The sequence below is a fragment of the Cynocephalus volans genome, chromosome 17, assembly GCF_027409185.1.
Source record: "Cynocephalus volans isolate mCynVol1 chromosome 17, mCynVol1.pri, whole genome shotgun sequence".
Taxonomy (NCBI): Eukaryota; Metazoa; Chordata; class Mammalia; order Dermoptera; family Cynocephalidae; genus Cynocephalus; species Cynocephalus volans.
The window spans coordinates 21,909,276-22,053,454 of NC_084476.1; the positions used below are offsets into that span (position 1 = coordinate 21,909,276).

The 144,179-nt window shown below is 42.6% G+C and overlaps 1 protein-coding gene across 2 annotated transcripts; it reads left to right on the forward strand.

Annotated features, from left to right (window-relative positions):
* The first annotated feature begins 24,578 nt into the window (after positions 1–24,578).
* Positions 24,579–114,636, forward strand: TNC (tenascin C). 2 transcript variants are annotated; one of them, XM_063082326.1, is made up of 30 exons: positions 24,579–24,742; positions 51,247–51,839; positions 54,396–55,805; positions 57,154–57,417; positions 58,533–58,648; positions 59,423–59,579; positions 62,652–62,921; positions 63,716–63,901; positions 64,151–64,240; positions 66,507–66,770; positions 72,058–72,330; positions 73,124–73,396; positions 73,996–74,268; positions 76,784–77,056; positions 79,355–79,627; positions 80,964–81,236; positions 83,681–83,956; positions 87,807–88,079; positions 89,644–89,916; positions 95,508–95,630; positions 96,762–96,905; positions 99,020–99,139; positions 100,759–100,902; positions 101,642–101,772; positions 104,920–105,052; positions 106,718–106,869; positions 107,669–107,765; positions 108,652–108,813; positions 111,014–111,177; positions 113,958–114,636. In XM_063082326.1, exons 2-30 carry the CDS (start codon positions 51,383–51,385, stop codon positions 114,066–114,068), a joined length of 7,155 nt encoding a protein of 2,384 aa, XP_062938396.1. In that variant the 5' UTR covers positions 24,579–24,742; positions 51,247–51,382; the 3' UTR covers positions 114,069–114,636. The 2 variants fall into 2 exon arrangements, with proteins under 2 accessions (XP_062938396.1, XP_062938397.1); XM_063082327.1 differs by lacking the exon at positions 83,681–83,956.
* Positions 114,637–144,179: the final 29,543 nt, after the last annotated feature.

Sequence of the window (144,179 nt, forward strand, 5' to 3'; positions counted from 1 at the left end):
TCAGAGAGGCTGGCTCCCCACACTGGCTGGGTCTGTCAGGGACAGATGCCAAGTAGGACACAGATCGAGGAAACATCCCCTGTGCCCACTGAAGCAGGGACATTCAGCCTTCTGAGCGGAGGCTGTGGCATTAGCCATCCCCCAGCTTTATTGTTTTGGGGAGACACAGGTCGGGGCAGCCAAGAGAAATGCCTCAAGTCTAATTCAAAACTATAACTGTTCAAATCCTCCATTTATTCATGTTTGAAAATACCCGGTGTTGACCAGATATTGGAGAGAAGGGGCACCCATATATCGTAGCTGGGAATGTGTAACCTCTGCAGAGACCCATTTGACAGTTTAATTTCTACGGAAATTGAAAGTGCATAGGCCCTTTGTTGCAGCCAGTCCACTTCTAGGAATTTATTCTGCAATAAATTCTCAGAAATGAATCAAGATGAATGTATGAGGAGGATGTTTATTGCAGCATTATTTGTGATAGCAGGAGTCTGGACTCAACTGAACATCATGTTGTAACTAAAAAGAACAAGGTATGTGTAGATTTACATAGAGGTCTAAAAGAAAAAGGAAGAAAGCATTATTTAATTTTGTATGCATGCTAAAATCCACTTATTACATATAAAGTTAACCCCTCCATCAATGTACATGCCCTGTTCTACCTTTGCTTAGACCTCTGTCTCCTTCCACCCCAATCCCAAGATTTGGTGATACTCACAAGATAGAGGACTCATGTAGGGTCCTGTGCATGTTCAAGATGCTAGGAATTAATAGACACCTTAGATAGATATAAGAGTAGCGAGCTCGCCAGGCTCTATTAGCTCTCTGTAGATCAGTTTTTCTGGGCCAGGGTGAGGTACAAGCAATAGCCAGATGAGTAGTGAGTTGCTTCTCTGGCTTATTATTTTTCCTGAGCTCCATCTGAATGGGCAACTGAGACCATACACTTAGTATTTTCAGTTTTTCAGTCTCTTCATAATGGATGACCCTTTTCCTCCTTTCATCAAATAGCACAGAGAACAAATGAGAAGGAACCAGAAAGCCCCCCAAAGAAAGAACAGTTTATATTTGCACAATAAGAATTTGCTGCTTTCTAGTTCTAAAACATCCAAAAAATTTCCAGTTGCAAATGTTACCAACAGGTTCACAATGAGCACCAAATGTTAAAGAAAAATAAGTAATTCTTCCCATCCTGCCACTAATTAGCTGTCGAATTTTGGTCAAGCTTCCTGCTCTCTGGGCTCAGATTTTTTTGTGTTCTCTGTGATATGGAGTATATGTACTTAGACAAACTCAAGGATAGTAAATTCAGAGCCCCTGTGCCCCTTCTTTCCCTGCTTCCTCCAACAGGTGTAACTAATCAATCACAGCTTTCCTTCTTATGGATCTCAGATGATTCCTCTGAATCTTTCTTGACATAGAACTCTAAGCAGTCACTGATATTTAATTTAAGTCCATATAAAAGACAACTCTTAATTGCCTTCTCCAGACTAGATGAAGTTCATTTAAGATTTAATTATTTGAATCCCAGATCATTCATGAAGCCAACCTAGATTGCTGAAACACAAGTTAATTATTCCCATTTCTGAGTTATAGAGATAGATGCTTATAAGTCAGTATGAATGTGACTTCTGACTGCTTTGTATTGTGATCTCATTGTTATCTGTACAACCATGCTGCCTCTCTGGGGAGACTTCATTTGATTATAAAAAGGATATCTCATATAGTGATTTTCAAACTGTGGTGCACTATAATTCCAGAGATACTCAAGGATTTTCCAAGGGTTCTAGTTGGCAGAGACAGTTTAAGGGCTTTTTTAGATCCTCAGCTCCCATTTGCACTCTTTCTAAGAAAGGAATCTGAGAGGGCCAGCCTTGGGAGAGCGTGGTGCTGACAACACCAAGTCAAGGGTTCAGATCCCCTTACCAAACATCTTTAAAAAAAAAAAAGAATGGAAGGAATCTGAGGTTAGAGCCCCCTTTTCATAAGTGCTTTTCTCCCACTTTGCAAAAGGAAGCTATGCCTCTCACCCACTTCAAGTTGCTTGGGGTTTAAAATTTTCTGGGAGAGCAAACAAAGGTACAATTCAAAATTCTATGCTAAACACTGAGAAAGTGAATGCCTAATGATCTACTAACAAATCATTTTGCAAGTCAGATGGTATCCAATGCCTTGGTTACAACAAAACTGAAGGAGAGCCTAATTAAAATGTCAGTTGAGAAGTCATTAAAAATGCTTTTTGATGATTGATCCCTATGTGATTTTTGGCATACAACCTAGTAGAAGGCTATAACACTGCTGTAACAAAAGTCCTTTTTTTTCCATCTACCTATTTCTTGAAATAGGTTTCTCAGTGCTTACAACCAAAGTATGAAAACTAAGAAAAGAATTTATAATACTATCTCACATTAGCTATAAAGAATATTTCTCAACAGATACATGATGTAATTGAATAAAAATGCATCTCATTCAGAGAAGCATTCCCAATAAAACTTTACATTTCATGTCATATTAACCAAAATTTTAATATATGTACAGTAGATTGATAAATTGCATACTTCTTACAATTGTCATGACAATTCAATCCAAAAAATCCTTCGTTTTCTGTTAAAACATTATACTTGCAGAACATTAAATAGATTTTAATATGGATTTATATACATCTTTTGTTTCAGAGGAATATGATAACATGATCAGTGAAAGAATTTCAAGCATAAAAATATATTACATTAGGATAAACTTGTGTGGAGGAAATAGAATGGAAATACACATTTGAGGAAAAAAAGAAACGGTAAATTTTTAACTGTTAGGATTTTATTTGTATATGGGTTAATGAATGAATGCTGGTATCAAATCACAATGGAATTTAGATCCATTAAATCTATTCCAAAAATAGATAAAAGAGTTTTATTTGTAAATGGCTATATTTTCAATACACTTTATACTATATCCTTTGCAACCACTTAAAGTTATAATAAAAACATTTCTCAACTTAAAAAGGTGCACAGTTTTCCAAGAATATTTTAGAGGGCACAAAAGCAAACTCTTGAAGACCATTGTATTTTACCACAGTGAATTCTCTTCAATAATTATAACAGAGGAAGTGAAATGGCTGGTGTTCAAGAAGACCCTGTTTGCTGATGGACTGAGCTGTGTAAAGAAGGTGAGAACAACACGTTTTCTAACTTTAAACATTACACATCATTTGGGCTGAATTAGACCGAGTCTAGACTTCCTTGCTCATCTTCAGCCAGTCAATCCAGGTCCTATGTCCCTACCCCTGGACCCACGCTGCCCTGTGTAACTGGTTCCCTAAAGGCATTAGGAATTGAAAGATTTTTAAACCCTAGGTCTTTGTTGAGAGATTAAAAATACTCTTTCATTATAGTACACGATGCCAGTGCCTAGGAATCAATGCCTTGTCCAGGGAACACAAGCAAAGCAATAAGTATTTGTATCCTTTCTTAGGATGTTTTTTCCTTCTTTGGTCAGTTCCAGGTGCTCTCCTTTCTGGGCAGATTACTGAGTTGCAGTGAAGGCAAGGCAAGGAAGTGTTGGGAGGGGAAAAGGCATGTTACCTACCTACTGTCACTTCTGTTTTAAATAGGGTTTGCTTATCCATTGATCCACTCAGTAAGCCCTTGCTAAACACTCTCTGTACCAAGTTCTGGGTTAGTATTAGGAGTTGCCAAGGCCAAGAAGACACTACTCTTGAAGAGCTCACAGTTTACTAAGGGAAAGACAAACTCACTAATAAATAATTAAGATACTCTGTAATAGTTCTATATTAGAAGAACCTATTAGAAGAACCTCAAGGTGCTAGGGATCAGAGATGGAGTAGCCAATTCTTCAAGAGGTGGTGATATTTGAGAAGGGCCTTAATTAAGAAGTGACTCCCAACAGGAGGTCCAGCATAAATTTCAGCATGGAAGCATATATAATCTTGACATTTTGATGAATGGTAAGTAAACGGGCAAAAGCAAAGAGTAGAATTAGCGTTTAGCACGTAGAGGCAGAAGGTAAAGCTAAAGAAGCAAGATAGGGATAGATCCTATCCCATTTTGAGGCTACTATAACAAAATGCCTTATACTGGGTAATTTATAAACAGCAGAAATTTATTTCTCACAGTTCTGGAGGCTGGGGAGTCTAAGATCAAGGCACTGGCAGATTTGGTGTCTGGCGGGGGCTTGGTTTCTCATAGATGGCACCTTCTCACTGCCTTCTCCCATGCTAGAAGGGGCAAGGCAGCTCTCTGGGCTTCTTTTACAAGGGCAGTGATCTCATCTATGAGGACTCTACCCTCCCAACCTAATCACCTCCCAAAGGCCTCACATCTTTACCCCATCACATTGATGATTAAGTTTCAATATATGAATTTGGGATGGGTGGGGGGGATACAAACATTTAGATCTAGAAAGCCTTGCTAACACATTTGGAAATTGAACTTGATCCTTTGGGCAACAGGAAGGAACATGACTAGATCAGGACTTCAGGATGATAATTCTGGCTGGCCACTAAGTAGAAGACAATGAGAAAAATGCCCTGCCCACCACCAGGTCAAACAGATTCTTCAAAATACCTTAGCTGACCTCTTAACTCCCTTTTCTCCCATAAAGAAAGCAGATCTCTGAATCCACCAAATGCAATGCATTCAGAAGCATTTTTACTGAGAAGAAGAGGAAATGAACCAAAAATAACATAAGAACTACTTGTTTTACCAATATTTACAGGTGCCTACTCCTTTACATAGAGTTCTACATATTTTTTTTTCTCTACAACAAATTTGTCAAGTAGGAATTATGCTCCCCACTTTACCCACATGGGCAGTGAGTCACAGATGGCTTGAGTAACCTGCCCAGGTTCACACAGCTAGTAAGAATTATACTCGGTACAAATCCAGGCAGTCTTGCTTACATGCACTTAAGCACAGTACCATCTCTCTGTACGTATTATGATTACTGTACTGCTGCTATAGACTGTGAGAATGAAAACACATCAAGCCAGTCGAGAGAGAAGCCTCTGGGGATGAACTTTGCCTGTGCTTGGCTCAGTCTCAAGTGAGGGTGTACTACTTACATGTGCTCACAGGCCAAGTCTGCAGATGAATGGAGCATGAGCACAGTTTCCTGCTGAGGCCAGGCCCACAAAGAACTTTTTCTCCTACTGTCTCTAATCCAGAGTTGGTGTGATCGTCTCCAAATGGTGGTCAATCCTGACTCTTCCTTTGTATCTTGTGGAGTATGCATTAAAGCAAATGTACTTCACAGGGCCTGGTTTTCCAAAGCCTTGCAGTTTCAGACATTGACCTTGCAAAGGACAGGAAATTTTCCTGAGGCTATAGTCTCTGTGGTAAGATAAAGAATTGTAACACGGCAAGGTTGCTGGATCAAAGACAGAGAGGTTACTGATTGTTATGTAAAGATACTGGGAAATTGCTGCAAGAAGAGAATGTTTGCTAAAATCAAGCTTTTGTTGCAAACTGCATTATGGAAGGTCACCTTGCCTGTCTTACTGAATGTTACCAGCTTCTATTGTTAAACTTGTTAAACTGTACTTAGCAAAAACCCCACCTATGTTCTCTTCCTGTAACTTCCTGGTCTGAAGAATAAATGTGGGAAAAGAACCCCAATTCATGGTTAATTTCCCAAATGGAAAGAATGCCTAGCTCTTGAGGGTTCCAGGAGATTAACCCTTTTGGGGGGCTTCTCACTGCTCAGAAGAGATGGGCTTTGAGTAACCTTTGGTGGTTCCATCACCCAGGGGAAAATGGGTGACAAATCCGTGGGAGGCAAGCAACAATATCTTCTGATCCCATTTCAATGAATGGCATCACCATCCCTTGGGCCTCCCATCCAGTTGTTATTTCTTTCTACTTTATTTCCTATATCTCATCAATCACCAAACCCTATCAAGCTTGGCTTTAATATCACCAGAACTTGCCCACTTCCCTAGATCCCCAGAGCTCCCACCCTGGTCCAAGCCACAATCCTCTCTTGCTTAAATAGCTACAGCAGCCCCTCACTGATCTCCCTAGCTCCAGCCTGCCTTCTTCTTAACTTTGCTTCATATCACAGCTAGGATGGTATTTCCAAAGCATGTATCTATATTTGTTCCTTTCCTGTCGATGCTCTGGAATGGCCTCCCAGCACTTTCCTAGAGGAGGAGTTCAAAATCCTTCACATGGCTCTCAAGGCTCTGCATGAAAAACTGTCAATATCTCTGTCCCACTAACTCAACACCCAGCACTCCCTCCATGCTCCCACCTTCACTTCAGGAACATTCCCAGAATGCAGCCAGATGTTCCTCCTCTCCATGATCTGGTAAGAGTAGGTCCCTCTGCCTCTCTCCACTCCCTCCTTTCTTTCCCTCTCCTCCCCAACTCTAAATCATATTCAAGATTCTGTTCAGGCATAACCCTCTCTAGCAAGCTTTTCTTCCTCCACCCTGACCCACCATCAGTTCCTAGATCCTCTACTTGCCCTACAGTGGCACTTATCACATTGGATGACAATAGTCACTTTACTTGTCTGCCTCCTCTTCTGGGCTATGATCCTCTTGAGGGCAAGCCCCCTGGTTCATCTAAGTTCTTCACTTCCCAGCACAGTGTTCAACACAAAGCAAGTGACAGGTAAATACGTATTAAATGGATAAATATCTTCACTTTCATCTTCACCTCCTAACGATGGCTATATGTTCTCCTAATGGATGCTGTGTGTTTGTGAATGGGGTGATTGCAAAAGTTAAATGAACTTGAGCCCTGTCATTATCTCACTGGAGCCTCCCCCAGCCTCCCTCTGTGGGTATGGCAAAGATGGTTTCATCATCTCTGTGTTTCCTTCAGTATGGGCACCAACACATCCAGCTCATTGGAAATGGACTGAGAAATACGCCATCTGCAATTTTAAAGATCTAAACAGGATTTCTGAGTGTAAGTGAGAATGTGGCAAATTTTTCACACCTGCTTTTCCAAAACAGAAACAAATCCACTTCTAGCTCTGCAAAAGAAGCGTTCTTGTAGGATTTCCTTTTGGGGGTAATTTTCTAATAGAGAGGGATTCAAACTACTGAATGGAAACCATTGCCTCACTCTTCTGTCCTTCCCCCCAACACGCACACACACACTGAGAAACAGATGTTTGAAGACTTTCCGAAATCAGGATTTACCCAAAGAAGGGTTGTGTTTCATAAGCTATGTCATTAAGAGAAAGAGGGGCTTGCTAAAGGTCAAAAGAGAAAGGGCAGAACACAGATGCCCAAACCCTGCCCCATATCATGACACACAGCTGTTTGGGAGCAGAAGTTTTGCAAATCTGATCCTAAAACATGTCATGACATCACGGAACATTCTTTCTATTACGATAAGTCACAGAACAATACATGTCCTTTACTTCCTAGTTAATGCCTACAGCAGGAGCCCAAGATATTCAATGCTATGACTCCTTGGATACACCACTGTTAAGCTTTCTTAGCATATTTTTTAATATAAAATGATCCTTTGATGGATATTGCATTAATTGAATAGGGAAAAGAAGGATTCCAAAGATTTCAATAAAACTTATTTTATTCCTACCACGTTTAGGGAACTGTTATACCAGGCTGTTGGAGCACGCAAAGCTAGATAAAGCATACATTTTTAAGCCTTCCAGGAGCTTAAAATCTCAGATCCTCCACTTACTCATTTTTAATATGGAGCTGGTAACATCTGTCCACAGTCAATTTGAGAAGATTCCATGAAAACAAATTATAAAACAATTGTCCCAGTGCCTGCCACATAGAGGTTTGTAATACATGTTACTTTCCTTGTTTTATAATCTCATGAGAGAGGCACATATGGAAACAATTACTTAGGATCCAGGCAAAGCAAGACCATCAAGGAGTAGAGATACAAGTAAAATATAGAGAGGCATTCCTAGATGAACACTGAGGAATGATTTACAGAGCAGGTGGCATTTGGGTTCAGCATTGGAAGATGAAATGGCATTTTAGGTAGGATGAGGAGGCTCTCTTCCCAGAAGCCTGTGTAACTGAAGTGCATCATTTGAGCATGAAAAAGAAACACTTCCTGGCTCAGCTAGTTATTACTGTGTCATTTGTTAACATTATCAAATCTTTTCCATGTGTCTGCCTCTTATCCAAAAATAGATTACAAACGAGAGACTGAGATTCTACTTCCCAGCACATCGTCAGCCTTTGTCTCTTCCATACATGAATGGGACATGATGCCTAGAGGCTATTAAGTCTCGGTGTTATGACTATACGATGACTCAATCTTCTCCAGAGAATAGAAACAGCCATCAGTTCCCCAGGGATGGAGGCAGGAAGGGGATCTTTGTATTGCAGAGTCTTTGGCAAAACAGAGTGGTACCTAAATAGGTAGAGAATCAGTACCCACCTTGGTGCTCGTCATAGCCATAAGAAACTATAATGTGCAGCAGAGATTATATGTGGACTACAGCCTCAAGGAGCACATGACTAGAAGAATTCCCTAGCCTAGAGGCACGCACACAGGGGTTGCTGATGGTGCCCAGATCACTATGGAAGAGTGGAAGTTCTCCTTATGGCCAGCCATGAGCAGTTCCATTGTGTACCATGAAAATCCCTATTTCTAAGTGGACATTGTCATTTTTGGAAAGTTGGAGAAGATGAATAACTGCATCCTTCTTAGCACACAGTACTCATCATGATCTATTCCAGCTGTTCCTCTCCCACTTAGATCCTGTGCTCATATCTCCTGAACTACCCACCACTTCAGAAGTCTCTTCCACGCCCCCTTGCCTTTGCTCACACTGTATCTTCTACCAGAACGCCTTCCAAAATACTTTACTTTAAGGATGTTTCAAGATTCAGTTCAGAGATAAATCAGCTAATCCTCCCCATAACCTGAGTTAAATGATCCTCATCTAGCACGTACCTGCCTCAATCACAGGACTGATTCAGCTGGATTGTAATAGTCCTATTCCTTGTCTCTTTTTCACACTTGACTGTAAACTCCTCAAGAGCAGGTACTGATTGTTTAGGTCCCTGATCCTAGCATTATATCTAGTGTACAGGGAACACCTGGGACTTGAAACAGGAGGTGGCAGCAGCATGTGTACCTTGGGGGAGGCATGGAATGCATGCCCAGGTGAGAGATGGGAGGTACTAGGAGCTAAGTTCACCTGTTTCACCTGTTTGCAAAAAAGGAATGCCAGGAGGAGCCAGAGATACTTCCATCACTACTCAGTGGCTGGGAGGTCTTGGATTAGTCATGCTTTCTGCAAAAGACTAGCTTTCCCCTTACTCGAACCAAATTAAACCACCTAGTAAGAGGCATCTAGCTCAGTGGTTAAGACTTAGGCCTTGAAGGAAGTGAGACATCTTTGGAATCCTGGCTTTTCCATTTAGTAGCTGTTGCCCTTGGGTGAGGCAGCTTTGCTGACCCTCTGTTATATCAGCTGCCAAGTGGAGATGCTAATCTACACATCACTGTTTCATAATTGTGAGATAATACTTGTTATGTATAATATAACACAGTACTTGGACTATAACTCCTCCATAATTAATAGCCATTCTTACTCTTTCATGTTGCTATAGACTGCGTGTTTGTGTCCCCCCAAGATCCACATGTAGAAACTTAATCCTCAGTGTGATGGTGTTTACAGGTGGGGCATCTGGGAGGTGATTAGGTCATAAGGGTGGAGCCCTCCTGGATAGGATTAGTGCCCTTATAAAAGAGACCCCAAAGAGCTTCCTTTCTCCTTCTGCATGTGAAGATACAGCAAAAAGATGACCATCTATGAATCAGGAAGCAGACCCTCATCAAACATGAATCTGCCAGCACTTTTGATTTCCCAGCCTCCATAACTGTGAGAAATAAATTTGTTTTTTATAAGCTACTCAGTATATGGTATTCTGTTATAGCAGCTTGACATACAAACTCCCTTGAGATTTCTGTTATTTATGCTTTTTTAAAAAAATTACTGAATACTTATCATCTGTCATAATAAACACAAGAAATACACAGACAGAAATACCAAGCCCTGCCCTCAACAGAAGATCCCAATATCATTTTGGCTTTTTCTATTGCTCAGTTTCCTTCCTTTTGTTGGATAGCATTGCCAACAAGCCCTTCTTCTTGCCTGTCTTAGGGTAAGTTTGGGTCCCCGAAGGTGAAAGGCCAGTCCAGAGCACACCAGGCAACTGTGGGTCTCTCAGAGCCAGAGCTGCTGTCTATGTAATCTGATCTGGCTGCAGAGTATGTGACTAAGCGAAACCCCATCTGCTGCGAGGTTTCCCTGGGTTCCCAGGAGGGACCTGAGCAGGATATGAGGCGGCGGCGGCGGAAGCAGCAGTGAGGTGAGGGGTCTGCACGGAAATGGTGAGATCCCCCACGCGTAATGTGTCTCACCGCAGGACGGCAGGGGCCTCCCCAGCATGACATCATCTTGGAGCTCACCCGGGCCCCAGTCTGCATACACTGCTCCTTCCACGTGGGCAGAGGACTTGGGATGTGCACATGTGTGTGCATGTATGTGCATGGTGTGCAGATGTGTGTGTGTCCACACATGGGTGTGCATGTTGTGCCTGTGCATGCACGTGTGTGTGGTTTATCAATTTCAGCTCTATTGACATTTTCAGCTGGATAATTTTTTGTTATGTGGGGTTGTCTTGTGCATTGTAGGATGTTCAGGAGCATTGCTGGCCTCTACCCACTAGTTGCCAGATACACCTCCACTCCCCTCCATCCCATCTCACCCCCCAGTTATAACAGCCAGTTATAATGTCTCCAGTCATTGCCACATTCCCCCTTGTGGGGGACAAACTTACCCCCAGTTGAGAACCACTGGCATAAAGCAAAGAATGAAACACAAATTAGACCCTCTTCCTATTAAAGGCAGGAAAGAATTCAGGAAAAAATAAAATACAGTAAGTCTCCTTGTGTAATTTTATAAATGAACTAAAAGCTGGGCAGTTACGTTCATTTGATGGTTCAGATGATAGCCATTAAATAAAGAGGGAAATCTAGAAGTAATAATTACCCACTCTTTAGCATTTTCTGTGTCCTAAGCATGGTGCTAAGTGCTTTACCTCACTGACTCCTCACAACAGCCCTAAGGAGGTGTTCTGATTTCCATTTCATAGATGAGGACTCTGAGGCTCAGGGGGCTGGACAGTCTTGCCCAGGAGCATGCAGCTAGTAAGTAACTGAGCTGAGGTTTGAACCCAGATCTGCATGTCTTTAAAGTCAGAACTCAGAGCCATTTAGTTCTCTTAGTCCATTACTTCAGAGTCTGCATTTAGCACCATAAAATATTAAAGGTCTATGATTCAAACCGGTGAGTATTTAAAAAGAACTTCTACGTCCAGCATCAGCCTAGACAGAGGTGGGTAGATTTGAGTGGGACACTCAGACTTCCCATTCCCTTACTTAAACAATACTAACCAACATTTACAAATCAATATGAGATAGTACATAATTAACCCCTAAAGGGATGGTACATATTAAAGAAGTATAAAGTAAATAATAGGCTGACTAGAAAGAATATATGTTAACAAATGCATTTCTAGTAAGTGAAACTCTCCCTGAGTGGGGTGGCCCATACACCATGAGGTTCATCAATGAGGACTTGGAGTTGAAAGCATGAGCATTGGCACCAAACGGTTCTGGGTTCTAATCCTAGCTCTGACACGTACTAGTTGTGTGGCTCTGGGAAAAAGACTTTATACCAAAGAGCTTCCGTTAACTCCTCAACAAAATGAAGATTAAAATACTCACATCTCAGGACCGGTGGGATTAACTGAAACCAGGGAGTGGGGACTAGCATGGGGTATCTCACAGCCACTTGGCTTTGCTTTCACTGCGCACATCACTCTTCGTAATTATACACTTATTTGCATACTTTTGGGTTTAATGACATAGGTGTGTTCCAGACTCCTATGAGTCTGGAAGTTCTTTGAAAGGGAAACCATGTCTCTTTTATTCAACTGCCTCTCCAGCACCTCACATAAGTACTTGGCACACAGTATGTACTCATTTAAAATATGCTCAGTAAATAAGAAAGGTTAGTACACTCTCTCTCTCCCTGTATTTTCTCCAAAAATAATGAATTTCCAAACATTGGAAGTATTCAAGCAATGAAAAAATTAGATTTGCTGTATCTGTGTATTCCTGTCATAGCCTCTTATGGTGATATGCACTACAGTACATATTACATGGATTTGCAGTTACTACTTTTATGGTTATAAACTACTTCAGGGCTGGATGAATCTCCTATCAATTCCAGTGACACTGTTCCATTACCTGTACCCAAGGTGTAATACATGTCTGAGTACAATAATTATTTGTAAAATAAAGATATTGATAGATTAGGAGGCATTGTTTGCTGAATTAGGACTCAGACAAAATTACCATCCTAATAGCTTACAACTCATCAGTTCTAGGCTTTGCAACTCTAACTGCTGCCAACTCTGCTCATAGAACATCTAACAACCAGGAACAAAAGATTGGGGTTATTTTTATTGTTCCAGAAAAACAGAGACAATCGATAATCCTGTATTGAATTAAATTGGCTGCTTTTACAAGGAAACTTGTGATCCAGATTTTCCATAACCAATCTGTTACTTCAAAGATGGTTAGATTCAGCCATTCATGCATAGGACAAACATCTATAGAGTGCTTACTATGAGCCAGCCACTGCTCAAGGTGCTGGTTAAGTCCTGTTGGGTCTTTTAAGACCTACAGAATGGTTTTGATATTAGACATTCTTCTCAGTTACTGTTAGGAAAGCAGCTGTTCCTATTGGATTGTTTGGGGTAGACAGCAATAAAGGGCTCAGAAGTTTTGGAGTCAAACATTTTATCCTCTGAAGAAGGGAACATGTGATGCACAAAGGAAACAGTTAATGAACTGATCCACACACACACTTCCTAGCCAGAGGTCAGCGTCTGAACAGAATGCTTAGCCATTGAAAAGTCTGGCATACCTGCAGGTCTCATCTCCCCAACCATCATGCAACTTCCCTGAAAACAGAAAAAGCTATTACTTCATCTGTAACTGTTCCCCATGAGAGGGAGGAAGAAAACTAGCATATTCTGCACTGACCATAAGCTGGGAGCTTTACATATGCAGCCCTGCAGTGCGTACATTACTTGACAATACTTGAGAGTAATACACATCTCACTTATTTATTTCTCTCAACCATGCCATTTCATTCCTAGTTCTCACCCAAGTGACTGGCAAAATTAAATCTTTACTGTGTTGGGACTTATTCCCAATGCCCATTGGTTTACACAGGAATCTAGGGGTCATAGATGGCCCAGAACACTGAGGAAACAGCTGCATGTCTCATTCCTCCATGACAATGGCATGTAACCTCATTGTCTGGGCCTGCATCCCTTAAAGTGAGTATCTCCGCTCACTTTCATACCTAACTACATGCTGGGATCTTGGCAAGACCTGGGAGCCCAATCAGGGTGCAGTCTCTCTGGATATACCCCCTGGCTGTGCCAGCTGAGGTCTCCCACCTCCTGTGGCACTGTACTAGAAGAGAGTGTCTGTCCCATCCCACGAAACCTACAACTCCTTGCATTCACCATTCTATTGCATGTCTGTTGGGTTAGTTATTTCTGCCCAGTGTAATGAATGTTACAATATGATTTGGGGGTCCAAATTCAGGTCTTTCCAACCTCATATGTTAGATATTTGTCTGATTCTCACATCCCTACATACTCACTAGATCAGCATTATTCAAACTCAGCATTACCGAGTTATTGACATTCTGGTCCAAATAATTCTTTGTTGTAGGGACCTCATCCTGTGAATTGTAGGTTTTTAGCAGAATCCCTGGCCTCTGTCCACTTGATGTCAGTAGCAACCCCTAAATCAAAACAACCAAAATGTCTCCAGACATTACTAAATATCCCCTGGAGGGCAAATCATCCCTGGTTGAGAAACATGCCCTGTAAGGTAAGTACTAACACAGGGCATGTGTATGCCATCAATATATAAAATGAGGAAATGGGTGAGTGAAAGAATTAATCAATGAAAGCATTACCAGCCCCTTTCCTTGCTTCCCCTTCCCCCTTTTTCTCTTTTAGCAAAGAAAGCAAAGCAGTTAAACATACTCTCCAGGAAAACATAGTAAAAAGGGTCCTGCACAAGATGAAAAGAGTTTGGGATCTTCACCACACATCCAATCCCAGCTATTTATTCCTGGTCACGTAACTTTTCTTCCCCGTGCCTCCATTTGGAACTAATAATAGCATCTATCCATAGAGTTGTTATGAAAATTAAATGAGATTAGTACAAGGGTAATCCAAAAAGCTTATGGAAAAATAGAATTAAAAGATAATATGAATCTTTCCATGAACTTTTTGAAGACTCCTTGTATATGTAAAGTTGTAAGAATGTTATTCAGCACATAGTAAATGCTCAATAAAAAATATCAATCACTATTTATAAGATATCGCTAGTGGCAGAAGTGACAAAGTGAAACATTTTTCCTCTATGAGGGGCCCTTTAGAAAGCAACCACCCACTCACACACCTGCCCAGGTGTGGGCTCAAGAATATCATGCCTTTTACCTATGTTCCCTGCTTATCTCACTGGCTCTGTAAGGGCCTGAATCTGTACTCTGACACTCAGGGTACAATATCAGCTTGTCACCACTTCTTTAGTGGGTGTCTTCCTGCTCTACCTAGGTTCTACACATAGCTTTGATATCAGTAGAGTATCCAGAGTTGGGAGAAAAGAATCCATCAGCCAACCATAGCTCTCAGAACTACAGGAACTGGGCTGCCATACTGCCCTTCACAAAGACCTCCCCAACACCGAGCTGGCCTGTCTTTTCATTGCAAGAGAGATAGTGGACAAAACCTTTTTAAATTTAGCCAAGGTTTGGTATGGAATTTATCTTTGTCACAGCTTTGGTGATAGAGCTTGGAATGTATTAAGTCTAACCATATGAAAGTACCATTTTTGTAGGCCTAGTGCGGTTTATCATGGGTAATTTCATATGAATTACTTATTAGATTAACCATGTAAACAAAATAGCAACTTGCTAAGAAGCGATAGTACTTCCACTTCCTTCAGAAGCAACTATTTACTACTGATTTCTGCTCATTAAACTGGGCTTTCAGAAGCTCTCTCCTTGGCAATACTTGACTCGCTTAGATGAGCCACTAGCAGGACAGTCGGTCTTCTACAATGCAGCTGTCTCACTGATTCACCCTGGCTTCCACCTCCTCCTGTCCATGGGGAATATCAAGTCTTCACCGGCATTTCCTTATAAAGTATTTCCAGGGGGGAAATCTTCTGTCATCTGCCTCGAACAATGAGTCATCTATCTATACTCACTTAAGAGCACTTCCCGTATACCATTCGTCTTCAAGTCCAGTCCAATCCTGGCTTGAGCAGGTGTTACAAAGCCTTTAGAAAGCCTTTGGGCTTCCCCTACAGAGGCTGTTCTCTGAGACAGTGTCTGAAAACTTGCTTGGCATCTCACTAAGGGGCTCTTAGGGTCCCCCAGATACCACAGGCACATCACATGAGATCACTGAGCACAAGGGAAACCAGAGGGAAGCTGGAAAGAGACGGTGCTTGTGCACTGTTCACAGATGCCCTGAGGAAGTGGGGAGCCTGGTGGGCGTCCACTTACTCCTCCCAGCTCCCTTTTTATGTCTTTTCTATCTAAATAGAAGCAGCCCAATCTATGTGAAGAATTTTTTAAGCAATAAACTCCTGTGGATTTTGTGGGTAGTATACTAATCTAGACAAGTTTCTTCCTCCACAAGGAACATCGTTTCATGGATAAGCAGACCTGGATTTTAGCTTCAGCACCGTTCACAGTGTGTGGGCAAGGCAGGCACCCATGCAGGGCCTCATTTTCTTATCTCTAACTGGAGGACAGTTATCTCATAGCTATCTTCACACTTGACAAAGTGTGCTGAGGGTGAATTCTCTGAGTTATGAGCAGCTACCCAGAGATGCTGGACACTTGTTGGGGTCAGGCTGAGCCTGGAAGGATAAAGGTACAATGTGCAAGTCCAGATTTCCTCCTTGCTGTGGGCCAATCACTCAGCACTGCAAAGCTCCCATGTCAACAGGCCACTTCACAACTGTCAGACTAAGGGTGGGGGTTGCAACTCCCCCCAATTTCCCTTTCCTTCCCTGTCCTCCAGCCAACACCTAAAAAGTCTCATTAAAGGAACTGAAAATCTAGAGATGTAGATTTACATCGAAGGCCGACATCTCTAGGAAATGTGGTTCTACCTTTCAAAATAAGTTAATACTATTTCTCCCAGACAAATAATCTCTCTAAGCAACACTAAACATTACTATTTTTAAGGCCCTGTCATGCACAAGGCAGAGATATTATCCTGTTTAGTTCTTGTATTCGTTTTCTGTGGCTGCTTTAATAAATTACCACAAACTTAGTGACTTAAAACAACAGAGATTTATTTGCTTACAGCTCTGGAGGCCAGACTTAGTGAGTCTTAATAGGCTAAAATCGAAGTGTCAACAAGGCTGGACTTTCCAAAGCCTCCAGGGGAGAATCTGTTCCTTGCCTCTTCCCGATTCTGATGACTCCTGGCATTGCTCAGCTTGCGGCCATATCTCTCCAATCTCTGTTCCCTGGTCACACTGCCCTCTTTTCCTCTCTAATCAAGTCTCTCTCTGCCCTCCTCTTATAAAGACACTTGTAATTACATCCAGAATGATCTCCCCATCTCAAGATTTTTAACTTAGTAATAGCCACAAAGTCCCTTTGCTATACAAGGTAGTATTCACAGGTTCCATGGACTGGGACACAGACATCTTGAGGGATCATTACTCAGTATCTCACAATCCTCCTATCAGTGCTTCAAAGTGGGTATTTTCTCTTCTATTTTACAGATACAGACACAAGATGGGGCTCACATAGGTGAAGGAATCTAATAAAGGTCACACACTAATAAATGGCAGAGCTGAGACCTAGCCCAAGCCTGTCTCATTTCAGATCATGAGCTTCTATCACACCCTTGAAACTGATAAAATGACATGCTATTAGACGGTTTCTGCAATGGAAACCAAAGAGCACAGTAACTGGCATGTGAAGGCTTCTGTCAAACTACCCATGGGCTACTTGACTCTAAGCAAGTCTCTTGACCTCTCCTCACCTTGATATCCTCACTTGTAATATGGGGGTAGCCCGGTGTGAGGACTGAGACAGTGTAACTATTTTGTAATGTTATCAGCAGACATATGTGGGTGTATTTGCCCCTGCTCCTGCTGTTGGAAGGCCATGGAGTGGGAAGTAGTAAAGTTAAGGACTGCCTAGTCAGGACAAAGGGCCAACCCAGGGCACTCCCCAAAGAAGAGAAAGGTTCAAGTATCTCTGTGATGTCAGTCCATATAACTCCAGCTCCCAGCCTTGCTCTGAGGCAAGTGACGCCACCTGCTGACTCTGAATAGGGGAATGTTTTCACCTGAGAAACACAATGGGCAAAGCCTTGGAAAACAATGAAAGAACAGGGCCCTCCTTCAAGACCTTCTATTGAACACAGATGGGCAGATATAGTCTCACTTTTCAAAGGACGTTAGTACTGTTTCTCCCAGACAAATAATCTCTAAGAGCAACAATGAATATTGCTTCAGGAAAATACTCACTCATTTCAATGAGCGTGTGTGTGTGTGTGTGTGTGTGTGTGTGTGTGTGTGTGTGTGTGTGTGTGTGTGTGTGTGTGCTCCATGTGTAGCAAGACGGAAGGGAAATTTATGAAGAACGTTTGAGTAAATAGGTGACCAGTACACTACGTTCGGTCAACTGGGAATCTCATGGCCTTCCATCAAAGAAATTATCTAGTTTTTATTTGCTTGTGCCTGTATATTTTTTATCGATTCTTCTTATTTTGGGGAGCACATTTCTAGAATATAGCTCTGAGATTATCTTTTTCATCTTTTACACATGAGAAAATAAAGGTCCAGATTAGAATAAGTGACTTGCCTATAATAACACAGTTTGGAGACTACTTCAGAGGTGGTAAGCAATAGCATAGACATTTGACATTACTTTATCCTGAGAATAATGCCAGGAAGTATCAGTTGTTATTGTACCCATTTTATAGATAAGATCCCATAACAGCAGAATTAAATGATCTGCTCAAGGTCCCACTCTTTTTCCTAGCTAGTTAGTGGTTGTGTTAGGATTGCAACCAATCCCCTGTTAGACAGTCCCTCAATTCCAGCATTAGCACAGACAGACACGGGCTTTTCACAGCAGCCAAAGCAACATAACCAAAGTCCTCCTTGCTTCATTAGATCTTTATGCACAAACTCCATAATCACTCAGCATGGTCCACATGAGTCCAAGAATGCCAACTTTGCCTTTGGACAATTGTTAAATACATAAGAATGAACCCATAATAATAGTTAGAAGGTTGGGGGCTGGAATCCCCTTAGGGAGTTTGGATACCCTTGCTGCTATTTGTTACCCACATGCCTTGGATATTTACTTGACTTCTCTGTACCTCACAACCTCCATCTGCAAATTGGGAATAACAAGACCTACCCAGTAGGCTCACTGTAACGATTAAAGAATTTAATACATTCAAACTGCTTAGTGGCCAAATCACAGGAATTACTTGATACACATTAGCCATCATTATCTTTAGTTGTCCACAAAAAGAACTCTAAGAAAAGCCTAGGAGAGAAGGAAAAGAGACAAAATTATAGTTCCTCACAAACATTTAACCCAGCTGTGACAAATCAGGCAAAGAAATTCAATCTGCATTGATTTCAAAGCTATGGATTCCCTCTGTAACTAGTATCAAGCCCAATGTGGTTTGACTCACTTGTATTCATCACCACAGCCTGGGCTCAGACCAGGAAACATGATCAAAACTGCCTCTCAGACCTGTATAGGGACTACACAACTGCAGAACTTCTAACTCAGCTTTGGCCGGTGCTGGTCTTGTAAACTCTCCATCTTTCTCTTCAGCCTCCAGCTAAGAGGCTGTGTTAAGAAAGTGTTAACAGGACAGCACCAGGTGGTTTCAACTCCCCTCTACCCTCTGCTAACCCCTGCAGAGCCCAGAAATGCTTTAGATAAAAGCAGAGACTCATGCTTTATAAGCACACTACAGCTATGCAAAGTGTGAACTATCCACTGGGACTTTGGGGAAACACACACACACACACACACACACACACACACACACACACACACTTCATTCAGCATCAAAAATCTCTACATAAGGCATCACTGTTTGTTGAGCACATTCTTTTTACTTGGTCTTCACAGTCTCACAAAAGAGTAAACTGAGCTCAGAGAGAGGGTGTGTTTTTCTCAAGGTAAGCACCTAGTATGTAGTCAAGATAGAACCCAAGGCTACCTGTGCCACTCTTACGCCTTTTCTACCTTTTCCATCATGCTGCCAGTCAGCTGGCCAGTCAGTTCCACGGGAACATTAATCTACCTCCCAGTGCTATGGGCATGTACAGATGGAAAGCACACTCCTAGTCCTCAAGGAGCTCTCAAAGACCAGTTGGAGAGATTGATGAATAACCAATGATAACAATTAAGTGCTCTGATCATCTAATAAATCATTTCAAGATTGTTTTTACTCTTTACCTCCAGAATCTACTGTAGGTCATATGCTATTCTAAAAATTATGATATGTTAGAATGATATTCAAACAAATAGACGTAGGCACTAGCCACAAGCAGATGCTGATTATGAGCAGATCTACTAATAAGCAGATGGAAAGGCACAGTCCCTACCCTCAGGTGTCCATGGTCTAGTGGTGTAAGCAGGCAAGGGAAATGTGCAATGTGCTAAAAATGAAAAAATGGTAGTGTGAATGAGCATGGAAGAGGGACCCTTCTCTCTGGATTTGAGGGTCATTGAACTTTCTTAGAAGTACCATGGAATAAATCTTGAAAGAATAATAAAGGAATTTTCCATGTGGATATGGTGGCTCTCATTTCAGGGAACTGTGTGCAAAGGATCAGAAGCTTCTAAATTATTTCTTTAAATTTTTCGCTTAAAATTTTGAGTTGCTAAGATCCTGAGGAATTGCCCATTTGGTAACCAGAACACTGAGGTGCCTGGATCACAAGAATTACTCAATAAATGTGAGCCAATGTTATCTTTTGTTGCCAGAGAAGGGAAGGGATTTGCCCATTTTCACAGAGCAGTTGCAGCTTCAGGACTTGAGCTCACTCCCAACCAAAGCTCTTCCCAGGCTGCTGGGCTGAAGAGACAATCAGCGTATTGATTGATGGGGCAGCCAACTTGCCCTGTTTCCTCAGGCAGGAAAGCTCCCATCCATCCTAGCACTTACTTGATAAAGTCTTTGAGATTTTTGGTCCTTTGTTGTCTGAGGAAAAGTGAGAAGAGATGGAAAAGAAGAGTGCCTAATCTGCAGACAAGTTGAGAAACCTAGACTTTAAACAAGTGCACCTAAATAGATGATTGGCCCACTGTATTGCATCAGAGCTCCTCCATTGCTTTGGGAGAGATTTCTGGCAATTATACAGTCACATGGGACTTCTGGATGGGAATCAGCACACTAAAGAATCCCGAGAAGAGGAGGAGATCTGGACCAGGGAAGAGGTGCATAATCAGAGTAGGAAGCTGCAGATCCCATGGGGGAGTAGACACTCAACTTCCTCAGACAGAGCTAGTCCTGGCCAATATTCCACTCACTGGCTGGTCTGACCGTCTGGAAAAAAAATGTATTACATTTAACAGACCTCTGAGGAAATGAGAATTATCTTACCTGAGGCAAATCTCCACACAGGAGTGAGTGTGAACTGCAAACAAGCAACAACAAAAATCAGTCTTTGGCGGGGAACTCTGTGCAGAAGTGCTGTTTACAAGCATTCATCCTGCCCTCTCATGTGGAAAACAGGGCTTAGGGTACTGAGAAGGATGCAACCACCAGAGATCAGATGCCAAGAGGTATGTCCTCTGCCAAACAGGAGGATAAACAATTATTAATTTCCATAAACATCCTCTGTGGTAATGTCTGGTGTGATTTGATTGCTCAGTTCTGACTGTGATGGCCATCTGCATGGAAAGCAGCCATAGGTGCCTTGGATAAGTCATTTCTCCTCTATGGGCCCCCTTTTCTTATTTGTGTGGAGGGGAGGGAGAGATCACCTCCAGCAGCACCAGCACCACCAGCACCACCACACACACCCCCCCACCCATTTAGCTTTTCTATGGACTTTCAGCTCAGTCTAAGAACCATACGGACACAAGGCAGATTAACAAAAGAAAAGCATACAAATTTTATGAGTTTCCATGTACATGGGGATCTCCACTTTGAGAGTGAAGTCTGAAGAAATGGCGAAAGCAAGATGCTTTTATACTTTTTAGACAAAGAACAATACATTTGTAAAAAAAAAAAAAAAAAAAAATGACAGGACAAAGGATACCTGGCTAGGGGCAGTAAATTCTAGGTGAGGCACTAGAAGACATATGGAGGGTGTAAAACCAATGGAAGATAAGGTTTACTTTGAGATGTTTATTCAGGTTCATTGCAGCCCCAGTCCCCAGTTTCTGGTGATAAGGACTCTTTTCTCACCCTGGCATGGGGAAGGCACCCCTCCCAGAGTAATCTTTATGGCTTGCTGTATTTAGGAAAAGGCAGGTCAGCTAGCCCTTTCTGAAACTATAATTTCTCCAGTGTATTTAGTTCAAAATAATCAATATACCAATTTGGCATATTTTGAGATGACATATCCTTCACTCCTTTGTGTGCAATGGAGAAGGTGGACACAGTAATCCAGTTTCCTTCTCAGGTCTATGGGTGAAAAACGAAGAATTTAATTATAAAGCACAGCATGTCAAACATTCACTTTTTCCTTCGTTATTTCATTCAATCAATGACCATTTACCGAGATTCTACAATACCTAAGGCTCTCTGCTAGGTACAGAAAAAGCAGGTGTGGTCACCGACCACAGGAAGTTTAGAGTCTAGGAGGAAAAACTAGACATACACATACATAATTATACCATATAGGAGCAATGAATTTCCTAACCAAGTTACAAAATGCTATACTGCGTGGAAGCATTTCTGTGGAAGAAATCTATCTAGGAAGCTCCATAGTAAAGTCAGATCAGAACTGGGTGATGTGGGAGATGGAGGTGAGATTCTAGGTAAATTACAGCATAAGCAAAGGTCCAGGTATTGGGGAGCACATGGTTCATACAGACCTATCTACGTGGAACAGAGTCTGCAAACGGACCAGGAATGGAAAACAAGTTCTTCTCTGGGCCTTCCTTGCTCAGATGCCGAGGTGGAGCTTAAGATGCCACACAGGTTGGGGAGAAAACCCCTTCAACCTATAGTGTCTTGTAAAGATAAGTAATAAAGCTAATCATCCTTTCTCTATGTTATCAGAATGTACTTCTATGATAGTTGTTAACTGAAGGCATCATAGTATTCTTGTTAGTCAACTCCACTAGCCTCCCTCCTACCTTGAGGGCCAGCCTGATTATACGTGGCTTTGTTTTCTCTGTGATTGGCTAAACCTCTTGTAGTAGACACTAATCAATGATTGCAGAACACTAAGAGGACTGAGGGTGGGCTGTGGAAGGTGGGTTGGGTTTGAGACATTCCCAGAAGCCATATTTACCATCCAGTTTTCTAACATGCTTTCTAGTCTTATTTATATACATGCATAATTACAAATATATATTGATTATATAGTGTATGTAAATATACTATATATGTCATATGGTATGCATTATACACTATTCTAATATTTTATTCCCTAACCCAGGAGATAAGCGCAATAGATTTAGGAAAGCCAAGAGGCATGGAAGCATTCACTATTGGCTGAAAGACGCAGCCTTGTGCTACTGAAATATGCTTTGGCTAAAACACAAAATTAAATACTTCCAAAACAAGCAATATTTGAATCGGCCAAAATGTTTTAAAACTTCAAATGAGCAGTTTCATGACATGACTATTTATGGGCTTTCTTGCTATCTGAGAGGGTCACTTAAGCAGAGAATCCTAGAATGCTGGAGCCAGAGCAACTACAGAGATGACCTAATCTTGTCCTGCTTTTTTCAAATGGGGAAACTGAGGCCCACAACAATAATAATGGTAGGAATGATACATTTTGTATTGAACATAGGTGGATAGTTGAAACATCCATTACCAGTAGTTAATAAAAAAAAAAAAGGGGGGGGGATCTCTCTTAATTAGCTCTCTGGAACAAAGAAATATATTTTCCATATTCAAATATGTCAGGGATCTCTACACATATGGTGTTACAGTCTAATAGGGATACAAAATCATTTAAATACCATCATGCACTATTCACGGATGGTAATATGTAATGAAAAGAATTATGGAACTAACCATTTTCCAGGTGTGTTCTCTTGGTGAAATGACATCACTCCTCTAAACCTCAGTTTGTTCCTCTGTAAAAAGGGGACACCTGCATCTATGGTATTCAGTGCTTGCAAGGACGTAATGAAATAGTGACCTTAAAGTACCCTGCACAGCACTTACTACAGACTTAATAAAGGAGGGCTCGATAGTGGATACAGGTTACACGCTGCTTAATTTCACTCCACAATCACAAACTACCTCGTGCTGCAACAGGCCCAGGAGTCCCTCAAACAAGTGTAGATGACGATCTATTTCCCCACTCCCTCAAATGTCTCATGTGCCCTGCAGATACTCAGTGCCTGCTAACCACCAAACCAAAGGATGACTCAGAGCTGGAGTAAAGACGCAGCTTGTGGCTCAGCTTGTGGCTCAAAGATTAAGTTACCTTTATTATTAATATTATTATTTTCGTTAAAGAAAAGGCTGTGGTGGACACTATTCAGCACTAAGAGGAAATCTCAGAGACCCTTCCCCCAGGCCATCCAGCTCAGAAGAAGGCACCACACACAGGGCTGCAACAATGTCCAAAAGCCGCTCCCCTGCAGGGCTTGAAACGATTCCTCCAGGCAGCCGGCAGGGCTGGCTCCCACTTGAGAAACGCAGGGCTGCTCTGTGCTCCCAGCGTGGTCCTCACCTGCTGAGGACCGATCCGGGGTTCTCTCTTCACCCGTCCAGAGAAAAGCGAACCCAGGCTTTTGAAGGGCTTTATCTGCTCTTTCCAGGAACTCGGCTCAGCCCCTGCGCTTTCTCCGAGGTGCCAGTGAGCAGCAGCTGGCGGGAGGGAGCCCAGGCCAGCCCCGGTGGCGTCTCCTGCACGCCCGAGCCGAGCGGGGGAAGCCAGGGCGGCTGGTCCCGCTCCTTCTCGCTCCCTGGGCTTCTGTCTCCCCATTAGAAAACCCATTTGGGGAGCAAAGCAAAAAATCACACTTCACTAACAGCTGCTCGGTGTTGCGTGCAGGAGGCGGGGGAGCGGGAATTCCTACTTTTGCCATAAAGTGTATGCAAACGAGTGCTTCCCCTGGCCGGGAGCCAGGAGGGAGTGCGTCCTTCAGGAGCTAACCGTGTTCCACTGGGAGGGCTGTTCCTTTAATTCGCCAACCCAAAAAGTGGGAAAGGATGTCTGGAGGCGAGGCGTCCCATTACAGAGGAGGGAGCTCGCTATATAAGCCAGCCAAAGCTGGCTGCTCTGGCCACAGCCCGCCTGGTGTCACACGCCTCTCCCGCGCAGACACGCGCCCCCGCCTCTGGTCGGCACAAAGACAGCGCAGCTGGGGGACGCCGGGGACGCCGGGGACCCCGCTCCTGCTCACCTCCGGGAACTTCTTCCACGGAGCTGGGCCACTCAAGGGTGTCAGCCTCTCCCACTCCAGAAAGGTAAGTTCTGTTTCACCCCATCACCAAAGATCATTATGATGTACTGTTTGCATTCCTCGTACTGTTGTGGGTTGTGGGTTTCTAATTGTGACATTTTTTGCTTTATTGTCTCCTCTAGCAAAAAGATGTTTGAGTTGGTTAGGATCCGACACACCTTGACTGTTCTCTGCTTGTCCCCTCTGGTCATATTTTTGTTTTAGCTCTATTAATAGTAGCACTTGGAAGGAACTTTCTGTAAAGTTTTTATCTCTGTCCTTCCGTCCTGCGGAGGAAAAGTGAATTTTTTTCTCTTAAGCCCCTGCTGGCTGATTTACCTGTGGATATTTTTTCTTTGAGAATTAGGGAAGTAGAGTTTGAAAGCAGTTGTTTGCTCATAGCCTTATTCTCGGATGGGTTAAGAGGGAGACTGATAGAGGATTGTAGGCAGAACAACCAAATTTTATATCTAAACGGCCCTTACAGTTTACAAAGAGTTTTATACCCACCCCCTCATTTGATGTGCACAATAACCACCCTGTGGTCAGACATGGAAAGAGATGAGGGATGGGGGACAGGAGAGAGGATGTGACTCCCAGGGCCAGATGAATAACTACAAGCTGCAGGGTGCGAGTGGTGGACACCCGCTTCAACTCTTAAGGGCAGGGGCACTTCTCGTGGATACCTCCTGATTCACTGATCCTCGGGCAGTGTACACATTCATGTCTGGGGGGCTTAGAGCCAGCAGTATTTCATATCTCTCTAGAATCACCTCTTCCACCTCATATCATAGCAGAAAGCCCTGAGGAACAATCTCCCCCAGAGATGGGAAGCCTACCTCCCCTGGTGGACTTTGGAAAGAACACAGGGGTTCCTCCTGCCCATCAGTGTCGCAAGGGGACTAAGAGTTTTGAAGCCAGGATAACTGGTATTCCCCTCACCACCACGCATATGACCATGAGAAAAACACGTGCTCTCTTTGAGCCTCAGTTTCCACTTCTCTAAAATGGGGATGAAAACTTCTGTTGTCATTATGAGGAGAAAATGATGTATAAAGACATTGGCAGTGACTGCTCAGTAACTGGAAGTTTGTATAATCATTATCATCACCAAAAACTGCCATCACCCTGGAAGGTGAAAGAGGCACTTAGCCAATCTTGGATTGTTTCTCGTGCATTCCTCACCCTGCTCCCAAGCCCCACCTTTTCATCTTGCCCAGTCTGAGGGTGAATCACTAGGCTGGCAGGTCAGAGGCTTGGCTGTATTTTACAAGCAGGAGGTCGTGTTGGCACAGGTTGGGAGAAAAGGTAGCAGCCCACGGCTGAATGTAAATGTTGACTTCTGATTCCAGAATGTCAGGAGGTTTTGAGTTTAGGCCTTTGCAGATTCTAAAGCTGAAGGCTAAAAACTACAATGCTGCTGGGAACTCTGGAACTGCTTTCCATCCAGAGTGAGTGGGACGGGAGCCTCACTTGAAGAATGAATGCCTCTTTTTCATGTTCCTGTGGACCTTTTTCACCTTTTTTATGGTGCCTTCTCATATGTGCTTTATTTTTTTTATTTTTTTAAAGATGACTGGTAAGGGGATCTTAACCCTTGACTTGGTGTTGTCAGCACCACACTCAGCGAGTGAGCGAACCGGCCATCCCTATATGGGATCCAAACCCAGGGCCTTGGTGTTATCAGCACCGCACTCTCCCAAGTGAGCCATGGGCCGGCCCCTCATATGTGCTTTAGAGATGAAAACTGCTGCCCACTCCAGCCAGTTTCCCCCCCTCATCCTGAGATATGGACTGAAACAAATTTGTGGTCAGTCCTAAATAAACCAGTGGAAAGTTTGCTGGCATCGTGTGCATCTGAACCCTTTTCAGGAGGTGCAAGTTAATGTGCTTTGGCCCTGTGCATTTCAGGAAGTTGACCGCATTTGAGGGAAGAAAGTGGTGCACAACATGAGTATTGTCTCATTTGCTCAAACAGTGTGAATTGGATAAGAATTCAAGGGATGCCACCAAGCTCTACAGTCATTAAAGATTTTTTTGCTCTATGTTTTGTTTTAAAAAACCAAGCTTCCCTATCTCAACCCCCTGTACCTGCTTCCTCCCCACCTCCCAAGAAGTTACTAGCCTCCCTGTTTTCGGCTTCATCATTCATATAAGGAGGATGGCAATCTGTATGTCACAGGGCCCTTGTGACATTCAAATGAGATCATATAGGCAAACTCTTGGCACAGTACCTAGCACATAGTAAGCATTCAATAAATGGAGGCTTTTCTTGGTTTTCCTGCTCATCAATTTACAAGGACTTGTTCAAGATTCATGTTCTTAAGACAATGATTTACAAACTCATTTAGAACAATGGAAATATTTATTAGATGAATTTATGGCAAAACTCCAGTATATAGCAGATAAATGTGGGGCTACTTTGGTTTGAGGTGGGGTTAGAGAGTCCAAAACTCACCCTATTGTTCTCAGCCCCTGGGACATTTCCACGGAATCTCAAGCAACACAAAACAGAGTTACAGATCGTGAGGCCAGACAGTGTGCATTCAGGTGGGAATTCTGCACTTCAACAAAGACTTTTGCCCCTCTGAGTCACAATCTGTAATGGGAGTAAGAGCAATTCCCCAAAGAGTACATACAGTAGACAGGAATATGTGTGGGAAGTTTAAAAGGCTTAACAAAGGCTGATTATTTTAATTAATTTAAATGATAATAACAGTGGAAACATGTGGTGAGCCTACTCTCTAGGCCCTTCATGGGCATCATCTCACTAAACATTCACATCATGCCTCTGAGGAATGGACTGTACCTATTGCACAAAGAGGTAGCTTGAAGAGAACAGAGACTGAGTAACTTTTCCAGAGTCCTAGAACTGGGCATGGTGGAGCCAGGTTTCAGACTCAGGTCCTCACGATCTCCACGTCAGAGGCACATTCTGCCGTGTTCCTTCTGAATGTGTGTGCTTCCTGCACTGCCTTTAGAAGGAAAATACTTCCTTTCTGACTAAATATGCTCTTGCAGGCAGACTGTGGCCACCCATAAATACAGCGGTAGCCTGATCGTATAACCAGAATGGAATTTGGGAAGGGAATTTGAGCTGACAGAATGAAAAACATATCCCCCCCTTAAATCCTACTCTTTCTAATGCTTACAATGAACTAAGAACACCTATTCTCTCCTGTGCCTGGATTTCTATAGACATCCAGCTATGCTTTCTTATAGAAAAAAAAAAATATCCAGCTGCCCTATAGCCCAAGCCCGTCCATACTGAAGTAGAAAAGTAAGGGGGAAAGAAAAGTAGAAAGTAGAATGCAGGTTACAAACATTTAGTTGGCTGTAAATACACAATCCCTTTGTGATGATAAACCACACATGCACAAAATAGTTAATATTGAGGGCTATGTGTCACATGTGTGATGGGGGGTTTGCCTATGGCTCTCATCTAATTCTCATTCTAACATTGCAAGTTATGAATTACTAGCTCCATTTTATGGATAGAGAAATGAGGCTCAAGGAAGTTAGGTGACTCATCTGAGGTCTTTCCATAAGTGAGGGCAGAGCTGGCTTTGAACCTTAGCTTTCTAACTAAAAGCCTTCTGGTTTTTCCACTACACTGCACTGCCGCCTGAGGTCAGGCTGGGTTGGCCAAGTGCACAACCTTAAATGGTGTCTTTTGATGATCGGCCAAGATTTTTAGTAGAGAAGCCCCCAGCTGGCATTGGTGTCTATTGATTTTACAGAATAGCCCTGCATGTATCATTTTTCATGATGTGAAGAAAAGGTCAGCTCATGGCGGTGCAACTCTCTGCCTGGAAACAGAAAAGTTCAAGTTTCAGCCCCGGAGAGAGACGAATGAAACTAGAGGGAGCAGTCAGGTCATTCCTGCTGGTTTTCATCCCAGAAACGTAGGCACTCACGTCTCTGAACTCTACAAGTGGAAGCTCTGTTTGGGAAAGCAGAGCCTTACCTGAGCACTCCCTGAGAGCTGAGCATCTGGTTTTAAAAGGGCTGATTGGAAGAGAAAGTGAAATCGGTGTGTCCCAGCCTCAGGGTGGTGAATCCCTGGATAATCAGGAAATGTTTGTAGGCTCCAAGCCACAAATTCAGCAGAAGCCTCAGAGGAGAAGGTTGTGATTTCAAACACTTCTCTCTCTGAGATTGCAGGGAATCCCCTTGAATCGAATCGTGGGCCAGTATGAACACCTTCAACATGTGGGAAACATTAGATGAAGGCTTCCCTCCAAGAAGGAAACCCCTCTCCAATTCTGGTGAAACTAGCCTTCTGCAAGCTCCAGGCAGTTCTATCCAACACAAAAGACAGTGGTGGCCCTTCCTACCATAAAGGGACTGCACACACCTTGTGACTTCTTTGTAGAGGAGAAAAGTCTACATACCCACCTGATTCTAACCCTGGTGACCAGACCTTTTTTCAGTTATGTCCTTAATCCTAGAAATCCTTCTTCCATGTCCTTCCCTCTTATCTCTATTTTCAGCTTCTCCTCAACTCTAGCAACAACTAGTGTTTGGCCTACCATTGCCCTCTTTGACCCTCCACCATGGGAAAAAAGCAAAATGCCCACGATGAATGCAGATCATGAATAGAAAATCCCTTCCACTTGTATTTTTAGTCTGTGTGAGCGAAAGTAGAAAAAAAGTTATTTTATGCAAAATTGTCTCAGATTTTTGAAGTTTCCTGAAGTTCATAGGTCCTTAATTATGTAGCCATGGTAACTCAAATAGCTTTGGTTTGTCCTTTAACCCTCCCCAAACAGCCTATGCCAAGATCCAAAGATATTTCATAAACTCTGAAAGTAGACAGCTTTGCTACTACTAATTAACCACTCATTATTTCTTCCCCTAAAGGAGGTGAGTTGGCTGCTGCTAACTTCTACATAAACTGTCCAAAATCGTCTTCTAAGAGGGGATGAGGGGATCATCATAATAGCTAAATTTACTGAGTTCTCTGCAGGCATTATGCCATTTAGTCCTCAACCATTGTTTCTAGAAAGTATCCTTGCCCACCCACCCCACAACCCCATTCAAGTATGAGGAACCTGGGGCTGAAAAATGTTAAGTAGCTTATCCAACACCTTGCAGGCAGTGATTGGTGAAGCCAGGACTCAGACCCGGTTCCTAGCCCTGAGAAAGTGGTTATGACCATTAGGGTGAGCAAGCCATGCTCAGCACAGTAATTCTATTCATGTTCCACTAAGAAAAAGGGCCAGACACACGCAGGTAAGAGACAGTCAGAACCATGTCTTTCAGACCCTGATGTTCTCTCTTCAGCAGGTTGGCCAGTTTTGCTCTCTCCAACTTGTTCCTTCCAGTTTCACCTCCTACAGCAGCTGTAATGAAACAATTCGTGTATAATTCCTGGTGTAATACATTTTCTCTACTAGACTGTAAGCTGCGTGAGGGCAAACCCCAATCCATACCGCATCCCTCCAACCATCCTCAGACCTGAGCATAGACACACATAAGCAAGTTCTGTCCCAGTGAAGCCATGCATGCCTTGCGGGTTGCGTTAGGTCCCCCTCCTCCAGGTTCCCACGGAGCCCTGCATGTCATACCTATCCCCACAACTGCATCCCCCACCCCACTAGACTATATGCCATTGAGGTCCAGAATATCAGTGAAGCAGGAGCTGTGTCTGCTGGAGTTCCTTTTCCTCAAAGCTCAGCCACCTGCTACAGGATCAGTCCCTCAGTGACTTACTGTTGAAGAAACTTTCTGCTGTCCCCAAGGAAATAGAGCAATAACACAATACTGCTTTGCTCGTGAAAGTACTTTTGGACCGCTTTTGTTCCTCTGTTCTGTGGTACATGAAGCATCTTTACATACAAGATATATTTTTAACCAAGTTGGATACTGATATATTTATAAATTTATAAAATAACTTTCCTGTGTATAACCCTCAGAATTTCCCAGTAAGTACAAGGGCACTTCCAAAAGTTTGTGGAGCAATAGAACTAAAAGATAACATGAATCTTTCCACGACCTTTTCGAAGTTACCCGTGTATATTATTTTAAAAATAAGTAAATGGAGGCCAGAACGGTTATGGCTTGTACAAAGTAGAAAGTGTTGGTGTTGGGGTTCTTCCCAGGCTGAACTCCCAAAACTGCTCTCAAAATTGTGGCACATAATACTTTGAAATTATTCCCATTTTACAGATGATAAAAAAAGGTTAGAGACAGCAGCAGGCTACTTGCTAGAGGAAAATTTGTGTTTTAAAAGGGTAATTAGGTAGAGAAAGCAATGCTTAAACAAATGAATCAATTACCAATGGTGGACTTTAGGCAAGGGGATATTTTGGAGGAGTAGGAGATTTGAAATGTCAAACCTCTGTACACACACCCTTGGTATGTTTAAAAAAAAGAGAGAGAGAGACAAACACTGAATATTGAGTGGAAAATATTGAATATTCTTATTCAAAACTCTAAGCCTATAAATGCAGTGCAGAGAAACCCCAGCTAATAGCAGTGCACTGGGAACTTGGCTCTGCATGCAGTGAAATCTGAATACATGTAATGTCATCTGCAGAAACAACACGCCACACAATGGGAGAGCCCAGAGCTCCACTGGACTCCCTGCCAACCAGAGACCCTTGGGAACACAGCACCCAGTGTAGGCACCAAGATTCAAAATAATAACAAGATTTTTTTTTAAAAAGACATGAGTATATCCAGAGAGGAAGCCATGACTTTCCACCTAGGGAAGAGACAATCTGGTGGAGGGAAATACCTAAGGAGCTTTGATGCAACAGATCAAATCTACCTGCTAAGGGACTCCGGAAGCCAAAAACAGGCCCAGCGTGGGGCAGATGCAACATTAGTGCAGTCCCCAGAGGAAGTCTCCCTGAGATCCCATGGGTTGTGCTTGGTCACACAGAGGTCAATGTAGAGATGTTACAAAAGAGCACTGTACCGTATAGGTAAGTGGTTAAAAAACAAACAAACAAACAAAAAACACCTCCCTAGAACTCATAGAATGTTAAAGCTAAAAGGGCTCATGGGCAGCCCCCAAACCAGGAGCTTGCAGACCAGATTTGAAAAGTTCCCTCAGAGGTGATTTGGGGGCTACGATGGAGAAATGAGGAGACCAAGCAAGGGGCTCCACACAACCTTATTTAAGCTAACGCCCTTCCATTTTTATCTGTTGTGTGCACCAAGCTGCCTCATGAAATTCCATCCGATGAAAGGGTGCTGTGGCAATAAAAAATGTTTTTGTAAATTGCTGGTCTCATTTAACATCCCTCATTTTAAAGATGGTGAAACTGAGATAGAAGGGAAAGATCTTCCTAAGATCTCACGCCAGTTGGCAACAGGGTCAGGGCTGAATCCTAGGTATTCTGACTCTTGCTCTTGGAAGCCAGGGACAATATAAAAAGCTGAAGAATTCATTCTTTTAGAGAAGAAAAATAGAATCTTATTCTCTGAACAGCCTTAGCTCACATGAACTGAGCCAAGGATAACTAATAATTCTGTTAGTTATTTATTGCTGCATAACAAATTACCACACAACTTAGTGGCTTAAAACAATACACATTTATCATTTCTTAGTTTCTATAGGTCGGGAATCTGAGCACAACTTAGCTGGATCTTCTGTGTCGTGGCCTCTCCCAAGGCTACCATCTCGGTGCTGGCCAGGTTTGGGGTCTCATGTGAGGGCTTAACTGCAGAATGATTAGCTCCATGTCCACTAACATGGTCGTTGGCTGGACACAGTTCCTCCCATGGGCCTCTCCAATGAGGCCATTTGCTTCATCAAGTCCAACAAGATAGAGAGTCTGCAAGCAAGAGGAACATCACCTAATTGAGGAAGTGACATTCCATCACATTAGTCATATTCTGTTGGTTAGAAGCAAGTCATTCAGCCCTCCTACAGTCAAGGGGAGGTGGTTACACAAGCGTGGGAACACCAGAAGGCAAAGTTGGTGTGGGCCATCTCTGAGTCTGCCTGCCACAGCCTCCAACACTCCAATGCCACTGATTTTTAGCAAACTCCTAATCAATGTCAAGTTACTCAACCCATCTGCACATGAATCAATGAGCAATCAATATTCATGGAAGCCACTAAGGCAAATTCTATCTTATCTAAACTTTCCAGGGATGGCCAGTTAGCTCACTTGGTTAGAGCATGGTGTTATGACCAGTCAAGGGTTTGGACCCCCATGCTGGCCAGCAGCCAGAAAAAGAAAAAGAAAATAAGCTTCCCATCCGTTAACAGGGTACAACCAGGTGTTTTGCAATAGATTTCATAGTTCACTGGGTAGCCATGATTTCTCTTGAATATCACCCCAGAGCAGGATCTTCCAAGGCAATAACTTCAAATGTATTTCATTCAAAAACAAGACATTCAAGGTGGCCAAAACTGAACGACTGTCCTTTTCCCCAACCTGTTCATCTCAGCAGATATAAGGGATACTAAAATCTGAGATTAATTCCTTTCCCTTACCATCCCCATCCACAAAATTGTGTAGACTCTACTGCCTTGACAAATAAATCCCTATCCATCATCACTACCTCACCCACCCCCTCCATCGTCACCCACCCCCTCCATCGTCACCCACCCCCTCCATCATCACCCACCCCCTCCTTCATCACCCACCCCCTCCTTCGTCACCCTAGCTCAGACCTTGGCATCTCACAGATGGGCCACTGTGATAGCTTCCCTGTTGGCCTCCATCACACCAGCCTTCCCCTTTAATCTGTTCCTCAACCTTGGGTCATGAAGGTCAACACTCATGGGCCTAAAAATTTCCAATTGGCCCTCTTCTGCCCACAGGACAAATTTAAATTCCCAGCCCAGCATTCAAGCTCTACTATGATCCGGCTCCTGGTCTTCTGCACTTCAGCTGTAATTCATGCTTTCCACTCCAACTGTTTTTTGCTGAAAGTCCTTGAAAATGCCGTTCCCTCTTGCCTAGGATGCCCTTCTCTATGTTTTTCAGCTACTCATATTCTTCCAAAGTTCAGTTCAGGTACTTACCCTTCCAGGTAGATTAGATGTCACTTTACTGTCATCATTCCATCCCACCCTGCTTTTTTTTCCTATCATCTCCCTTATCATTCTGGAATTGCTTGGGTGCTCATCAGACAGCCCCTCCTGACAATGTAGTTCTTAAAAGGAGAATTTGTATCTGGCTTATCTGAACCCAAGCACAACTGGAATAAAATTAATCTTCAACAACTGACAAGAGTCCTAGCTGTGCCACAGATTTGGACACCCCCTTCCTTGCCAGAGTTTGTCAGAAAGCCAAGAGCTTGAAGTTGTTTTCCTTCTTTATCTGCTAGGCTTACAACTGTGCAGAGTGATATCATGACATGTGACAGGAGGAAGCCAGCCCAGCCCCAGTTGGGAAACCATCTCAGGATGCAGACTTCAAAGAATGTCCTTGCTTTTAGAGGTGGCCCCCAGGATAAAAGCATGTGTTGCTTGGGATTTAGAAAAACCAGTACCAAGGACAGAGAAGGGCTGTCTGGGGATTTGAGGCTGAGTCACAAGAGATAGCGGAAAATCTTATAACAATCGGTCAACAACTGGTGGGAGGAATGAACAGGCTTAAGGAAGGGACAGAGACAAAGAGCTCTCTGTCTTAGAGCATGGAGAAATTCACAGCCCAGAGAAAGAAATTAACAATGATTAAGAGTAGGCTTTGGCATCAGAAAGCTCTGGGTTCAAGAGATATTTGCCTGCCCTGTGATTGTGGCCAAGTTACTTTCCTAAGCTCATTTTCCACATCCCTATTAAAAAGAGAATAGTAGTACCTACTTCAGAAAGTCATTGTCATGATTAAATGACAGTGCACATGCATTACTTAGCATAGAACCTGGCACTCAGTATTGATGTTTTACTGTCATTGTTGTTTTGTTACCTGTTAGTGAAATGGTTCTTGGTGATAAGACCACACTAGAGAAATAGTTTCCAAAAGTGTTTCATAATACAGCATTCTCATGAGATGCACTTTAAAAAGTGTTCTGTGGCCAAATGAGTTTGGGAAACACTTGACACTGGGTCCTGTTCTTGGAAAATCACAGCCCGTCTTCATTCAATATAAGTTATAAGGGCAGGTGATACAGTAGAAAACAAGACAGGCAAGATCCTTCTATTCATGGATTTTACATTATGGTGGGGTATCAATCTGTATATGCTGCTGTAACAAAATGCCATAAACTGGGTTTATAAACAACAGAAATTTATTTTTCACAGTTCTGGAAGCTGAGAAGTCCAAGATCAAGGTGCCAGTAGATTTGATGTAGTGAGGGCCCACTTCTTGGTTCACAGATGGCACCTTCTAGCTATGTCCTCACATGACAGAGGAGGCAAGGCAGCTCTCTGGGGTCTCTTTTACTCATATAAGAGCACTAATCCCATTTACAAGGGCTCTGCCTTCATGAACTAATTACCTTCCAAAGGCCCCACCCACTGATATTATCACATTGGTGATTAGGTTTCAACATGTAAACTTTGGGGGAAGACAAACACTGAGACCAGAGTATGGGGGAAGACACACAGGAAGGTAAACAGGAATCAAACTTACAGTACAATTTTAGGCAGTGATCTTTGCTAAGAAGAAAAATAAAGCAAAGTAAGAAATAAACAATGACTGGTGGCGAGAGGTGTGCTCTTTCACATAGGATGGGACATGGAGGTGCTGTTTGTGCAGACAACTGAATGAAATGAGGAAATGAGCTCCTAGGCAGTGGCCAGGAGCTTGGATTTTATTCTGAGTGTGATTAGAAGCCAGTGAAGATCTGAGAAATCCTGTAGCAATTAATCTGTTCAGCTTTGGTTAATCAAGTATCTCCAAACTTACTTGACCTCAAATAACTTTTCCACAGGACACATTCCTAAAAACATCTTGGAACATAGGCTGGGAAATTCTGCACTGGAGTACAAGACTTTGTAGGCTTTAAAGGGGGTTTAAATTTACTCTTATTCATCTATAGTTAAAAGCCAACCAAACCACTTGGGCTGAAACAGGCATGCCCAGGGCAGGAAAGCCTAGCTCTAGAGCTAGAGACAATCAGGGTGCCACCCTAATTAAAAACATTTTTGACTAAGATAACCAAGGAGCCCAGCCAGGCCTCAGCAGACTCTGGAACCCCATCTCAGGCCAAGAGAAACTTGCCAACATTTGCCCAGAAGCTAATAAGTGTTTGCAAACAGTATACCTTGGGTTAAGCGTTCTCCAAAGAGGAAGTGTATAAAACTTAAGATTCAGCCAGAGGATCTGGGAGAAAGACAAAGGTCAAATATTTTGGTGTTTACATGTGGACAGCCACCAGAGAGCTGCTGAAGGTCTGGGAAATGAGAGATAAAGGTATCCGCTTGGACTCTGACCTCTCTCTTTACCGAGCTGTGAGAATTTAAGTTTTCACCTTATATGAACTGAAGGAAGTTGCTTGAGGCGTCAGCCCTATGTAGTTCAATGTCACTGAAGCACACATATTACAGCCACAAATCAGGGTCCAAAAGCTATAGCTCTGCTTCTTAAGTCTGTTGCTGAACCTCCCTGAGTCTCAATTTCATTCCCAAATAGGCATAACAATACCTGTCTCACCAGATTTGGCACAAAAAAGATACACAGTAGGCACTCAACAAAATATTAATTTCCTTTCTGTCTAGCTCAGTCTGTATTTGGTTTTATAATAGAGGCTGTCTTTTATTGAGTAACTACTATATTCTAGCAGAGGTCAGCAAAGTATGGGGTGGCAGCCTATTTTTGTAAATAAAGTTTTATTGGAACAAAGCCATGTTCATTTATTTGCATATTATCTGTAGCTACTTTCTATATAATAGTAGAGTTGAGTAGTTGTGACAGAGATTATCAGACTGCAAAGCTGAACATATTTACTATCTGGTCATTTAAGAAAATCGTTATTGAACCCTGCCAGTCTGCATGCTAATTTTTATACATAATTTCCAGTCATCCTAACCTAGCAAGGTGGGTATGATTATACATATGAAGAGATTGAGGCAGAAATAAAGGTGCATTTAATAAGTCCCCCCTCCAAAAACGTAATGGCCAACTCTACACCTGCAGGAAGTTCAGAGGAATGAGTTATTCACCTGGATGATTCGTCCTCTATCTGCCTCTGCCTTCCTCTGACTTTTACCTCTGTCTGGCAAAATTTCTTGACTGTCCTGCCATATGCCTGACTAGATGATCCTCTCTGGAAGAAATTTTCCCCCTTTTCCTTACCTATTTGTTTGTTTATAGAAATCCATGCTTTCAGAAATGAAAGCTGCCATTTCCAGACCGACCCTCTGAAATGCTCTCATGCCTTAGCTGATTTCTTAGAAGCCATACTTTTTTTAAGATAGTAGTACATAGCGTGAGGCCCAATTTTCCAGAAAGGATAGATTTTTAAGCTCCTCTCTCTGCCACTTCTCACTATCTTTCTCTCACTTATTAACCTTTTCTGCCAGCCAGACTCAAGGAGAGCAGGCTATTCTCTAGGGCCTTTAAAGATTTGCCTGAGACTTAGATATCCCAGTGCATTTGGCTTTATGATATCCCCTCAAGTTCAAAGCTGTCAAAAAAATTGTCATGTGCACTCCAGTCCCCTAACACCACCCTTCCATGTTGTCCCATTTTAGGAATCCAACAAGTCTGTGAGGGGTCCTCAAGAAGTTCATGAAGGGACTCATATTATATTTTAATTCAATTTTTCCATGAACTTTTTGAAGTACCCTCATATTTACATTAATGATTTTGGGTTTCCCTCTGATATTTATTATATTAATATTAATTCTTTAAATTGAACAATGAATCTTGCTTCAAAAAATACTTTGATGTAGCAGAAAAATCATAGAGTTTGAAATTACAAGACTGGTTCTTTTTTTTTTTTTTTTTTTTTTTAATTTTATTTTGTCGATATACATTGTGGCTGATTATTGCTCCCCATCACCAAAACCTCCCTCCCTTCTCCCTCCCCCCCTGCCCCCCAACAATGTCCTTTCTGTTTGCTTGTCATATCAACTTCAAATAATTGTAGTTGTTATATCTTCTTCTTAATTCTGATCCAAATTATCACTGACTGGGCAACTTATTTAACCTTCTCAAGCCTTCAGTTCTCTTACTAGTAAAATACAAACAATGCTCCCTAGCGCATAAGGCTGGCATCAGATTAAATGGCATCTGTAAAGTACCAAATACTAAATAAATGCTAAATTATTTGCCTCACTCTTACTTTAAATTGCTCGAGATCCTCCATCCTGTACCTTCATGCTTTATCACAGGTCAGAGTTCGGTATTCGCAAATTCCTGTCTAATACATGAGGAAATGAAAGGAGAAAGGGTCTAGGACTTGTTCTGTATCAGCACTTCTCCTATTGTGTGCCATCAAACCTAATCCTGTGATGTACTTCAAACACAAAATAATTAAGTTTGGAAAACACTCTATAAACTTTCCCCTTCTTGGAACACAAATCCAATAAAGACCCTGGAAAATTCTGAAATAAAGAAAGCTGTGTAATTTGTTTGGATTAAAATAACATTTGGTTTAAAATAACATTTTCCAAACATGTTTAATTAGGAAATCTTTTTTCCCCCACATTAATACCTATCAACATGTTATAGGTTACACTTTGGAAAATGCTGGTTAAAGTTACACAGCTAAATTAAACCTGACTCAGGGTTAGAGTATGTCTATTTTTCAGGCTCTTGTGCATCTTCTCCTGCTCTGTCTATAAATTATAAAAAATTTTTATTGCAGTAGTTATTCTGGATCTCGATCCTTTTGAAGTTATTCCTTTTAACTTAGTCATGCAAACCACACTTTGACATCATTAAAGCACAGCCCCAAAGCTGATGGTTAAGAGTGCTGTCTCTGGCCCATGAGTCAGTCCACCTGAATTAAATTCCTGATCCCCCTTTCTATATGTGTGACCTTGAGCTATGTGAGCCTCAGTTTCCCATCTGTAAGCTGAGGAAAATAAAGGTAGCTACCTCAAATTTCTTGGAGAGGATTCATAGATAATACACATCAGACACATAAAGTAGTGCCCGGCACAGACACAGTCAATCAATGATAGCTATAATTGTAGCATTTAAATGGTCCCACTTCAAGAAAGGGAAAGTAGACAAGGAGAGCATATTTGCTTTGCCTGGGATCACACAAGTTAATTACTGGAGTAGTCTTATTTTTCCCTGAAAGTCCAGTTTCTTGCTTCCCATCTTAGAGACATATTTTCATTTCAGCAATCATGTACTATCAAAATGTACCAGACTTTATTGAACTTGATTCATATCTTTATTGAACTTTTCATACTTTATTGAACTTTTGTAACTGTCAGTGGCTCCATCTGGCTCCCCTGACACAGACCTCAGTCAGCAGAATTCCATCCATTAGAATATCAGCCCGTTGGGTTGGAAAATATTTCCAAACCAATCGAGTCCTGCTATGCCAAATGTTTGATACACATATCAGAACTCCACAGTCCTATACCCAATGCAGGCATTGCTAATCATCACAGCACCTGTTCCCCTTGAACCCAAACTTGGCCACAGAATCTTTCTCAATGCCATGCCAGGTAGCTCATGAAGTTGAAACACACTAGGGTACTTCCAAGCGTTAATGGAAAGTTTCATATTATCTTTTAGTTTTATTTTTTCATGAGCTTTTTGAAGAATTGCCCTTGTAATTGTCATCCGACACCAATTCAACCCCTGAACTAATACATAAACTACCTCTACAATATTACTTCTGAAATTCCCAATGTCATGAAGCTCCTTAACAAGGGGAGACAAGAAGTAAAAGGAGAGAAAAAAAACAGATACTAACATTTGAGTAGCATTTATTATCAATATGCCAAGCACTTATAACTCCATTATCCCATTCCTTTCTCCAGCAATCCTGGAGAGATTCCCATTTTATGGTTGAATAAGCCACAATTCAAAAAAATTATAGAATTTTGTCTAAGGCTCCCCAGTAAGTAGAATTTGATTTCAGATCTTTCTAACTCTAAAGGCTTTTCTCTTCTCTGTCCCACCACTGTGCCTTCTTAAGAATTTTCAAAGTCTTTCAGGACTAAATCTCTGGCATTAGGTGGCTGATAAAAGTTTCACAAAGGCCACCATGTCACAAAAACCTTTCTAGAAGTTCTCTTATTTAGAGTTTAATTGTAGGTCAGTTTGTAACCTGTCCTTCCTAGACAAATCTCTTTAATGGTTTAACCTTGGCTCGAGAGCTCAAGAACCTACTTTCCAATATTTGTAAAAGAGCCAACTAGGTTTCTTAAAATTCTGGATAAAGGCCAAAATAAAGGAGGTCATTTTTCCATTGGATCATTCATTTGAAATGAATTCACATCTATTCTTCAAACAATTTTCCAAAATTTTAAAGGAATCTATATTGTTGCCACTTGGTCAGACCCACTTTTTATTTTATTTTCTCTCTAGGCAAGAAATAGAAGAGAGAAAGCAAGTGCTCTGCAGAAGTTTTATTTCAAAAATTGAAACCAGACCACACCAAGGCAGTTTGTGGTCTGAATGTATCAATGGATCTAGTCATATTTCATCTGAGCTTTTCTTAGGTATACTAAACCACAAATATGAATCTCATTACTTTGTCTAGATGGAAATATTTTATGGATGAAGATTTGTGGATTTAATTTGGTGGGTAATGAAACTTCTGTTCAAGGGATAGGAGGGACGGTGCTATGAAATACCACCAATGTTTAACACTCAGTATTTGGGGAGGTTTATATTTATTGGCCATTTGACTTGGGTCTAAAGTGAAATCCAAAATTAAGTTCAACAGAAATATCGCCAAATTAGCAATGGACCAAAAGCCACTAGAACCAAAGAGACCCTAGAATCAGAAGCCATACACAATTGCTTATTTTATAGGAGAAACTGAGGCCCGAAGAGTGAATGTGATTTGCCCAGGTCATGCAGTTGGCAGAAGCAGGGCTCAGAGCTTCTCTTCAATCTACTGCATTTTCTGCTCCATGGCTCCCTGATAGCCCCAAACCTCCAGGAATTTAAACATAAGTGATGAAAGTCAAAATTCAAAATGCAGGAAGGTGACCTAAATTTAACAAGCAACAAATACTGCAATGAAATTGGAAAGGTTACTGACCCAGGATGCTTCCTTCACACCAAAACCAAAGTTTCACTGTGAATGTATTACAGGCATGGCCAAGCCCATCTCCTGCCATGGGAGTTTTCTTTGGTCATACAGAAATCTTATCTCAAATCAGGCCTTTGGGGTATTGACTAGAGTGTCATGGGGAGAAACCAGGTCTGTCTTGGCCACTTTTGTGACCTCTGCACTTGGCATGGTGTCTGGCACATAGCAAGAACTCACTGAATAACTGAATGAATAAAAATAAACTAATTACGAAATTGAGAATGATAAATTCCTTGATACATCTTGCCTTAGAAGAGATCACAGGAGAACTAATTACATTAGGGCCATTAGGGAAATATGATTATTTGTTCATTCATTAATTCCACAAATATTAAAACCTTCTATGTGTAAGTTGAAACTAAGAAATATATTCAGCTTTATTTTATTCTAAATAAATATATTGTGCCTTTACTATATTCTAGACACAGTGTTTGGCATTTGGCATTCGGAGATTAACATCTCAGTTATAGTTCTTGCTGTCATGGAGCTTACAGTTTACATACAGTCTAAATATATGCAGACTAACTCCTGCCATCTAACATAAGCACAACATACAGTTAGCTAATTGCCTAAGAGAGGGAAGTATACATTCATAATAAAGCCACTCAAACTCTTTTTTTAATGATATATGATGGAAATAATATCAGATCAAGTATTCAGATAATTCAGAAGAGGGAAAAATCAACTTTATCTAAAGTTACCTAAGAAAACTTCAACTAAGAGATTTTTTTGAGCTGCATGTTGAAGAATAGATAGGTTTGTCTACTCAGAGATGGCAAAAGGACTTTCTAGAAGCCTTTAAGGCATCTGGAACCCTCTCCCAATGATAACTGATAAATTATAGCCTCTCAAAGGTGTCTTTCTGCTTGCTTCCTCTCTACAACAGCCACAGGATGTCTGGCACCTAAAGGTTCTAATTCCAGGGAAGTGAGAGTATTTCCATTTGAGCCAGGTGTTTGGAAGTTTTATAGGCAGAGCTTGGGTCTGGTCTTGAACATAACTCCTTTCCTTGGTCCTCCAGCACAAAAAGCTGTTCAGAACACTGACTTCAGGTTCAGATGGACGTGGGTTCAAATCCTGACTCCACAACTGAATAGATATCTGAATTTGCCCAAGTCACTTAATGATTCTATACCTCAGTTTCTTCACCTGCAAAATGAGGACAAAGACACTGCCTTATAAAATTTTGTGAAACTTTGAAATGAGAAATTTTAAATGCTTATCATAGGCTCTGGCAAAATAAGCACTCAATAAATGATAGCTAATGATCACTTTATTACTTTTATTTTCACTGTTATTGTATCAACGTCTCCCTGATCTTCTAAGGCCTCTTCAACCAATATTTGGTAAGCTCTTTATTAAATAAAAATACCTTTATTGACGTATAATTGACAAATAAAATTGTATATACTTAAGGTGTACGATGTGATGATTAGATATATATATACATTGTGAAATAATTACCAGATTCAAGCTAATGAACACCTCCACCACCTCACATAGTTACCTTTGTGTGTGTGGTGAGAACACTTAAACCTACTGTCTTAGCAAATTTCATGTATACAATACACTATTTTTAACTATAGTCACCGTGCTGTACATATGCTCTTCTTGTTTGAAGGCCTTCTAGTGATTTGAGAGAAGTGATAAATCTCAATCAAATTCCTTGACCAAGAGATGAGATCTTTGGGTTTTAGTATCAGCTTTACGACTGATTAGCCAGGTGACCCTCCCTAGGTGTTTCAGTCCACTTACTCTCTTAAATGACTAGATGCTACAGCCAATGAGTTTCATGTCATATACTACCTCTACATAATCAGATGTGGCTGCCTGAAGTGATAGATTCAGATCCATTCTGAAGTGGGGCTCCCCAGAAGTATGTCATTATTGATTAGCAACGTCTGCCACGTACACCAGAATGTTGAGTAGGCTGCCCCTGGTTTGTCACCCCTGGACTCAGTGATCTTCCACAACTGCTTCTAAGCCCTGCTCAAGTATGATTTTGATTCTATAATCTATGTCTGTCTATGTCTTTGGAAAGTGCTGAGAAGCTGGGCCAAGTGTTTCCCGTTAGGAACACAGTCTGGAAAGACTAAACCACAGGCAGTCTGTTCTGGAGAAAGCCCTGGCTCAGCAGCGGGGACAAGCATACCAGTAGCAGGACTGCCTCAGAGGAACCTTGGCCAGGGTACTGACCTCCCAGAAAAGAGCCCCACCCCAGGCTCATTCACTTGTTTTTCTTGCTACTGAATTAGAACAGATAGGCTAGGAGGAGAACCAGGGCTGTAGCCTCTTCACTCTCCCATGGATTTCAGAGTATCCCTGTCACTTGACAAACTGAAACACTAACAAATACACAATTCCATTCGAAAAGCAACAGTGGGCAAGAAAAAGACTCCCAAAATTCTTTTATGAATCTTTCATCCTTTAGAGACTAGCCCATTAATTGTCTTTTCCAAACAAAAAACATGAAATAATCACACAATACCAATACATACCAGTTATGAAAATCCCCTCCTTTTAAGTACTAGGTGCTTTTTCTTAGCTACTAGGTGTTTGATATGCACTATCTCATTTAATCTCCTTTCTTCTCACTTGCAGTTGAAAGAGTTTTATTGTAGAGTTGATATTAGTGTTACCATTTTACAGACAAGAAGACTGAGGCCCCAAAAGACAATGTCACACAATCAAGGTCACTGCTACTAGATGGAACCATACAGAGTTGCCAATACCCAATCATTTTTAACAACAACAACAACAACAAAAATGGTGATTCCATATGGTTCAAACTAATGACAGTATTTGACTGATTCTAGAGCAGATAATCTCAAACACTGCACAGACTCTTCTTGGATAGTTGTCAATTTTAGCATGTCTCATTCTTCCCCATAAGTATCTATTTATATGTCTGCTTTCTTTACTAGACTGTGAACTCACTGAGAATAAGACCTGTCCATCATTGTTCTCTGAAACATGCCACCACCCCTGCCCTAGTCCAAATCCTGTTCTTATACTTTGCACTTTATTAAGTGCAAGAATAAATTATTTTTAAAAAATTAATTCTCAGGCCTCTGGGATGATTGCTGGCTTCACTAGTATCCTAACTGAGCAGGAGTTAAGCCACAGTGCTACCTAAACAGGTAACTGCTTCTCAGTGCCCGAACTCAAACACCTCGTGCGTGAAGGGTCTTTGGTTTGGCAGTTAGAGTTTTCTCAGTTCTTTTATGACACAGATTGTGCTGGACTCACTCAACTGTGGGGATCAGATGTCCTCGGAAAAAAATCGACACTTAAGGCTGTTTCCTGGCTCCTCTCTCTTCCTGACACATTCCAAGAAGGAATTTATGGATGTTGGGAAGGACAAGAGGTGAGGAATTTCTAGAACATTTAAGAATGCCCATGTAAGCAACTCCATGCTTGACTGACTGTGCACAATAAAATTTTCTTGCTTGTAAGTAAGAAGAAGAATTTGGTGTAAGCTGCCATATGTATTGCCAAAATGATGTGGAAACAAATTCATCTGTATTCTAAACAGTAGGAATCTTCCTCATCCCTCCAAACCTAGGATATTTCACGTATGTGGCCAAGTCAACAAAATAAATATATTCCATGAGCTACTAAAAATGAAGTCATAAGTATCTAATTCTAAATCATGACTCTAGCCAGTTGGAAGTTTTATCTTTATCTGAAAATGAAATTGTTTATTCTCCAGCTGTGACCAGGGAAGAATTCAAAGACTGATTGAATTGATTTCTTCATCTAGCAATGGTCTTTGTCCTGTGGTGAAGTGCCTAAAAATAACCATTAGTTTATTCCATGCTGCTTCCAAAAGCTTAGCTAACAAACAACTCTACTGGGGGAAAAAAAAAAAAGGAAGATTTGACAAGCCAAGATGTACCTTAAAGTATAAAATTATAAACTAATAAGACATTATTAGTACATGGCTACGCTGATATTGTCCTTGGTTTGCCAGCCCGTTAAATGCAGTGTTACCTCACAGTAACGTTCTGAATAAAAATCTGTAATGCCAGAATCTGGAGAAATCATCCTACACTGGCAATATCTAATACCAAGGAAACTGAAACAAGAAGATTAAGTCCTAACATTTTTAACCCCCTCTACAAAAAAACAAAAACAAAAATAGCCTTCTGGACTATTGCTTTTATCTTTATTTTTTGTGGGGAGCAGGGGCCATAAATGTACCAGGTATCTGGAGACCGATGGAGTAAATACTGAAGCTTGTGTTTTGCCCGGGCTTCTCAACAGATGGCTGAGTGACTGGGCACTTGCCTTACAGAGGTGCCACACTGCTTCCTGGGTTAAGTGCCACCTCTTCACAGTGACCTTTACCATCCTCCTCAATATGGCATCTACCAGCTCCACATGGTCTCTCCCCTTCCACTCCCCTCTACGTTATTTTACTCCTCAGTAGAACTAGACCTCGCTATATTCCCTACGTGCTACCCCACCTTTGCATGTCTTAAGCACCTACAAAGGGAAGCTGCTGTTATTACTGTCATCTTCTTTCTTGTCTTCATCGCCCATGTATTCTGACTTCCTTGCCTTTGTTCATGGTGTTTCTTCTCTCTAGACTGCTGTAGGCTTCAAATTGTGCCCACCCACTGGAGTGGTATCCATCCACTTTTCAGAATCTTGCCCATTCCTCAGGTCCATCTCACATGCCACCTCTTACAAGGTGTCTTTCTTTAGCTCCTCAAAAGAATATAGCTTCTCTCCACTTTGAGCATTAATAGGTGTGGGTTGGCCGGTCTCCATTGTTACTTATCATGTCATGACTATAGTCATGGGTGTATTTCCCTGATTCCTCCACCCCTTGTTTCCCTTCTGATCTGTTCTCTATTTCATCAGCTTTGTTATTATTGCCTCTGTTATCATTGGCTATCATATATTAAGCACCTACTATATGCCAGGTTCTGTGCTAGTAGCTTAACATATGTCTTCTCATTTCATCCCATCCTCCCACAACGCTGTGAGATAGACCTTTGTCGCCCCACGGAGGAGAGGAGGCAAGTGAAACTCAGAGGAGGAAGTGAGTGCCCACAGGTAGCAGCTACTAAAGTGGCAGAGCTGAAATTGCTAGAACGAATCAGTGCAAGGTCAGCAAAGAATTGAGGGTCATGGGTTGCTTTGACAAGCTCTACCAGCTTCGAAGAGAAGGGTGAAGAAGAGCATGACAAGATATTAGATGTGGCCAGACTGGTTCCCGGAGCAACTCAGCTTTTGATTTGATCTGAAGAGAAGATTCCCATGAGACTCTAAGGCGTGCAAAGAGAGGAAGAAGAAAAGATTTCCTAACCCAAGGGCAGGGTGGGGAAAAAGATGCAGACGTGGGCCAAGGTGGGTATCCCTTCAGATTTAAGGAGGAAAAGAGCCTTAAAGATGACTCCTCATTGTACCTGGATGTGTTTGAATATGTAAGGTACAGAAACTACAGTGCACATACATGCCTACTTATATTTAAGTGAGTTGCTAAAAAGTTGCCATCACACCTGTGTCTGAGGCACTCACCCATTTTCATTAGACAGGAGACTTAACAACAGCAGAACTTTCTTACAGAGTCTCTTTGACCTCTTTGAATCTGTTTTCTTGTTTTGTACCATGGGCTTAAAATCAAGCAACCCTCTAAACCAGTACTACTCATGAGAACTTCCTGCAATGATGCAAATGTTCTTTATCTGCACTGTCTGGTGCTGGAGCCACTAAGCACATGTACTCACAATGTGGGTAGTACAGCTGAGGAATGAGATTTTTAATTGTACTTCATTTTAATTAATTTTAATTGGAGTATCCATATATGGCTAGTGGCTACCATATTGAACAGAGCAGCTCTAGACCAATTAATTCAAATTTTCTACCTCTTCTTAAACCTCCTACCCAATATTTTGGGGGAAATATTTATGGTGTTTTCTCCCATAAAATTCCATAATTATGTGTAATTATTAATCATGCTTTGAGACATTTATCTAGAAAGTCTTATAAAAACAGTTTCACAATTCTGAGGTATTCATTTGGCTCTAAAAATTGCTTTTGATAAAGATAGAAAGCAAAGTCTGATACACACATGTATTTTCTGCATTAGGTATATATGCTGAGGCAGGATACAGAACAGCGCAACATACACATCTTGGAAATAGCCCTTTGTCCTGTACACATAACCCAACAATTTACAGACTGAGCCAATGCAAAGGCTGCATCTCTTCCTGCACACCAGATCATTGACTCACCAAATCTTTTAATCTCACCATAAAAGATAAATGAGTATACACACACACACATGCACACACATATACACATCAGGAGGGTACCTCAGAAAGTTCATGGAAAAATAGAATTAAAAGATAATACTTATCTTTCCATGAACTTTTTAAAGACCTGTCATATATCCCCCAGGGAATATTTGTCTGGGAGTACTGAAAGAGAAGTTTCCACTTATTCTTGCCTAAAAAGAGAACTGCATATGCCAAAGTGGAGATATCAAGAGTTTGGAGAAAGAAAATCCAAGAAAAATATATTAATTGAAGTCCATATTTTTCAGTGCAAAATTTCCCTTTTCTGGGCTCTTGCTGTTGCCAGAGACTGTGCCTTTCCTTTACACCCATTATCTCATGCACTTTTCACAACAATCCTATGAGGACACTCTTAGCCCATTACTGATGACAGGACTCTGGTTTGCAGCAGTGGATAATACTTTGCCCAAGGAAGACGAAGTGGTCAGTGATTCAAACCCAAGAGAGTTTGTCTGCAAAATCTATGGTCTTCAACACCATTCTATTCACTTTGGAACTAGCTACATTCTCAAAGAAGCCTTATCTATTGGGTGACAATGCCAACTAGAAAAACCTTTCACCTGTTGTGCTAAAATTAGCCACCTTGTAACCAAACTTTCTCCCACCCAACCCGCAACACAACACACGTTGGCACTTGTTCTGTCCTTTGGGGTGGCCACAAGAGACAAGCCAGCTCCTGCTTTCTCCAGATTTATACATGGTAACCTTGCTCCCTTCATTTTTGGTTTTCTCAACTATGAGATAAATATGCACAAGTCTACAGTCCTTCCTCCTACAAGATATTTTCCAGACCTTTCATTACTGATCACTTCCTATAAAGATAAGAATCTGCTTGTGTCTCTAGAGTAAGTTGCTCATTCTGAAATTATAAAAGCCCTACTATCAGAACATGACTTCTCATGTCTCACCTAAATATCTCAAACTGTAATCTAAAGTAATTTTCCCTAGGCTATCCTCAAAAGAGACATAAACCAGCCAGTTGTCTGCGTGAGAATATTTTACATTCTTAAAGGTCATTATTTGCTCTCTATCTTTTCCCTCTCTGGTGGAAATATTTCCAGGTCTAGTAACTTCATCTTAATAATGTTTACCTCCTTACTCATCAATGATTTCTGCAGATCTTTGATCTAGATCCAAGTTGCTGTGAATTTAGGACTGGATTTAACTAAGAGGTCAAGCTCAGCCACAAGTAAAAGGAGGCTATTGTCATGGACTCTTGCTTCCTTTTGTTCCCAGGAGCGCAACAAAATAGCAGCTTCTGTTTAAAGAGTGCCTCCTATGGGCCTAACACCAGGCCAGGTGCTTTATGTACAAATCTCTAATCTTTTGACTCCTATTTAATAAATGAGCCACGGTTTAGTGAAGATAAGTAGCTTGCCAAAGTGACAGGGCTAGTAAATGACATTTAAACCCAGGTATGTCTAATTCCAAAGCCCAAGCATTTCCACAACACTGAAGACATAATGGGTCTTTCCGAAAGTACAAAAACATCCACCTGCTCTCAGACCACCATGAGCCAATGAGAAATGCGTAACACTTAAGAATAACATGTCCTTTTCCCAAACAGTGAAACATTTGGCTACTCAGTGCAGGTCTCTTAAATACACAGTGGAAAATCCTCACCCTCCTCACGCTCCAGTCGTTACTACTCTAAACTCATTGCCTTAGAGTCTCAACCAGCAGCTCATTTAATGGCCTTTTCAATGGAAATTTAAGTCATTTTGCAACACACACAAAAGGATGGATAAAAGTCCAAAAACATTTCAAGCTTGGCCCATGGCTCTTCTGCCAAAAAGAAAAAAGAAAAAAGAAAAAAAAAGATCTAAGAATTGATGGGAAAGGGGTAGGAAAGAAGGACTTTGTGAAGGCAAAGAGAGTTAAAGAAGTCATTCCAGGGCCGACCCCGTGGCGCACTCGTGAGAGTGCAGCGCTGGGAGCGCAGCAACGCTCCCGCCGTGGGTTCGGATCCTATATAGGAATGGCCGGTGCACTCGCTGGCTGAGTACCGGTCACGAAAAAGACAAAAAAAAGAAAAAAGAAATCATTCCAATAGAGCATGATATCAATAAATATTTGTCCAGTAAACAAATAAGACAGGCCAAATTTGTTTGACAGAAGAGAACATGCCAAGCTCTTCATAATAATCTTCCTTCAGTGATCTTAAATCACAGACCCACAAATTGTTATTTAGGAAACTAATTTGAATCAGAAAGCATGCTCTACAGAGAATTTTGGTTTTGGCCTAACCAGGGAGTAGAGGCCCTAAGTAGATATTGAATGGATAGTTGCTAATATATCAATATGAATATAATACATGGTGAGGGTGTGGATAGGACAGTCTTGGTTAAATGCACAACCAGTGCTTTCTAGGTCTCCAGACCTCTGCTCAGTCCTATAGAAATGCTTCTCAGTTCAGTGTGCTCTGCCACAATCCCTCTTCAAGTTTTGGAGACTTTCTGTCATAAAAAAAAGGCTATCAGTTGGATCATATTGATGCATTCTATCCTTGAGATAAGATCGTTCTGGAAAAAAAAAATTAGAAAACTTCTTATCAAAATACCACCACTAATTGACATGAATAACTAAGAATTTGCAACTGTAAGAACAGCAATAGCATAGGGAAATGTCAATTTGTGAAATGACTTATCAAAAACCAAATAATTCTTCAATTACTTTGTTGAACTGCATTCAAGTGTATTTTCAAGTTAAAGAGGATCATGAATGACTTCATACCATACATAGATCATTCTCACCTTCATCTAAGGCATTATTTGAGTCAATATTATAACTACCCAAAGTTTAGCCATGTCTGTCTTCACTCAATAATTGTTCAACTGCCTATGACAACTCCCACCTGATTGCCCATACAGGTGAATAAAATGACTTAGCAGAGTGAGAGCTGCTTCACGGTAGCATATTCTTCTCCATATGTACTCTGTTTCCATCTAATCCTTCTCACTAGCTAAGGCTCAGCTTAAATTCTCTCCTTTCTGATAAATCATGCCCTACCACTCTTTTGACAATTCCTTTTGTTTTCAGACTCTGTAAGCAGTTATATTCTTATACCACAAAATAAGTTCTTTGTATTCTTTCCTGATTTGTGCTCTAAGTATTGAATGGATGACTACACTTTCTTTTTAATTCTATTGTTAAGTCCTCTGAGGCTAGACATTTGGTCTTATATGTATTCCCGCCACCCACAGAACTCTAATTTTTGTTGAAAACTCAGTAAGAACTCTGTAAGTACATGTCAATTGGAGAAGACATCAGAGGCTGAACCATCTCTTGCTGTGAATCTCAGTTTGGACAACTGGTTCAGGAACACTCTGTCGGGCTCTTCTAAAAGCTGGACTTTTGAAAGTTTTGGAATAAATCAAGGAGAAGGGAAACTGAGGTGCAGAGAGGTAGAATACTATGCCAACAGCCAATAGTAAGCTCAGCTGGGATTAACACTCAGTTTGCCCTCTGAAGTCCTTTATTTTAACCTCTGCCTCCCATGACAGAAGAGAACCAGCAGATGGTGTTAAACTTGGTTTGGAGAGTCAAAAAGAGGCAGGAGATACTGAATATCTAATGGGACTGTTGCCTTCATATCACTTAAGTAACTCACTCAGACAGCTTATCTTGTTAATACTGAAGGACTTAATGAATACAGGAATGATGTCTACTTAATGCTTCCATTTACATCATTCTTTTAACTCTGCCATTAGACATTACAATCTTCACTGCACAGGATGTGAAATAAGGCAAAGAAAAGTTACAGAACTTACCTGAGGGCCCAGAGCTAGAGCCAAGATACAAACCCATGTCTGTCTTATTCCAATGTTTTTCCCTTTCCTCTACGCCCTCTGCCTTCTAAATTTACAGAAGTTGGCTAGTGAGTGAAATCATTCCTTCAAGATTGCAAAAAAATTTTAGAGACTATCTTATATCACCACTACAGTATATAATGAAGGAATATCAGGAGAGCTCCAAACATGGGAGACATAAAATGAAAGCTCACTTGGAATTGTAGATTTTCAGCAGATTCCATCAGTAGTAGATACTAATAAGTTTACTGTTTTCCTTTGTTTACTTTTAGAAAATAATTCTTTCAAGAAGATTACGGACGACTGATTTGGATTCTGCTCTGTGCTTCTAAACCCCCAATTCTGCTGAGAGTGAGACACCCAAGGACTCTAGAACCCCAGAAACACCCAGCAAAACCCTCCTCCACCATGGGGGCCATGACTCTGTTGTTGGCGTGCATCCTCCTGGCTTTGGTTGCACTCCCTACCGAAGGAGGTGTCCTCAAAAAAGTCATCCGGCACAAGCGACAGAGTGGGGTCAACCTCACCCTCCCAGAGGAGAATCAGCCCGTGGTGTTTAACCACGTCTACAACATCAAGCTGCCTATGGGATCCCAGTGTTCAGTGGATCTGGAATCAGCTAATGGGGAGAAAGACCTGGCTGCACCGTCGGAGCCCAGTGAAAGCTTCCAGGAGCACACAGTGGATGGGGAAAACCAGATCATCTTTACACACCGCATCAACATCCCCCGCCGGGCCTGCGGCTGTGCTGCTGCTCCTGATGTCAAGGAACTCCTGAGCAGGCTGGAGGAGCTGGAGAGCCTTGTGTCTTCCCTGCGGGAGCAATGTACCCTGGGAGCAGGCTGCTGTCTCCAGTCTGCTGAAGGTACGAGCAGGTGGCCAGCCAGCACCCCCGCACCTCAACCCCACTGTACAAATGGGAGAAAGGATGCACACAGCAGGGTCCATCAGTCGTTTCCAGAGTGGGTTCCCTCAGGAACTAGCCTCACAGGGTGTGCATTACATAGAGATTTTATGGTAAAACAAATGTGGAGAACGTAGCCATCTCTCCCCTGCTCTTGAGGAGTCATGATGACAAATGTTTCTCAAATTTTCAGGCCTTTGAGATGTCCTGCTTTGAAAACTCTATTTCACTTCAGTTGCTAGTTTCTAAAACTTACTTTTAGACCATGAAATCTACCCATTCTCCACCCCACAACCTATGAACATATCATGAAACTCCTGTCCCAAAGAGCACTTTCTGAAAAGTAGCGATATAGCCCCATCACCTCATTGTACAGATAGGGAAACTGAGTCCCAGAAGGAAGATGAGATTCCTCAAGGTCCCACAATGAGTGGCTAAGTTCAGTTGAAAACCACAGTATTCAACATCCCAGTATTCTTACAAATGTACAACATTTCCCGTGGTAGTGCAGGGTCTGTGGGAATTGGAAAATGTGTTCTAATTTAATAGCAATGATGATTCTGATCACCAACATTAAGCCTTCACAAGAATTAAGTCTTCTCTATGTACTAGACACTGTAACTATTATCTCATTTAATCCTCCCAAGAACCCTTTAAGATGAGCTTTAACATTTCCTTCTGCAGATCGAAGAACTGAGACTCAAAAAAGTTAACCAAATGGTACAAGATTATGCAAAAACAAATAAGAGAGATGGAGGTTTGAACGTGTCTGTGTGTCTCCAGAGCTCATACCTTCTCACTAATACCGTGTCCGTGTGTATCCCATTTTGAGTTTTGCTCCCTTGGAATTATGTCTTCATCTCTATTCCCTAAAGTTCATACAGCTCCAGGAGTTTTGACAACTTCAAATCAGAATGAAAATCTCTATTTATGCCACTTGGAAAAAAATTACCAGGAAATATTTCAGGAATTATTTCAAGAGTAGACCTAACCACCGTAAGTGGAGAGTAGTATAGCACATGCTGTCTGTTTCTAAGGCAAAACGACAAAGCTTCTTTATGCAGAAATTAGTTCATCTTTCACTTCTGTCAATTCCCTGGCAAAATGCAAGTGAGAGGGCACAGCAGGATTAGTGCTGAAGAGTAGGTTGGAATAATTGTTTAGAGCAGTGCTATCCAATAAAAATATAATGTGAGCCACATATGTAACCTTTAATTTTCCGGTAGTCACATTTCAAAAAAGGAAAGGGAAACAGATAAAAATAATTTTAATTGTCTATTTTATTTAACTCAATATAAATAAAATATCTGTTTTTCAGCCTAGAATCAATATAAAAATTATTAGTGGGTATTTTACATTCTATCCTTTTATTCTAAGTCTTTGGAATCCTGTGTGTATTTTACTCTTACAGCTCCTCTCAAACTAACCACAAGTCGATGCTTCATAGCCACACGTGGCCAGTGGCCACCTTACTGTGTAGCACAGGTTTAGATTCTCACTTTTCAAACCAACTTTTAAAGATATTTCCTTCCTTCCTGCTATCAGAAAGGAGATATAACATATTAATACACTGTATTTAGTTGCAGAGAATATGAAAGTAAGTGTTGTTTTTTTCCCCTTGGGTTCCAGGAAGTTCAGACCAATGACTCCCGCAAGTTGAGCCAAGACAATGTTTGGGATTCAAAGTGCTTGGAGTCATGACAGCCCTGACCCTGCGTTCCTCAGTCCACCCACCACACAGCCTTCAGGAGAGTGAGGGAAAAAGATAGAGACACATGAGTTTTCTGGGGACAGAGCCAAATTGAAAGGTATCCTGACAGAACTAGAAAGCCACTCCTTCGCTGCCTCATTTCAGTTACGGAAAATTAGAAAGTTTTGGTCCTGTAAACCCACATACCAAATTGAGTCAACCCCCCCAGAAAAACCTTTGGAAAGTAAAACAGGAAAATTACAGTGAACACAAGAGCAAGCTGTTAATGTCCTCATTTAATCCTGATGTTCCCACAGAAGTGGGCTATTGGTTCTATCTGACCTATGAGGAAGCTAGCTCCAGAGTCTAAATTCCTTCCCAAACATGGCACAGCTATTGAGTAAAAGTCACAATTAAGTTCAGTTCAACAGCTTTCTTGGGCATCTCCTACATAAATGATCTTGACTAAGCATAGCCCAGAATAATGCATTCCAGAAGGCAGAGACTAGTCATCATTGGAGTCATGGGATTCCTCGAAAATGCAGTGAAAACTGTGGATCCTCTCACCAAGAATGGAAATACATACACACACACACACAGCCCTACACACACAAGCACATATTATCTGCATACAAGTAAGTCTGTCTACAAGTTCTGGCAGTACAGGTTAAGAATTCCTACCTGATAGAACAGGATGTTAAGTTCTGTCTGATTTCACACTCTATGCAACCATCCTCCATCCAAATTAGAATCTGTGTGTGTTGGGTAGATCCTGAGAAATCCAGCTGCTTGAGCCCAGCTGAGAGCCTCTGTTCTCTTCATTGCAGGCCGCCTGGACACCAGGCCCTTCTGCAGCGGCCGGGGCAACTTCAGCACTGAAGGATGCGGCTGTGTTTGTGAACCTGGCTGGAAAGGCCCCAACTGCTCTGAGCCTGAATGTCCAAGCAACTGTCACCTTCGAGGCCAGTGCCTTGATGGGCAGTGTGTCTGCAATGAGGGCTTCACCGGCGAGGACTGCAGCCAGCTGGCCTGTCCCGGCGACTGCAATGACCAAGGCAAGTGCGTGAATGGGGTCTGCGTGTGTTTCGAAGGCTACTCCGGGGCTGACTGCAGCCAAGAGATCTGCCCCGTGCCCTGCAGCAAGGAGCACGGCACTTGTGTGGATGGCCAGTGTGTGTGCCAGGATGGCTTCGCCGGCGACGACTGCAATGAGCCCCTGTGCCTCAACAATTGCCACAACCGTGGGCGGTGCGTGGAGAATGAGTGTGTGTGCAATGAGGGCTTCACAGGCGAGGACTGCAGTGAGCTCATCTGCCCCAATGACTGTTTCGACCGGGGCCGCTGTGTCAATGGCACCTGCCACTGTGAGGAAGGCTTCACGGGCGAGGACTGTGGCAAACTCGTCTGCCCCAACGCCTGCCACGGCCAGGGCCGGTGTGAGGAGGGACAGTGCGTGTGCGACGAGGGCTTCGCTGGCATGGATTGCAGTGAGAAGAGGTGTCCCGCCGACTGTCACAACCATGGCCGCTGCGTCAATGGGCAGTGTGAGTGTGACAATGGTTTTACAGGAGCTGACTGTGGACAGCTCAAATGTCCCAACGACTGCAGCGGCCAGGGCCACTGTGTCAATGGGCAGTGTGTGTGTGATGAGGGCTACACTGGGGAGGACTGCAGCCAGCTTCGGTGCCCCAGTGACTGTCACAGCCGGGGCCGCTGTGTCCAAGGCAAGTGTGTGTGCGAGCAAGGCTTCAAAGGCTATGACTGCAGTGAAATGAGCTGCCCCAATGACTGTAACCAGCACGGCCGCTGCGTGAATGGCATGTGCATCTGTGATGATAACTACACTGGGGAAGATTGCCGGGATCTCCGATGCCCCAAGGACTGCAGCCACCGGGGCCGCTGCGTGGACGGGCAGTGCGTGTGCGAGGACAGCTTCACTGGCCCCGACTGTGCAGAACTCTCCTGTCCCAGTGACTGCCACGGCCAGGGGCGCTGTGTGAACGGGCAATGTGTGTGCCATGAGGGCTTCATGGGCAAAGACTGCAAAGAGCGAAGGTGTCCCGATGACTGCCATGGCCGGGGCCGCTGCGAGGATGGCCAGTGCATCTGCCATGAGGGCTTCACAGGCCCAGACTGCGGGCAGCGCTCCTGCCCCAATGACTGCAGTCACTGGGGACAGTGCGTCTCGGGCCGCTGCATCTGTAACGAGGGCCATGCTGGGGAAGACTGCTCGGAGGGTGAGTACCATGCGTGAACTAGCATGACAATGGCCGTGACTGAGTGTACTTCTAGTACATATTGAGAACTATGTTTATATTTATGAGCACACAGATATACATTTATTCTTTGTATATATTAATATATTTACATTAAACATGCACACACTTTGACTCTTTGAGAGGGCCTTGATCATTCACTTGTTATAGGGCCACATTGAAGGGCCCAAAGGCTCAGAGAGGTTATGTGATTGTCCTGAGGACACACAGCTAATACATCACAAAGCTAATATTTGAGTCTGCCTTATTTGTCCACATTGGTTTTAACATCTAGTGCCTGGATGAGGTAGATGAAATGATAATCTCCCTTCTGCTAAATGTCAGCCTCCTTTTTTACTCTCCACTGACATTGAACCAATAGTAAACTAAACCCCTTTATTTAGATGGAAATAAAATTTCTGCTGAGTGTATGGACATTGAGATAACCTAAAAACAGTTTTAAATGCACACTCAACTAAAGATTAAATGCTAATCATCTATGGGTCAGACCTGTCTCTTAAATCATCTTTTGGTTGCCATTTTTATCCTGAGGACTGAGGCTGGGACTGGAAACTGCTGCACTATTCCCAGCAGTTCGCCCAGGGCACGGCATATAGTAAATGCTCAGCAAACACTGTTTGAATAAAAGTGCAACAAAGAATGATAATGCTCATGTTTAACAAGAGTTTTCTTTGTGCTTTTTTAACCCATCGATATTATAATTGTTATAACAGAGAATTTCTGTCTTGATTAAAGCTATTGGTAGCTAGCTCTTTGTTTAACGTGGCTGAGGCAGGGAAGCCTGGTTGGAAAGATTTCCATGCTGGTGGGAAGATGAGTTCCAAACTGGATTAAGTAAGCAAACTTGGGACAAGTCCCATGGCCTCACTCACATCTAGAAAATGAAAGAGTTGGACGAGACCAACGTACCCTTCCAGTACCGAAGATGTCTATATAACTCAAAGTCCAGAGCAGGGAGTCAAACTCAGATGGCACTTTCCCAGGCCAACAGCCTGACTCTGAACAAAGCCAGGGAGTGGAGAAGTAGGAAGGGTCTGGTCATGAAGAACACTGAAGGCCATGATACTGATGTAGAGCTCCAGCCTGAAAGTGACGGGCTAATGGACAGACACCAGAGGTTTTAAAGATGGATCACAGCAGAGGGTCCTTGATGAATTTTGTGTTTTAGAGACAATGGAAGCTGGATATCAAGAAGAGAACTTCAGACTTCTGTTGCTGACAATGGAAAAGAAAGGTCAAGCGAAACAAACCTTAAGGGATTTTATAGGGTACATTACTGACCCCAGATGTCCTTTCTTATTCTTGCCAGTGTCCCCTCCCAAAGACCTCATTGTGACGGAAGTGACGGAAGAGACCGTAAACCTGGCCTGGGACAATGAAATGCGGGTCACAGAGTACCTTATCGTGTACACGCCCACCCATGCAGATGGCCTGGAAATGCAGTTCCGCGTGCCAGGGGATCAGACGTCCACCACCATCAGGGAGCTGGAGCCTGGCGTGGAGTACTTTATCCGCGTGTTTGCCATCCTGGAGAACAAGAGGAGCGTTCCCGTCAGCGCCCGGGTGGCCACGTGTGAGTGAGCAGAGCTCCTCTGGGCAGCTGCACCTGCCCCTGGCCCCCCAGGGCACGAGCCTCCCCCATGAGATGCTCCCTCACCTTCACCCCACTGCCCTGTTGTTGTCCTTTTACAGTTACACTAATTACGAGCTTGGGACCCAGTTAAGTTAATTAAGAGCCGGGGACCCAGTTAAGTCCATGGAATGTTTTGTTAAAGAAACTCCTTATTTGCTATGAAATCTCCCTCCTTGCTCTACTGTATCCTATCTGCTATGGAGAATCATTACAGGTAACACTCAACAAGTGTTTACTGTGCACAGGACTTTGTTTTAAAAACTCATACTAATTCGTTTAATCCTATGAGATAGAAGCTATTGTTAACCCCCTTTTACGGGTGAGGAAATTGCAACTGAATGGTTGAGCATCTCATCCCAAATCACAGCTAGTGAGTGGTGGAGATGGGATTTGAACCTTAGCAGTCCTGGCAGGTTTATGCTCTTAACCACTCTATGACCTTTCTATGGAGCTCACTGTCCATTATTTTTTTAAATGTGGAAACATTAGGATCCAAGTTCCTATATAAGAGTCTAGCATCAGTATAATTACCTCTATACCTGAAAAGCAAGTTGTGGCTAGAAATTGACCCTTTCTTGCTTAGTAATAATAACATTGGCTGCCATTTATTGAACTTGTACTACATGCTAGGAACCAAACCCAGCAGTCCACGTGGAACATATCACTTAGTCCACAATGCATTCCGAAGAAGCGGGAATATTTATTTCCCTCATCCTGGTAAAGAAACTGAGGCTAAGGGCATTTTATGCAACTTGCCTAAGGTCACAATGTTAGTAATGGTAGGACTTAGATTCTAGCCCAAGGGTATCTGATTCCAAGGCCTGTGCAACCATATGAAATTGCCAATATTTAATTGTATGGTTGGCCCTAATATTAATTTTCATACTGCCTTACAGTAGACAGCATCTGGAAGAACATTTCAATAGACTTCAGCTCTGACTATCAGCCACTGACTTTGGCAGGCATCCATCCTTGGGGTTTAGTGGAATCACGGATGTGTTCCCCACCACACGTCTTCCCTGATCCTTACATCCTATTCGTGCTATTTCTTACAGACTTGCCTGCACCTGAAGGCCTAAAATTCAAGTCCATCAAGGAAACATCTGTGGAAGTGGAGTGGGATCCTCTAGACATTGCTTTTGAAACGTGGGAGATTATCTTCCGGAACATGGTAAGGAGAACAAAGGAGCAGGTGTACTTGACCTCAGGGATCTGAAAGATGATCAAAGAGTTCTACAGAGTTTTATATCAACTTGTTTTTTTTGGCTTTTGACAGAGGACAAGACTCTAATTAGCACCCTGTCTGTTTACATGTATATTTTAAGTGATGTTGCTTCTCCCCTGATTTTAATGAGCCAACAAGTGTAGCACTTAGGGCTGAGTGCCTATGCAAATAAAAGTTTAATCATCTCTAGGTTCCAGCTGCCCCCATCATCTTGCAAATCTCTACTCAGAGGCAAAAAAAAAAAAAGAGAAGAAATGGTCTCTACCTCAAAATGTCTCCAGGCACATCTCATATTTGAACAACACTTCTCTACGGGCCAGAAAGCACATGTGAGGCAGAGAACGTGGTTTCTGAATTTAATCCCAGGCTCTGCCACCAACTAGCTGTGTGACTGTGTGGCAAACACCCTACTTCTCTGAGGCTGGCCTCTTAGTCTATTAAAGGAGGGGTTGAGCTTGTGGCTTTAGAATACCTTCAGCCCTCACATTGTCATTCAACTTGCATGTCAAAGGGTGAGTAGAGAGGTTTAGGAGAGGGAGAAATGAATTTGAGACATATCATCTCTGGATCCTCAGCACCTAATATACTGATCTGATGCATAGGAAGTGCCAAATGAATGGATGAAAGAATGAAAGAGAAATAAATGCAGAATGAATGAATCACATAATTGAAGAAGCTGACCCCTCCTGTAAGTCTTACTAAGGTACCCTTGTCTTTCAGAATAAAGAAGATGAGGGAGAGATCACCAAAAGCCTGAGGAGGCCAGAGACCTCTTATCGGCAAACTGGTCTAGCTCCCGGGCAAGAGTATGAGATATCTCTGCACATCGTGAAAAACAATACCCGAGGACCTGGCCTGAAGAGAGTGACCACCACCCGTGAGTATCACCTTTAATACCATTGATACAATGATAGAGTCGATTGTACCTCATAGCACCTTCTGGTTGATAAAGTGCCCAAGGTCTTATATAGCATCTGTATCAATTAGCTTTTGTGACATTGAAAAAAATAAAAGCCCAAAGGCAGTAGCTTAAAACAACAAATCTTCAGGTTGGTGATTGGGGTTGAGCTCAGCTGAGCAATTACTCTGTTCTTGACTAGGCTCACTCATGCATCTGTGTGGTCAGGGGCTGGTTGGCCTAGGATGGCCTCAGCCAGCACGGTGCCTTTCTGCTCCACATGGTCTCTCATGCTCCATGTGCTAGCCTGCGCCTATTCATATCACTGTTGAGCAGGCTTAAAACTGGTCACTTCTGTCAAAGGAAATCCCAAGGCCGGTCCAGTATAAGGGGTGGAGAGACAGATTCTTCTCTTGATGAGAGAAGCTTCAAAGTCATATTACAAAAGGGCATGAATGCAGGAAGATAATTAATTAAGGTCATTGCAAACAGGCTACCACATCATCTAATGTAATATTAGCACCCAGTCCCATAACAGAGATAGGGAAAATATTAGTGTTATTTTATTCCAAGAGTAGAAAATAAGCTCAGAGAAGCTAAGTCATTTTAACTAACACTACATAGTTAATATCATCAGGACCACAACTTCAAGCCAGGGTTAGTTTTATAAATGTAACCCCCTTACCACTAGCATTGACTAGCCTCTGGTTTATGCAGAATGTTGATTCCATTTCTTCAACAGGAACCTAAATAAAATTTCGCTCAATACTAATGATGTCAGAACTTCTTGGGGAAGAATAGAATTTAGCACTACTAGATCATTTGGTGGGGAAAAAAAGGGAAAAAAAATGGAATTCAGAGTTGTTTTACCAGGAAGCAAATTTTTTTAAAAAGAAAGAAAATAACTTTGTATTGCCATTTAGGAAAACCTCTTTTTTTTCCATCATGACATATGTGCCAACTTTTTAATGAATTGACTCTTCTTGGCAGGGGGTTTTGGAAAAGTTAAATCTGTTGACTAATGACAAGAAAGAACATCTTGCATTAAAATATTTGTACATTTTGCCTAGCTCAGAGCCAATTCATGAGATTGTCTCCTTCATAAGCAGGTGTTTTCCATCATTTTGACAACATTTCTCTGTGGTAGGTAGAAGGCAGGTACCAACAGGAAAAATATCTTTAGATCACCAGAAAGGCATAGAAAAGATCAAGCAAATGCTTATTTGCTGTAGAGAAGACACACCAAAAATACAAAAGATGTTTCTTTCACCTCCTCTTTTCTTTTTAATCTAAATTTGAGGATTGTCTTGCTTTATTTTCTTCTTATTGCAGGACAAACATTCCAACATTCAAAGTTCCATTATCACATAAATATCAACATTGAGGGACAGATACTTTTTCATTTTGTGCAAATCATGTTTGGCTCCTTCTCTCTGGCATCTATTTAGAAGTATAACTATTTTCGACACGTGAATATTTTTGAGAAGCATTGTCATGTAAAGGGGAAAGAGCATGGGCTTTGGATCCAGCCAATCCTGAGTCTGAATTCCTTTTTTACCATTCGTTGTCACTTTGGAAAAGTCCATTTCTTTAAGCCTCAGATCCAACATCTGGAAAATGCGTTTACAGTATTCTCCTTATGGGGCTGTCATAAGACTTAAGACATAAATGGCACAGCGCTGTGCTTAGCTGTATTAACCACAGGTCGATGTTAGTTGCTGCTGTTCAAGTGTCCCAAATTTAGAAGGATATTGGTGTCCTTGACTGAATCCCAACTTCTTCAATGAAAGTGGTGCTAAGAAAGGTAGTAGGTGTGGTCTGGGTGCTTGCTAGCAGCTGTGAACACAGGACAGACAGCTTACTGTCGATTTGTAGCATTCCATTGTGCATTTTACAGTTTCATTATCTGTAAGCTGAGACTAAGGTAGCAACACCTAGGCTTCAAAAAATAGACTCTGTGGCTTTCTAATGGTCAGCTGTGAATATTCCTTCTTCTCATTCCCTGCATAAGGGCAATTCCTTTTATTTGATATCCTTTACTCAACCAATGCTGAAAACATAAACTTAACTATTAAAAAAGAAGAAAGAAAAAAACATTTACTGAATCCCTATGTGCCTGTCTCTATGCCAGGGATTAAGCAAGGCCAAAGACCCACTCCCTGTATGAAGGAATGACTCCATCTACATTGTTTTAAATTCTCAAGAAATCTGTTATAGAACAGTGAGAAAAGCACAATATTAGAATACTCTTTAAGGGCAGTAGCAGCCATGGGAGGGAATGTGTGTTTACCTGATGGCAGAAGGGTTAAAGAAGCCTTCTTCTTAGGAGGCGACATGTAAGTGAGGTTTTTAAGGATGAATACAGATCTTTAGGGAGGGAGGGGCAACCTCAAAAAAAATAAACAAAGGAACGTCATGTGCAGAGACCAGGAAGCAACCAACAGCCTGGTGTCAGAGCAGAGAACACAAGAGTGAGGGGCAGGAGGAACAGGAGAGCCGGAAAAGCTATGGTGAGGACACAAAGATAGGCAAGGCTTGAGATATTCATGACCTCCTTACCTGAATTCTCTGCATCAGAAATAACTTTCTATACACTGTCAAGACAGTCTACTGCCTCACTTTTCTGCTCAGTAATTCCAGCAGTTATTAACCTTTCAGGAAGTTTTGCCTAACTAAAAAAACAGAGACTAAGTCAGTTTTTTCAAATGAACTAGCCCCAAAGCCTGTTGCCTTCGAGGACAGTAATAATAATAATAAGCAAAAGAAGGATCATTTACCATGTGATTGCCGTGTGCTAGGTGCTGTGCTAGATGCTTTGCAAGCAATATCTTCTTTAATATTTGAAAAAAATAGCAAAAAACCCTAAACGTAGCTATCATTACCCCCACTTATAGCTTATTAAACAGGAAACTGAGGCTCAGAAAGGTACAATAAAGTCAGTGGTCGGTCTGCATCTGCCTGTACACCCACAGATCTGCAAAGCCCACTCTCTGTCCAGCCCCTGGCACTAACCTTGACCTCTGACACTGCTTTGTCCTTTGCCGGTTGCAGGCTTGGATGCCCCAAGTCAGATCGAGGTGAAAGATGTCACAGATACTACTGCTTTGATCACCTGGTCCAAGCCCCTGGCTGAGATCGATGGCATTGAGCTGTCCTATGGCATCAAAGATGTGCCGGGTGACCGCACCACCATCGATCTCACACACGATGAGAACCAGTACTCCATCGGGAACCTGAAGCCAGACACCGAGTACGAGGTGTCCCTCATCTCCCGTAGGGGCGACATGTCAAGCAACCCAGCCAAAGAAACCTTCACTACAGGTAACAAGCATTCTCCTGTTAACAGCTACAGAAAAGGAAGGATTTGCAGACTTTTATCCCACTCCATGTTGGGGTGTTTTCCAGACTCATTTTACATTAGGAGAAATGGAGGGAGGGTTTCTAGTCCTATACATTTTACTTTCAAATATGTATTGTAGCAATTGATTATCTTATTTTTCAAAGAAAAACATATACTCCAAATAACCTTCCAAAGCATTTTTTACTTTTTTATTTTTTGCATACATAAAAAATGCTGGTCTGATATTCTCAGATGAAAGTTATGGTTAAAATAACATTCAAATAAATATTTTAATAGTAAAATATAGTATATGGAAAATATGACTGACAAAGAAGCCTCCTAACCTCAAAATTTATGGCATTATTTTATAAGTACCAAAGAGTCATTCATTCATTCATATTTACATAAATATTTTTTCAGAGTTCAGTAAGCACTGTGCACATTATTAGAATACAGTGATGACCACAACAGAACCAGATCTTACACTTATGAGCTTATTTATAAGTTTCAACATTGTCCTTGAAGCACAAAGTCTGAGAAAAACACAAATGACTAAAGTGTCACACATATTGATAATGGGGAAAGGTGCCAAATCTGTAGTACTGTATTTGTTTAGATTTGTTTATCAGCTGTGGAGACAGAGGGGTATGTGGATGATTTTGTCATTTCTCTCCATTGTCAGGTGCCTTTTATATCTCACCTTGACCTGTCAATGACTCCCACTCTCCTGGTGCCTGCTGTTTTCAACACAAATGTTTCCCCTTCTCCCAAATAGGCCTTGATGCTCCCAGGAATCTCCGCCGTGTCTCCCAGACAGACAACAGCATCACCCTGGAATGGAGGAATGGCAAGGCAGCCATTGACAATTACAGAATTAAGTATGCACCCATCTCTGGAGGTGACCATGCTGAGGTCAATGTCCCAAGGAGCCAACAAACCACAACCAAAACCACACTCACAGGTGAGCTCTGCATCCCCAGTCTTCAAAGGATGGGCACTTGCTCCTGCATGTCCCATTTGCAGCCCTCCAGAGAGAGAAATAAGTCCAGTTCCCAGCAATTGCTCTCACTTGGACTGCAGCAAGTTAGTTCATAAAGCATTTGAGACACTGAGAAACCATGGCCTCCAGTGACCAGCTCAGGCCAATTTTGTCATCCTCTGAAAGTCTTTCCAGTTTCAGACTGACTCTAACCTGCACATTCTCTCTTAGGTCTGAGGCCAGGAACTGAGTATGGAATTGGAGTTTCTGCTGTGAAGGAGGACAGGGAGAGTGATCCAGCGACCATCAATGCGGCCACAGGTGAGGTGCACCGTGGGTTCCCACCACCACTGAGCTAGTGCTGGGCAGACAAGACAGGGCCAGTGAGGCTGAAACCTATTAAAGAAAAAGTACAAGCCCAGAGGAGAGAGGGGCTGTAGGATCATATAGCCCAGGTGTCTTAATCCGGAAGTAATAGAAGCGTGGCCCATCTAAATGATGCCAACAGCCTTGTAAAAAAAAAAAAAAAAAAAAAAACCCACAAACTTTATTTTTGCAGCTGGCAGTACAAGAATCCAAACCCTTGACCTTGGTGTTATAATGCCATACTCTAACCAACAGACCACAAACTTTTCAAAGTCAGTAACCAATACCATTTTTTAGCAAACTATTGTCTAACCAAAGCACATCTGTGGAATGTTGTCTTGGACAGCACCTAACTTCTATACCCCCCATTAAGTGGATCATAAGTTGCAGGACCATAGTTAAATCCAGGACCTGCTTTTAGCCATTTTATCCTTAGCTATAGCTTCTGGGAGAGAATGGTAAGGGGCTACATTATTTGAGACACTGATTCTTTCCTTCAGCTTTTTTTTTAAATGAAAAATTTGCACTGCAAAAAAGAAAATGCCTCCCTCTGCCTCTCCACCAGCCTCTGCTCGCTTCCCCCCAGATGCTGTGAGGAGGGAGGAGTGTGTAAAGAGGACATGCATCACACTTCATCAAGCTTCCACATTATACAGGATCCAGGGCCAGGCACTTACACATATATTCTTCTTTTGTCTTTTGATTTTGAGACACTTGTAGATTTCACATGCAATTGTAAGAAATCATACAGAGAGATCCCCTGTGCCCTTCACCTGGTTTCCCCCAAGGGTAATGTATTTGTCTGTTTTCTGTTGCTCATAACAGAACACCTGAAACTGGGTAATTTGTGAGAAAATGAAATTTATTTCTTACAGTTTGAAGGCTGGGGAGTCCAAGGTCCAGGGGTCACATCTGGTGAGGGCTTTCTTCTTGATGGAAACTCTTTACAGAGCCCCATGGCATCCAGGGTAGCTATCACATGGCAAGAATGGCAAGAGTATTTTTATGTCTTCTTATAATGCCACCATTCTATGCTCAAGATAACCCATTAATGGATAATCCATTCATGAGGGCCCTGCCTTCATGATCCAATCTCCTTGTAAAGGTCCAACCTTGCAACACTGCCACCTTGGGGATCAATCTTCCACATGAGCTTTGGAGGGGACAAATATTCATCCCCTATCAGGTAATGGCATACTGCATAAATATAGAACAGTATCACAACCAGGAAATTGACATTGACACAATCTACCCACTTTATTCAGATTTCACCAGTGTTGCATACATTCGTGTATGTGTGCGTGTATATTTAGTTCTATGCAATTTTATCATCTTGGGTAGACTTGTGAATCCACCAGATAGTCATGATACAAAATAGTCCCATCATAAGGATCTTGCATGTCACCCCTTCTAGCCACAGCCACCTCTCTCCTTCCCCCTCTGCTTAACCCTTGGCAGTCACTAATCTGTTCTTTATCTCTATAATTTTGCCATTTTAAGAATGCTACCTAAGTGAAATCTTACATATACTGGTCTATTGGGGCTTCTATAACAAAAATACCTTAGACTGAGTCGCTTAGACACAGAAGAAATTTATTTCTCATAGTTCTGGATGCTGGGAAGTGCAAGATCAAGGCACCAGCAGACTCAGTGTCTCGTGAGGAACTGCTTTCTGGTTTGTAGATAGCTATCTGCTTGCTGTGTCCTCACATGGCAGAAGGGATCTTTCTGGGTCTCTTTTTTTTATAAGGGCAGTAATACCATTCATGGGGCTTCCCAACAATCCCCATATCCAAATGCCATCACATTGGGGATTAGGTTTCAACATATGAATTTTAGGGAGACCCAAGTATTCATTCCATAGCAATCCAGTATATAACCTTTTGAGACTGGCTTTTTTCCTTCAGTATAATTTTCTTAAGATCCATCTAAATTGTTTCTCGTATCATTAGTCCATTTCTATTAAATGCTTATAATTAAGTAGCATTTCATGGTATGAATATGCCACTACATTATTTTTAATCTTCCAAAAATTCAATGAGGTGCTATATAACAAGGCTCGATTTACACAGAGGAAGACTGAGACTCAGAGAGGTGAGTCTTTTGCAGCCACCCTCCATGGCAGACCTCGTATTCCTGCCCAGTGTCAGGTGACTTCCAGCCCTAGAAGCAGCCCTGCCTCAAAGCCTGAAGAGTACGCATCTCTCTGTGTTCCTCCCAGACTTGGACGCACCCAAGGACCTTCGGGTTTCTGAAACTACAGAGACCAGCTTGACCCTGCTCTGGAGGACACCATCAGCCAAGTTTGACCGTTACCGCCTCAACTACAGCCTCCCCACGGGCCATTCGGTGGGGTTGCAGCTTCCAAAAAACACCACCTCCTATGTCCTGAGAGGCCTGGAACCAGGACGGGAATACACCATGCTCCTAACAGCCGAGAAGGGCAGGCACAAGAGCAAGCCCGCACGTGCGAAGTCATCCACCGGTGAGTCCACTCTGAGCGCCGTCCAAGCCTCTGTTGATTCTGAGGTTTGCAGGTCCCCTCAGCCAGGTTGTCCTCCCATAAGAAAGCCAGATGAAAAAACATGCCTTCTCTGCCCATGCAGCCTCTAAATGCCACTTCAAAAGAGCTGCTTATTTGTCTTTCCTGAGTGTTAACTTTTCCTCTCGTTGACTGATTCAGCAGTTTCCTCACTAGGCAACAGTGGCTGTTAAACATTTCTTCCTACGAGAACTTAAAGCATCAGGGTTTGTGTTGCTTTGTTTTGGTTTTTTGTTTTCTTTTTATTAATTATGAGTGTTTTGTAGAATCTTTTAAATTGTTTCTTGTTTATTTTTCCTCTTTAGCCTAACAATGAATTTACTTTTCATTTGATTTCTTTTAAATGTTGGTAATAATTTTTTGGTTTTTTTCCATAAAACGTTTCTATTCCAGGTCTTTTGCTTTCCTCTAAGGCTACCCCTAAGAAGTGGCACATGGTCCTTTGAGGCTTCTACTGGGCCCTTCTCATTTTCTCTTTTCTCTTAGTCATTAAGAAGTAAAACCAGTTTTTCCATGACTACAGCTTAATCCAGACCTCCGTTGTCCCTTCTAGCCCATTTGTCTTTCTCACTGAACCTGTGGCCACATTTTCTTCCTATATGAAAAAAATACCCATTCAGTTTTGGCCACCAAATATTCAAGATGTATAAGTGAAAAATGTTGCTTCTTCAGGGTTTGGCAAGTAACAATCTTTACTTTTGATTTAATTAGTAAGCATGCATCAATCAATCACCTACTACATACATTGTACTGCACTGGTGCTTGAGGAGAAGTGGGTCACATGGCCAGCATTGTTATATTGATTCATGTGCTCCTGTTCCCAGTCCTTTGAGAAGACTAGACATTCAGCATGTTAGACAAAACTCATCAAGGAAAAGGAGAGATCAGGGGAATCAGGAGCAGCTAGCAACAGTGTTACTGCAGAGATATTACCCCAGATAGAATTTGGTGAGCAGAAAAGAGGTTATAACAATGGACATATTAGGAAATGCCTTGGAGAAGCTTTGTCAAAAAGCTTCACATGCATATAACAGAACTTTCAAATAATAGTCACTGAAGTAAGATAGAAGTTGGCTTCCTCTTTCTTAAATAAACCTGGAACTGGGTGATTCAGAGATGCCATAGTAGTTCCAAATTGTCAGGGACCCAGGCTCCTGTCTCTCTATTCTACCATTCTTAGTCCTTGGCTTCCATCATCAGGATCATCTCAATGTCACAACACAGCTGCTGCAATACAGTTATCACATTTGTGTTCAAGGCAGCATGAGGGGGGAAGAATCAAAACTTCAAAAAAGGAATACCCCTAGATGAGTGTTTTTGGAAGCTGCACCAACAACTGTTCACATTTCATTGGTCACTCTTAGCTTGAAGTAGGCTGGGAAAGGTAATCTTCTGGCTGAACATGCTGCTGTCCACATCAAATCATGTGGGTTTGGGGTGGGGGGCTGTTTTGTTTCTGTAAGGATAAGAGAGAAATTTGGTAAACAAAGAGAAGTCCCTGCCAGAGAGTCTGAACTGAGTCCAGGTGGTCAACTCTCCATGGACAGTTTCCCATCCAGCTACGAGATGATTGTCACAGATGTTCTGACGGGGTAGTTTAGTCAAAGATGGGGGAGGGGGCAGAATCAAATCAAGAAGAAAAAAATCTATAGTAGAGATCTGAATATTTCAGCTTTCAAACATGAGCTTGTTATAAGGTGTCAAGGGACAGAGAAAGAGAACAAAACCAAAATTATAAGAATGTAATTTGCCTGTTCTGGAGGGACATGTGGAAGCTACAGGAGCACGGAGGCAGGTATCTAACTACAGATCTGAGCAAAGGGAATAAAGAGTATCAGAGAAGATTTTTTGAAAGAGGTGATGCTTGTCTGAGTCTTGAAAAAGGAAAAGGATTTGGGCAGGTGGAGATGGAGTACTGACACCTTCAGCAGGGGAAACAGAAGCTGAAAAGCTCAGAAACTTCCTGTTAGTGACAGGCAAGCTGCAGAGTCCTGCTGTGTGACAGAACAGGAGAACAGCAGGGTAGGAGGCTGGAGATGTCATCATGGACAATCTGCAAAGGGCCATGAATATCATGCTAAGGGGCTTGGATTTCATTCTTGTTAGTTGCACAGAGTCACTAACATGTGTAAAGGCAGCCAAGGCTTTTTGTTTCAATTATCTTATCTCTGCAAGATGAGATTTAAGCCACTGAATCTGCCCTTAGGGGTGGTCATCAGGCTTGGATTTGGCCATCTTCCTGCTGTGGGAGAATCACTTTCTCCCATAAATGAACACTCTGAGTGGGTTCCACAGCAAGCCGGCACTTGGTAATCGCCATCTACAAGGTGGTGGAAATCTAAAGATTTCAAGTTGGCATCGCCAGAAATTCCTCCTGGCCAGCTGCTCAACCCACCATGAGTACAGAAATGAGATTTCAACATTCTGATTTCCCAGGCCCACTAACATTGTTCAGAGGGTAGATTCCGGTGCACAGCTCTAAGAAAAAGACAACAGGCTTTTCATAGAGAAATGCCAAGAAATTCCATGTGGACTATACAGTGGAAACACTTGGCTTCTGGAGCAGTAAGCCCACAGTGTGTCATTTGCTGTGGAAATGTAGAGTTAGCATTTATGGGAAGCCTCTTGCTCCCTATTTCAACTATTGTCTGCTGTATTTTTATTCCTATTATTTCCCCTCCTTTCATAATTCTTATCCCACTCTCTTTCATTTATCTGCTGATTTTATTTGTGGAAGTTGCACCTTTACTTACATAATTAGCGTTTGTTTAGTGAAGGGATCTGGATGAGTCACCAACAATACCTACTACAGTCTCGGCCACAGCACTGCCTAAGTAATAAACTGATGCTCTTTCTTGATTTGCCTACCAAAAAAAAAAAAGTGGAGGAATAGCCAAAAATTTTGGCGGACATATCATCACCATGATTATTACTCTTTATTGAGCAGCATAACATGAAGTGAAAATTATTCCATCAACTGTATGATGAAGCAGGATGTGAGAGGCATTGTGTAAAAGTATTGGTAATATATTTAAAAAGCTGATTCAAAGAGATAAGATGATTCTCATCAGTAAGAGACATGTTCCAATGTTCAGCTTCTCTCTCTAACCATCTTTACCGTAACAGCTTAACAAACAATCTGTAATCACCCCCTCCCTCCCACAGTTAGTAACTCTCCCCACATCTCTTGCAAGCTGGCATCTGAAATTTCTTTCATGGAAAAAAGATATATATATATATATATATATATATATATATATATATATATATATATATATATATATGTTTTATGTCACAATTAGAGATAAGGCTTAAAATACAGATACCTGGAAGAGAAGGACAGTGACTCATTTTGCACAGAGCGGTAAATCATCAGTGTCAGATAAGTTCCTGACAAGTGGTTTTGAACAGGAGGAGGAACAAAAAAAGGATAAGAAGGGGAATTTAAGAGCCATAAGGATCGATTTCATTTTTTGCTTCGATTTGTTTTTGTCCTACATGTCTTTATGCATGAGGACTGCCATAGCATTTCAGACAGACCTGCTCCTGAGTTTAGTCATGCTTAAATCCCAAGGTCAAGAATAGAATTGCTATATCTGGGGAGACTGTTCCTGGCCAGACAAGGGCCAGTGAGTTTAAAGGCAGCTGACCCTCCTTTCTTTCCCCAAATCTAGATCCATCACTTTGAGTTTGGGGTCTCTCTTTCTCATAGAGACCATGTTTAGGTGGTTAAGAACTGCTGTGGAGCCTTGGGTGTGAGCTCCAGAACATGAATTTGGGTTATATGAGGAGTATATAGACTGTCGTTCAAGATCAGGTATTGCAAACATATTCTAAAAAGGCCGGATGGTAAGTATTTCAGATTTTGCAGGCCAGACAGTCTCTGTCACCACTCCTCAACTGTACCATTGTAGCGCAAAAGCAGACATAACAGTAAGTGAATGAGTGTGGCTATGTTCCAATAAAACTTTACTGATGACACCGAAATTTGAATTTCATATGATTTTCATGCATTGTGAAATATCATTCTTCTTTGGATTTTTTGCCACCATTTAAAAAACACAAACATTGTTGTTAGCTTGCTAACTACCAAAATAGGCAGTAAGTGGCCCTGAGATCATAGTTTGTGGACTTCTGTTCTAGATCAAACAAAATTTGAAGGAGTGCAAGCTTTGCCAATGTGAAATAATTAGGAAGAGTGTTCCCCAGAACATGGAAAAGTGTGAATTAAATAGATTCTAGAAAAGACATGTCTCCCCACTCTGAAAGGATATTCTTAATCAAATTGCAAGCGAAGATTTTCAAGTTAGAAGCCTGCTTTAATGGACACACGGGGCTCGCTTGAATTTAGCAACAATGTGAGGCATAAATAGGAAAAATGATTTGTTCTTTTAAATAAGCGAAAGGAAGTTTCTACTCTCTTGTTTATGGGATCCATTTTCAGAAAAATCCTTTCTTACTAGGTCATGCAAAGTCCACTTAAGCTCAGCCTTGGGCATTTAACCCCCCAAGGCAGATTCAGACAAGTGAGTTTTCACTGAATTTTGTGTGTTCAGTAGATGAATGATTATGGAGCATTCAATTTTAATTGAGCTTAATAAGCTCTGTTTTCTCGGAGGGTCTCAGTCTCTTGAACTGAGAAAGGTTCATTGCCTTTCCCAGTTCAGCCTTACTAGTACTGTGTTAATTTATCTCTGATCTTAAGTGGTCCGTGTAAACTATTTAAACCCCAGGAACCGAAAAAATCCTAATATAAAATGCAAAACGGAACTTCCTGCGGAGATTGAGGCAGCACAGAAAGGACGTCTAAGAGGAGCCACCTGTCTCAACTGCCTCAAAATACGGAAGGCTGAATAATTCAGACCACACCCCAAGAACAGCAGAGGGCCATCTGCTTACATGAGGGACATTTTCCAGAATGGAAACTGAAGCCCAGAGCATCACTAACATAGATGGATAGAGTTTTCTAAATCTACAGGACACTGGTCAATAGGGAAATACCATTTCCAAAAGACAAACCCAAATATGCACGAAGGCAAAAGAAGCATGATATTGTTTTTCTGATGGTGTTCTCATGGGGACAGGACCACTAGGGCATGCAGTGAGTGGGACATGGCACTCAGGATCTGAACACCTTTCAGCAGTGGCGGTGGATTGGCCACTTCTGGGTTCTCAGAAAGAACCCGTTTTGAGTAATCCTTTTACTTATGCCATCTCTGTCATTATTCAGAACAAGCCCCTGAACTGGAAAACCTCACCGTGACTGAGGTTGGCTGGGAAGGCCTCAAAATCCACTGGACCGCAGCTGACCAGGCCTACGAGCACTTTGTCATTCAGGTGCAGGAAGCCAACAAGGTGGAGGCAGCTCAGAACCTCACAGTGTCCGGCAGCCTCCGGGCCATGGACATCCCAGGTCTCAAGGCTGCCACCCCTTATACAGTCTCCATCTATGGGGTGATCCAGGGCTATAGGACACCAGTGCTCACTGCTGAGGCCTCCACAGGTACCTCTCACCTCCTCTTTCCTTTCTACCTATAGCTTCTGTTTTTCCCAACAGGAAACTGTCTAAGGATAATCAAATACAACCAGCTTTGGAATGGATTTGTTCTGCCACAAGTTACAGTGCTATGGGGTCTGATAATGAACAGCCAGGCCATCAGGTTACCCAACTCCAAGGCCACCTTTAATACCTCACTCCACATGAATGATACCCTTTGGAGTTGTACAGAACCCAGCCTGGGGAACTATACACATAGCCCCAGTAGAGGAGGCCTTTAGTGCCAAAAACAGGTGCCCTCCTGCTAAGGAATGCTAAGGCACTATATTTATTTTTTTTTAATTTTTTTAAATTTTTTTTTTTTGTGACCACTAAGGGGATCACAACCCTTGGCGTGGTGTCACCCGTACCACGCTCAGCCAGTGAGCGCACCGGCCATCCCTATATAGGATCCGAACCCGCGGCCTCGGCACTCCCAGCACCACTGCGCTCCCAGCGCTGCACTCTCCCACGTGAGCCACGGAGTTGGCCCAAAGGCACTATATTTAAAAGGGGAAAAAAATTGAAAAATCAATCCCCACATCTACTGAAAGTTAGGGCAATTCTATAATAAGAAAACAAATATTTTCCCACATTCTCCCTGTTTGTTCTATTTTTAAAATTTAGAAAGTTGCATGGTGTGTGTTTATCTAAAGAAAGTCATATTTTTAAAGTAATGCAAAGCCTATTCTTGTGTTAAAGTTTCCCTGGATCTTGATGTGTGATTTGATCATTAAACTGGTTCTTTGTCCTTCTCCAGGGGAAACTCCCAGTTTAGGAGAGGTCACGGTGGCCGAGGTGGGCTGGGATGCCCTCAAGCTCAACTGGACTGCTCCGGAAGGGGCCTATGAACACTTTTTCATTCAGGTGCAGGAGGCTGATACGGTAGAGGCAGCCCAGAACCTCACGGTCCCAGGAGGACTGAGGTCCGTGGACCTGCCTGGGCTCAAAGCAGCCACTCGTTATAACGTCACCATCCGTGGGGTGACTCGGGACTTCAGCACAACCCCTCTCTCTGTTGAAGTCTTGACAGGTATTCTAGACTCAACTAATTCTCCACATCTCTATGGTCTCTGCTCAGGAGGAATCAAAGCTCTTCCCTATTCTAAAGTGGGTTCAGCCCCTACTATCCTGGGGAAATACCCATGAATCATCCCTGCTTCTTCCCAAATGTCATATCCCTTATTTGACCAAGTCCTAGTCATAGCCAGTTTCATGGAAAATTCCACCTACTCTTCCTTTACAAAAGTGAGAGGTGATTTTCTTCCAAAGCAAGTTTCAGTCATAGTATCTAAGAAGTTGGAACACACAACTTGTAAGTGGGGGAAAAAAATAAAAATAAAAAGCTCTGAGCTCATTGTAAGAACACTAAAGGACTCCCCAAAGCCTTATTATGTATGTCAAGAATGGAAGTGTGAATAATTCCAAAAACTACCTTTCATTCCCAAAGGCTGAATAAAAAATCCCTGGCTTTAGCGCCAACAATTAGTGTGCTCAATACCTGCTGTAAATCATCTGTCATCAACACTAACCAGACAATTCATCCCAACCCTAGCCAAAATGCCATCTCACCTGAATCCCAGAGTGTAATTGCCTTTTTTAGTAACTCAGCAACTCTGTGTCCTTATGCAGAAGAGGTTCCAGATCTGGGAAACCTCACAGTAACTGAGGTTACCTGGGATGCCCTCAAACTGGACTGGACCACACCAGATGGGACCTATGAGCAGTTTATCATTCAGGTCCAGGAGGCTAACCAGGCGGAAGAGGCTCACAATCTCACAGTTCCTGGCAGCCTGCGCTCCGTGGAAATCCCAGGCCTCAGGGCCGGCATTCCTTATACAATCACCCTGCATGGCGAGGTCAGGGGCCACAGCACTCGACCCCTCGTTGCAGAGGTCATCACAGGTATATGACACTCCTCCCAGACCAGAGACGTGATATGAGGCAGCCTGTCACCGGAATAGAGAAAATTCCCCATGTGGCAGAGGCCTACTCCTATGTTGTTGACAGGAAGCATGAATCTCTCACTCAGGAAGGTCTGGGTTGGAATTCCAATTTACTGGCTGAATATTCTTGGGTATATCACTTTACACCTCTGAGCCTTCTTTTCTCATCTTCTGTTATCAGAGGTAATACCCCTACTTTAGAACACTGACAGGAGCAATCCATGTGCTGATAAACGGAAGTGCTCAGAAAAGTGCCTATCCTGTACTAAGTATTGACTAGCAAATAGCTAAATTTATTGTATAATACTCATAATATTTTTTTAAAAAGCACAAATAGTAGAGCTGTGGCATAAGAATAAAATCAGAACTATCTAGAGGAACCTTATCACTAATAGTCTCAGAGTCACTGACACCCAATTCGTAGTCAGATATCTCCAGAATAACCTTTGGAAATGATCTAGTCATCTTCTACTGAAATTATGCAAGTCTCTCTTTTTAACACATACTCAAAGCAAGGACAATTCCAAGGACGGCCACATTTTATTGCAGTGTTTTTTTATTCAACTTAGGGAGAAAAACAATTCATCTCAGTTTTTTCCCTGAAAATATGCTGCTGCAACTCTTATAGAAAACTGTGTGCTGTTTATGAGGTTTCTAGAAATAGCATCAAAAGGGGCTAATGGGCAAATGGGCCAAATTTTTGGTAATAAAGTTTTTATTCTGGGCCCTAAGCCCATGCCCCACTCTGCATACCCTGTATTTTGAAAATGCCACCCACACCATCTACTTCAAATAAATTGTTTTTCTTGCTCATATATACCAAATAAACTTGGTCATTACTAGAAACTACACACATTCCAAAAATAAGAAAGATGATGTTATAATATACCTAAGCTGGCCAGGTTATCATTGTGCTGTGTTCCCTGAAATATCTTCAGGCCACACAAGAGCAAAAAGGGCCTTTGAGACATGTGTGACCTTGGTGCAGGATGCTGATGATCTATATCTATATTCTGCAAACTTTTGTTTTGCTAATACTCCTTTTTGTTTTGCAAAACTCCTTTTACAAGTGAAATCTTCCAAGGAACCACACTCTATGACAGATAAATGAATAGCTGTTCTTGGTGAGCTGAGAAGGAAGAGGGGGACACCTACGTTTGTGTCCCCAAAGCAGTTCTTCCAGAAAAGCACCAGATCTACATGGAACACAGTTTAAAAACAGCCCCTCTGAAAGGGGGAGGTTGCTCAGACTCTCACCGTGCGCTGAATCCTGGGATACCTCAGAACGAGTATCTGTCTCCCATCCTTGTTTGGCTGAGACCCCTGTGGATATTTTCCTCCCTAACTTCTAATCTATGGCCACTGCAGCCTTAAATATAGAGGCTGAAAGACTGCATTTAATCCTGAGAAACAATCCACAAAGCAGCTAGTTTTTCCATAACCTGAATCTAACCTTTCTAAATCAGCAATAACTACATAAAATTTCCTTTCTACATTGTAGAAAAATTAATAGTGGGCCTTGCTCTGCACCATTTACTGAGAAAAACATAATCACTTTTAACTAAAAGTAGCACGCTCATTTCACACAAACAGCCTTGCTTTGTAACACAGCATTCCTCACAGAGTTGCAAAGTATTAGCAGACAGTGGGAGAAGAACCAAGCCGAGAAGCCAGTACATCACCTCTGATCCCTGAAAGCTGAGAAGTCCAGAGATAAAACATCATACTTGTCCAAACCTGAGACAGCGTACTCTTTATAAAACCAGGCAGATTGCATGAGGCAAGCAATGAGATGATCTCTCTAATTTCAGGCGTGGAGATAAGCAGGTAATTCTCTCCCACAGGACTGGGAAGTTCCCAGGGGAAACACGTAAACATGATGTATTTTTTAGGCTGCCACTTATCAGGCACTCACTATGTACAAGGTGTGATACTAAGAGGTTGATAATTATTATCATTTAATCATTACACAATGCAGTGAAATGGTAGTCAGCTCCATTTAAAGGTCAAGAGAGTGAGGCTCAGAAGGTAGATGACATGCCCAAGGTTACACAGCTAGCAAATATCAGTGCTGGGATTCCAACCAAGTGCCATCTGCCTCCAAAGTCTGCTCTTTTAACCATTCCCATTTCCTTTACCCTGACCCACAATCCCACCTTTTCCCTGCACCCTTCAGCAGCTGGCCGTGCATCTCAGAGACTTCCTGGGGGGGTGTGCACTGGTTCAAATGACTTTGCCACCTTGAGAATGAACGGTGCAGATGTTTCTGACCATTTCCCCATTGTCATTTTCAACTCCTGGAGAAAGCTGTGGCCACAGTTCAAGTTTGCAAATGCCCAGAGACCAGGGATTAAAAAAAAAAAAAAAAAAAAATTCTCTCTCTCCTTTCTCTTTCCTAGGGTTGGGCTGCGGGATGTTTAGGTTGCTCGTTCATGGTTTGCAGAACTGACAAACACCTCTCTGTCCTCCTTCAGAGGAGCTCCCCCAGCTGGGAGACTTAGCCGTGACTGAGGTTGGCTGGGATGGACTCAAACTCCACTGGACCGCAGCTGACCAGGCCTTCGAGCACTTTGTCATTCAGGTGCAGGAAGCCAACAAGGTGGAGGCAGCTCAGAACCTCACAGTGTCCAGCAGCCTCCGGGCCATGGACATCCCGGGCCTCAAGGCTGCCACCCCTTACAGAGTCTCCATCTATGGGGTGATCCAGGGCTATAGGACACCAGTGCTCACTGCTGAGGTCTCCACAGGTACCTTCTTCTCCTTGTCAATGCTTCCTCCCAAGGTTCCCTGCTTCCTCTCCAAGAGATCATGCTGGGAGTCAGCTTCTCTACATCACTGAATCCTTTCCATGTGCCTTTTAGCCACTGGCCGTGCATGCTCAGAGGAGTGCCTGTGGGCTTGCCTTTGCCCCGACGCCTTTGCCATCACACCAATGAATGTGCAGTGTTGCCCTTTCTCACCTCCAGCTCCCATGCTTTCCCTGGCCGGTCCTACAACCACCTCTCTTTTGTAGGATGGCTTTTTATTTCAGGAATCAGCCTGACGGTTTTAATTCATTTCTCCAGTACTTGGATATAACTAAAAGCCCACCCTTCCTACGTGTGTGTTCTGGTAGGACACAGATTATTTAATTAGAGAGTTTTTGCTAGTCAGAAATGGTGCTTTACTATCTCCATATCCCTCAAGGGTACAGGTACTATTGTTCTTACACTTAAGAAATGTTTCTTTAAAATGCATTGAGCATAATAAGGGAACTGAATTGCCCTCCTCTAGGCAATTCTCTCAGATACTGAGTAATTGTTAGAACCTCAAATTAGCAAATAGCTGGACCAAAAAGGGGAAAAAAATTGCACAATTATGACTGGAGACTGCACCAAAGAGAAAGCCATTCATTAGCAGAAGTATACACAGCAGCATTCGGAACAAGGAATGTCCAGGCTATGAAGCTCAAAGAACTGATATCCTTTTTGCTCTTTTAAACAAGAGTTGCTTCCTGGAGATCTGGCCTTTGGATGGCAAACTCCCAGCCCCAGACCCAAGAGGGTGCTTTACAGTTTTCTCCTCACCCTCCTCTGGTTACAGGGTCTTCCGTATTTCTCTGGGAGTCTCCAAAAGCGAACAGCCCTCCCCCAGCACTGTGTCCCATTGTACATCTTTATTATGTACCTCAATTGCTTTGAAGCTCAGTAGAGACTGCTTTGCTTTGTTTTGCATATGACTGCCTCCTCTTTACGTAATTATCGCAACTCAACTTTCATGGCAAATCTGTACATCCTAGGCAATTCTAGCAAAAGCGTAGCTCTGCATTTTAGCCCCTATCATTTCAGTAACTCTCATTGAGATAAACATAAAACACAGCAACTACTACTTAGACAGTGACCCTGAAAGGTCCAAAAATTGCAGCTGAGGCTTTCTCAAATGTGCCTGAGACTCTTTTATCTGACATCCACAAACCATCCCTTCCCAGAAAGCAGAGAAATCACCAACCACTTCTGATCTTTCCTGCAGATCTTGTGGTTTGGGTGTCGTTAATATTTTTACGTGTGTGTGTTTTTCTTCTTAATGATAGCAACATTCCTGCCTCTGATGAGTTGGCCTATAGAAAGGAAAGGCCATAATCCCCTCTGATCGGTGTCATACAAATCTGTTGGGATGATTTCAGACACCGGGAGCCTTCTCCCTTGCTAAAGAGATAGTACTTGTTAACTTTTCAAACCCTGCTCCTGCCTGCCCTCTGCATGTTTTATTCCTGCTGCTTGGAAAAGCACTTGCAGGACCATCTCCAAGGCAAAATGTTATTTCTTGGCTGAAAGGCATTGCTGAAACTGCCTTGTCTTGGCCCAGCTGTCTTGGTTAGCAATGCAGTACCAGCCTTCTTGGCCCACATAGAAGCAGTGAAGAAGGGACAAGCTATTTTATAAAATATGAGAATACTGGCTGTCCCTTGTCTGGAGTTATGAAAGACATACTAAGAATTACACGGAGAAACTGGAAGTCCCCTTTAAGTCACAAAATCAGAAGCCTCAAGATACCACCTTGGGTGGGTAATGGCATCAGAATTATTTAGCCCTCATTTGAATAGATGGGAGCTCCCACAAAGCAAAGGAAGTCTGTGAGAGGCATCCAAGTATTCTCGGTCTCCTGAGTGCAATTCAAGAAATTGGAAGCTGCCAGCACTCATATCATTTGACTGATGGCCAGAGGTGGTGCTCCCGAGGCATTCACTGCTAAGGCACAGCAGCTCCTGCTGACATCATTCAGCGTGTCTTCTTTCTCTCTGGGGTCTCTGCCAGGGCTTGATCATGTGTGGCAACTGCAGAGTAGGGAAATCTAATTGCCATAGCTTTTGTTTGTTTGTTTTGTTTTTAACAAAACCTCTTTTTTCTCTCTCATTGGTACTGACTGGTAACATTGCTTTATTTCACCATAACCCTAAACTAGCTGATCTTTCTACCCAGCAATGGTTTTATTAGTACCTTCAATCTTTAAATACAACCAAATAATTAATAAATTTGTTTCTTCTCTCTTACCCCCTCCTTTTTCAGCTGAAGAACCTGAAATTGGAAACTTAAATGTTTATGACATAACTCCTGAGAGCTTCAATCTCTCCTGGACAGCTACCAATGGGACCTTCGAGATCTTTACCATTGAAATTATTGATTCCAATAGGTTGCTGGAGACAGCAGAATATAATATCTCTGGTGCTGAACGAACTGCCCACATCTCAGGGCTTCCCCCTAGTACTGATTTTACTGTCTACCTCTCTGGTCTTGCTCCCAGCATCCGAACCAAAACCATCAGTGCCACAGCCACCACAGGTACATGTGCATTGTTGCATTTCCAACACCCTCTCTCACAGTCTTCTTTGCAGGGTGAAGCCACTCTTTCTCCTCACCCACGGAAGTGCAAGCCCCAGGACACTAACTCTTCCACAGATTAGGCTGGAGCGCTGTCTAACATAATTCTCTTCCAATAGCAGCCCATACAATGGATTTCCCTAAAGCTACATGCCTGATTTATCACTGACCAGGACATTTGCAGCATACAATGTAGTTTGGCACAGACTGCCATATGGAATCTGGAGAAAAGAATTCTCCCCTTCAGTAACTAAAAAACCACCGTCAAGAGTTGTCCTTGAGTTGGAAAGATGTCAAAGAGGTCTTGAAAATTGCATTTTGTGTTATCCTAGTGATTTTGTCTTCCTAGTGCCTTTGACCTCTTAACACCCAAATATCCCAATGATTTAATTAAATTGTGTTGATAGTGTTACTTTTTTTTCAGTTGGGAAAGTGAAGCAAAAGAGAAATGATTATTCATCTGATGAGTGCAGGAGGTGGTCATGCTATCCAGACCACCCCAATTCCAACAACACCTCTAGGAGAAAAGACCAGACCATGCTGTCCTGCCCCCAGGACAGTGACACGTGGATGGCAGTAATAAAAGTAGAATAGCTGTGTTCAAACAAGGAGCTTGGTTAAAAACAGAATAAACTTCTCTAACTTTAAACTTGTGGCATCAGTGGCATATATATTATGCTAGATGCTCTCTGCCAGGCAGCAAAATGCAGCCTAGTGTGAATTTAGAAAGGAGAGCCTTGTGCATTCAAAATAGCATTCTTAGCATATTTTAGACCATACCTTCCCTTGACAGGTAAACTAAAACAACAGAAACTGAAAAGAAAAAAAAAAAAGAAAAGAAAAGAAAAAGGAAAAAGAATATTTGTAGAAAAAACACAGAAAAAATTATTTTATAGTCCACAAAAAGAGACCCATGGTCTAGGGAATTCAAGCAAAGGGTTGACACTGTAGCATCCAAATTATGTACAATTTAGGTTGCCCATGGTTGAAGGAGGGTCTGTTCTCACTCTGTGTGAGACTACAAATTATTATCAGGGTGGTCCACAGAAAAGACTGAGAGCCAGCATTATCCAGTCCCCATCTCAGCCAAGTTACAGTACAACACAACCTAGAGGAGAAAAGTAGTCACCCATATATATTTGTTTTTCATGGTTCAAGTTGATTTTCAACAAAGGACAAGTTCCTTTACCAGAGGGTAAAGTCTAAAACTTTATGGATTTAGTCTTATGGGTTTTGATTTGACTCTATAACAGTGTTTTAAATTGACTCGCTTTTATTTTTTTTTTTCTTGTTTTAGTAGCTGAACCTCTCCTTAGCCACCTCACTGTCTCAAATGTGACCTGGGGCAGTGTGTCCATCTCGTGGAAAGCTCAGGAGACTGCCTTTGATAGCTTTCTTATAGAAGTTAGTAATTCTGATCAATCCCAGGAGATGGTGGTGCATTCTGTGCCTGGGGCATCTCGCAGCTCTGTCATCACCAACCTCAAAGCTTCTTCTAATTACACTGTCCACCTTCATGGGCTGATTGGCGGACAGCATGCTCAGACCCTGATGGTCCAAGCAACCACAGGTATTTCTCATTATGGCTTCTTTGCTCTCTATTGAACTTCCTCTGAATAGCATTCCAAAAATCGCCTGCTACCCACTTTTCATCCTCCTGGTTGTTCCAGATCTTTCTTAAAGAGACATCCAAATCAGAGCTTGAAAGCTTTAAAATAACTCTCACCCCAAATTAAGGAACTTCAGTGTCAATCTCTCTTTTCTAAATATCCACTCACATCTGGAGTTGCTCTGTTTGTTTGTATAAATTTAATGCAACTTGCTTTGGTTGAATTTCTAAACCATCTTTTCATCTGATCTTGAGTAATCTTTTCCAATACCAACCCATTATCATCTGCCTGTGGTCTTTCTAATCAAAGTTTACCTATATCGCATACAAAGAGGCATGTGCATGCCATTTTTGGTTCCTTGGTCAGAATGATCTACACTGTCTTGCTCTCTACCAGGATTTTAAATAGTGATGCTTCCAGCATGCTGAGAAGAGACTCTAAATCATATCCGAGAACCGCATGAGAAGATCCAGTGGTCTCATCTTGTTCTTGAGACTTTTATTTGTCTTGATTTCCTACAAACAGCATTGACTGCCAAGCATGTTTTGTCACCCACTGATATCCATCATAAAGTGTCAGAATCTTCTTTCCTTCAACCATCTTGTGCAAATCTTGGTGCATGTGGCGAATATGCAGAGCATTAAATTTCTGAAAATGTCTATCTTTCCTGGAAGCAAACAGCACGTCAAGGAATTGTATCAAAGGGCTAGAAGTGGTGGAGAAAAATGTCCCTTGCTTGCATGGAACACTGACCGCACCCTAACTAGCATTCTCTTTCTAATTTTTTCTTGCATCTCACATTTCAGCTTGGTTGTACCCTCTGGGAGACAGCTGGAGATAAAATTGACCTCAAGAACCTAAGTCCTATTCTGCATGGTGAATGTGTTGGCACCGTCTGTCTTTGTCTGGTTTCAGGAGAAGAATCCCAACATGCATCCTTAGTTCAGGAGATTGCTTCCACAGCAAAATATAGGGAAAGAACAGAGCCCTGTTTGGAGGATTATCTTTTGTGTGGTTGAGGGAATTTGCCAATGCTGTAGCTGAAAAAAAATAGCATCATTCATTAGCTTCTCTAAATAACTGAAAAGTAGGAGATCCCCTGTCATGCTTACGGATATATTCTGCTTCTGAGCTAGATCCTTTTTGTCCTTAGAGATTTTATGGCATTGAGTTGTGCTGTACAATCGTGCAGTTATTTATCCAAATGAGCCCCTTCTTTCCTCCAAATTCTGGAACTGAAACAAAACAACTTCCAAACCTTTGGAAGAAATGGCCTGCCTCTTCCCAACCCTAAATCCTGATCCTAACATCTCAATCCTCCATGACTGTTGCCTCTCTCTAAGATGTAGTCTGGGTTGAACTTATTTTAATGTTAGTGTATTTGGTAAATGAGCATTGAGGAGGCCAGCCCCATACACATCTTAGTTGAAACTAGCTGTATAGTCCCCTTATGTTAAATGAGTTGCTCTCGTCACTAATTGCCTAGACTTTAAGGGACAAAAAAAAAATTTAACTTCATTGAAACGATCCATCTTACCATATTATCCAATAAGCACATTTCCTAATCAGAAAATGAAATACCTAACTTCAAGCTTTTTTTTAACTTTTGCATCTACAAGGAATTTTTGAAAGGAAGCCTTGTTCACCTTTACACTACTTAGGGTGAGATACAGATTTTTCTATGGTGCATAAATTTGGGAAATTTGGGTTTCTAAATACTACAAAGAATTTCTCTTGTATAGATATTAGCCTTCAATATGTGCAATCCAAATAGATCAAAAGAAGACTAAATAAGAAAACTTCAAAGTATAATTTTCTAAAGCAGGTTCAGTGGAACACCAGCTCCATGAGATGTTCAAAGAATATTGCTCAGATAAGGTATTCATTAATTAGTAAGTTCATGAAATGCTGGACTAAACAAAATTAAGTAGATTTATTTACATAACCAGCCTGTCAATGCTTTTAAAATGCTCCCACACTTTGTGAATCACTATGGTAAGATATAATCTTCAGTGTTTATCATGCATATTTCACCATGAAGTTGTTTTTCTTGGAATATCTCACAGAGCTAGTGCCTTATTACAAACCTTGGAAAATGTAGTCTTAATACCCTTTATATTAATCCTATCTACTGCTCTAATGGCCTGATCACTTTTCTTTATGCACTACTAGCAAATGATTGTGTCTATACTTTAAAAGAACACAAATCTATGCCTGCAGTGAAAGCAACATATTCTCTGTCATTATAGTCGATACAGGTGTAAACATAGCCTAATATGCTACCTTCTCTGTGAATAGTTGGAGACTGATGCTTTCATGTTCTATGGCCACATTCTGGAGAAATCTACTGCTTCCTCTAATAATGTCTCTCTCTTTTTCTCTGCCCACGTTCCTCCCCCTTTAGAGCCAGAGCCACAGTGGGGCACGCTAATCCTTAGCAATATTACTCCCGACAGCTTCAATGTCTCATGGACCACTCGAGCTGGGCTTTTTGCAAAGATTGTTATCAATGTGAGCGATGCCCACTTGCTGAATGAGTCCCAGCAGTTCACAGTCTCAGGAGATGCACAGCAAGCTCACATCAAGGGCTTGGTGGAGAATACTGGCTATGACGTTAGTGTGGCTGGGACCACCAGGGCTGGGGACCCCACCAGACCCCTCACTGCCTTTGTCATTACAGGTACTCAGTCACTAGTATGTTTAGATTTCTGACACAGGGAAAGCAGGGGAAAGAGATAGGCATTCAAAGGAAAGTTTAACCCAAAATATAGTCTTCACTCCAAATGTAAACTTCTTTTTAGCTGACAAATAATAATTGTATATATTTATGGGGTACAATGTGATATTTTGGTGTATGTATATGTTATGATTTGTGTGTGTGTATAAATATGTATACCCATACACACACACACATTGTGGAATGATTAAATCAAGCTAACATATCAATCACCTCACCTACTTATCTATTTTTGAAGTGAGAACATTTAAAATCTACTCATTTAGCAATTTTTAAATATACAATACATTATTAACTATGATCACCATGTTGTGCAATAGATCACTAAAACTTATTCCTCCTGTCTAACTGAAACTTTGTACCCTCTGACCCATGTCTCCTCTTTTTCCAACCCCCCACCCCATCCCGGATAACCACCACTCTTCTCTACACTTCCATGAGTTCAACTTTTTTAGATTCCACATATAAGTAAGATCACGTAGTATTTGTCTTTCTGTGCCTGGTTTATTTCACTTAGCATAATGTCCTCTGGGTTTATCCATGTTGTCACAAATGGCAGGATTTCCTTCTTTTTAAGGCAGTATAGTATTCCATTGTGTATATATTCCACCTTTTCTTTATCCATTCATCCACTGATGGACACTTAGGTTGCAATGCAGCATTATTCACAGTCACCAAGATACCAAATGTAAACTTCTAAGTGAAGAAACAGCAGATATTGTTGCAAAGGAGAGATCTTTCACAGCCACTCTTAGGAAGTGGTGATAATGTTCTTACTAGTTGTATAAAGCTTTCAGGCATTTTTGTCCCCAATTTTATAGGCTGCCTTAACCACAGTTTGGGGATTCTTGCTAAAGAGTGAATTCTAATTTAGTAAAGACCTAGGACAGGAATTCTGTTCATAAATCATTCTAGGTGAGGCTATTTATAAACTACCCGCCCCAGAAATATAATAATCTATCTTTTTCTTTAAAAAAAAAAAAAATCTTCTTAAAATTGACAACCACAAAAGATTGGTGACAGTTTAACCTAGAGTAGCAGATAAATTTCAAGTTTAATTAAACTTACCCATTCATGAAACTTGACTTCTAATTTCTCTTTGAATTACATAAAGAAATGGTTTTCTATGTTTTATCTTGAAACTGCTCTAAGTCAGTGGCAAAGGATACAAATGGTGTCAAGTCACCAAATCTCTAGCCTGAAAAAAACTTCAGAAAATATTTAGAAGTCTCTTGTCTTCCACTAATGATAATTTTCAGGTGGCTGACTTTGCCTTCTGATTTTCACATTAAACCAGGTCTCTCTTGGGGTCTACATAGCTATAAATAAGATATATTAATAAGTCCAATTAAATATTTAGTTGGAAGCAATACAGTGTCCTGGAAGAATAAGCATTTTGAGATCAAGCCTGTGTGGTTTCTAACCCTCTCCTGTATCTTTTTAGCTGAATGACCTTGGCAATTTCTTAACTTGTTTGAATCCTAATTTTCTTATGTAAGGAAATAGAACACCCACAGGTATTTCTGGCAGCCGTGTCTCAGGGATTAAGTAGATATGATGAAATATAGCTGCCTAGCATCCAGTAGGTATTTTATAGATGCTAGGTCCTTTCTGCTGTCTCCCAACAGTATGAGGAAAGTGATGTTCTTTAAAAAAACCAACAAGCCTAGGTAGAAACAATAGACCTGCATAATCGCAACTTCCCTGCTATTTTTAAGAGAGCTTTGGATGTGTTTTTATGTAAGATTAAAAAGTGGTCATTTTTTTCTGTCCAGTTATCTAATGTGAATTAAATCATTCAGTCTTCAAATGCAGAACATGGTCTTTTCTTAAGGGAGGTGGGAGGAGTAGGTAAGAGCTGAGTCTCACTGCCCTGGAGGGGAGGAATGGCCACAGATCCCATCAGACCCTTGCTTGCAGGCTCTTGCAGGACCTCCCACTGAACAAGGGGAAGAAAGGGAGGCTGGAAGAGCTGGTCTTGGGAATCCTAGATCCAGTTACTGCATTGTCTCAGCTAATCCGTGATGTGAAAAGACTGTTTTAAAAGAAGCACATTAAAAAGAAAAAAAAAAAAAAACTGAACAGGAGGGACTCTAAATAACTAGTCTTTGATTGACTAATTAGCCTGAACTCCCTCATTTCCATCGGAATTTGCTGCTTTGACAGCATGGAGGTGCAAAGTAGATATCAAAGAGAGGCGCCACTTATCTAAACAAACCCCAGCAACAGAATTTGAGACCCTTGTCTTGCAGACCAAGACTGTTTACACAGTATATGTGATTTCATCTTTGCCTTTGATAGAGTTATGATTCTTGGGAGATCTTTACATGGAAAAAAAAAATGCCTCAAAATAAACATGAAGTGTTTCAAAATAAGTACAGGAAGTTCAAGCCGCAGCAAAATTTAAGCCTCTGCTTAGAAGATAAGGGCATTCATTCCCTTATTCATTCAGTCACCAAACACTTCTTTTTTAAACATTTTCTTTATGTCCCATGGATTAGATCCTGGGCATTAGTGTGAGGTCGTTTATCTCTTTGAAAGTTTCCATTTAGCTGCAATGTAAAAGAAGGCTTTAAACTAGATGAGGCTAGTTTGGATTTCCCATCCCCTTACCCCTCTGATAAAAAAATAAATACATTCACCATTACTGTATTTTTACTAGAGAGGAGGTGCTGGACCTTCTCCAATAATACTGCTTATGCCTCAGGATTTGTCAGCACTGATGGTGTTTACTAATTAGACGTTGGCTTGGGGTATAGAAAGAATATAGAATTTGAATTCAGAAGACATAGTTGAATCCCATTTTAGCCACCTAGTAGATGTGTGATCTTGAATAAGTTATTGACTTTTCTGTTTCCTTGGATGTCATAGGGTTCGGGGGGCAGGTAGCAGCATCTACCTTATAGTGTCACTGTGAGGATTAATAGGATAATGGACGTGAAGCCTCATCAGGTCAATTGAAAGTATTGACAAAAACTTAGCTGAGATAAGCTCAGTCTTTTGGGAAATCCCAATGTGTGAAAAGACTACCTGGCACTTGAGAAATAAGACTGCCTAGGACTCAAATGTTTGGTGAACGAATGAACAGAGGATAATGACAGAACTTACTGAAGATCCAGATTTGTGTCCTTGTTTTCTAACTTTATCTGGGAAAATAAACAGTAAAAAAAACTAGCAAATCATACAAATTCCTACTGGGCCACACGCATAAATTGTTAATTTTGACACATGAAAAAAATCCTACCTCCTCCCTTTATCTCAGCTTGTGAGAATGTGTCACTAATTGGCCTAGTTGATTTGATTCACACTGTGAATTAGAAGTGGGATAGAAATGTGAAGAATACCAAAAGGCAAGTATACTTGCAGAAAAAGAAAAAAAATGCTGATTTGCTTTAAGGCCAAAAGACAGCAGTGGGAAGTGAAGAAAGGAGTCCAAACCCAGCACAAGACATTATATTTGCATAGAGAGAAATTCGTGGCCTTTGGAGTCGGACACAGCTAACAACCTTGCTCTGTCACACTAGCTCAGTGACTTTGGCTAAGTCAATCAATCTCTTTGGAATTCAGTTTTCTCACCTGTGAAATCACAATGATACCTACCTCATAGTCTTGTTGGGAGAATTACACAAGATAACACTCTGGCATCTAACAAGCTCTTAATCATTTTTCATTTTCTGAGCATATAACTCATTGAATGATTGGCTGGGTTTCTATCGGTGTTCTTGGGAACTTATGCTATCCCGGCAGAATCAGTGCTGCTAACCTGCGTTATTTCACTCCTCCCTTCTTTCAGAGGCCCTGCCCCTTCTGGAAAACCTAACCATTTCCGACAGTAATCCCTACGGGTTCACAGTTTCCTGGATGGCATCGGAGAATGCCTTTGACAGCTTTCTAGTAACGGTGGTGGATTCTGGGAAGCTGCTGGACCCCCAGGAATTCACACTTTCAGGAACCCAGAGGAAGTTGGAGCTTAGAGGCCTCATAACAGGCATTGGCTATGAGGTCATGGTCTCTGGCTTCACCCAAGGGCACCAGACCAAGCCCTTGAGGGCTGAGATTGTGACAGGTATTTCAATTCAAGTGAACCATTCTTCCCTCCTCTTGGTCCCCCTCCACGTCATCTATCTACCAGATCACCATGACTTTAACATCTTTGTCCATATGTCCTACTTAATCCTTAGATGTGGTCTTTTCTTTCATGTTCTCCCCACACTCCCCCTTGTCTTATGTATCTAATGAGTGTTCCTCACTTTCACCCCAGAAACGAGAAGGTCGAAATGTTTCCACTTGGTGTCCCAAATCCATGTCTTGTCCATAGCTCTTGTGTGCTCACCTGTATCACCTTCCCTTGTGTCCATCCTGGCTGGACCCCACCTACATTTCAGCCTTCTCAAAAGAAATATACCAAAGAGTATATTTTGAAGACGTATTTAAAGTCTTTGTCATCTCCAAGTCTCAACCGTGATCTTAACAAACTTACCTAGGGCACTTGTCATTGGAAAACCAAATGTGACTTCTTATATCGGTAAACATTAGTATCAGAGAGATTCTTCAACACAGACTAAATCCATAATTTTCTCAAGACTAATCATTTCTAGAGAAATATAACATTAACAATTTTGACAGTCAAAAATCTGTGTTTCCCAAGGTCTTTCTAAAGATTAGTAGCTCCATAGAACCTACAAACTTCCTACTTGGTAACGAAGTACCATGTTAAAATAAGTTTGGAAACACGGCATTAAACAAAGTTAAATGGGATCCTTGACCACAGGGCTTTTCAGAACATCCTAATGTGCATTGTATATCTGCAAGAAGGACTTATCCAGGTAGTATTATTATTGAAAATGGATACCTTTTAAGGAAGAGGATCAAACAGGAATAGTTTGCTCCCAGCACACTTTGGGAAACTCAGCTCTAAATTTACCTTGACATTGAGTTTTGTATAGTTAAGGCAATCCAAGATAAAACCTGGGATCCAAAGTATATAGCACAAGAGATTCCAAGCCTCAATTCTACTATCTGAACACTCACTAAATAGTTAAAATGGCAAGAAAAGAAAAGCAAGCAAGAAAGTCAAGGGTAGGAGCCTTCTTTAGTAAAACAGCTCTAAGAACAAAGCGAAAAGACCATAACATTTTAAAAGCCATTTTGCTCAGGCTGGAGAGAAATATAATCAGCAGTATCATCATGGGCAGCTCTACAGATTATTAATGCTGGTTTATTTGTCTTTTCAAAAAGAAAAGGAAAAGGTCTCACAGAGGATGGGCACTCGGCCACTGGAAGACAGAGAGCAAATGTAAACAAGTTGCTGGCTTTGAACTTGTTTAATACTGCATGGGAGGAGCCAATGCTGAGTGCAGATGTGGATTTACAGAATTGCTTTTAGACAAAACTCACACATGCAAGCATACGCTTGGCTTGTATTGAATATGTCAACTCCATCCGTCCCCCCTCCTAGCCCTACTAGACTTGTTCGTGTTAAATGATTTTATTTTCTGTGTCTTAGGACCCTTCTGTCTCTGAAAGCTGGGGCATCACTGCATATTGATATCCCCACTGGAGAGAAGATGGCACGGGCTGGCAAATGACCTTCTCTTTCCTCCTTCTCCCTCCATTTTCTCCCTCTCTAGAAGCTGAACCAGAAGTTGACAACCTTCTGGTTTCAGACGCCACTCCCGACGGTTTCCGTCTGTCCTGGACAGCTGATGAAGGGGTCTTCAACAGTTTTGTTCTCAAAATCATAGATGCCAAAAAGCAGTTTGAGCCACTGGAAATAACCCTACTTGCCCCTGAACGTACCAGGGACATAACGGGTCTCAGAGAGGCTACTGAATATGAAATTGACCTCTATGGAATAAGCAGTGGAAGGCGATCCCAGCCAGTCAGTGCGATAGCAACAACAGGTACCGTAAATAAACGGGGGAGGACAGAGAAAGGCATGACCTGGGGGTCTTCTTCTCACAGCGCTGGGTAATTACAAAAGATTTGGATGCAGACAAGCTTGCATTCAGATCCTGGCCCTTTTAGCTATAGATGGTGTTACCTTGGGCGATTTGGCTAAGTCTTTATGCAAAAAGAGTCTGATGCTATTTACTTCATAGGGTTGTGAGGATTAAATGAGATAATTTATGTAAACCTCATAGCAGAGGGCCTGGCACACAAATGAGAGCTGTTCACATTGTCATTAATGCATCATCATCATTACAGTTATAGCATTTGTTTAATTCCAAAGACTCTTCCTTCTACCTATTATCTCATCCTATTTTATCCAGAGATACACTTCCATGTTCTTTGGCCAAACATTCGAGTTACACTAGGCAGGGGATAATGGAGAAATGGCATCTCTACTTATAAGGATTAATATTTATAAAATGCTAATATGAATAATCAGTACCATGATCAGCAAGGAGAGAGGGGGTTAGCTGGGAAGATTAACAGGCTACTCCTCCAGAAGCTCACTAACTTTATTTGATACTCATAACAATTCTAAAAAGGACCTAGATGGGAAATGACAACTGTTTTCCACATGAGCTGGTTCAAGGAGGGAAAAAAGATGGTTAATAGCATAACTCTTTGTAAGAATAATACTAACATGACTCTTGGAGGGAAAAGGAAAGACCTATGACAGGTGGGTTAAATTTCCTCATGAAACAGGGAGATGTAGAAACATGGCATTCTCTAGAGACAACTGCTTCAAAGAGGAGGCAAGGGAAACAATCACAAAATCATAGGGAGAAATAAAGAGGACCTAAGAAATGATGTAGCTCAGCCTCTTCTGTTTGTGCGTGAAGAATAAGAGGTCCAGAAAGGCGAAGTGATTTGCCTAAGGTCACGTAGCTGGATGTAGAATAGAACCCAGATGATCAACTTATTTTAATACCTTTAAATATAAACAGATTGCATGACACATAACCAATGAATATACATGCTCTCCAACTCTGATAGGCATAGAGCATAACCCTAGCCAAAACCCTCTACTCTTGGTCAAAAGATAGGTATTTTATTATGTCAAATTTCAGGATTTAATAAGCTACAAGAAACCACTCACAAAAATCATAATCAGTGTTTGCAGACATGGAGAAAATGCTGGGATGCAGGCAGCGACTTAGTGAGAAGAAAAACCCTGTTCCTTAGTAACACCGACACTCTCACCCAGGATACAGGTCTGAGTCTCCTCTCCCTGTGGCTGCCCATAAAACAACTCCAGATCAGAGGCAGGGTCTGATTTTGACCTTGCTTTATAAACACTGCTCTTCAAAGTTTACTTCTAATCACTGATTTTGTTTTGCTGATCATTTTTCTAGGGGTCCTGCAGTTCTGAAGCAAAAAAGAGAATGAATAATCATGAGTTGAATTTGTTTTCTTTCTTTCTTTCTTTCTTTTTTTTTATAACAGAAGGAAAGAAAAGGCAGACCCTGCTGTTTTGGAAAGCCTTCTCTTTGATTTCCTTCTCTGGAGACTTGTATAGTTCACAGCCAAACAGAACACAGTGTGTGTGTGTGTGTGTGTGTGTGTGTGTGTGTGTGTGTGTGTGTGTGTGTGTGTGTGTGTGTGTGTGTGCGCGCGCGCGCGCGCGCACGTGCACACATGTATGCATGTGTGTGCCAGCATGTCTGTGCTCCAAGACTGGGCAGGAGAAGTGACTCTCTTGAGCACAACAGATGTTTAATTTTCACTTCATCTCATCAGCTTTATACAGTTTCCCTTTTCTTTTGTATCCTTTCTCCTCTCCTCTCTTTCCCCCTCAAACCATTATAAATACTTTTTTATCCCTCTTCCTCCTGATAAGGAGCTGCTCTGGAGCCTCCTCTGGTTCACAAGGCACCTCTCCACAAGGCGGTAGTCTTGATGGCCCAGGGCAGCAGAGACAGTGGTAAGAGGCAGTGTTACCTAGTAGTTAAGTCAGTAGTCTTTGAGCAGATTCCCGGGAGTCTAATCATGGCTCTACCTCTTACCAGCTATATGACCTTGGGCAAGTCTCCTTTCCTTTCTAAGCCTCCATTCTCTCATAGAAAATAGAGTTTAACTCAGTGGTTAGCCATGAGGTTTAAATAAGATCATTAATGTCAAGTATTTAGCAGAATTTTCTTACCCATAGCAACAATGTCAACTATTATTGTTTAGTGATTTAATGTAAATTTTATTTTTAACGGACTACTTGGCTCAAAATTTTAAAAAGTTTAAAAAGGATATACAGTGAAGTCTCCATTCTGCTATATTCCTGCCCCCCACTTGCTCTCTTCTAGAGGCAACCAGTAATAGTACTTTCTTGCGCGTCCTTCCAGAAATACACAAATAGATAAAATTAGACATGAATTTACATTATTTTTACTCTTTTTGACTGGCACAATGTTTAACATATTACCCACTCTTTCGTGTTTTGTTTTGTATATGTGTGTGTGTATATTTCTTACTTGTGAATAGATCTTGGAGATAATCCCATCTACATGATTTACTTAACCGTTTCCCTACTGACAGGCATGTAAGTTACTACTTTTATTGTTTCTTCTGTCAATTCCTGCATTTGCAACCATTTCTTTTTCTTTGGTTTGAGCCAGTTCCTTACAATAGTCTTTGTCCACCTTAAAAATGTCCGGGGTTTCCAGGAGCTTCTTTTGCCTCCTGGAAGTTAAATGCTGACACACCTCCATGCATAATCTTGAGGGTTCCCAAAATGGGCAGAAAATAGGGAAGAAATCCCAGCAACTGGGTAAGATAGCATTGTTGTTCTCTTCTGGAGGCTCCTGTAGCTCACTTAGGATGCTCAGAGTGAGGACCCAAAATGTTGCTTTCACCTGTCCCCATCTCCACCTCCACATACATTGATGGTTCTCTCTTCCACCCCCAAAGCCAATAGGGTAGTTAACATCCTTTTTTCCAGCTCCTAGATTGTGCATCCCCCAGGCAGTCTCTCAACTCCTCAGCTCGGTTCCAGTTCAGATGAACCTGAAGCCACACGCTGCAGAGTTACAATGACATTGCACCTGGGAGCCTGGGTCAAGGGGTCTGTAGAAACACCTCCTTGGAAATCCTCCCTTCTGTATGACACAGGCTCTCTGTGCTCATGACCTCTGACTCTGACTCACATGCTTATCCCAAGAAGCATAAAGACGATAACCATCAATTATAGAGCACCCACTTGTTACCACATGCTGCAGGGCAACTGACAAACTCTACGTCACTCAGTCTCCATGACACTGCCAGGCAAGTGATGCCGCATTCAGCCCATTTCACAGATGTGCAAACTGAGACCCAAATGCTAAAGTAGTTGTAGCTAGTAAGGCAAGAGTGGAAATCAAACCCAGGTCAGTCCAAGTCCAAAATCTTTGCTCCTAAACCATACTGCCTATAGCAGCTGTCCCCTTAGCTTAGCACAGTACCCAAACACATATTAAGTGTTCCATAAAAATATGTTGAAGGGAGAATAAATTTTTTTAAATGATTGTCAATAGCTTCATAATAAAAGACATTTGATTCAGATTTGGGGAGGCCATTTTTTTATGCAGAGTGCAACTAGAAACCCTCTTCAATAGCCTTGAAAATTTTTAGCAATTTCAGATATTTCCCTAATAGTTTGTTTTGAAAATCAACAGTGTCCCCTTGGAAAGAGAAGCAAGAGGCGTGGCCTTGCCTGGGTCTCCCCAGCTTTCCAATAGGTGTGATTTAGTTGTTCTGTATATTGCCCTCTGCTGTAGGTCTGGAGACTTGAGGGCCCTATTCATGGTAGAAGAAGACACACTAGAGTAACAAATAGTCTGCCATATCTAGGAAAGTCTGTTGTCCAAAATATCATACCTGTTGACCGTGGAACTCCACCTCCCATGTGCTGTTCCTTCAGGTTAGGCATGACTACCACCCTACTGCCACTTTTACCAAGCACATCCCCCAGGAGCGTGTGACAGGTAAAGCCATGATTCTTATGACATATAAGATGGGGCAGATATTATTGTCCTTTGAGGAACTAGAAGTACAAGCTTTGGCCATAAGATACACACCTTTTAAAATATCCCAGAACCCACACCAGTGAGGTTTTCAGTCAGAACAAAAGTCAGAGTGAACCAGGCTGGCAGAGGGAGATCCTCAGTGCCTGAGTTTACACACCTCACTGGGTTTTTTTCTTAGCTGGACTCACCTCGATCTTTTCTGGGGGATACCTCGGAGGAAAGAGTCACATGAGAAAGAAAATAAAGAGAGGGCAATTATGTTCACTGCATGTGAAATGCTGAGCTAGAGGTTTTATATCCATTATCTCTGTTAGTCCTCAAAACATTCCTGTAGGTGTCTACCACTCTTCCAACTGGACAGATGGAGCAACGGAAGCTCACAGAAGTAAAGGGACCTGCCTCAGGCTGCCCAGCCTACCAGTGGTATTTGCACAAGCAAGATCTTCCAGGCTCCAGAGACCTTGTGGTTTCCAAAACTTTCCATGGACAGGGCAAATACCCAGTCAGCCACAGAGTCTGGGGGTGGCTACCAGATTACAGAAGAAAGCTGTAGGAGGAGATGTCTTGGATGAGAAAAAAAAGGCAGAAATGAGTAGAAGAGAAAAAAAGAAAAGAAAACTTTCCAAATTTTTGTGGGTTTTAGAATTTAATGATCAACGTGGGTTGAAGAGGGGAAAAGATGGGGAAGTGAGCTCCCAAGAGTCTGAAAATTGTTTCCTGAATTTTCTGGTTACCCATGGTCAGCTCAAGAAAGCAAAAACAAAGCCAAAAATTACACAGAGAAAAGCCAAAGGGAACTGGGTTTTGAGAGGAGGTGTTTAGGGAGCAGAAACTTCTCCTGGGCATGGCTTTCCCCACAGATAGGCCCAGAGTCCACTGGGTCTTTGCTTTGGTGATGGGCCTGAGGCTGCTACTCTGGCTTTGGACTTCCTTCCAGGTATAGGAATGGGTTTGTTGAGGTCAGTTTTCGTGTGAACATTATTTCCAGGATCCCAGCTGTGCTTGGCTCTGGTGCCCAGTTCTGCGACCCAGAAGGGTCACATCACAAGAATGTTCATTGGAGAACAGAGCCTCAGTTTGGTCCTTTGTAAAATGGCTATAACCACACCTTCTTCTCAAGGATTTCTGTATGAGGATTAAGCCTTATAAACTGCAGAGAACTCACAGTTGTCAAGTCTTGGTATCATTTAATAAAGTGAATTAGAAAGTAAAGACTTGAAAAAATGCTAAGAAATCAAAAATAAAAGATTTCCAATCTGTGAAACCACTGTCCCTCACTTCTTTGAAAGTCTGCCACAGTGTTGCTAAAAGTCCCCTTGGAGAAAACCAAATGACTGCTGTACAGTCCTGGAACCTGTACCTGAAATGAAAGAACAATTGTTTCTATCAAGTTACAGCTTGACCACAGATCACCACATTCTCTGTTATAAAGGCTTGGCTCAGACACAAACTCTAGACAATGTGTTTTCCTGGATAAGGAATCCAGGAAGAACCACTGATGAAAAAGATAGTTAACTGTTTCTGGGTTTCTCGTGTTTTCTCCTTGACAGCCATGGGCTCGCCAAAGGAAATCATTTTCTCAGACATCACTGAAAACTCAGCCACTGTCAGCTGGATGGCACCCACTGCCCAGGTGGAGAACTTCCGGATTACCTATGTGCCCATTACAGGAGGTAGGAGGCTCGGGCGGGGGGGTGGGGAGGGAGAGGAGAAACGTGGAGGGTTTGGGTGGAATAGTTGAAGAGACTCTGATAATTCCTATCCCCAAAACATTATGACCAATGAAAACTACTTTCTTATTTATGAGATTATCTGGAGAGACTCCATGTATAAAACAATATGACATCCTTGGAAGAGACTACCTTGTGAAGGGTCAATTTATGAAGATCCTTTCCAGGCTTGAAATTCTAAAATTCTATGAGAAATAGACCCCCAATTGTTTGTGCACAATGACAAAATACTCTATATTCGTGAGCCATTTTGTCTTTGACCATACTTATCGGAAAAGCTAGTCTTGGATATATGTGAGGATCTGCCCTTGGGTGTCAAAATCTATCTGTCTCAGTACAGAATGGGCAGTTGTGACTTAGCAGAGTTGTGAGTTCTGGTTGAGAGCATACGGACTACAATAGAGAACACAGGGACGAAACACAGTTGAATCTGTCTAGACATTCGGGCAGGTAGTAAGCTCTCTGTTACGGGAAGTGTATAAAGAGAGAATGATTGATAACCTCTTCAGAGGAACACTGTAGCATCTCTGTGGGGAGTTGAACCAGCTGATATGCAAATTTCCCACCCGCCTTGAAATTCTAAGAAATATAAATTCTGGACTTCTTAATATAAGAACACAAACTTGACTATGACCATTGTTTATTCTTAAGTAGAATTTCTGCTAGTAAGGGAGTCTATATAATCCTAAACTAAGATGATGAGTTAAATAGATCAGGTACACATTACATAGTGAGCTTCCCATATTCTTTGTGGGGAATAAAATAAAGAAGAAAATAAAATTTATACCATATGCCAGCTCTCTACTGAACAGAAACTTGCCATTTTTAGTGCGTTGTGACATCATGTTTTTTCCTCTCCTGGCTTGGTTTTTGGCATCTGCACCAGTAGGAAAAGCATTCTACAAAAAGTAAGGCCTCTTCCCTTATACCAGAGGGTAGAAGCAATTGAGAAGAAATCAAGCAAACGATACTGAATAAAGATATAGTTTCATTTCCAACTTGTAAACAGCCAACAACAATGAATAGGTTTCCATGAGATCCGCCATTCCTGATCTTGCTTTCACTGTGTTCCAGGTACACCCTCCATGGTAACTGTGGATGGAACAAAGACTCAGACCAGGCTGGTGAATCTCACACCTGGGGTGGAGTACCTTGTCAGCGTCATTGCCATGAAGGGCTTTGAGGAAAGTGAACCTGTCTCAGGGTCACTCACCACAGGTGTGTTGATTTTTGGTTTTTGTTTTTCAGAGACCACTTGTGCGTGCTGCATTATCTCTCCCCTTCAGCATTACAGCTCATGACTCAGCAGCTGGGAAGAGGATTTTATTTGTGAAATCCTAATGGAAAGTTCAGTGGATTTAGAGTGTCAGGGGCCTCATTTCTGACCCATCCTGGCCTCTCATAGGCTGGGTAAACTTAGGTGCATCTTTAACCTACTTGGGTCTCTGTTTCCTGGACTGTTGTGGAAGAAAGAGCCCAATTTTGAGAGTCATAGTAACTTGGGTTGAAATCCCAGTTCTACCACTCACTAGCTACATGAGCAGACAGTTCATTTTTCTGGGGTCCAGTTTCCTTCTCTGCAAAATAGGCACAATTCTGCTTCCCTCGTAGAGTGTGGTAGGATCACATGAAACTCTATCTGTAAAGCATCTGTAAATGTAGATGATCGTTTACATTAGTCCACAGGCTCCTTCCTTTCCCTGACTGTCATGTGGAACCATTGTGAGGATCCCTCAAATCAGGTGCTTCACATAGGCGTGTAATGGTGACAGCTATGAAAGAGCTACTCTCCGTTTGTCAGCTACTACATTCCAGGCACTGTTACTAAACCCTTCACGTTTAATCTTCACAGCTATTATCATTCCCATTTTACAGAGGAGACAACTGAGACCTGGGGAAATTAAATACCTTGGCCAAGGCCACATAATTAGTAAATGCTGAAACCAAATTTGAACATAGGACTGTCTGACTCCAAATCCTGTATTTTTAAATAAAGAGTTATTTTTCTATTTAACCTGATTTGTACAGGACACTGTAAAGAGGGAGAAATAATGAATCCCACTGAAGGAGAATGAAGTGGAAAATTTCTCTTCAGACAAGCCATGTCTCTAAACAATTTATCCTTTGATATTTGAACACTTATCCAGTTCAATCCATTAAGGGATCCAAAGAATGGGCCTCATACAAAATTTTAAAAATATCCTAATAGCCTAAAAGAGTTGATAATATGCAATTAAAACATCCTGTCTGAACCCAGAGTCCTGCCCACCCTGCCACACAGGCTCTTATTTCCCCAAAGAAATCTTTCATTCATGTATTCTCCATGGCAACAGATTGCAAAAGCTGAATGATTTCCTCCCAAGGCCCCACTGCCACCGGCAGTTAAAAGAGATTCTGTCCATGCACAAGGAAACAGGAAGGAACACAGAGTAGATGAGGGGGGCCTCCAAAATTACTCTGCCACATCTGATTCTTAAGCCAGTTATTGCATCTCTCGAGGCTCAGGTGCCTCCGGTGACATGAGCTGATGACAGCCACCTCCATCCTCCCAGGGCTGTCATGGCAGTGAGTAGTAAGTGCAAAAGAAAGAGGGAATTAGCCCTATTCAGTCTGGCTTCTAAGGAAGGGGTGCTGGGCAATACAGGACATTTGAAAATTATTACTAAGACGCCAAAAAACTTTAATAGTCTTATTGATAACAACCGCAATTACTGACAGCTTCCCCTAGCACATTTTACACATGTTGTCTAGTTAACCCTTGTAGCAGCCACCCTTTAACAAAGAAGGGAAATGACTTTCCAGAGGGCACAGAGGCACTAGGCAGAGAAGCCCTGATAGAACCTGGGACTACCAGCCTCCAGAGCCTGGTTCCATATTATCTACAAGCCACCTAACCTCAGATGCTACTCAAAGCCCAGGAAAAGCTCAAGCAGTCTTAACTATGTAAGACTCCTCTGTGCAAGTTCTTTCCCTGGGGAAGGTGATGTGAACTATAATGATAATCCTTGTCATGTGGTCAGCCCTTTTCAGTTTACACAGCTTCTTTCCACCCAGAATATGATGTGAAAATCAAAATAACACTGAGGATAAAGCCAGCCAGAATTAGTAACCCCATTTTACAGGTGAGGAAATAGACACTCAAGGTAGCCCAGCCAGCAAGGGAAGGAGTCAGGACTCAAAGCCAGGTCAGCCTGGCTCCAGGCTCAGGACCCTGAACCATCCCATGCCACTGACACTGTGTCCTAACAGCAGTAGTCCACAAGCAGTGTAGACAGCTGTGGTCTGATGTCCTACCCTCTGACTGCCCCCTCTCCAAACATCTCTCTCTGTAGCTCTGGATGGCCCATCTGGCCTGGTGACAGCCAACATCACTGACTCGGAAGCCCTGGCCATGTGGCAGCCAGCCATTGCCACCGTGGACAGTTACGTCATCTCCTACACAGGGGAGAAAGGTAAGGTCCTGCCCAAAACTCCCCCGACTCTGAGGAGTGTCTGTCCTGCTGTAAACTCTTATCCTCCCTTCTCTGTGCCACATTCACATTTGGTACAGGGGGACAAAAGTCTGTGGGTAGATTGGAAAGACCAGTAACGTCCTTGTAGCTTTCAATTGCAACCTTAAGGGAGTCTGGTAGTCCATTTAAAGAAAAAAAGGTACATCTCCAGTGCCCACCTGTTTTCCTATCCTGTTCTTCTTCTCCTGCTCATCTCTCTGCCTATCAAGAAGCAGCTCTTATCCTTTACAGAGAAGGCGTCCAGAATCTAAAATCTTATATAGACTTCTCAGGTAGGACTGGAGAGCCTGGGCTTCTCAGAGGCTCAATTGAATTGGAAAATCAGAAATTATTTTTCCTTGTTCTTGCAACCACCTGTGCTAATTTAACCAGTTGGCAGATTAAACTCTTGCTTAGGGCACCAGTAAACCTGGCCACCAGGAAGTAAAATCAAATAGAAACAAGAGAGAGGAGAAGAGAGTCCTCGTCGATGAACCCATCCCTAATTTTTTAATGAGCTAATATAGACAGTATTTTGCCATTTTAATTTCTAAGTGTATGTAAGTTTCATATTTGATAGATCAGTATTATTTTGCTTTCAGTGACAATATGAGAGGACAACAAATCTGTGCATAGAAATTCTGAAAATTTTAACTCAGCCCTGGTAACCCCCTAATGGAGATCTTTGTGAGGATAGAGCAAAGGTGGGGATGAAGAAGGGGGATTTGGGTTTATACTTTTTACTCTTTAATTCTTAAACTTTCCCTGTGAGCAAACTCTTCTGAGTCAGGGAAGATGGTGTTGCCTCACAAGAATAAATTAGGGTATAGCTCAGAGGAATCATGGAAATTGTGGATTCAGGGCTAACAAAGGACCTGGTTCAGGAGGGGCCAGGGGCTCATAGATGATGAGGCGGGGTGACCAACTTGTCCCAGTTTTCTGGGGAATTGCCCAGTTTTAGCCCTAAAATTTCCACACCTGGGAAACCCCTCAGTCCCTGGCAAACCAGGATGGTTGGTCACCCACGATTAGGAATAAATAGACAAATGGGCACAGTGGTTTGGTTTCCACCATTGAAGGTGACCCAGTGGGCCAGTAAGTCTACAGCTGCCTGACTTTTGTGATCCCTCAGCCTGATTTAACAACATTTGGTAAATTATGAAAGGATGTGTACGCAAGTGAAACAGAGGAGACAGCAAGCAACAGGACAAGTTAAACTTGGGTAGCCCAAGGCTTGGGAATGTGACCTGCATCTCCCCTCTGGTTCGTTCCTGGGTCCCAGCCTCAAAGCTGTTGCAGCCAGTATGCCATGTGGAAAAAAAACCCTCCTGACCCCCAGTTCCCCTTCCTTCTGATTTGGCGCCTGGAAAACTCCAGTCTCCATATGAGTAAATCCTTTACGTATGAGGTGAGTGCTCAAGAAAGAGAAAGGGGAGTGAGTCATTTCAGAAATCAAACCTGTATTTGTGCAGGGTCACTGAAAGTTTCTGTGTTAGAGGGAGGTGTGTGCTGTTTGCTGAGTCCACTGATGGCTCAGACAGCAAGAGGTAACTGCCTTGGTATGTGTATTTCATGTTTAGTGCCAGAAATTACACGCACAGTGTCCGGGAACACAATGGAGTATGCTCTGGCCGACCTGGAGCCTGCCACAGAATATACACTGAGAATCTTTGCGGAGAAAGGGCCCCAGAAGAGCGCAACCATCACTACCAAGTTCACAACAGGTACAGAGACACCGAGAGCTGGGAGCTCTCCTTGCTGAGACGCCCCCCCCCCCCGCCCCCCAGCCTGTATCTTATGCGGTAACCCCTCGCCAACTCTTCTTTCTTAAGTCAGGCCCTTGCAATGTGATGACATCAGCATCAGTTAAATTCACCAGTGCCACTCCACCAGGACAAAGAAACACACCATTCTCTCTTGAACTGAAATGACCTTGTTCTCCCCATGGACGAAGAAAAGATTTTAAGAGGAGGGCTTTTTAAGTGGAAAAACAGTCCCCAACTAGCCCTAAAGCCAGCATTTAATGATCCATAGTCCAGGTGGAGAAATATTTTTGAAGAGGACTGTTCATGCAAGTTTTCCTAGATGTCTATTGAGTTTTTATACATTGAGAACTTTTTTACAAACTTCAGCAAACAGGAAAATGGAGGAAATGTCCTCTTGATCAGGGCAAGTGCATGTTCATCTGTCCTCTTACTAAAAAAGGGGGGTTGGCAATGATGTTCATAATAGTTTTTTCCAGCTATCTTTCTCCCCAAATCTAACCAAGGCTGATGAAGACCTCATGAACCCAGTGATGGGAGATCATATGGCTCAATCTCCTCACCTGCAGATGGGGAAGGTTCTTGTCCAAGGTCACATCAGTCAGTGGCAGGGAAAGGACTTGAAACCAGTCCTCTTGATACCCAGCCACTGTCCTACATTTGTTGACTTATTTGATATTAATTGTCTTGTCTTCTCCAGACCTCGATTCTCCAAAAGACTTGACTGCTACTGAGGTTCAGTCAGAAACAGCCCTCCTCAGCTGGCGACCCCCCCAGGCATCAGTCACTGGTTACCTCCTGGTCTATGAATCTGTGGACGGTACAGTCAAGGTATCTGAAGTAGATAACAACTCCCCAGTTCTGGTTGAAACAGTCACATGATCTTCACAATAGGGAAGAATTGCCCAATGCTGTTCTTCTACCCCAGTGCGGCTGCAGAGCTAAAAAAAAAAATCAGTTGGGACTAGATGCCACACCAGACCTTTTGAATCATATTCTACAGCCTCTCTCATTTTAACCAGATCAGAGCAAGAACCACTGCTTACAAATCTTGAGGACATTTTAGGAACTGGACTCTTGGCCCTTTAATGTTTTATTGAGCAAAGACCAGGAGCTTCTTGTGCATCTTTGCTGTATACATTATCTCACAGATGGTATCACTGCATTATATATTGCAGTATATTTCACCACGTTCTTATGACATCAACTGTTAATACCATTTACATCCATTGTTAATAGTATTTATATTTTCTACCCATAAACTTTCACTTTTTAATTTGAAATAACTTTAGACCTTCAGACAAGTGAAAGAAATTTTCTAAACTTTACCTTCCAAATTTGTTATTGAATTTTTCATTTCAGTTATCATACTTTATATTTCCAATATCTTTTACTTAGTTTCTGCACATTCATCTTTTTCTAGCATTTTGTTTGTGTTTTGTGTATTTTCTTCTCTTTGTCTCTAATAATATGTTATTGGTATTTTATTCTACAACCTGCACAGTGTTTCTTCCAAGGTTCTTTTTTCTGTTTCACTGCTGTGGTTTGGTTTGGTTTGGTTTGGGTCTCCCTTCTTCATGCTGGAGACTTCCACCCAATGTCTCTTAGTCCTGATCTGTCTTTCTGTACTTGAGCTGGGAAGGGTAATACTGATTGGAAGTTCCAGGTTACAAGCAGTGTCTGTCAACTGTGGGGTTCATTGTAGAGTGACTGGGAGAGTATCCAGCAATTTTGTTGGGAGACCCCCAAATATCAGTACCATAAAGTCTGGACTCTTACTGGGTACAAACCATCACCTCATCTTGTGTTTCCAGTGTAACACGCTGCCCTCCCTGACAGCTGAGCCTGGCGTATTTGAATCCAGAGCCTCCTCTCTGACTCAACCTCTCCAGGGAATAAAGCTCAGCCTGCCATCTGGATGGGGAAGGGCAGTCATCTGGACTGTTAGAGGGGCTGGGGAGATCTGGGGATCTAACTGTCTTATACAAAGCTTTTAGACAAATGAAACCTTTGTTCAGCCACACCCCACCCTGGCCTTCAAAGGCATCTTTGCTTCTGTACACATTCCATTCCTGAACTTGCTGGACTCCATGCTCTGCCAACTAGCCTCTGACGGGCTCTGCCCACTGCAGTTTGTCATCCCTGGTTCACTCCATGCTGCCCCTCGGTGGTCTCACACCACCAACTTCCATCAGCCAAGATTCTGTTGACATCACATGCCTGTTGCTGTCTCCTCTCCTATTTCTTTGTCTTTGTGGGTTTATACCTTATATTCCGTTACTCTCTTTTGGGTGGGTCTCAGCAGCAAGTTAGATAAACGAGCATGTGCATCCAATCTGTTATGTTTAACCAGAAGTGACACATATCTAGTTACTATTGTGGCCCTTCCTGCAACTGGTATAACAATGAATTAGCTCACTATGTAAACTGAGGCAAGTCCTTTATCTTCTGGGTTTCAGTGTTCACATCTGCTAAAAGAGTAAATTGGACTCACTCATCTCCAAGGTCCCCTCCCAGTCAGGCATTCTGTGTTTACCTGAATCATGAGTCTCATTTTGATCTACCTTAAGTGCCTAGAAAACAACTTTGTGCAGCAGCCTAGGTAGCTAATAGGTAATTGCATCCCCAAGTAATTCAATGAGCCATTTTGTACCTGACAGTTAATCCTTTCCCCAGGAACCAGACCTGAGAGCTGTTTAAAGGTCACTGGGTCATTGGTATTAAATGGGCACTTGCTCTGGTTTATTTTCCTGCATGTCCAACCCCCAGCTTTATATGTTTCATACACACACAAAAAAAATCAACGTGGTGTAAGAAAAAAGAGTTCTAGACAGGATGCAAGATCATGCTCTGCCACCAACAAATTATGGACTGAGAGCAAGTCTCTTAGCTTCTCTGAAACTCAATTCTCCCTTTGGAAAAATCAGGATAACATCCCGTCCTAGTTCCCAGGATGCAGGAGAACCTTCCAGGAGTCTCTGCACTGACTCATTACTGCTTAAACCCAGCGGGCCATGTTTGAAGGTTATAGAAAAGTGTTGGGTTTGCTTTAATAGGAGTGCAGGTTGAATTCCAATCCCAGACACCATGGTCATCTGCTGAAAGGAACTGGAGGCTAGCAAGAGGATTTGAAAAGAAAGAGGATCTCCTGCAAACTGAAACTGATCACCTCCTCTGAACAGCAAGACCAGCTACAAACCACAGGCATACTTAGAGAGGGTCGCACATCCATCTCTCCGGGATATTTCTGTTTTAGAAGAGTCTCGCTATGTCAGCTCTAGCCTTCCTCATGCCAAGCCCACTGAGCTATTTCAATCATTTCCTGATTCCCCAACCTGACTGCACATCAGAATCATCTGGGAGTTTCTTAAATACACACATGTCCAGGCCCTACTTCTGGCTTTATTCAGTCAGTCTGGGAGGGGGTCCAGGCACCATATTGTTTTAAAGCTTCTCAGAGGGCTATGATAAAGAGCTATATTCAGGAACCATTGACCTGGCTGGCCTCAAAGCCCTTTGCCCCTTGTGTAATTCTTCTTGCCACCAGATTAAGCATCTTAAGACATAGCTGTGTTCTTATCATTGTCATTCACTTGTTCAAAAATCTTTCAGGGCTCCCTCTTCCCTAAAACGATAAGGCACAAATTCTAAAGCATGGCATTTAAGGCCCTTTGCAATCTAGTAGCCTTTGGCACTGCTCTGCCACCTGAAATCAAGTACAGTTGAGGTAGGTTATTGCCTCTTCATATTATTTTAACTTGATCTACCCCTTCTGGCCCCAGGACCTTTGCGTATGCTGCACTCTCTCCATCTCTGACATCCCAGCAGGACACATGGAACCTGGCAAAAAGTGGGAACTCAGTGGATTCTTGTTGAATGAATAAATGCATAGATGGATGAATGAATGAGTGAATGTATCATCTATGTCTTGAGAATTTCTGTGACCAAAAGCTATTATATTCTTTCTTCTGAACTTAGGAAGTCGTTGTGGGTCCAGAAACTACCTCCTACAGCCTAGCAGACCTGAGCCCATCCACCCACTACACAGCCAAGATCCAGGCACTGGATGGGCCCCTGAGGAGCAAGCTGACCCAGACTATCTTCACTACCAGTAAGAACGCCAAGGGTGTGACTGTGCCTTAAGATCTGACTTTGACTGAATCAACCCTCCACTTCCCCTTTGACTTCTACTTTAAATTTCTCAAACAAATCTCTGACAAGGATCAGTTCCCTGCTACTACCTGAGGAATGTGGGTGAGGGGATTTACAGGCATCCTGCTGAAAAGGAGGGAGGGCTAGTAGTGAACCCATCTGGACTCAATCCCCATCTCCACCACTTGCTCTGTGTGCCTTAGGAAATTTTCCTCCATTCTATAAGCCTCAGTTTCTTCATCTGTACAATGGGATTAACAACCATCCCTTCTCACAAGGGCTTATGAGGTATTGTATTTGAACACCCAGCCCAGTGTGTGGTCCATAGAAATGTGTGGCCCTTTTTTTTATCAATGCTCAATATAAGCTCAGTGTCCCTTCCCTTCTCCTTCAGCACATAAGCATTTACAAAGCTTGTCCATGTACAAAATCACAAACGGTCCTCCCACAAAGCTGGTACAGTGTGATAGCATTATCATGCCCACTTTCCTGGAGGAAAAACAGAGGCTTCCAGAGACTAAATGTCCTGCTGAAGACTACCCTGTGAGTTAGGGTCAGGGTTGGGCTCAGGTATTCCAGGGCCAGGGAGCCTCACCCTGCACCTGCCACTGGGTGTCTTCTGTAGATGCCAAATGTGCAAGTTGTTCTGTTAGTGAATAAGAGGCAGTGTCCATTCCTAAGTATGGGACTAGCTAACTTTTGGAGAGCCCTGCCATCCATGATTCACTCAACAATCATTCTGTACACATCTACTGAGGAAGGCGCTTCTTCACCATATCTTGTGCCAGCTGCTGGTAACACAAAACTATGAGTGTGCCCTGAAGATGTTCTTAGATGAGGGCTGTTAAATAAACAAGAAAATAGCTCATAATACATATTAGATGAACGTCTAGTGGGGGGGGGTCATTGGATCAGAAAAAAGAACTGCTATGACCATCAGTTCTCCAGCCACCTACTAAACACAGCCCCGAGATTGTCCATTTCTATCAGGTTTTCCTTTGCATGACATTATTGCACTTGTAAATTCCCCAGGCATTCTTGCTTTATCCCTTTAAGATTCCCAGGCTCAGGACAGTGAAATGACTTCTCCAGTGTCACACAGCAAGCAAGTGGCAGGTTTATCTCAGAATCCTCTGGAGAGGCTGAGACACATCCATATTGTGGATTAAAATGTATTTTTCTGGGGGGCTTGAAGATCCAAAGCTTTTATCAGATTCTTGAAGCAGCCTGTTCCCTAATAGAGTGCCCTGATCCACATTGAGCCAGCCACCAGGTGCTAGAATGCCAGCCATCCCAGCCAGTGCCTGGTGTTCATCTGGACCAAGTAGGTCCAGGTCAACCTGACACATGCCCTTCACGGCATCTCCACTCTCCTCCCACCAATATCATTGACAGTTTCCATCAGTGTAAAGGACTAAGATGTGTCCTGCATGTCCATAACCTCTAAGCCTCCTAGTGCCCCCACAAAGTAGATTTTACCCCCATATTGCACATGAGGGAATGGAGACTCAGAAAGGCTAAGTTGTGTGCCCATAGGACTCTAGCCAATAAACAGTTGAACTACAGTTTGAAAGCTCCTACCCAGTCCTCCTGCTCTGAGTCACTATTTCTCCTTATTCCACAGCTGGACTCCTGTACCCATTCCCCAGGGACTGCTCTCAAGCAATGCTGAATGGAGACACGACCTCTGGCCTCTACACCATTTATCTACATGGAGATAAGGCTCAGGGGCTGGAAGTCTTCTGTGACATGACCTCTGATGGGGGTGGATGGATCGTGAGTATCAGCAGGGACTCCAGAGCTCTCGGGCATGAGGGAGGTGGGAGAGGACCCAGAACTCCTCCCCTCCCTGTGCACTGACACCAGGTGCATGAGGTTTTGCAAGATAGTGTCTGCCACACAGAGGCCCTCAGGAATTCTCTCTTAAACAGAGGAATGGGAAAGAGTTGGGAGATGAAAAAAATCTCATCTGATTTTCATCAGACAACTCTGTGATGTATAAATGACAGTGCTCGTTGAACCCATTACTTACACTAATTAGTACTGACTTAGCATTATTATCTACCAGGCACTATGCTAAGAGTTTTACATGAATTGTTTCAGCCCCATTACCATGCGACCTGGGTAGTAGTTTCTTTTAATTGATAAACTTTATTTTTTTAGAACAGTTTAGGTTAACAACAAAACCAAGCAAAAAGTACACAGAGTGCTCATATACCCCCTGCCCCGTGCCACACACACACACACACACACACACACACACACACACACACACACAACCTCCCACATTATCAACATCCTGCACCATACTGGTGCATTTGTTACAATTGCTGAACCTACACTGACAAACCATTATTATCCAAAACTGGGGAGTATTTTTCATGCCTACTTTTCAGGTGGGCACACCAAGGGTTAGAGAAGGGAGGTGACCTGTCCAAAGTCACATGGCAAATTAGTGATGAACGGAGCTAGGGACTGGTGCTCTTCCCACAGTTTGATGTTTCCTCCTCTAAAGAAAAATGCCCCCTTTCCTTCAGAAGCTTAGGTGCACCCAGATTCATTGATATGTTTATAGGTGTTCCTGAGACGCAAAAATGGACACGAGGACTTCTACCGAAACTGGAAGGCCTATGCTGCTGGATTTGGGGACCGCAGAGAAGAATTCTGGCTTGGTAATGCAGCCCTGCATATTTGTGTTTAAAACACTATTTCTGCCCTTTTCGTCATTTTTCCTAACCCACAGAGACCTATGGGAGAGAAATGGATTAGGAGAAAACTGGTTCCGGTAGTAGACACACAATATCAAATTATTCATGGAAAAGGCTATTTAAATGCTCTGGATCACTAAAAATAAAAATCTGATCAAGGGACAGCCAACAGCCAGCCCTTAAGAATTAACCAAGCCTTTCGTCATTCACTGAACCGTTCACAGAATTGTCCTTACTGATATTACTGACTGCTTCCCTTCTGTGCTGTCAACTGTGCTCCAGGTGCTGAGATGGGTCCTTTACAGCCATAACCTCTAACCCTCATAGCACCCTGGCAAAGTGCAGAATTCCCGTCTTGCACGTGAGGAAACAGAGCCTCACAGAGGAACCTAGCCAATGAGCAGTGGAGCTGCAGTTTGAAATCTCCCACATCACCAGTGCACTGCCATCATTCATCCATCCACGCACCTCAGACACCCTCCCACCTGCACGAAGCACTGTTCTGTGCATCACTGCCTGGGCCTGGAATGTTCCTCCCATCACCATCCATTGCCTTTTGTCTGTAAGCAGCTTTAGAGTAAAAGATGCTTTCACACTTTATCTCTTTTGATCTTCACGAAACACTAGGAGGTTAGTAGGGCAAAGATGTCAACTTGATTTTACCTGAGGCTCAGAAACATCACATATTTTGATTTGTGTTGTTCTAGCAAAGAGCAGAGGAAGTTTCAAGCCCAGGTCCGTGTGAAGCAAACCTCTTTGGCGTGTACCCAGAGGCTGCTGTTACAGGGTGGAATAGAAATGATGGTCTCTGTCACTTGTGCTTGTTAGCAACCCTTGCCTGTGTCCACAGGGTTGGACAACCTGAGCAAAATCACAGCCCAAGGGCAGTACGAGCTCCGGGTGGACCTGAAGGACCGCGGGGAGACAGCCTTCGCCGTGTACGACAGGTTCAGCGTGGGAGACGCCAAGACTCGCTACAAGCTAAAGGTGGAGGGGTACAGCGGGACAGCAGGTACAGGACAGCACACTCAGCACCTAAGGAACCACAGAAAACTTCCTGGAGTGCTCAGCTCATTCTTCCATTCTTTATTCCTTTATTCCCTCCTTCATTAATTTATCCATGTATTGAATCAACAAGTATTTGTACATCTACTAGGTGCTAACACAGAAGAACTGTAATTGAAAAGGGTTGGATAGAAATTTTGGTCACTGAAACAAAGGTTGGAAATCAGGGCAATCAGGATTGATTTGTAACTCTCCTCATTCAAAATATGTCTTTCTTATGCATTTTTAGATATCAGTTGCAGACTGATAAAAAAAAAAGTCTCTCAACAGCCTTAGTATTCATCTAATCTAGTGCTTCTCAATTGGTTAAGGGGATATGACCCACCAGGGATCCTGTTAATGTGCAGGTGTTGACACAAGACATCTGGGGTGGAGCCAAGATTCTGCATTTCTTACAAGTTTCCTGGTGATGCTAATGGTGCTGGTGTTGCTGGGCTGCGGACCACACTTTGAGTAGCAGTTGACTCCATCACTTAACTGCTTGCCTCCCATTTAGGCATCCCTGCAACATGGCCACCCAGCCTCAGCCTGTATACCCCCATGACCAGAGCTCACTACCTCATACGTGACCCTTTCATTCCTTGTCTGGTTGACAACCCCTAGCTCAGGTTATGAAGATTTCTTTGACTTGAAATGGTCTTTGTATGGTTTTCTGGCTGCAAGTTAGAGGACAAATAATTTAAAAAATGACCTGCATTAAGGCCTACTACATAGCACCGTCTGTCGTAGATATTTTATCTGCATTATCGCCATTTAATCCTCACAAAAAAAAATTTCAGGAAAATGCTGTAATTAAATGCATGAGGAAACAGGCTCAGAAAAGCTCATTGATTTTCCCAAGGTAAAACAGCTTATTGAACGTGGAAGCAAGTCTAGATGCAGACAAGAGAAAACATCCATAACGGGAAAAGTCTCCAGATAAAGGGTTGCCAAAAGCCAGGCTCAATCTAAGAAGGCACAAAGCCCTTTTGAGATGGCAGTTTGGTGATAATGAAGACAGATATCCAGGGGCAAAAGTTGCTTTAGTTCTTGCATCCCTCCAGAGAATCTGACATTTTATTCCCTGACAGTAAACACCTCTTTGGTTGAGATGGCTTCAGGCAGGAAGGATACTGTTACACACAAGCAAATCCACAAGTGGCAGAAATGTGGCCTCCATTCCTGTCTCTGTACTTCCAGTGAGAGCCTGAGCTCTAACATTGCCCTTCACTGGGACAGTAGGAAAGCTGCACTTTCTGGGAGAGCCCCCAGTTTCGTCATATCTTACTGCCAGCCTCATGCTCCCAGTAGCATCATCAGTTAAAAAGGCAACTTGCTGCAAATTATCAGAGTACAGTACCTTGGTGTCATGAAATGTTCATGCACAGCACTTGGCCTAGGTTGGAAGTGAGGGAACTAAAAAAAAAAAATGGCACTGAAATGCTCCTAAAATTCAATATATTAAATTACAAACTAGATTCCCAAATGTTATATAAATAAGCTTCTTGCCTAAAAATCAGGGAACACTGATCAGTGTTTATCAGGGAAATCTGACACTTTAAAAAATGACTATTTAATACACAGGCTATTCGGTGGCATCTAATATCTGAAGGACTTAATTATAATTATGGCTATAACTACCTGTATGTGGGGAAAAGCACACCATTATTAAATGCAGATTTCTCCCTTACTCTGAGCTTTTTTATGTAAAGGGAATGCAGAAAAAATTACAAAAATAGCAACCATGACTATTTGCATACCACTCTACCATTTAGAGTACACCTTCATATCTATTGTCACAACAACACTGTGAGGAAGATAGAATCAATGTGCTGGTTCCATTTTACAGATAAGAAAACTGAGGTTTAGCAAGAGGCTCGGCTTGTGCAAGGTCATGGATAGAGAGTAAAAGAGATGGGACTGGAAGCTGGACCCTCCAAGCCACCTACAGCCCTCTTTCTACCACATTATGCTGCATCTACCATAAAGGAGCCCTGGGGGTGACACTCATGGCCCATCCAGTCCCACATTCACTTCTGACTCTGGGTTCAATGTTCAAGTCAGCTCACCCCAGGACCTTTGAGTTGTCACCTCTGGTTCTGCCCTTCACAGCCCAGAAGTCAATTCCAGCTGGGAATCCTCAGATCTATATTTTCTCTCTCTCCCAGGTGACTCCATGGCCTACCACAATGGCAGATCCTTCTCCACCTTCGACAAGGACACAGACGCAGCCATCACCAACTGTGCCCTGTCCTACAAGGGGGCTTTCTGGTACAGGAACTGTCACCGTGTCAACCTAATGGGGAGATATGGGGACAACAGCCACAGTCAGGTGAGTGGACTGTGAGGGCCCAGAGCAGGCAGGGCTTGGGTGATGAGAGGACAGTTCAGCTCCTCCATCGTGGCTGAGACTGGGAGGCAGGAACCTCAAGCATATGACAGCATGTTTTCTCCCAACACAGTGAGAAATCTCAGTGACACTATAGGTCAGGCAAAATAGAAACAGCAAGTGTTAGCCCTTGAAGGTCCCAAGGAGAACCACTGGTCAAGTGAATTCCAAACATACAAAGCTTTTCTCAGTCCAAATCTGTCTGAACCCCAAAATAAAGCAGATACAAGTGGAGGCCACTTAGGTATAGCAGGGATGGTACAGACCCTGGCAGACCATGGCCTGGAGGCACCTTTCGAACCCTAAGAACACCTTGGAAGAAGTCTGCAGACTTTAAATCCCTTCATTTTATGAAGGGACCAAGGCCCAGAGAAAGGTGCCTTTCCTGAGGTCACAGAGTGGAGCTGGAGGCAGAGCCAGATCTCCCCACTTCCAGTCCCTGGCACTTTTCTGCTCCACACACAACTCTAGCAGGACTTCTGCAATCAAAGAAAAGGACTTTTGAGATCCCCTTTGGAAATAGGTGAGCGAAACAAATTCAGTAACCTACCTGGCGCAGAGCCCTGCCTGTGCCAGCATGTGCCTGAAATGTGGCTAAAGTCAAGTGAGACTGGCTACTGAATCATGACCAAGCCCCTGCCCTCGTCCCTTCTGGGAAGCTCGCCCCCACCCCATGGAGAAGAAATGGGTATTCTCGCAGGGTCGCACCACAGTGATCCCTGGACCTCCAAGATTCTTACCACTTCTCCTCATTGGGATCCCAAGGGTTATGTAAAAGTGCAAAGACCCAAATTACACCTTAGGACCCCAGGGATTCTGATCTGATGATCGTGGGTGGGATGCAGCATCTCATCTTTTTGCTTATTTCTACCGTTTTGGTTGGCGGTGTTTTGGTTTTGGGGTTTTTTCGTTTTTTTTGTTTTTTTTTTTTTTGGTAGGTTTTACAGGTGATTCCTGACATGCGGCAGGTATTGGAACCTGCCACTCTCCATCACTGGTCATTCTGATATGTACTTATGCCTGAATTAACTGTTAGCAAATGATACCTGTAACCTTAAATGAATGTAGATCTTACCTTGAGATAATTTCTGACACTTCTCCTAGTGCTCTTACCTTCTTGACCTCATGAGCTTATCACCTTTACCCTGCAAGAGAATTAGCACATGGCTTCTTACGCCTGTTACAGAGGAGGCAAGAGTTAAAGGACCCCTTTTGACACCAGTCCTGTGTTCTCCCCATCTTGTTATGTTGCCTCAATAATACTTCCACTTTTTATTACCCACTCCCCTCACAACAGTGTAATACAAAGTCCTTCTGAAAAAAAGAAAAAAAGCTGTAGGTCAAAAAGGAGACCTCTTTTTCCATCCTTCCATCCAATCTTGGAAAATGAAGGAGATGACGTAGAAGGCCATAAAGGAGTCACAGGAGCTTGGTCCCAGCTCTGGTTCTGCTCGGGATGCTGTGTGGCCTCTGTGAAGTCACTTTCCCTCTCTGGCTTCAGTCTTTACCACAGTACACGGAGCACTTGGCTTCCAGTCCTGAACTTCTATCAGAGGCAAAATAAGGGCAGAGGAAGGCAGTGTGTGTAGCAAGCTGTCGGGCTGCAGGACCTCACTGTAACTGATTACAGGCATGTTCGCCCATGAAATGAGCCAGCTGTTCCTAAATCCGACCTCCCCGTAGATCAGAGACCACCCCATGTCAGTGCATGCTAAAAAGTTAGAATCAAATAAAGCATCTCTACTTTTTCGTTCATTTCGCTAGCCATTAACTTGTCCATGAACATGTTCCCGTGAGCCTTGCACAGTTTAAAGAGGAGTGGGGTCAGTGCCCAGGTGGTGGCCTCACTGTCTGCAGCAGAAGTTACCGAGTCCAGGCCCCACCCATACAGTGGGGCCCGGGGCTGTGTGTACTTATGGGGCAGACTCTGCCATCTGTGGACACTGCTGAACAATCAAACACAGTCCCAGGAAACCTGGACACAAATAGTCTTTTCTGGTAGAAAAGCTTTGGCCAAAATTTCAAAGATATTTCTCCCAACTTGAGATTGGGGAAGTAGTATTTACCAAGCACCTATGATGTGCCCAGCCCTGTGATAGCTTCTTTACAAACTCATTTAATCTTCAGAGCATCTTTCAAGGTTGGCATTATCAGATCTTAAGAAAGAAAAAAAAAAAAGGTAGTGAAACTGAGGCCCAGAAGGATTTGATAACTTGTTCAAGACCATTTATTTCTCAAGCGAGAGCACTCGTGTTTAACCTTGTATGTCAGGTTGCAAAACTTGTGTTCCACCTCTGTCATTTCTACTGTTCTATACCAAACCCCTATTAAAATACTCCACAAAAAGTCGATAAATTATAAACACACACACACCCTGCCTAGAGCCACTCAGTCCTGTAGCCTCCAATCACAACCTGGTTTTCTTCAGAATCTATGCCTAAGGATGGCAAGTTCATCAGCCACCGTTTTGTTTCAAGACAGCAGGCCAAATCTCAGTGCAAATTCAGGTGACTTCTGACTAAGGTGAAAAATTGGTTCATATTCAGCCAGCCCCCTTGCAAATTTCCACCACAGAGATGCACAGAGAAATAGGCAAGAGACAGCTGGGATGTACCAAAAGGTCAAGTTGAAAACAGAACTTGTTTTGTCTGAACAAGCAAATAGCAATGAGAGGGAACACCTCGCCTAATGGAAACCAACCTGGAGCCTTCTCTTTCTTGCAGGGCGTTAACTGGTTCCACTGGAAGGGCCATGAACATTCGATCCAGTTCGCTGAGATGAAGCTGAGACCCAGCAACTTCCGAAATCTCGAAGGCAGGCGTAAACGGGCATAAACTCCAGGGACAACTGGGTGAAAAAGGAGTAGGGCCCAGAGAAAGGACAGGATTTTACCAAAGGATCAGTGCAACCAGCCTCACCATCAGTCCACACCTGGGCATTTGGCAGGTGTCAAGGTTGACCATGGCTTACTGGGGCCAACAGCAACACAAGGGCCTCATCTACTCTGTCATTACGTCCTTCGCGCCAAAGACATCAGTCTCCAGCAGGTTTCTGTTCACTGTGAGAGTCAGCAAATATCTTCCTAGTGACAGCATCACAGTGGTTTTCTCTTCTCTTGAGTGGCTCTGGGAATGGGAGAGGGGGTAGGCTGTACAGTGGTAGTTTGTTTTAGAACCTGCCATATTTTACACAAAGCTGTATAATTAATTATCATTATTTTTGTTCGTAAAGATTAAATGTGTCATTGGAAGCCGTCCCTTTTTATTTTTTACATTTCAAACAACAGAAACCAGAAAAGCAATACTGTTTCAGTTTTAAGGATATGATTAATATTATTAATATAATAATAATAATGATGATGAAAACTAAAGATTTTTAAAGAGATCTTCCTTTCCAAAACACATCTGGACAGTACCTGATTGTATTTTTTTTTTTTTTTTTTTTTTAATAAAAGCACAAGTACTTTTGAGTTTGGCTATTATTTTGCTTTTCATCATTGAGTCCAAATTCCACCAAAGCCAACGTATTTGAACAGAGGAAGAATGCTGGAAAGGAGAGGTAAAGAGAGGGCATGTGCTCAAGTGGAAGGGGAAGATGAAATAGATAGGAGGGAGAAACACTTTTTTGAACAAAGTTGAACAAGGTCGGAAAGTTTACAACTTAAGATTCACCTTCTTGCTCAGCATTTTCAATACGCTAATAGTTTACGGTTTTAAAAAATGGTTTTATACCCGTTTTCTACTGTCACCTCCTGGAAATTCTATTGTATAGCTAAGGAGAGGATTGTTATCAAGCCAGGGTTAAAATCTCCAGAGCAGACTGCCTGAGTTCAGATCTTGACTTCACCATTTCCAAGTTCCCTAACCTCTCTGTGCCTCAATTTCCTCACTGTAAAGTGGGGGTACTCACACTTCTTACTTCATAGCATGTCTGTGAAGAATAAATCATGTCCCTTAGCATGGTGCCTGGCATATATTCAGTGCTAATAAATGTCAGCTATCACTACCACCACTTCATATGGGGTACACTGGGGTTCACAGGAATACAATGACTTGGATGTGGCTACTTACCCAATAAATAATAGAACTTGGATTTAAACCCAGGACTTCTGGCTACAATGTTCCTGCTCTCTCCCAGGGCCCTGGTGAAAATCTCTCCTTCCCTGAGGAACAGTGTGCCCTGGTGAGAGAGTGCAGGTTGACAAATGGGGGATGTGGGGGAAGTTCAACTGGTCCTTCACCAGGCTCCTGCAATCCTGAATTCTTAGAGCTAGAAAGAATATCTGTTAGAAATATCTCATTCCTTCCAACTCCAAAGCTCCCTAAAAGGAAGAGAGCCCAGTTTCCCCCAGCCCCAGCCTGAGGCATCTAGTAATGGGGATCTCAGTGCCCAGCCCAGCAGGTCTGTTAGTCCTCGGCAAATACACTGAGTCAGCACAGGCATGGCATTGCATTCTCTTTTTAAAACAAAGGGGAGGCAATTCCCAGTTCTTTTTCTTAGGGATTTTCAGCAAATTGACTTATTTAAAGAAAGCCTTTGGGCTGACAGGCCTCATTCAAATGGAATGTGATGGCTCAGAAGCAAGATCAGAGGAATTTATGGCTCCAGCCGAATCCTTTGCTGCTGAGTTTATCTTGCTTTAATAAATGCCGTCATGTTATATACACAATTTGCTGTTCCAGATCATAAGACCTGTTGCCTGCAATCCAGCCATAGCAACACTCTCCTGGCTGCATAAACCCAAACAAACAACTTCTGTTACAACCAAGCCTTCAGTGGGTGGCTTAACTCTCTGCTGGCTGCTGACTTGGGAGTCTCTAAGCCCAAACCCTACCCCTCTCTCCAAAACAAGCTGTTAAGGTATTCCCCAGAAGCCACACAAGGATCCATTCCTGAATGGCGAAAAAGCCACATAAAAAACAAACCCTTAATCACCACCTTGGGAAGGTTGTAGATGCTCCCAAATGGGGACCAGGTAAGCAGAAGGGCCTGAGGCTATGGCATTAAAAGCCTTCACAGTCAGTTTGAAAGTGCTCTGGTCTCAAGTGTGACCTCACCATTTCTCAAGTGTGACCTCCAGCCTCTGACTGGGTGGCTTTGTTCAGGCAACCTCTCCCGTCTTGAAAGGTATCTTAGAATTCCACTCTCCTCTTAAGGTCCAGGCCCCACCCTGCTTTCATGAGGCAGTCAAAATGTCTCCATCGGAATTAATTTCCAAAGTGTTTGGCCTTCCCTGGCTTCCTCCCCCATCTGCTGTTCTCTCTCCTCCCTGCCCTGTACCTTTGAGGTCACACAGCATGAATTATATCAATGCCCTCTGGCTTCCAGTTGGGTATCAAAATGGAAAGTACCCACAGAACACAGAAGGCAGGAGACCGAGGGTAAGGGGAGTCAGGGTACTTATTTTCTAGCTCCATCTCTACAGCATCACTGTGGGCTGACGGTCTCCCTCATGAGAGAGTCACAGCGACTGTTGATTGACGCCCCCCATACAACTCTCTCTTTCAGATCACTGCTCTCCCCAATTGCCCCTTCTGGCCGACAGACGTTCACTGCACCCCAGCTGCTGCTAGACCAGGGGAACCGTGCTAGCCTTTGTGGTTCTCCTACACCCTACCCTCACCTTTGGAAGTAGTCCTTCTGCTTCAACTCTTCTCAGGGAATCTAAGATGCTCACCCACTCTCAGGAATACCTGGGCACTCGGTTCCATTGTTGCAGCTGCCCACTTGCCTTATCCATCATTATTTCTACCCCATTCCTCTCTCTCTGTAGCAGCCATTGGTCAGTTAACGACTTCCAGCATCCAAACTCCTTTCTAGTTTGGGAGAATTTCCCACTGGGTGAGGACCCTGCCTCCCACCATGGAAGTCACAGGGGATAATAGTCTTTCCTCCTCCCCCTGGTAGCCTGGGCGTGGGCACACCACTTGGGCTTTGCCAACTGGATACCCTCAGAGGGACTTTTAACCTTGAGCCACAATGCAAAACAAAGGGCCTGCAAAACTGGCCTCCCCATAGGATCTAGCAATGCGGCCATCTGTTAGTGGGCTCTGAGACCAGCATCCGGGGCAGGACACAGCAGTTCTTTCTCTAATGGTGATGGCTGTTTCCAGCAGTAACAAAGGCATTCCAGCTGATGGTTCCTGCTACTGTCCTCCTTTGGTTCCTGAGAGTTTTCTGTGCCTGCTTTTTCAAACTTCATATTTCAAGCTCCAATTTATGAACTTCCTGATATCTTTCCAGAAAATTCCTTTTCTGCTTAGGTAGTCCCATATGATTGTCTGATGCTCACAGCCGAATACCTTGTCTGATACTCTCCTCCCCTAGACATGAGCACCTCACATTTACTGACTCTCCTGTAGACCCAGCACTGTGTTTGGCACTTTATTTTACTTTATTGAAACAGTTGATTGTACATATCTTCGGGTGCAGAGTTGAATATCAATACCTATGTGCAATATGTGATGCTCAAATCAGGATAATCAGTATATTCAATATTATACAATGTAATCATTTTCTGTGGCCCTTTACCAATTCTTCCCTTACCTCCCCTCCCCCTCCCCCTTTCCCACCTCTGGTAACCTCAGTTCTGTTCTCTCCTTTTGCAAGTTCAACATATCATTGTGATTTTTCTTCCTTTCTTTATTCAGTTCCAACTTATGAGTGAGAATATGCAGTATTTCTCTCTCTATGCCTGAACTATTTCACTGAACATATTTTCTCTAAGTTCATCCATGTTGCTACAAATGGTGGTATTTCATTCTTTTTTATGGCAGAATAGTATTCCAAGGTGCATATATACCACATTTTCCTTATCCAATTGTCTGACGATGGACATTTAGATTGGTTCTAACCCTTGGCTATTGAACATAGAGCTGCAGTAAACATGGGAGTGCAGGTATTCCTTCAACAGAGTGCAGGTATTCCTTCAACATGATGGTTTTCATTCCTCTGGGTATATACCCATCAGTGGAATTGCTGGATCATACGGTAGTTCTATCTGTAGTTGTTTGAGGAACCTCCATACTGTTTTCTATAATGGCTGCACTAGTTTACAGCCCCACCAACAGTATAAGAGGGTTCCCCATCTCTACATCATCACCAACTTTTGTTATTCTCTGTCTTTTTGATAATAGCCACTCTAACTGGGGTAAGATGATATCTCAGTATGGTTTTGATTTGCATTTCCCTGATGCTGAGTGATGTTGAAGAGATTTTTATGTGTCTATTGGCCATTTGTATACCTTCCTTTGAGAAATGCCTATTCAGCTCCTTTGCCCATTTTTTAATTGGACTATTTGTTTATTTACTGTTAAGTTGTTTGAGTTCCTTGTGTATTTTGGATATTAATCCTTTGTCTGATGCATAGTTTGCAAACATTTTCTCCTACTCTGTAGGTTGTCTTTTCATTCTGTTAAGTGTTTCTTTTGCTGTGCAGAAGGTTTTTAGTTTGATGCAATCCCATTTGTTTATTTTTCCTTTTGTTGCCTGTACTTTGGGGGTCATATTCATAAAGTCCGCCCAGTCCTACTTCCTGACGTGTTTCCTCTATGTTTTCTTTTAGAAATTTTATAGTTTCAGGTCTTATATTTAAGTCTTTAATCCATTTTGAGTTGATTTTGGTATATGGTGAGGGGTATGGGTCTAGATTCATTCTTCTACATATGGATGTCTAGTCTTCCCAGCACCATTTCTTGAAGAGGTGGTCTTTTCCCCAATATATGTTCTTGGTTCCTTAGTCATAGATCAGATGGCTGTAAGTATGTGGGTTGATTTCTGTGTTTCCTATTCTGTTCCATTGGTCCAAATGTCTGTTTTTATGCCAATACCATGCTGTTTTGTTTACTATAGCTGCGTAGGATAATTTGAAGTCAGGTAGTGTTATGCCTCTGGCTTTATTATTTTTTTGCTCATGATTATTTCGGCTATTTGGTGTCTTTAATGAAAGGTTCTTCCACACGAATGTTAGGGTTGTTTTTTCTATTTCTGTAAAGAATGTCATTGTATTTTGATGGGGATTGCACTGAATCTGTAGATCGCTTTGGGTAGTATGAATATTTTCACAATGTCAATTTTTCCAGTCTAAGAGCCTGAAATGTCTTTCCATCTTTTTGTGTCTTCTTTAATTTCTTTCAACAGTGATTTGTAGTTCTTGTTGTATTATCTTTCATCCCCTTGGTTAAATTGATTTCTAGGTACTTTATTTTTTGTTGACTATTGTAAACGGGCTAGCTTTCTTGATTTCTTTTTCTGCTAGTTCATTGCTGAAGTATAAAAATGCAACTGATTTTTCTGTGTTTTTGTATCCTGTAACTTCACTGAAATTGTTTATCAACTCTAAGAGTTTTTTTATAGTCTTCAGACTTTTCAATACATACCATCATTTCATCTGCAAACAGGGACAATTTAACTGCATCTTTTCCAGTCTGGGTGCTCTTTATTTCTCTCTCTTGTGTGTTTGCCACTTTAAATATTTGAAGTCATTTGACCATCACAGTAACCTGTAAGACAGATAAAACTATTCTCTTTGTCATAGGAAACTAAGCCTCGCTGGGGTCAGGTGACGTGCGCACGATCACACACTTGGTGTCAGACCAAGATTTAATCAGGATAGGTTGCCTGACTCCAAAATCCAAGTTCTTTGCAGTAAGGATATCTTATTCATTTCAACAAACCACACTAAATCAAGAACAGCACGTTATTCATTTAACAAATGCTTGTTGAGCAACACCCATGTGGAAAGAATTCATCCGTGAAAAAAGCGAAAAATATCCCTTTCATCATGTAACTTTAACTAGGAACAATGAACATAATACATGAGCCAATTAAATGGTATATTAGAAAGTAATAAGTTCCATAGGGAAAAGGATAAAGAGGAATTGGATAAGGGGGCAGGGTGCCAGGGCAGGGGGCATACTGCAATATTAAAGGGTGGTGAGGTGGTGTAGGCCTTGTTGAGAAAGACTCAAAGGAGGGACAGAAAAAGTATTCAATACATTTTTGTTGCATTGAAGTAATGCTAATTTCCCTCATTTAAAGATCCCAAGCAACCTGCTCCTTATCCAATATAGCATGGCTGTCTGTCCTCCAAAAGGGGCGAAACATTGCAGGTCACTCCTCACTGAGCCTCATGGGACCTGAATGCTGTCAAACATGTCCCTGCACAGCTGTCCTCTGGGACAGCTTCTCAGCTTGCCCCACCCAAGCTGTTCTTCCCAACCCAGAGAATCCAGGGGCTCCTTGTGGACTGTGCTGATTGATCCTCTTCTCCCAAGATTCTCATTTCTCTTTTTCTTTAAGATCAGTATTGAGCAACTCCTTCCCTGTAAGCCCTAGTTCACTTAGTTGCTAAGTGAACTAAGTAACCACAGTTCTGCCTTCATGCAGTCTCCATGCCAGAGAGAGGTGGCCATGGCCACGTGACAATGAGACAAGCAGGTATATGATTACGAACTGAGGCAGTGCTTTGGCAGCAGGTACTAGAAGTTATAAGGATGTCTAATGAGGGCCTTGATGGAGGAGGCTTCCCTGAGAAAGGGGCATTTGAACCCAGATCACATCTAAAGACGAGTAGGAGTTAACCAGGTAAAGGAGGCAGGTCTTTCTGGTCCAGAATAAGGATTTTGATCTTTTTCTTAAATGCAGTGGAAAGCTACTAAGGAAATGGAAAGCTACTAAGCAGGAGAGTATTATGATCATATCTGGGGGTTTTTTTTTAATCATCTTTTTGTTGCAGTTTTGGATTTTAGCTGGGAGGTGCAAGATGGGAGGAGACCCGTGAGAAGGCTACTGCAGGAGTCCAGGTGAAAAGTGATGGCACTTGGCTAAGTGTGGTGTCATGGAGATGAAGCCTACAGTTCTGAGATGTTTAGAAAGTAAAACCCATAGGACTCAGGGCCCTAGAGGGCATCTCCATGTCCCCACCCCCATTCCTGAGCTGCCCTTGCTGTAGGCAGGGGATTTTTCCTGGACATAGGTGTCAGTTCCAATTAGGCCAGCCTAGTTAGGGATGGGGGGAGTTGGAGTCCAGACCCCATTAACCCCAGGAGCTGGGAGTCTGCAGGGTCCTGGAGCAGCTTGGAACTTTGTTAGTGAGGGTGGCGAAAGCAGAGAGGCTCCCTCGAGTTGACTGTGGCCACAATGAGTGCTGGTGGTGATGCCAAGATGAGACCCGTGGCTGAATGCAAAGGGCAAAGGCACGGGGGGGGAGGGGGCAGAGGGCAGAGGTGAGGGTGGTATTAGGGCATTTCCTCAGAGGCTTGGTGTGCTCTGAGTGCAGCTCAGAGTTGCTGAAGGTGTTCCGGCCAGGACTGGCATAATCAGTGTCACTTTTTAAAAAGCTCACTCCCTCACTAGAAAGGCATTTGCCCCCTCTACCTGTGTCCCCCAGCCTTGGTGCGTGGGGTACTGGAGTGCTCAGTCCGTGCACGCTGTGGGGGTCTGGGCGGGCGTGGTATAGTAATGGCCAGCAGAGGGCTCACTCCCCTCCACCGCCTCCCTTCCCAGAGAGCCTCTCAAATGAATTAAAAACTTGGGGAAGAAAGCAGGAAAAGGCCTTCTTGAGAATCCCTCCAATCCCACCAGGATTGGAAAATAGATTTCAATATTTTACAGGAAAAACACACACATTCAAAATAAGTAGCTCCCACATTTTCCCAACACGTTTGCAGCTGCAGGTTAAGAAATTGGGTCTCAGAGTAGTAAAATGACTTTCCCTAAATTAACCCAGCCTCTAAGTGCCGGAGCTGGTACTCAAACCTAGGTCTTTTGATCTTTTAGACCACAGTGTCTTGAGCATCCTCCATCTGCATATTTATTCATTTACCCATTTTTCCATTCAGGACACACTGGACACCTGACATTTACTGGTTCCCTCCTTACAGTTTACAGTTTGCAAAGCCAATGTGATCATAACTTCTTTAAAGTAATCATCATTAAATAATCATTAAAGTAGTGAGAGCTAAGCTTGAATCCCAAGTTTTCCACTTACTGAGTCATCTTGGTCTAGTCACTTAATTTTTCTGAGTAGCCACTAAAATGAGAATGAAGAATTCCCTCCCTGATAAGAATTTGTGATAATATGAAAAAGAAAATAGTTCTTGGCCTGGAGAAAGTGCTACCGACATAGGTTTCTTTTCCTAAAATTGAGAAAGGGCTAGCTGAGCATCTGGGTAAAATCCTTACATGAACCAGCAGATGGCAGCCTCCACCCGGCGGCAGGACACACCAAACGCCCCTTGTGGATGTGCTGTGAATGGGGCTAATGCCACCCGGTTCCCAGACTCACAGACGCCTTTGGAAAAACAATTTCTTCACCTTCACTCTAATTTTTCTCTCCATAATGGGCTCAAACTCTGCCCAGCAGTCAGCAGGGAACATGCTGGGCCGGCTCTTCTGTCCTTGCTTCCCCATCATCTGCTGCACAAAACCTCCTGTCAGCAACTAAAAACCCTCCTGTCTATCGCCTCTTGCAAGTGCACTGGGGTTGGGTGACAGAAACGGGAGACAGGGAGGAAGTGTTCCTGGCCCACATATCCAGTCTCCATTCAGATTCAGCAAGGACCACTTGGCAAGGACCACCACCCTTCTCCAACACATTTAAGGGCTCCATCGTGTTGACGTCCCATGACTAACTTACTTTCATTTACTAGTCCATTCTTGTTGACTGTGAAGGCTCAGCTCAAACACTTTCAATTGTTCTGGGCTTGTTCTTTTGGCTTATCCCTGAACCCTCAGCAACAAGACTTCTATTCTCCTTCCTTACAGCTTAATTTACCAGCACAGAGTATCTAAAGATATGGACTCATTCCCAATGCTGTCGCTATTGCCTTGCTTTCATCTCTAATGCCTGGTTTAGATGGTGGTCCCTGGGGATTAATTATCCTGAGTGGCTTGGGCAACACTGAGAACAAAGTCAATGGCCCTACCTCCCAGAGCCCTTCGATAACCCCAAATATCTGTAAGTGATCCTCTGGAAACACTGAGTCATGTCATACCACTCCACTCCTAGAACCCTCCAACATGAGCCTTCTAGTTCAGAGGAAAGCCTGAGATGCTCCAGTGGCCTTCAAGGCCCGAGCCCCTTGCATGATGCACTTGGCATGCCGGCCTCCCTGCTGTCCTTCCAACCCAGCAAGCGTTCTCCACCGCAAGCCCTTCACCTGGAATGCTCTCTCCCCCGACACCCGGAACTCACTTCCTCACTTCCTTCAGGAGTCTCCCCATGTCATCTGCTCAGTGAGACCTTCGCTCACCATCCTACACAAACACACATATGCAAAAACACATGCGTGTGCACACACAGACACACACACACACCCTGCCCATCCCCAGTACTCTTTGTTATTTTTCTCCGTAGCACACATTTCCACCTGACCCACTCACTGCTGGTTTACTTATTTATGTGCATGCTTTCTAGACATCAAGTATCATGACAACTGGCACTTTGTATGTGTTTCCCCCAACTGTGTCTCCAGCAGCTAGAACACAGCCTGCCCTGTCATTTCTCCATCATTACATGTTGACCTAACATATGTCCTGACCTTGGAGGAGAGTCGAACAGTCCCCATTAGCTTCACCTTACTGTCTATTCAATTTGCTGAGTGCCGACTGTATTCCCAGGTCATTTTACAGCTGAAACAAACTCAGAGAGGAAGTGATTTTCCCGAAACTGCCATGTAATCAATGTGGATTCGAATTCAGTTCCTGCTCACCCACATCATCACCTCAACAGGTAGAAACCTAAGAGTGTGATTGATTTCAAGAAATAGCAAAGGAATTGCTCTATCAAGAACCCCCGGAGACAGCCTTTCCTACAGAGAGATGGGCTGATGGGCTGAGACTGTCTTACAACAGAGAGATCCAGCAGGATAGTTAGAGAAAAACATACCATAAGGGTTAGTCAGTTCAAAGACAGAGCATGTTATATGTCCAACCAGAATAACTTCTCCAGAGACTTTTTGTACACTTGGTCTCTTGGAGAGCATTCTTCCAATTTTGGACAGAGGTCCCTCCACCCAGCCATACCGAGAACGATCATTTCTCACGTGTCAGTGAAAGAGCAGGCAAAATTAAATGACCTCTGAAGCCTTTTATTTGCCACCATTAATTTTAAAATGTTACTAAAATGACGCAGGAAGAAAAAAAGAGAGAATTTCCTATATTCCTAGGATATAGTAGGAGCATCACTAAGCTGGATTCACTTGGTTGTGTGCTCAAGAGTTTCTCCAGGTTACCAAGGTATGGGGAAGGTGGAGCCTCAGAGAGGGCTCAGAAGCTCTGTGCACTTCCTCCCCCATCCCTAACGCTGCGCCTCTCTTCCATTTGGCTGTTCCTGAGTTGTATCCTTCATAATAAACCAGTAAATGGAAGAAAAAAAAAAGTTTCTCCAATAAAGGCCTGTGTTTCAAGGCATTCAGCTTTCTGTGAATATACTTCCCTGCAAGGGAAGGATTTCTAAGAAGCTAGCAGAGGAGAGAGCAGAGCAGGTCCCAGGTGTGTGAAAGGGGGTTCAGAGAGAGAGACAGTAGCCTACAGTCCACCTGCACACCCTTCAAGTGAGCGTCAGAGTCAGGTTTGGAAAGGTGTCTCCACCCAAAAGCCCAATTCAATGGTAGCATAGAGCCTTCAACTCAGTGCAACTCTGGGTCAGCTCCAGAGCAAGCTGCAAATTCCAGGTGGGCAAGGATTGTTCTGTGTTCAGCACTGCATCCCCAATGCACAGGGCTGGAGCCTAGTAGTTGCACAATTAGGATTTCTTTATTAAGGAATCAATTAATAATAACTGTCTGGAAGTTATTGGGAAGGATTCAGAGGTCACAAGTAGGCCCAGGAGAAAAGAGATTTGCATTCAGTTAATAGATTTGTTATTAATAGATTTGTCATAAGCATAGTTAGACCACCAAGATAGTGAGAAGACTAGAAATGCCACCTCTTTAGAAAGAGAAAAACAGAATAATTAGAAGGGACATGATCTTTGTCATAAAATCTCTGAAGGTCTATCACGGAGAGGAGGGACCAATCTTTTTCTGATGGGTGACAGAGGGAAAGACTAGGATCCCATGGTGAAATCTACAGGGTAACGAGCTGCACTCAAATAAGAAAAGAACATTGAAGGACCAAAGTCATCCAAAGAAGGAACAGGCTGTCATAGAAGCAGTGAGCACCTGATACTGGAAGAATCTTAGGTCTTGGTGGTGGTTCAGACATTAAATAAAGTGCTATTATAATGTACCCTTCATCCCTAAAATGCACTTATTCTGTTCCTCTGGTTCAGTTAGTTTTGCATACAAGGTGTCGAGAATGTTTCTGCTCCAGGCTTTTAGCCTGTGTCTCAAATGCAGTAAATGGAAAGGCAACCATGAAAGGGTTAAGACACCAGGAAACACAGATGTTATTCCTAAGAAGAAGGTGGTCCTTTGGAGAGACAGGAGGACGAATAAAAACAGAAGTGTTGACTGCACATGCAGAGCCCTCCCACAAGGAACATGCTGGGGAGGATACACGTTTACAAGTTGACAAAACCCTAAACCTTCTAAAAATTCTGAGTTTAATTAGTTTATCTGAAGCAAGCTCCTTACTGGAAAAGAAATCTGTAGCTCCAGCCTCAATCTATTGCAGGAGAATCTCACTGCCTCCTGGGTTAGGATAATTCCTGCAAGAGATTGCTCTAGGCCAGATTTCACTTTTAGGTAAGCCTGTCTAAATTTCACTTAGGAAGTTATAAAAGTCTTGCTCAAAACCTTGCTTTCCATAAAGGAGAAGTTTAGTGTAAAAAGAGATATGACGCTATCATTCAGCTCCCAACCTCTATCACCACTTAATCCTTTTTCCCCCGACTTAATCCCCAAATGGAATTTAAATGGCTTGATGTACATAGTGTAATACATGTTTTCAGTACTAAGACTTGAGATTGGATATAACAAGACTCCTGGGCATGAAGTCAGGAAATTGCCTCCCTGACCAGACTGAGGTCGTGTTGGAGGCAAGACTCATTTCTTAACATTCTTTGTATCAGCAGTATCTGGCAAGGAAGAAAGCAATATGCAAAATCAATGAATGAATCAGTTGGTTGATGGTTTCAAGTCCTGGCTCTGCTACAGAACTAGCCGTGTAACCTTGATCAAGTTACATAACTTACATCTGCGGACTTAAATTTTTTTTAATCTATACATCAGAAATAATAATAGCTACCTCATACGATTGAAAAAAAAAATGTAATAATGTGCATAAAGTGTCCTGGATAGTGTCTGGCATGTATCTGGTGCTCAGATAATAGTACCCTTCACTCACTATAAGCATCATTCACCCAAAGTAAATCATCAATAACCATTTGGCTGGCTGATCAGTAGAACTAATATGAAAGCTCTCAGTTAATTTAGGAGGAAACCCAGACAGGTTAAGTCAAGAGCCTTGGGTCATGTAGCTACTTTATTGAGGAGTTTGGGGCAGAGGGAGGGAAGCAAGAATAAAATTTAAGCATATCTCTGATAAGTGTGAGAGGCAGCTAACACTTGTATCTGTCTTTCATTAATACTATGACTTCTACTTTGGATTTGAGTTCTGGAAAGCAGGGTACCCAGATCTTCCGGAGGAGCATATAAGGTTCACACATTTAACGGCTTTTCATAGTAAAGCTGAACATGGAGACACAATAAACTGCACTAAAAGTAATTTATACCTAAGGGAAACACACAGGATCCTCCTACTGCGTCGGGTTACCCCTCCCCACCCTCAAAGAGTTTATTTCTGCAAATGAATGTATATTTGATGCTGGGATCAAGAAGTGAAATATACGTCATTCAACATATTCCCCAGATTCCTCATCTGCAAGGGAAGTAAGGACAAAATCACTGGTCACTTAGTCCAATCACCGTGGCTCAGGTCTGTGGCCTAATCTATCCCTTCTAGTTCCTTCCATTGATCTCTGTTCTCTCTTTCATCCCAATGGCACAATTTTGCTTTAATTCCTCTGCAAATCCTTCTGCAAAAAGGTAAGATAGAAGAATATTAAAAACATGAAATTGCACACAAATTCCCCCTTTGAAAAAGTCACTCAACTTTCCTCAGATTCACCATCTTTAAATAAGTGATGATGTGAGAAAATAATATCAAACATTTTTAACAATTCCTGATAATACTGGGCATCGTTATAAGTGTTTCCCATGTAAAAACACATTTAATCCTCACAAAAATTTTATGAGATAAGTCGTATAATAATCTCCATTGTACAGAGGAGGAAACTGAGGCACAGAGAGATTAAGCTACTTCAAAACACCATTGAGGAGGCGATCCACTTGTTGCAATTGGAGTTTAAGTGGACCGCTTTACTTTAGAGCCCCGTCATCTGGGAACTTTGAAGACAGCTGTGAACATAATTGATGCGCTGCTAATAGTGGCCAGGGAGTCAGCCCACACAGCTCAGACGCCGATGCTAATGAGGAGTGAATTCCATCTTCTCTCCATCACTAAAGCTCCACCATCAGGAACTGCAGAGCCTGAGAGCAGCAACAATGAAAGCCAGCAGGTTATTTATTGTTGCAACTCTATTTGAAGGAGAAAAAAAAATCTGTAAGGTGAAAGGACATGTACCCTGATGTCTTCTCTGCCTACAAGCCAGACATATCATTCTGCAGACTCCTCCTGCAGAATGGAAATGTTTTTCTCCTACAGCATGGAGAATTGAGACAGGGATCATGAGGCCATTGTAAAGGGAAGCCTGCAGCCTCAGCTCCTGACCACAGTCTGGAGGGTAACTCACACTGCATTCAGCTGAACTGGCCCTGCTGAGCTGGTCTGAAGGAGAAATGGCTCTCTCATCTGCAGCTGGAAAGCTATGGTCGAGGAAAGGTACTGCCCTGCTGTTCTGCAGTCCAGTGTCTCCAGAATTCCAGGGGCCATAGAAAGCTGCACGAAAATGTCTGCAGAAGCTATTGTACTTTGAGCCAGAACTTCAAACAGAGCCTATTTCCAGGTCCTAGATTCTCATTGCCTTCAGAGTTTCAGAATGAATTGTCACCAAAGAGACACATTTTCTTGGAGATGTGTACGGAAGTGGTCACTTATCCCAACTTTCAATGGCATCATTTGTGTGGCCACACTGGAAGTGAAACCCAGACACAGAGTGGCCCGCAGAAGATACACCTTGTCTCTTCCCAAGACAGACTCCTGCCAGCCTGACATAGCCTGTAGAAATAACACTGGGCCTGTCTGGTCTCCCCTGAGTCCCATTTCCTGCTGTCTGGTCACTCTGCTAAGTGCTCCCCTGGCTTCAGGCTCATGACTCTGACTGTAGAGTTTCCTCCCTCACCTCCTGACATCTTCCACCCCAGCACCTAATAATCAGGTGAAGCCTTGGTACTTCTTCTGTCTCTGCTTCCCAGACCATCATTGGCATCTGATCCTCTACTTCTGTAATGACCCCAGCCCACATCGGGTGTAGATCTTGTTTAAACCTATCCCAAGACTGGACACACTCACGGGCTGGTGGGTTTTAAGCCACACTGGCCAGCCTGCCAGAGAAGTATCATGGGAAGAAAATTAGGATGGGATAGAGTACGCACAGATAGGTGCCTTCAGCAAGTATGCCAAGAAAGCCTTCTCTGAAATGGTGACATATGACCTAGACCTCTGGTGTGATCCTGTACACAGTTCATGCAAAAGGCCTACAATGGGAAACATCTTGCTAAATAAATTGGCTTCTGCAGATACTTTCTGTGTCCACATCATCTCTGAATTGAGGCAGGTGCAGTGGGCAGGTTCTCCTTCAAGCATGTGCTTTTAAGTCTCTCCTACTTCTCTGCCTCAGAGATTTCTCCAGAGCTGGGGAAGCCCCCTCAAATCTGAGCCAGGAACATTTTCAAAGTGGAATATCCCTGGAGGACCCTCGAAAATGAGGGGAGGAAGCAGTAGGTGAATGTCCCAGGCTCTCGTTCTGCAGCAGGACAATTCAGAGGTGTGTTCAATATGCCTTCTCAGAGAGGCCCCACTGGGACTGAGCCATGGTGGCCCAGAGCAGGAAAAGACTGAATAGCATAGCACATATTGGCTTTTCCTTCTTCTCTGTCTTACCCTCTGTCCTGGGACCACCTTCAAAGCCCTTGTCTCAGGCTCTGCTGTAGGCCTGATAAACTAAGGCAGAAGATCATTGTGGTTGGAACATAGTGAGAATCAGGACACTATAGGAGACCAAATCAGTGAGGTTAATATGGGCCAAACAGTAAACAGACCCTGGAAAAGATTTACATTTCAGTCCTCAGAGCCTGGGTAGTCAGGATGCTGGGGCCCAGCCGGGGAATCCAGCAGACAGGTCTTTAGGCAGCAGTGAGGGTACAGGAGAAGTGGGGGCTGGGGCATGGGAACTGGCCTCCCCAGGGCAAGATAGAGTCTTTAGTCCTCAGCTAAGCTAGCTAAGGTTCAGAGCAGAAGTTGGGACCAGCAGGGAAGGGACACTGAACCAGAAGGCTGCTCATAGAAATAGGGCCGACAGGGAAGCCACAAGATGAAGGTCTGACTCAACCATTTTGCAAGTGCCCAGAACTCATCTCTAGCACATTGGATATGGCATGAAAATAACCACAGCTTTCCTGAGTGCTGCCTATTTACAATCAGTCTGCTAAGCGGTTTTCATAATGAGTTCATTTAGACCTCAAAACAACCTTATAAGTTATTCTCCCCATTTCATAGATGAGGAAAGTTACACCATTAAGCAATAGAACCAAGACTTGAAGCAGAGTTCCTGGATTCCAAATCCCATGCTCTGGCCTGCTGCCAGGGTCTAATGGTGCTGCAGCCACAGTTCAAGGTCAGTGATTGACCCTGAAGATGTAAGCCTGATGGCTTCAGGTGAGAGGGACTGAGAGAAGCAGGAACTGGTTGTCAGTGTCAAAATGCACACCCAACATGGACTCACCAGCATCATTTGGGGGGAGGTGTTCCCTGTGCCACAGACTCACAACAGGTGACTGTGTCCTTACCAGTCACATTACAGCTATCCTTGCATTAATAAGGAATGCTTCTCAGATCTTTCATCTACTTCCAGGGCCAGAAGAGAGAGGACTCCAAGTCAGGGTGGGCAGGATGCTTTCCTCCTCATACAGAAAAGAAACCACAGACACCCCTATATCTGTAGGGCACCCACCCATTCACAATACACATTCCAGTGCCTGAATTCACAGTCCTGAGAGTGGGTAGAGCAGGCTGCATGATTCCCATTTCAGAGAGGAGCAAACTGGGGAACAGAGATGTTGACGGGGAGGACAGTGTGGTAGGAATACCAGACTCTGGACATGGAACCAGGAATGCTCGCTCTAGTCCAAGCTCTGTACCTGATTCACCCTGACTCACGAGGGGCTCCCTACTCCCCTTTGGCACTGACTCTTCCAAAGATGGAAAGAGCCTGATGCCCTGAACAACTGCACAAAGCAGAGACCAAATCCACCAGTAGCACTGGACAGTGATGTGCACGAGCGAGAGATTTTTACATCATAATGCCGCTGAGCTTCCAGAGCTATCTGTTACAGCAGTTAGCCTTCCCTGACTAATATAGCTCCTCTGCAATCAGGTCTGCTTTGCCTCTGACCTCAGTCCAGCAAATCCAGCAACCTTTGGAGCTTCCACCCAGCATCTTCCAGCTAGACTTCACTGATGGCACATTCCTTGGTTTCTGTGATGTTCATTTCTGATCTCTAGCCTTTCCCAGTACTCTTCCTCATTGCCCCTAAAATCAGTGAGAAGGCAAAGCCATACACTGCCAAGTTCTCTTCCCTGTTGGAGGAGAGCCAGCCCCATCAAATAATACAAAAGACAGATTATAGTGCACCAGCCCCAGTCACAGGAGACCTGGTACTGACCTTAACTTGGCTTCGAATACACCATGTCACCTTGAGCACGTTTCCTCAGCTCATCGTTAAAATTAAGAGGTTGGTCTCACTGATATCAAAGCATCCTGCTAACATTTTAGGATTCTAACATGTAGACTCAAAGCACAAGAGAGAAGGATGTGGGTTAATTAGTCAAAGCTGTGGGATAATTAATAAAGGTGATTTCCCCAGACTCTGAGGGGGAAAAGAAGATTCTATCGAAGGGGAAAGACTTGATAAAGCTAATATTGTGTTTATAAAGGCAAAAGATCAGACTGTCTCCATTGAATAAATCCCACTGTTTGAGAAGTAACAGAAGAGAGTGGAGAGGCCATAGGCTCTGGATCTGGGCAGACCTGGGTTCAGTTCTCACCTTACTCCTGGCTGGCTGTGTGATGAAGGGACTTCTCTCCTTTCTAAGCTTCAGTTTTATCACTTGTCAAGTGGTAGGTATATCTCAGAAGGTTGCAGTAATTCAATGAGATGATTGAGTAACTCATGCAATAACTTATGGCAGGGAATTCCTCCTCTCTCATCATGCTAGGGTGAGGGATGAAGCTGGTTTGGGAAATCAGAGGGAGGGATGGAGGCATTTCATTCATTCATGTATTTATTCATTTATCTCAACATCATAGGTCAGGCACTGGCAATAAAGAGATGAATAAAACACAGTCCCTGATCTCAAGCAACTCAGTGTCTAGGTGAAGAGACAGGCACATTCACAAATTATACACCCTCTGGTGTGATAACTACCTCACACCCACATGAGAAAGCCAGCACTTCCATAGACAGATATACGCAAGTGTCCATGTACGCATGTACAGAGATGCCTCCTGCCATTCTGGCTATCAATTAGAAAATCAGAAAAACATTAATGTCCATCAGTAAGGGAGCAAATAAAATGTAGCAGATGAATAACCAGAATCGTTAACATGTAATCTGAAAAGCTAAGATTGAATGAAAAATTCACACACAAAATATTTTGTATTTTTCATGGATGTATGCACTTGTGTGTCTGAAAGTATTTTTTAAATGGCCTGAAAGAATCCACATCAAACTCATGAACCTAGTTGCTTCCAAGAGAAGTGGGAGGGAAATAGGTCCAGGGATAATAGCCAAAGGGAATAATAATTCCATCTGCAATGTTTTGCTGATGTTTAAAAAGTTTAGAGGCAAATATGATAAAATCTTAGCATTTGTTAATTCGGATAGTGGCATATGTGTGATATTACTCTTTACATCGTTCTACATTTTTTTAATTTCTCAAATAAAAGTAATGAAAGTACAGCAATGGGTTGCACAAGGAAGGGATGAAAGTGTCCTTCATCTTTTGGCCTAAGTTGACCTTAGGGTAAATCTTAGAGGGTCATGGCCAGAGGGTGGGATTGAGGCTTGTAGGAATTAGCCAGGTGTGGAAGATCATGGAAAGTGTCGCTTAATCATGTTGACACTGTTTGGGAAACAGCACGAAAGTTTGATTTGAAGTTACAAAGACCTAGTTTGCAAACCCCTGGCTTCACCACTTACTAATGTAACAAGGTCACAAATACAATCACATTTCAACTCTGGTATGCATCGCCTCATCTAGTGAATCTGGTTCTTCATACCTGTTAGCAAATAAAATGTGGACTTTACATTCTAGATAACTCATACTTAGTTTGAGCCACTAATTTTAAATGGACCCTTTAGAAACATCTCAGTCTCTCTAGAAAAAGAAAAGCAGTTCAATCTCGAAAATGATGCTTTTCTGCTTGCCACATCCAACTCCTCTCCAAGATGGCACCTGGGTGTGATGGAAACATGGGGGCCCCGAGGCACAAAACCTATTGGTTGGTGGTGTCAGAAGCAACACCCTAGAGCTACTTAACTTCAGAGTGCCCAGCTAGTGTTTGCTACTGAAGTCTTCAAGTCTGCTGAATCTCTCTCTTTCTCTATCTCCTTGGGCAAAGTCCAGGAGTCCCCTGGCTAAGTCAGCCCCACTACTTCCAGACCTTTCTGAATCCTGGCTTTGAATCCATTCAGCCTCAGCCCGGATTGTTTGTTGCCTCCACAGCCTTCTCTTTGAACACCTTTAGCCCTGCTGTGGTGACACCCTCTAACGAGCATCTCACCCCAGCACCCAGCTGCTTCTAGGTCCCGTCCACAGCACACAGGAACAAGAGCAGTTTGAGAGGCTAAACCCTGAAGCCTCCCTTGGCCTGCCAGGCATGACGCTGCCTAGCACCCTGACACTAGCCCAGCATCCTGTGAAGTGGCTCTATCTGGCAGCTCCCCAAGCAGAGTGAAAGCAAGAACCTCCCTCGGCTCTGGGTTTTTATTTATCTAAAGCACTTCCTTATCTTGGTCAAATGTCCAGGCAATGACAAACTGGAACATGGGATGGTTTGATCCCCTTTCCTTTTTCTGTCCTTGCCTTCTCCTTTTCATAAAACCCAAGGCTGTTGTGATGGTTAATTTCATATGTCCACTAGGCTACAGTACCCAGGTATTCAGTCAAATATGTCTGGATATGGCTGTGGAGGTATTTTTAGGATGACATTAACATTTAAATCAGTACACTTTGAGTAAAGCAGATTACCTTCCATAATGTGGGTGGGCCTCGTCCAATCAGTTGAAGGCCTTAAGAAAAAGACTGACCTCTCCCAAGGAAGTGGGGATTCTGCCAGCAGATGCCTTCAGACTTGAACTGTACCATCGGTTCTTCCCTGGGTCTCCAGACTGCCAGCTCAACCTGCAGATTTGGAACTTGCCAGCCTCTACAATCATGTAAGCCAGTTCCTTAAAATCTCTCTCTCTCTCTCGCTCTCTCTCTCTCTCTCTCTTTCTGTCTCTGTCTCTGTCTCTCTACCTCTCACTGTCTCCTTCTCTCTCTCTCTCTCTTTCTCTACCTCTCACTGTCTCCCTCTCTCTCTCTCTCTCTCTGTCTCTATATCCTATCGATTCTGTTCCTCTGGAGAACCCAGACTGATACACACAGAGCCAACCTCATGCTCAAGTCTTAGTGGTGTACAGAAGTATATGCTGAGTCCTCTATGCTTAGTCTTTGATATGATAAATGGGAAATAAAGGAATTTAGCAAATTCTTTTCTTCTCTGTAAGAACCAGTTTGCAAGGCTATGGTCTGACTAAGGAGGTCAAGTACTCATTCTCTGGGATAATGAGCTTGAAGGAGGCAGAAGCTGCCAGGAAACCCTGATCAAAGAGGAAAACTTTAAATTTATTATTACAAATTTGCACCACCATTACACTATGTGCTCTTGGAAAAGGCTTTTCATATCTCTGAGCTTCTATTCGTTTCACAAAATTGTGAGAATTCAGTGAAATCATGCTTATAAAAGGCTTGGCATACTGCCTGATGCATAGTAAGTACTCAATTAATTACAGATACTACTATTATCATTAGAATTAGTACTCATTTTTGATGATTTTACAAGTGACAATGCTAAGTTTAATTGTGATCACTAGTGTTGGGGGTTGAGGGTTTTGGGGAGAGGGAGTTATGAAGTCAGAGTTCAGGGGCCACAGTTGGGGCCATATGGGGTGCATGTGCACCAGATAAGTTTTAGATGGCAGAGGGTAAAGTTGGGACTAGCATATAGTCAGCTATGACAGGATGGGTGATTTGGGGGCCTTGGGATCACAGAGTAACGACAGCTACTCCTTCTCACATCTCTTGCCCCAAATTACGTGATCCTAAGATTGTCTTTGATCCAAAAAGGCATCTGTGCTGGAGTCAGCTTTACCTCTGCCCTGATGGGTAAGGAGCAAACATGCAAACATGGAGTCCAAGGAGGATGGGAAATTCCCCTGGAAGCCCAAAGTGAACCGAGGCCAAACTCTGGGCTTTTTCTGAGCAAATATTTTGAGAGAAACCAAAGTGATGATGATGTGGAAGAGCAAGCGGGGCTGTCCCTGCACAGAAGCAAGGCTGATGAAAACACAGGGATTAGTACAGATGAATCATAGCTGGTCCTCTCCCTGAGAGTGTTTGCTCGTGGCAACCCGATAAATACCGGATCTCCGAAAGCGCTGACAACTCAGCTACCGGGCCTGGGAGTTATAGAAATCACTTCCGAAATTGGTGGGAGGAGAAAGCGGGGTGTGGAGACACGGGGGCGTGTCCCCTTCCAGAATTCATGTTCTCCCTCGAGTAAGTTCATTTCCTACTCCTTCAGAAGTGTGGGTGATTCTAGAATCTAGATGAATGGTGCCTGCAATCCCGACCTTTTGTCCCTCCTGTGTGGGTGGCTGTGCATGTCCCTCTGTGCTTTCTGCCCTTTGATAACTATGACAAGGGTGCTCTGCCTGGTGGGAAGGTTAGGAGTCACGAGGGGCGCTGCTTTGGTCTGATTATTAGCAACAGGGAAAAACCGAAGGTCTCTGGAGTGCAGCTTTAGACAGAAGCAAAGGTGAACAGAGCTTTAAAACAGTCAGCATTTTGTACAGTAGCTTGATGATGGCAGTGGATACACAGACCTGCACATGTGGCAAAATGTAAAGAACTAAACACACACATGCGCACAGATACACACAACCCCAGGGAGAGAGAGACAGAGAGAGAAAGAAGGACAAGTAAAATGTGGAAATCTAAAAAAGATCAATGGATTGTATCAGTCTCAGTATTTCAGTATTCTGGCCTCAATTTCCTATCGTGCTGTCGTTTGCCAAAATACTACCTTTGGGGGAAACTGAGTAAAGGGTCCACAAATTCTCTCCCTATTATTTCTCTTTTTTAAAACCGGGGTTTTTTGACATGTAATTCACATACCATACAATTCACCCACTTAGAGTATACAATTCAATGGCTTTTACTATATCCACAGAGTTGCATACCCACCACCACAATCAATTTTAGAACTTTTTCATTATCTCAGAAAGAAGCCCCACGGCCCTTAGCCGTTACCCCCCAATGCCTCCACCCTCCAAGCCCTAGGCAAACACTAACCTGCTTTCTGTCTCTACAGATTTGCTTATTTTGGACATTTCACATAACTGGAATCATAAAATATGTGGTCCTTGTGACTGACTTCTTTCACTTAACATTTATTGCAGCATGTATTGTAGCATGTATCAATACTTTATTTCTTTTCATTGCTGGATAATAGTCCACTGTATGGATATACCGCTTTTTTGTTGTTGTTGTTGATTCATCTTTGATGGACATTTGTGTTTTTCCATTTTTGGGCTACTAGGGATAATGCTACTATGCATATTCATGTCCAAGTTTTTGTGTGGACGTATGTTTTAATTTCTCTTGCGTATACACCTAAGAGTGGAATTGCTGAATCATGTGGTAATTCTATGTTTAACCTTTTTATAAACTGCTGCACTGTTTACCAAAACAGCTGCACCATTTTACATCCCTACCAGTACTGTATAAGGGTTGCAATTTCTCTATATCATCAACACTTATTATTACCTGTCTTGTTTATTATAAGCATTCTAATGGGTGTGAAGGGGTATTTCCTTGTGGTTTCAATTTGCATTTCCCTGATGTCTAATGAGGTTCAGCATCTTTTCAGGTGCCATTTGATGTATTTGTCCATTTGTATATTTTCTTTGGAGAAATGTCTGTTCAAACCCTTTGCTCACATTTTTTTTTTCTTTTGTCGTTTTTGTGATGGGCCGCCCAGTGAGCGCACCGGCCATCCCCATATAGGATCCGAACCCGCGGCAGGAGCGCTGCTGCGCTCCCAGCGCCGCACTCTCCCGAGTGCGCCACGGGGTCGGCCCCTTTGCTCACATTTTAATTGAATTTACTTATCTTTTTATTATCGATCTCTATTTTTTTTTATATAATTTCATGTGATTCTACAGTTATCCCAACAAAAATTTTATTTTTTTGGAAAAAGATATTGGGGAAAAATGGAAGAGAATTCAGGGAAAACCAAAAATGTATTTCACCAAAGAAGATATACAGATGACAATTAAGCACATGGAAAGATGCTCAATATCATTAGCCATTAGGGAAATGCACATTAAAACCACCATGAGCTATAACTACATCCCTATCAATATAACCATTATAAAAATCAGTAGAATAAATCAAATGTTGGTGAAGATGCAGAGAAACTGTGTCACTCACACATTGCTAGTGAAGGTGTAAAATAGTACAGACACTCTGGAATACCCCATGGCAGTTTCTTGTAACACATGCAACTCCCATACAACTCAGCAATTGCACTCTTAGGCATTTATCCCAGAGAAATGAAGACTTAGGTCACACAAAAACCTGTACATGACTGTTCACGGCAGCTTTGTTCACAGAAGCCAAAAACTGGAAGGTGCCCTCATGCCTTTCAACAGGTAAATGGTTAAACATACTGTGTTATGTCCATATCATGGAATACTACTCAGCAATAAAAAGGAGCAATCTTGTATGAATCTCCAGGGAATTAAGCTGAGTGAGAAAAAGCCAATCTCAAAAGGTTACATACTGTCTGATTTCATTTATGTGACATGTTTGAAATAACAAAATTATAAAAATGGAGAATAGATTAGTGGTTGCCAGGAGTCAGGGATGGGAGGGGTACAGAACTGTAAAAGGGCAACACCAGAAGACAGATCTATAAAAATGTTCTGCATCTTGACTGTACCGATGCCAGTATCCTGTCATCTATTGTACTGTCATTTTTCAAGATGTTGCCATTGGGGGAAAGTGGTAAACCCTGTACTACACTGGATCTTTAAGATCTCTATGTATTATTTCTTACAACAGCATGTGAGGGCGGAGCCCGTGGCGCACTCGGTAGAGTGCTGCGCTAGCAGCGCGGCGACGCTCCCGCCGCGGGTTCGGATCCTATATAGGACTGACCGGTGCACTCCCTGGCTGAGTGCCGGTCACAAAAAAACGACAATCAATCAATCAATCAATCAATCAATCAATAAAAAACAACAGCATGTGAATCTACAATTATCTCAAAATAAAAAGTTTAAAAAAAGAGAGGCAGTGCCTCCATGGCTCTACTTACAGCTCTGTCCATTTGTTAAAAATAAATTTTATTGTGTAGATTTGAGGTTTAAAAAGACTTTAGGGGATACATATAAATAATAAAATGGTTACTAGAGTGAAGCAGATTAACATATCCATCTTCTCACATATTATATTTTTAAGACAAGAGCAACTAAAATCTACTTATCTAATAAAAATCCCTAATACAAAACAATTTTATTAACTTTAGTCCTCATGTTGTACATCAGATCTCCAAATGTGTTCATCCTACATATCTGCTGTTTTGTATCTTTTGACCTACATCTCCCCACTTATACATATGCACACACATATATCCATAGACATATGTATATCCACATATAAATGAGATCATGCAGTATTTTTCTTTCTGTGTCTAGCTTATTTCATTTAGCATAATGTCCTCCAGCTCCATCCATGTTCTGGCAAATGGCAGAATCTCGTTCTTTGCTAAGGCTGAATAATATTAATTGTGTGATTTGGGGCAAGTTAACATTGTCAGTTTTTCTATCTACTCATGTAATGGTAGTAAAGATCAAATAAAAATAAAAGTGAAAGAGCTTGTCACTAACAAATTACTGTTAGTACTTCTACAACTACTACTAGAGTAGTCTCTGTCCCCAATCCCTTAGAGGATTGCCACAATGTCAGAAATGTCCACTCATCATCATTTGACTTCCGCATTTGATAATTAACCACTCTGAAAAGGTGCCGGAATACAGAAATTCATATTCAAGTGGGCGTGATAGAAGATTGCTAACATGAAAGCATTCAGGTGCATTGAAGGGCTCAAGATGGGAGGGAAACAGGCCATGCTTAGGCTCTTGTCAGGGTCTCTCTGAGAGGAAGAGCAGGAGACAGGCCACACTGGAAACAGGTCATGAATTTTATGGACTTTTGGTACTTAGAAGCAGGAACTTCTGACCTACATGCCTGAGTTTAAATTTTCTCTTAACCTTGTGGCCTTGAGAAGGCTACTTCTTCCTGCTCCAAGTTTTCCTTGCCTGTTAAACAAGAATAACAACACCTCCCTTCCAAGGCTGGCGTGAGGATCACCCACATGTAATAATGCCATGTCCCAAATTCCAGTCATTTCTGTGCAAGTGTCATCATTTCTGCCAAATTCACTTAACACCCAGATTGTCATTTATTTACTGTTGTTTTTCTTTAAATCAATTTTCTTCTTAAATAACTTTATTTGTTAAAGAATACAGAAACAAATGCACATCTCTTCACATTTTAACATCTTTGAAAGCAGCATGCTTCTTATAATCAATGGTGTATGATGGTTTAATTCGAATAATTTTTCTTTCCTAATGGAATATATAATAATGATTTTTTAAATAATCAGTGGCATTTTAGATTCTATTAAATATGGGATGTCACTTCTTTAAATAGAAAACCAGCTTTGCTTATTAAAAATAGAAGGAATAATTTAAATACATTTATCATTTAAATACATTTATTTTGTTAAATTACATTTTAATTAAAATTCCAACATAATTAAATTTTAGCTAGTGTGCTGCCTGCAAATATTTTAGCCTGAGGCCTGCTCCTAATCTATTAAAAAAGGGAACTTTAGCAATCAAAGAGAGGTAGTAATGGCTTATTCGCACCAAACTTATTAGTAATGATAGGATCTCCATGGCGCAAACACTGTATAATTCCATATTACTAATAGTCACACTGTGCAGCACCTAAAATCTCTGTTAGTAGCAACTGGCTGCCTTTATAAAACAGTGAGGGAAAAGGTCTATGTAGGGCATACACAGAGCAGCACTGAGTCACTGCTTTTGGTCGCTGGAGCATCCCCAGGAGAAGAGAAGAGTGTAATGGAGTGACTGTCCACTGAGTGATATTATGTAGCAGTTATAAATGTCAGCGAGAGGTATATCCATTGATGTGGACGGATTTTTAAAATAAAATGTTGAGTGAAGGAATAAGAAACTGAATGAAAAAAAGAAACAAAGAAACTGAATGAGATATATATCACTCCATCATATATTTAAATTAAAAGCTTATACATTCACCATAAACACTACACAATTTTAAAAATATACATAGATTCTTATGATGGGGTTAGGGAAGGGTGAAAGAGAGGACCAAGTGTGCAGGGAAGAAAAATAATATTAGTAAAATAAAAATATAACAAGATAAGCTATTTGGACCAATGATCATACTGTGCCCGGACATGAGGTATATGAGTCACTCAACTATCCATATAAAAAAATATAAATACAAATGTAAAGCTCCTAACAGCATCACATGGTATACAGTAGATACTCAATGAATGTTAATTGCTTGCCCTTAGGATAATACTCAGAGGCTGCCCTTGATGTCTTCAAGAATTCCAAGTGGTACTGAGTTCCCAGTGACAGTCCCTAGGTAGACGTCACATACCACCTTCGCATACCCCTGGACAGGTCCTACTCCCCTCTCCCCTTCCCCACACACACATCCCAGATCCTCGAGTTCATGATGACCCACCACCAATCGTCACCTGTCCCCCAGCACCACAGGGCATCGGAAGCCAAGCTGACTCCCTTGTAACAGACTCACCCACCTTAATGAGTTGATCCAGATGAAAGCTGCTTTGGGACTGAGTCACACCAACCCATTGGACAGATGAGAAACTGAGGCCAGAGGAAGACAGAGACTTGATGGAATCACGTAATGAATTAGAGGCAGTACCAGAACTAGAACCAGGTTGTTTCCCTTCTACATGTACATACATCCCACTCCTTTCTGCACACACTTGTAATGCCCCTTATTTCACTTACCAATTAAAAAAACAAACAAACAAACAACCAAACAAACACAGTAGCAAGGTCATTGAGAAGAGTGAGAATTTCCATCCTCAGTGAGGCAGATATCCATGTCGGGAGTGCTGCCCACAAGCCCTTGGGGACCTGAGACATCAGAAGGCCAGGAAATTCCTAGAAGGGCAGCGAGTACCCTAGCAGACAAGACAGAACCAATAGAAGCCAGTGTTGTCATCTCTTAATATTCTTATCACTAAAGATGATCTGTTCCCTGGAAGATTAGTGACAGAAAGTCAGGCCTGTGGGCTGCCTCAGAGGGTGTGTGACAGATGTAGCAAGTATTGGTCAGAGTAGGGGCAGGGGCACGAGCCCCTATGAGAGTCGTCTCATATTCTTAATGTATATCCAATTATCACCTTTCTACAGATAATAAGAGACTCAGAGCGGCTAAGTACCTTGCCAGCATTCACAAAGCTAGTAAGGGACTGAAAAGGGGTTTCAACAGAGTATGTCTGTCTCCAAAGCCCTCATCCCTCCCCTGCACTGCTTCCTGAGACCACACGAAGAAAATGAGAGGTGCAGCTGTGTGGAGGTTTAGAGAAGAGAGAGCTAAGGTTTGAAAGGTGGGGGCAAATCCAGGACGACTTCAGGTGTCTCTATCATTTGACATAGGTCTTAAATAAAGTGCCCAAGTTCCCCAGATGGATTGGGGGAGGGCATTTCAAGTGCAAAGGGTGTGTGGCAAAGTCACCCTGCCAGGAAAGCACAGAGCAGGCTCAGTGTGGCAAGCAGGTCAGTTCAGAGAGAAGCTAGAGCATGTGACGTGGGACAAAGACAGACCAGTGTGACAGGTGGCTCCATGCAGAACAAGTCTGCATGCACCAGAGCAGGCACTGCAGCTCATGGGAGGCTTTCAAGCAGGGGTGGGGCACGGCTAGGAACGTCCTCAATCCACCCCAGAGAGCCTCATCAGCCTCTGTGGCTGAGGGAGGGAGGGGCCAAGAACACGGGTTTGGGGTCAAATTGTCTTAAATTTGAGTGCTAACCCTGCCATGCATTAGCTATAAAGTTGTGCAAGAGGTTTAACCTCTCAGATAATGCTTAGAACAGACTTGGAGCACAGTAAATGCTCAGTATGAGTTAACAATGGTGACAAAGATACTGATGCTAATGAAAAAGAAGAAAATTATGATTACAACAAAGGAGGAGGAGAGAAAGAAAAGAAAAGGAAGAGGAGAAAGAGGTGGAGGAGGAGGAGCATCTATTGAAATATAGAGGGGAGGGCGGCTGCAGGAGTCAGGACTTCCTGACGAATGAGGAGGCCCTGAGCCCAACCAGCTCACAGGATCCTGAGAAAAGTTCTGGAGACATGTCAGGAATTGCTCCATGGTCACGACTGTCATCTTCTGCTTTGTCCATCCTACAAAAGCAGCAACAATAAACATATACTGAGAAACCCTATGTGCTAACAATCACCATGCTAGGTGCCAGGGACCTTAAAATGAATTAGACTCGGACTCTGCCCTAAAGGATTTTACAGTCTAGCGGACGGGGACAGGGGAGGAGAGACAGGCTTATAGACAACTACCTAAACAAGAAAAGCGGCCTCCCTGAGTACTAGGTTGAGATTCAAGTGAAGATCCAGGGAGGGAGCAGAGGCTTTGACTTCCTGGACCTGAGAGAATGCTAGAAAACCGAGTCTGAAAAGAACAAAGAGTAAACACTTCCAGGATTCCAAGCAGCAGGACACAACCAACAGTTTCAACCATGCCTTGCAGTGAATGTACTCCAACCATTTGGCCAATTTCACCTCTTCTGCTGAGGATTCAAAATCCTGAAGGCCCATTCTTTGGTTTCGAGAAGGCAGAACTTTCATCTGGAGCAGGTTCATTTCCTGAAAGAAATATCCAGTCAGTGTTTCCAAAAGTGTGAAAAAGATATAGTTTACAAAAGGAAATAAATATCAACGGTAGCTTGGGCAGACAGAGCTAGTTTACCACCCGGGCTGCTCTGATTTGGTTAAAAGAGGCAAAGAGCTCCTCTTAAACTTCCCCCTCTTCCTCCCCATACATGGACATCCTTGCAACTAGGAGTCATTCTAAGGTCCAGTTCCGGCCAATGAGATGTAGGCAAAATTCAATGAGTGGAGCTCCTGAGCAACTTCTTTGAAAAGAAATTCGCATTGGCTCTTGGTCCTTCCCTTTTTTGCACCTGAAAATAGTTGTGATGCCTGGAGGAGCAGCAGCCATCTTACGACCTGAAGCTGAAAGCAATATTGTAGGGCTGAAGGCAGGGTGACTTGTCTAAGGAAGAAGTCTGGGTCCTCGAGGACTTGTAGAACTATTTACTTTTTACAGAGACATTGAAACCCATGCAGTCTGAGTCCAGAAGCCACATCACAATTAGTTTGACAAGTGTTGGTGGTAGGGGGGTGGAGGAAAAGGAGGGGTCTCCTTCCACTGGGACTCAGCTCAAGTGGCTCTATGCAGGAAGCCTTGCCTGATTCCCAGAATACATCAGAATTCCTTATTTTATAGGTTTGTGGCTCACCATTCCCTCTGGGCCCTCTCCACAATTATTTGTGCCACTGTTTGTATAATGCCTGTGTCTACTAGACAAACTCCGAGCTTTGCAAGGGCTCAGGCTATCTTTATGGCTATATCTCTATCCATATCTATGCCTATACCTGTAGATATAGGTATAGATCTAGACATATATATGTGTACATAGAGATATAGATGTAGATCTCCTTATCTATCTAGCTATTTACCTACTTATATAAAACCTTTGTATCCCTGGTGCCCAGCACAGAGCCTTGTATAATATAGGTCCTCAAATCTTTGCCAAGTAAGTGGATTAATGAGTAAATGAATTAGTTGAGTGAAAGCCAAGAATTGAAACCATGTCTTCAGGATCCTTTATCACCTTTGTTTGTACCAAGAAAAACAAGACAGGGATAAGCAAATTGGGAATTTTTCGGTTCTTTATAAGAGCACAGACACCTCTTGAAGATTCAGGGATTGACCGTTTGACATGTGGTCTGTCCAGGGACTTCCTTTGGGCATTGTGTGACTTCTCGGGATGCCACAGATCACAGGGCATGTGTGACTCGTTCTTCAGAAGAGCTTTCGTGGAAGAAGAGGTTGGTCCCATCTGAAGTCTGGGGATCATGTGGGTGTGATCATCGAGATTCACGCCCTGTGCCGTATCACTGAGGGACCTTCAGGCTCTCTCCCACCACCACTGTTCACTCTCTGGGGTCAGCAGCAGGAAGCAGCAAGCTCTTCACAGCTCTGAGTCAGGGCTGCTTATGCATCAGGCTCTGTCGAAGCCACATCAAAGGCTAAGGTCAGG

What these genes read in the sequence shown, in the direction of transcription:
- TNC (XM_063082326.1), top strand. Translation starts at nt 51,383, where the DNA reads ATGGGGGCCATGACTCTGTTGTTGGCGTGCATCCTCCTGGCTTTGGTT. An exon ending in CTGTGGACGGTACAGTCAAG is followed by an intron (nt 101,773 to 104,919) that starts GTATCTGAAGTA and finishes TTCTGAACTTAG; the next exon opens with GAAGTCGTTGTGGGTCCAGA. An exon ending in GGGACAACAGCCACAGTCAG is followed by an intron (nt 111,178 to 113,957) that starts GTGAGTGGACTG and finishes TCTTTCTTGCAG; the next exon opens with GGCGTTAACTGGTTCCACTG.